At 44.4% G+C, this 105570-nt stretch overlaps 1 protein-coding gene across 3 annotated transcripts; it reads left to right on the top strand.

Moving 5' to 3' along the window:
• Positions 1-6781: 6781 nt before the first annotated feature.
• Positions 6782-99703, top strand: RERG (RAS like estrogen regulated growth inhibitor). Of its 3 annotated transcripts, none has more exons than XM_082239310.1 (5): positions 6784-7051; positions 16869-17047; positions 89699-89755; positions 96686-96759; positions 97478-99703. In XM_082239310.1, the coding sequence occupies exons 2-5, from the start codon at positions 16987-16989 to the stop codon at positions 97883-97885; spliced, it is 600 nt and encodes a 199-aa protein (XP_082095436.1). In that variant the 5' UTR covers positions 6784-7051; positions 16869-16986; the 3' UTR covers positions 97886-99703. The 3 variants fall into 3 exon arrangements, with proteins under 3 accessions (XP_082095438.1, XP_082095436.1, XP_082095437.1); XM_082239311.1 differs by lacking the exon at positions 6784-7051 and adding an exon at positions 7075-7194; XM_082239312.1 differs by lacking the exon at positions 89699-89755 and having other exon boundaries at positions 6782-7051.
• Positions 99704-105570: the final 5867 nt, after the last annotated feature.

The following is a 105570-nucleotide window of genomic DNA, read 5'->3' as shown; positions in this document are numbered from 1 at the left end:
GGCTACAAGAGACAAAGTGGACTAACCCGGATTAGATACCTTTAAGACTGACTTGTATCCTTGCGGCTTAAAGAGGTTGGTGTACTTTATTTGACCCGGACTTCTACTGGGGGGTCCTTGAAACTTGAACCGCGATTATAACCTGGAAGTCGACTACAATTGAAAGTGGACTAACCTGGACTAGATACCTTTAAGACTGGACCCTTTACTCCCCTACAGACGAACTAGGCGGATTGTTTAGGCGGATTGTTTAGGAGTGAAGAGTGAGAATGCTAGGAGGTGTAGGGGGTTGTCCTCCCAACCTCGTCTAGCGGATTGACTACAAGATTTCTGTCCCAGGTTGTTTGAAAAATCTGCCTGGACATTACCAAACTTCGAGGGGAGTATTCATCTCCGCCTGGGCACGGGGCTCCTCTTGCGTTTACCTTTATTTGGTTTTACTCTTATTTTTTGAGCTCACTTCTTGGGGTTAATTTTGACAATTCCTGCTGACGACGGTTATTAACGAGGGGGCTAAAAAGGGTTGGAAGTAACGGCAGGGGGGAGTGTAAGGGAAGGGGGAAGGGGGCGTGAGAGTTGGCGATGATGGGTAGGGATGGGAAAGAGTTGAAGAAGGGGGGAGGGACCCCGGGAGAAAGAAAGATGTCGCGGCAGGAGGAAATTAAAGATTTAGATAATCTGTGGGCCAAAATAAAGGAGGAGTTTAAGCAAAATGTATTATATATGGAAAATAAATTAGGAGAGGTTCAGGAGATGATCGACCAAAAGATAGAGGGAGCAGTGGGTGAACTCTCAGCCAAAATTCAAGATCTCTCAGCAAAGTCCAAATTGATTGAGGAATCTAATAGAAAGCTGCAGAAAGAGATGAGGGAACAAAAAAAGGAGACGGTGAAGGTAAAGGAAGAATTGGGAGAGCTAAGCATCTCTCAAGATAGGATTTGGGATAACCTAGCCATGGCGGATATGCGGTCAAAACAGCTCCATCTTAAATTCAGGGGAGTAGCAGAGGGGAGAAACGAAGACATTAGAGGGAAAATGATAAAAGAACTCTCTAATTGGTTAAATTTAAAAGAAGAAGAGGTGGCAGCTACTGTTGATAATGTTTATAGAATGAATAGGCCTAACCATTTGAAAGTGAGTAAGTTCTTGGGGGATTGCTTGGTGATCTTTAATTCCTTGGAAATGAAAAATTTAATTTTGAGAAAGAGCTACAATAATAGATTAAGAATTGATGGAAGGCCTATCATCATTTATAAAGAAATACCGGTCAGGCTACTTCGTAAAAGAGAAGGATACAAACAAGTGGTAGCAGCTCTGAGGAGAAATGAGATCCCATTTCGCTGGGAGTTCCCGGATGGGATCAGCTTCTTCTATAAAGAGAAAAAAATTAGATTGTTGGACACACAGGAGGCGGATAAGTTTTTGAGAAGATATGAGAAAGATCTGGGAAAGATAGAGAATAGATTAAGGAACAGGTTGGAAAAAGAGGATGGAGGGACAAGAAACATATACGAGGAGGAAAGGAGTGCAGAGGAGGAGGTGGGGGAATCAGAGGAAGAGGAGGAGGAGGCCGCAGTGGGAGCGGAGATTGTAGAAGAGGGGGAGCTCTCAGGAAACAAGGGAAAGAGATTATAGTTGCTGAATACGGTTAAAGGTTTAGAACCAGACAAAAGGTAAATCATTACACACTCATTGAAATTTTTATCCTGGAATGTGAACGGGTTGAACGAGAAAGTTAAAAGGAATAAAATTGAGAAAGTCTTGAAAAATAAGAGGTACGATGTAATTTGCTTTCAGGAAACTCATATTGCTAAAAAACACAAACATATCTTGGTGAATAAAAAACTAGGGGTAGATTTTATTAACTCTGATGTTGGAAAAAAAAGAGGAGTAGTGATATATGTTAAAGAAAAATGGGAACCGACTTTGATCTGTAAGGACGAGGAAGGAAGAATTTTAGGAATTCAACTAAATTTTCGGGGGGGGGGAATTAATGTTGTAACGATATACGCTCCGAATACAAACAGAGGGGAGTTTTTTGAGAAACTTGAAAGCATGTTATTAGAATTGGACAACTGCAAACTAATCCTGCTTGGGGATATGAATGGCGTCCCAACGCCGGATTTGGATAGGAGTACAGAGAGGGGAAAACTGAATAGGGGAAAACTACCGAATTCATTTAGGGATATGGAAGAAAACTTAGACCTAATTGATATTTGGAGATACCAAAACCCCACCTCTAAACAGTTCACTCATTACTCCGAACCCCATCAGAGCTGGGGTAGAATAGATCAGATTTGGTTGACAAGAGCACTCTCCATGAGAGTTAAGAAATGTGAGATCCACCCCAGGACATTATCAGATCATTGTCCTCTAGATATGGAAATAAAAAATGAAGTGAAGGGGCAATACAGATGGAGGATGTGCGAGAACTTACTTGACAGAGAAGAGGTGAGGGAAAGAATTAAAGGCACCCTAAAAGAATACTTAAATTTAAATTTGAACAAAGAAACCCCTATAGATGTAGTCTGGGACGCCAGTAAGGCGGTCCTGAGGGGACTCTTAATACAACAAAATAACTACAGGAGAAAGGTAAGGGAGCGTAAGAAAGAGGAGATCCTCTCTCAATTGAGAAATTACGAGAAAAAATTAACTAAAAATCCAACAGATGAAGCTGCTAACCGAGCCTCTAAGGTGTTACAAACTCAATATTCAGCAATACTAAATCAAGAGATAGAGTGGAAAATTAAATTTACAAAGCAAAGGTATTTTGAGTCGGCAAATAAAATGGGGAAGTTACTCGCCTGGCAGTTAAGAAAAAGAAAGAAACAAAATATGATAAATAAAATAATACTGGAGGATAATATTATAGAAGACCCAGAGGAAATAGAAAATAAGTTTACCCAATTCTTTGAAAAGCTATATGAAAAAGGAGGGGAAAATAGTGTAGAGATTAAGAATTATCTGGAACAAAATGAAAAGAAATATATATTAGAAGAGGATAAAATAGAACTGAATAAGGAGATCACAGAAAATGAGATCAAGGAGGCCATTAACAGAATGAAGACCGGGAAAGCCCCCGGGCCGGACGGCCTGTCCGCGAAATATTATAAAACATTAGAAGAACATCTAGCCCCGGTCCTAAAAGACGTGATCAATAACATCTTTCAGGGGGGGGAGGTCCCGGCCTCGTGGAAGGAGGCTTACATAACTTTGATCTCAAAAACAGAAAAAGAAAAAACAGATATAAAAAACTACAGGCCAATCTCCTTGCTTAACAGCGATTATAAGATCTTTGCGGACATTATGGCCTGTAGACTTAAGAAGCTCTTAACGAAGTACATACACAAAGACCAAGTGGGCTTTCTCCCAAACAGACACCAGAGAGAAAATGTCCGCCACATATTAAACATCATTGAATACCTAGATATGAGAATAGATGTCCCGGCTGCACTAATTTTTATAGATGCCGAAAAGGCCTTCGATAATGTCTCATGGGAATTCTTAATACAATGCCTGGGAAAGGCAGGCATTGAAGGTCCTTATCTGAAAGGTATCAGGGCAATATACTCAGAACAACAGGCCAGGCTGATTATAAATGATAATTTGACGAAACCATTTAAGATTAACAAGGGTACAAGGCAGGGCTGCCCTCTGTCCCCCCTGTTATTTATAATGGTCTTAGAAGTTATTGCAAATAGAATAAGGGAGACAGTGAATGTGAGGGGGATAAAAATTGGGAACAAAGAATTTAAGCTTAAAGCCTACGCCGATGACCTAGTTGTGTCTGTGGAGAAACCAGTGGATAGTGCTAGCAGAGTGGTTGAACTTCTGGAGGATTTTGGTAGGCTGTCCGGTTTCAGATTAAATAGGAAAAAAACAAAAGTCCTAACAAAGAACATGACTGAACAGGAGAAAATTCAACTGGAAGAAAAGATTGGCATTAAAGCTGTGAATAAAGTAAAATATCTGGGAATTTGGCTTTCACCTAAAAATATAAACTTGGTTGAGGACAACTACAGTAAGGTGTGGCAGGATATTAAAAAGGATTTAGATACTTGGCACAGATTAAAACTCTCATGGACAGGGAGGATGGCAGCCATAAAGATGTGCATCCTCCCGAAATTACTATTCCTCTTTCAAAACATCCCGATAATTAAAGGCACCTCCCTCTTTAAGAATTGGCAAAGAACCCTGACCAAGTTTATCTGGCAGGGGAAGAGGGCCAGAGTAAGGTTGAAATATTTAACAGACTCGAGAGAAAGGTGCGGATTTGCGGTCCCAAATATTAGGTTATATTATGAAGCAGCCTGTATCTGCTGGATAAAGGAGTGGGCCACCCTCAAAAATACAGACCTCTTAGATTTGGAGGGTTTTAATATAAGATTTGGGTGGCACGCCTACCTATGGCAAGATAAAGGGGAGGTCCACAGAGGATTTTCTAACCATATAATCAGAGGCCCACTACTGGAAGTGTGGAAGAGGTATAAAAGAATGATTGAGAAAGGTATCCCGTGGTGGCTCTCCCCAACTAATATCATTAAAATAAAAAAAATAAATATGGCTGATGAAAAATGTACGTATGAGGATATTGTAGAAAAGACAGAAACAGGATGGAGGGTGAAGCCTTATGAGGTACTGAAAGATAAAATAAAAGATTGGTTCCACTTTCACCAGATTCACGCCTTATGGGGTGAGCATAAGAGATTGGGCATGAATGAAAAAAAAATCGAGGTTTCAGGTTGAAATCTTGGAAAGTAATAATAAACTCCTCTCAAAAATGTATAAACAACTATTGGAATGGGACACTAAGGAAGATCAGGTGAAAGGGGCTATGGTAAAATGGGAGAAAGACATTGGTCATAACATAGATTATAACAAATGGCAAATACTTTGGACGAAAGGTGTAAAATTTACAGCTTGTGTGGCTCTACGGGAAAATCTTGAGAAAATGGTTTATCGCTGGTACTTGACCCCAGCAAAGTTAGGAAAAATGTATAAATCTGTCGACAACACCTGCTGGAGATGTAGAGACAAGGTTGGGACCTTCTTCCACATTTGGTGGACCTGTGATGTAATAAAAGAATTTTGGACGCATATTCATGACGAAATGAAAAAAATTCTGAAATATAACATCCCAAAAACCCCCGAACTGTTTCTTTTAGGACTGATGGGTAAAGAAATAAAGAAAATAGACCAAACTTTTTTTCAATATGCCATGGCTGCAGCGCGGATCCAAATAGCACAAAAATGGAAAACCTCTGACTTACCTGCTATAGGAGAGTGGCAATTGAGGCTATATCAATATATTGAACTAGCGAGATTGACACAAAAAATAAGACAATACAACTCAAGTAAACTTAAAGACGAATGGAAAATTTTTTTAATTTATTTTGAAAATACCCAGGGAATAAATAACTTATCAGTAGACGATAGCTGAAATCATCGATGTATATTTGCTTTTTTAATACTGCAGAAATAATATAAGAATTGGTAAATCCAAGACCGAGTCGGACGGAAGCTCTGTTAATTGTATCTGTGGCTTTGGTCTTACCGTTTTACTCTTTCTGCTTTTTTTCTTTTTCTTTTTTCTTCTCCACCCTTTCTTTTTTCTTCTTTTCTCATTTTTAGTCTTTTTGACGGTACTCCTTCTTATTTTGATGGATCTCTTTTAGATGGAACTTTTTTTTCTTTGTTCTTTATATGTTTGTACTTATAATACTTGTAACATATTGTTGACTGTGTACTTTTCTCAATAAAATTTTTGATATTAAAAAAAAAATAGTAAGGTAAAGGGGTAAAAGGACCCCTGACCATTAGGTCCAGTCGTGGCCGACTCTGGGGTTGCAGTGCTCATCTCGCTTTATTGGCCAAGGGAGCCAGCGTACAGCTTCTGGGCCATGTGGCCAGCAGGAGTAAGCCGCTTCTGGCGAACCAGAGCAGTGCACGGAAATGCCGTTTACCTTCCTGCTGGAGCGGTACCTATTTATCTACTTGCACTTTGACGTGCTTTCGAACTGCTAGGTTGGCAGGAGCAGGGACTGAGCAACGGGAGCTCACCCTGTCACGGGGATTCGAACCGCTGACCTTCTGATTGGCAAGTCCTAGGCTCTGTGGTTTAACCCACAGCAGCACCCGTGTCCCTGTGTAATATAGTATAATACCACAATTTATTTATTTGCAGAATATGGATAGATATCTTTTCAGAAGGACAGTAAGAGCATCAAGTGAAGCTGAGGACAATCCCAGTTGCCGTTTATAATTATATTTTGTGAATGATTCACGTTCTTTGGTAGCTACATTGTTTTATACCTACTGGATGTCCCCTGATTATATTATAAAGCAGCTGTATTCTATGTTATTCATCAAGCACCGCGTTGTTTCTTTTTGTTTTCCAATGTATTCCTTATAGAGAAAAAATCCGGTGAGCAAATTTTTATGCTGAAAGTGTGGCCTAGAGGGGAAAAAATGAGAACTGCTGCTCTAGCCACTTTTATTCCCGCGCATCATTTTGTACTCCACGCTTCCCATTTACTCGCCTTTTACCCAAACTAAACAAAAAACCAGTGCGGCCACCTTTCCTCACCGGGGAGCTGTTCCAACTTTTGGGGTCGTGCGTTCTTCTCGCTGCGCAAATACGCGCGCCCTAGAAAATAAACTCTGCCTCCCCACCTCTCGAGGCTGCCATTTTTTGGTATGCGGTCCCCCGAGCCGCCTTGAAGCCCGGCGGCCTGCCGGTGGCGCCCTAGAGCTTCCTTTCCCCCCTATTGAAAAAACCGGCGGCGTGATTCGTTGCTCCCACAGCGTTGCCGGCAAGCGAGGGAGACGCGTCGGGCTGCTTTGGAGTGTTGCGCGCCGCGCCGCCTTTTTTAACGCCGCAGTCTCTGCCGCTAGCCGAAGAATCCGGGAGGCTGTCCATGGCTCGGCGGCGCCTCTGATCCGGACGCCGGGTCCCTTCGTTTGCTGCAGCGCCGCAGGGCTGCCGGGCTGGAGGCGGGCAGGGAAAGACCTGACCTCGAGGGGCCGCCTCCCGGAGCGCAGGCTGAGCGAGGTGAGTCGGTTTCGCCGGATGGGAGACCGAGGGTCGCTGCGCGTTTGGAAGGGTGATTCCCCCCCCCCTCCATCGCTGCGGCAAAAGCACGAGGAGAAAAGTGCCGCCGCCACAAGCTTGCAGATCTCCGGGATCGTGGGCGGGTAATTTGCATTTAAAATGTGCCGGAAAGGCAGAGTTTTGTTTCGTCCTTCCCAAGGATGAGCGCAGAGGAGTCTCCCAGGTTTAAAAGCCAGAGCATGAGACTCTTAATCTCAGGGTGGTGGGTTCGAGTGCCGCTTTGGGCGAAAGATTCCTGTATTGCAGGGGGTTGGACTAGATGACCCTTGGGTGGCTTGCCACTCTGCGGTTCTATGATTGTCAGGCAGAAAATGACAGCGAGAGAAAAAGTGAAAAAGGAGACGCACTTCCTGGAAGGGGGTCCTTCTTTTGCGTGTGAGGGACCTCTTTGCAGCAACCACACCACAAAACTGCAAGCTTACATATCTTGCTTATTATCTTTATCGATTGCATTTATGCCCCACCTTTTTCCTCCTGCTCCTCATTTAATCTGCACAGCAATCCTGCGAGGTAGGTTAGTTTGAGAGACAGCAGCTGGCCCAAGGTGACCCGGCAAGCTTCATGGCCGAGCGAGGATTCGAACACTGGTCTCCCAGGTCCTGGTCAAGCACGCTCACTATTATGTCTGCTCAGAAGTACGTTCATTGGGACTTACCCCCAGGGAGGAGGGCAGGATCACAGCCGCTGAGGAGGCAGGTGCAGGAAGGTGTGGTGGGTGGGTGTATATTTTGAAGCTTTTCGCTCCTCTCCAGGGTAGAAGAGGTTGAGGGAGTTAGTTGCAGAGAGGTTGGCGTCTTCTGCTCTTTCGTCGAAAGCGTCTCCTGGCACCTTTAAAGGCTGTTAGATTTATGGGGGTAGAAGCTTTCAAGGCTCTGAGAAAGTGGGCAGACGTCCACCAAAGCTGGTGCTTCTGTTGGACTATAAAATGGCTCGGTATTCTCCCCAGCCGCACACCCACAAATCTGGGATTCAGCAACGGATCTCCCTCATCTGTTACCTGCGTGGCTCATTCGCAGAGCAGAGCCACCTGGGCTGTTTAGGAATCCTGGCTTCTCAATCTTAGGAACTTTTCCCACCCGCCACGGCAATGTTGGGCTGCTAGGACTGGAGAGACTAGGAGCCCCTCCACACCGTGTTTTTTTTTTTGGGGGGGGGTGATGCAATGATAGTGGTGGATTTTGGTACTTATTTTCTTTTTGAATTGCATTTATATACCAGCGTTTCCTCCAAGGAACCTCCAATGTGGTTCTCCTCACTCTTCATTTTATTATCACAACAACCTGCAAGGTAGGTTCAGGGTTGAGAGACTGGGACTGGCTCAAGGTCACCCAGCAAGCTTCATGGCTGAGTGTGGATTCGAACCCTGGTCTCCCAGGTCCTGATCCAGCACTCAGAGCACCAACTGGACCATCCAAACTTCAGTTGGTTTCATCAGTTCTTCTGTGACGCTTCTCCGATGTCATCTCATTATTGCTATAGAGGCGACGAAAGTGTTAACAAAAGCCGGACAAAAACAAAAGTAAAAGTTATAGTCTTTAAAAGTGGAAATTCTGCAGGAAGTTATGGGACGTGCGCTGATTTGGGAATGAAACAGTATGTCCGCCCCAAAACTTTTGCAGGTGCAAACAATATTGATGGTGGGTTTGCGTATGACCACCCTGATACCATGAGTTCAAATCAGCATGGATGCACAATAAAAAGGGTATCTTGGAAGCAGTGGCGTAGCGTGGGTTGTCAGCACCCGGGGCAAGGCAAGTAATTTGCGCCCCCTAACCCGTGGATTTGCGCCCCCTAACCCTAACCCCCAGATGTTGCGCCCAGTGCGGCCGGCCCCCCCTGCACCCCCCACGCTACGCCACTGTCTTGGAAGGGCCCTGAGGTTCAGTTCCACTTCTGCAGCTCCATAAGTCACTGGGTGACTTTAAACTAGTTCCCCCCCTCTCTTAACATACCACCTACACTGCAGGGTTGTTGTGATGTTAAAAGGAGGGAGAACTAGCTATGCTGGCCTGAACTCTTTGGAAGAAGGGTGGGTTATAAATGAATGGTGAAGGTACTCTGCATGTGTTCAGAGGCACAGTTTTCTTTTTCTTAAAAGAAGTTCACGTTACAGTGGTACCTCGGGTTAAGTACTTAATTCGTTCCGGAGGTCCGTTCTTAACCTGAAACTGTTCTTAACCTGAAGCACCACTTTAGCTAATGGGGTCTCCTGCTGCTGCCGCGCTGCTGGAGCACGATTTCTGTTCTCATCCTGAAGCAAAGTTCTTAACTTGAAGCACTATTTCTGGGTTAGCGGAGTCGGTAACCTGAAGTGTATGTAACCCGAGGTACTACTGTATATGTTTCCACCACCAAAATCTAGGCCAGAGTTTAATTTACCTTGCCTGGGAGCATGGCTGCTCAGAAGCCCTGCACTCTCACTGCATGCCTAGGCCAAATGTAGATATTTGGGGATCAGCTGTGGCTATCTCAATGCTCTGAGAAAGGTGCTCTTGCACAAGCTTGGAGGGCACGGACCTCCATCCTTAATTCATGTATTTTCAGGGTGATCTTAGTGGCACAGAAAACTTGTTCTATTTCAAGCTCAATAATCTGAACTACCAGTACAGTATTCCAGGCTTTGGCAAATCACCCTTCTGGGGAGGGGGGGAACCTTACATAAGCTAAAAGTGTCTGGGGGCCAAAATGCTTGAGATCATTTGGTAGCTCAGGAGCTACCAAAGAGCTATGCTAGTGTGTCAGTTTGGTACAGCTGAAGGTTACTTTTTGTCGTCTTCTTTTTTTAAATAAAAACTTGTAATTGTTTTGATTTAGACCATGAGACGCTTTGTAATTATAGACCAAACATCCCTTCCCTCTTGGTATGCCTTATTATGGACTCGTTTAAATCTCAAAACTGTATCCTATACTTTTGTTTGCTGGCAATTGTGACAACTTTCCCTTTTAAAACATTAACTTTTCTTTCATTTCTTTAAAAAAAAACTTGCTTGTTATCAAAATAAAGTAAATGGAGCAGCATGTTATTTTTTAGAAAAAAAATCTGCACTTTTTAGTTTTACACCTGCTGCTTTTTTAATAGTCTCCCTATCAAGTTCCATGAGTTGTTCATCTGTGCTTTTCTTTTGCCTCTGAGGTTAGCAATTGGTGGGGCAGATTTATACCCAGGGTTGCCAGTTGTTGACTCTTACTTTCTGGGTGATCAGAAGCACTTTCATCAGGACACCTTGTCAATGCCGCGTTTCTCTGGCATACTGACTGTGTCCAAGAAACAAGGCTGCACAGTAGCCAAGACAGGAAATAGATGCATATGCCTGCTTTGTTTACGTGTGGCTTTTAAAAATAGCTTTGCAAGGATGAATGAAAGCTCCTGCTTTGTTTAATTTAGCATGAAAATGTTAGTCTCTGGAATAGGATACTCTACTCTAAACCTAAAAGATGTACCACAGTATTATCTCTTACTAGAACAGCTCCAAGACATCGGAAGAGCTGCCAGCTTTTGACTTTCACAGAGCTCCTTGTCAGATTTTTTTTCTGTTACTTTTGCAAAGCTCAAGAACATTTCCTTCGTTCTTTTTGCTAACGTCACCTTACCAACTTCTCTGCCTCCTTCCCCCCCATCTCCTTGCAAATATTATCAGTGTTCAAGTGTCTTTGACTCTTGTTCAGGCACACAAAAGGTTTTTAATAATAATAATTTATTATTCATACCCCACCCATCTGGCTGGGCCTCCCCAGCCACTCTGAGCGGCTTCCAACAAAATATTAAAATACTGTAATACATCAAACATTAAAAGCTTCCCTAAACAGGGCTGCCTTCAGATGTCTTCTAAAAGTCTGGTAGCTGTTGTTCCCTTTGACATCTGGTGGGAGGGCGTTCCACAGAGCGGGTGCCACTACCAAGAAGGCCCTTTGCCTGGTTCCCTGTAACTTGGCTTCTCGCAGTGAGGGAACCACCAGAAGGCCCTTGGCCCTCGATCTCAGTGTCCGGGTAGAACGATGGGGGTGGAGATGCTCCTTTTAGAAATCCACAAGATGCAATGAATAATAGAGAGGCAATCTTCTGTACGGGATGGCTGTCTTCCAGCTTTGGACATCTTCTTGAGCTGGAGACTGACCAGTTTCAGAGGTGGGGCAGGTGTGGAATATAATATGTGTTCTTTGTGGTGGATCTCTGCAACATGCTATAGGCATAAGGAGAGCTTTGCTAGATCAGACCAAAGGGCTATGTAGCCTAGCATCCTGTCCCCACAGTGAAACAACCAGATTCCTGCGGGAAGCCCACAAGGAGGATATAACAGCCCTTACCTCTATTCTGATTCCCCAAAACTGGTCTTCAGAGGCATGCTGTCTCTGATACTTAAGGTAACACTGATCGCTCTCTGACTATTAACCATTGATAGCCAGCAACTTGGATGGCTTTAAAAGGGGTTAACCAAATCAACTGAAAACAAAAGCTGTTATCACATCTTATGGTAGTGAAGGTCATCGCTCGTCCACACTTCCGCCACTTTCCCCCAGAAAACTTGTTATTTGCTGCCAAATCGGAACAAGCGTAAAAGCGGATTGACGTTTGTCCAATTGAGCGGTAAACGGCAGGTTTTCTGGGGAAAGTCGTGGGTCTAACAAAAAGTCTCTCAGACCCATTCCTAGAAAGTACAGGACAAGCGGAAAACCTCAGTTTCTAGGCCTAGGAGAAGCAAAAGTATGGATGAGCCCATGTGCCAAGTGCAGAAATATAATTTCCCCTCTGTCCATTCAGCTTCATTAGATGACCCTGAGTTCCAGTATTTTGAGAGAAGCCTACCAACTTTTCGCCTCCCCACTGTGTACACTTTGTATTCCTCTGTTGCATTCTCCCTTGCTCACCGTTTTTCTACCCCCAAAAGCTCCAAATGTTGTAATCTTTCCTCATAGGGGAGTTGCGCTGTCTCCTTGATTATTTGGCTTGCTCTTTTCTGAACCTTTTTGCAGCTCTACCTCACCTTTTTTGAGGTGAGGATACAGAGCTGTTCATGACATTGCAAGTTTGGCCGTGCCACAGATTTGCACAAAGGAATTATGATAATTGGCAGCTTTATTTTCAATCCCTTTCGTTATGACCCATGACATAGAAGTTTCCTTTTTCACAGCTTTTACACTTTGGGGAGATGTTTTCGGAGAGTAGAGTGTTGGTTTGTTTTTACTTGTATCTTTCTCACCGGCCTTTTGGCCTACTGAGGCCTTCAGTAGATTATTATTTTTTGCCAGTATTATAAACACCCCTGAGCCAACAAGATAGCTCTGGGAACAAAGTTATGATGAAAAAGAGCTCCAAAGGCATCAGCTGCAATCCAGAACAGAATTAAACATGTTTAAACCAAATTATTTCAGTGAGCTGAATTTATTGGATGGTGGTCACCGTGTTGTCTGACTGCAAAGTCCTGGATCCTGGGATCTTAGAGGTGGAAGGGACTATGAGGTTCAGTCAAAACCCCTTTGCAGGAATCTTTTACCCAACATGGGGCTCAAACCCTCGAACCCTAAGATTAAGAATCTCATGTTCTACTGAGGTATCCCATCAGACTGCTAGCTTGGAGAGCCCAACTATGTGCTTCTTACACATAAAAAAATGAATTCTAAATTCTGTTCCAAGCAAAGTTGGATTTATTTACTTATTGCCAGCCCAATAAATCAGGCAAGAGCAGTGTTAGAAACTTACTTAAAGTGAAATAAGTCAGTGTTTAGTGAAATAACTTGGCACCGAGCACTAAAGTCTGCATTTGTGCAAGAACATTCAATTACCTCTCAAAAAAAAAAAAAAAAAACCCCAGTGGAATCACTTCACATGCCCAGCTGTCAGTCCTCAAGTCAAATAATGGTTGCTTGGCCATAGTATGGGTGAAAAGGATCTCAGGACTGTAGTTGATCATTAACAGTGTGATGCAGCTGCAAAAATAAGGAAAGAGCCAGTGTGGTTTAGTGGTTAGAGTGCTGGTCCAGGATCTGAGAGATCAGGCTTCAAATCCCCAGTCAGCCATGAAGCCAACTGGGTAGTCACTAGCTCTCAATGACTCTGAATAGAAATCACATTTTAAAAATGTAAATTAGAACACAGATGTGGAAACACTGAGGAAACTAAGGTTCCCCTCCTCTCTCTCTCTCTCTCTCTCTCTCTCTCTCTCTCTCTCTCCTCTCTCTCTCTCTTTCTCTCTCTCTCTCTCTCTCTCTCTCTCACACACACACACTTTTGCCCCCTTAGTATAAATGCAGATGCAGTATCTCTGAGCATGTGGCATGTTCCTGTAGCAATAGCTACCCAACAGCTGTATCTCAGTGGGTAAAACATCTGCTTTGCATGCCAGAAGGTCTCAGATTTGGTCTCTAGCATCTCCCAGAAGACTGGGCAGTGGAAGAGATAACTGTCTGGTACCCTGGAAAGCTGATGCCAGTCAATTTAGAGACTAGATGGATCAGGGGGTCCAACTCTACATACGTTTGTTTCTGTGTTTTCCCACATAACTGATGTCATTTGTAGCCACCCTGTGAAAATAGAGGCTGATGAAGAATACTCTCTACAGTTGCTTGTCAATTGTTAGCATAGCAAAATAATAATAAGTCTTGTTACGATGGCTTTAAATGACACTTCAGGCCAGAGTCTTTTTGCAGATATGCTCTGCAACACAACAACAACAACTTTTTTATTTGTACCCCGTCCACTCTGGCCATTTTCCAACAAAGTATTAAAAGCGCAATAAAACACCAAACATTTAAAACTTCCTTATACAGGGCTGCCTTCAGATGTCTTCTAAAAGTCATATAGTTATTTATCTGTTTGACATTTGATGGGAGGCCACTACTGAGAAGGCCCTCTGCTTGGTTCCCTGTAACTTCCCTTCTCGCAGTGAGGGAACTGCCGGAAGGCCCTCAGAGCTGGACCTCAGGCTGAATGATGGGGATGAAGACACTCCTTCAGGTATTCAGTTGAAGCCATTTAGGGCTTTAAAAGTCAGCATCAACATTTTGGATTGTGCTCCGAAACATACTGGGAGCCTGCGTCATTGATTACTTATAACTGCCCCAATATTATCATGAGCACAAATTATTGTGGATGCATAATAAAAAGGACTTGTGGAGGGACCTTTGATTTTGGGCAAAGCGTTTCTTCATAGTTGAAGATTACTCACACCCTCTTCCAAAAATGGCCATACTTTTCCTCACAGTTGTCAGTTGTCTCATGCTTTTCTGGGATGGGCAACTGAGAAGGGTGAGGGGGTCAGTGTTGGTCCACCCCACCTCTTAGCATTTCTCACAAAGAACTCCTCCATCAAGCCGATGAGTGAGATGGGATGGGGCAGGGTGGGGAAAGCTTTTCCGAGCCCTATAATAAAACACCTTTTAAGCCTTGCCTAACCCTGCACTCTGCCCCTGATGCAGAATGCACAAAGGGCTTCTGAGCACTTAGAAGCACAGAGGTTTGTTTAGGGGGAAATGTTGAGAAGCATACCTTTCCCAACTGGTGTGGCTTTTATAGCAATTCCTGAGGACCAATAAAGGGAGTTACAGTAGGCTGTGGGGAGCTGACTCCGCAACGGCGTTAATGGGTTTTTCGTACATTCAGAAACGTAAAAACCTGTATTGGAAGTTAGTTGTCAAGGCCAACTGCTGGCAATAATAATTGCAGCTATCTTGGCTGGGGTGGAAATGGGACTTTTTTCAGTATTTTGAGCCGATTATACTGAAGAATGTCGAGACTTTATTCAGCGGTTGTGTGTCCTATGGTATCTATTAACTGTTAGGTAATTTTGCCAAACATGACGTTGACATTCTCTGTTATGCAAGCAAGACTGAAAAGCCCCACATTAAAGCTCCCCAAAAAACAGGAAAGCACAGAGTTGCACCCTCCAAAACGGTCTGAATCTGGATTGGCAGATCATTTTTTAAACAAGGGCCATACTTTGAAATGATTAATTGTTGACAGCTAGTAACGGGCTGCTTAACCCTTTCCTCCCAATTGTAATAGAAGTTTGTGCAGAGTAATTTTCTGATTATGCCCTTTAAAGCGTGTTTTTAAGGCAAACTGTTTTGTGCTTCTGTTTTTTTTTTGAAGTGACCAGCCATTGTGCGTAATGAGGCATGGGCTCTGCTCAAGCTGTGATGCCCCCACACAGGAGGAATTGCTAAAGATAGCTTTGACTGTGTTGTCCTCAAATGTGATTGAAGAGCAGAAGGGAGGTGAGGTCTTGGGTTTGCGGGTGATGCTTGGAGCCAGGGAGGGAGGGAGCTGAAACAAGGACCTACAAGGACCAAATGGAGGGACTGGTTGTCAATTTTACTCTCTAGGCTCCATACCATGGGTTGCTGGAAGCTACACTCCTCCATCTACTTTGCTGCACAACTTCTTTTTCCTGAAACTCAGCTGCACAGGAACTGGCAGAAGATGCATGTGTTGTAGTACCAATGGCTTCTGCTGTTGCACCAAGGCTTGAGTTGGTTGTGGTGCAGTTGCAAAATGGATTGATCCATTAAGGCCACATTGGGGCCTTGGCACTTAATCTGTGTTCCCTGCTTCATGCAACAGCACATTGGATTGTACTATTTAGTATGTTAGTCCTATAAAAAGAATTTTTTGGGGGGGGTGTACAGGAATAATGCAAAGGTCACTCCAGATGCATTGTGTAGTGGATGAGCAGGCCTAAATTTTGCCCATTAACATTAACCTAAGTTCTGTGTCCTTGTGTCTTCATTCTCCTGGGGCTGGCTTGGGGGTCTTGAAGCGCAGCCAGTTGCTGGGAATCACAAGTGAGTTGTGGCATTTTTTGGATCCTGCTTTAGGACTTCCACCAGGTATCTGGTTGGCTAGTGTGAGAACCAGATGCTGGGATAGAAGGGCCTTTGGCCTGATCCAGCAAAGCTCTTATCATAAAGTTATGTGGAAATGTAGCATCTCAGGGAATAGGGTTGTTGCCAAGATTTCCACATGATTTGCACATCTTTGGTATGCAAGCTTGTATATGTGTGTGTGTGTACACACACACACACACACACACAGTCATACCTCGGGTTACAGACACTTCAGATTGCGTTTTTTCGGGTTGCGAACTGCCGAAACCCAGAAGCACCAGAACAGGTTTCTTCTAGGTTTCGGCGGTGACACATGTGCAGAAGCGTCAAATTGCAACCCACACATGCGCAGACGCACTGCTGTGGGTTGCAAACGCTGCAGGTTGCAAACGTGCATCCCGCATGGATCACATTCACAAGCCTAGCGTCCACTGTGTGTGTGTGTGTGTGTGTATGGGATCATTCAGGAAGGGAGTGAAGTCCGTCCATCGCCCCAGCTGTGATCTGAAGAGAGGGGGCTGTAACATGTGATTCTTCTGAACAGAGCCATCATGATGCAGTGGTTTAGAGTGCCAGACCTGGACCTGGGAGACCAGGGGTCAAATGCCTGCTCAGCCATGGAACTCACTGCATGACTTTAGGCTAGTCACTCTCTCTCAGCCTAGCCCAGGTACCGTAAATGTAATGCATAATATAAAGAAATATAGCTTTTGCTCTTTTTCTTCTTCCCCCATGCCCGAAGACAGAGAACCACTCCCTGAGTTTTTGAAAGAGATTGGTTCTAGGTTCATGGCTTATCGTTTGAGGGCTGCGTCTGACGAAAAGCTCTCCTGAGAAACAGGACACACCTCAACCCTCTGCTGAGACCTTGGCAGTGGCTGGCAGCACCCCTGTTCACCTGCTCATTCCTTCTCTTTGGTGGGTCTTTTCCCATTAGGCCCTGCTTGAAAATCACAATGGCATGGTAAGGCAGAAGAAAGGACTTGGGCATTCATCCTTCGTGCCAGTTTGGTTCAGCCAGCGACGTTTCCGCCATCCTCCATTTTCTCCCCGCCATGGCTAAGAGCGCAGAAGTGAAACTGGCCATCTTTGGTCGAGCTGGAGTGGGAAAGTCAGGTATGTCTGCTTTCTCTTCCATTGCTCCTTATTCGGCTTTGTTTTCTTGTGTTTTCAAGATGTATTTTTGCACACAAACACACACACAGCAGAGTTCTGATCCAGCTAAGGCCTCTCACACCCGTAATTCTGTGTTATTTTTTAAAAGGTTGGAACATTTTAGCCACTTTAGGTGCATTAAATAAACTCTGAAGCTTTTGCCGCACACCGAAAAGGTCACAAGAATTGACCTGAGCCAAGATGTGGGAGTTTCTTTTAAAACAGGCGTCGCACTGTGATTGTGTTGGTGACCAAACCCGACCACCCACCATGGTCTCACTGAGTCTTCTGGAACAGCATATAGGGGCAACAGGAGAGGGTCTCAGGCACCTTCAGGGTCCATGGACTGTCTTCACCCTTCTGTGGAATAAAAATTTGGCCACCACTAGGACAAACCTGTGTAGGGTAGCTTGGTTGACTAGCCTTTCCTGGAAGATAGGTGAAAAAACCTCAGGTCACAGGTGTAGAAGCAGCCGGCCAGGCCTGTCTTGGTCTGGTTTTTAGGACTCTTCCCAGGCCACACCCCTCCTGAAGCCACACCCCCTGCCCCAGGCCACACACCCCTCAATGCACTGTGTCCTCCTTGAGCAATTTTGTTCTTGAATTGTGATAATGCCTCTTGTCTGCCTGGATGGAGAATAAAGAGATGCATATGTAGAAACCTCCTGATTTTTCTTCACGGGGTAAGAGGTACACCTCTGGCCCTGACCACCTCTGGCCTGCGGCCCCTGGAAGGTTTCCCATGGGAAGAATGTGGCCCTGGAGCTGCTAAAGGCTCCCTCCTCCTGTCATAGAAAGTCAGTGGTAAACAAATGAAATGTTTCATCAGAGGAGGTCAGCATGACTTTCTGGAATGACCCAGCTTTGCTGCATTTTACTTCATTCAAAGCATTAGTGCTTTGGAACGGGGGCTGCGTGGAGGGAAAAGCTGCCAGCCTGCTGCTTAACCGATTCCCTCCCTTATGGTCTCCACTTAAAAATTAGCAGTTTGCCAGTTTTTGTCCTCTGACTGGAAGAATTGTTCAGGTTCAAGCATATTGAGGGGATGGGTGTGAAAGCAAATCAGTTGCTGCTGCGGAAAATGGTAAAATGTCAACGCCTGGTTCTCAATGCTAATAGTTAGTCTTCATATAGCACATTCCAAGTCCTTTGCAGACATCGTCAGTACAATATCCCTGAGAGGCAGGCTGTGAGGATCCCAATTTTGTAGATAAATGGGAATGAACGACTGAAAGCATTGTTTTGGCTAGCATTTTCAGCCCCGCCTCATTTCCAGGGAGCAATGTTGGGGGAGGAGCCTGAGTTCAGTGCCTGCTTTGCTTGCAGGTGGGTTCCTGGTTCAATTCTCAGCATCTCCAGGTAGGGCTGGCAGAGACCTCTACCTGAATTTCAGTGTCTGTGTATTGACTACATGCCACTGTCAGTGGAGACAGTGCTGAGCTAGATGCACCAAGGGTCTAACTCAGTATAAGACAGCTCCAACTGGGCTCTAATTAAAGTGCTGGCACCTAGGGAGGCTGCAAAGTGCAGAACACTGGTGTGATGATTTGTAAAGTAGGAGGAAGGTTCAATACCTGTACCCAAAGCATGAGAATGTAACTGAAATCTTCTCTCCCCTTTGATAATTTGCAAGTGCAGTTTCTTTTTTTTTTTATAATATTTTTTATTAGTTTTACAAAAGTTTTTATAACAGACAAACACAAAAAAGAAAACAAACAAACAAACAAGTATAATTTCATAATGTCATTTCATAAACTTCTTTCCTCGGACTTCCCCATACCTCCCCTTTCTGCATCCTCATGTCCAAATTTTATAGCAACTTATAAATGTTTTTTCCCAACTCTAATTCGTCATAATCCTTTCTTATTCTAATCTTATATTACTGCAACCCTTTCTCTCTATAGAATCTCGACATTCTAAACTTCATCAAGTTTATAGTAGTCCTTAAGATAAATCTTGAATTTCTTCCAATCTTCTTCCGCAGTCTCCTTTCCCTGGTCTCGAATTCTGCTCGTCATTTCCGCCAAAGTCATATAGTCAATCACTTTCATCTGCCATTCTTCCACGGTGGGTAGATCTTGTGTCTTCCAATACTTTGCGATCAGTATTCTTGCTGCTGTTGTTGCGTACATAAAGAAAGTTCTATCCTTTTTTTGCACCAATTGGCCGACAATGCCCAAGAGAAAGGCCTCTGGTTTCTTAAGAAAGGTATATTTAAATACCTTTTTCATTTCATTATATATCATCTCCCAGAAGACCTTAATCTTCGGGCATGTCCACCAAAGATGATAAAAAGTACCTTCAGTTTCCTTACATTTCCAGCATTTATTGTCAGGCAAATGGTAAATTTTTGCTAGCTTAACTGGGGTCATGTACCACCTGTATACCATTTTCATCACATTTTCCTTTAAGGCACTACATGCCGTAAATTTAATTCCGGTGTTCCACAACCTTTCCCAGTCAGCAGACATAATATTATGACCAATGTCCTGTGCCCACTTAATCATAGCTGATTTAACTATTTCATCTTGTGTGTTCCATTTCAACAGCAAGTTATACATTCTTGACAAATTCTTAGTATTGGATTCTAGCAGTTCTGTCTCGAGTTTTGATTTTTCCACCTGGAAGCCAATTTTCCTGTCTTGTTTAAAAACCTCCGTTATTTGATAATAGTGGAGCCAATCTTGTACTTTGGGTTTTAGTTTTTCATGGCTCTTTAATTTCAGTTTCTCTCCATCCTGTTCTAAAATCTCACAATACTTTGGCCATCCGACCTCCATATTAACTTTCTTATGGGCCTTCGCCTCTAAGGGTGACAACCATCTAGGGGTTTTGTTTTCCAACAGGTCTTTATATCTCATCCAAACATTGAACAACGCTTTCCTTACAATGTGATTTTTAAAGGCACTATGCACTTTGATTTTGTCATACCATAAATATGCATGCCAACCGAATGCGTTATTGAAACCTTCTAAGTCCAAGATATCTGTATTCTCGAGGAGCATCCACTCTTTCAGCCAGCAGAATGCTGCTGCCTCATAGTACAATTTTAAGTCCGGCAGGGCAAATCCCCCTCTTTCTCTTGCATCTGTTAATATTTTATATTTTATTCTGGGCTTTTTGCCCTGCCAGACAAATTTCGCAATATCTTTCTGCCACCTCTTGAAACAGTCCATCTTGTCAATAATCTGCAAAGTTTGAAACAAAAATAACATTCTAGGCAATACATTCATCTTAATTACTGCAATTCGGCCTAACATTGATAATCTCAAATTTGACCATATTTCTAAGTCTTTTTTAATTTCTAACCAACATTTTTCATAATTGTCCTTATATAAATTCAAATTTTTAGATGTTAAATTAACCCCTAGGTATTTCACCTTCTTAACCACCATCAAACCCGTCTCTTCTTGAAACTTATTCTTCTCCATATCTGTCAGGTTTTTCCCTAAGACTTTAGTTTTTTGTTTATTCAATTTAAATCCAGCTACCTGGCCAAATTGTTGAATTATCTCCAACACCTTTTTCGTGCTAGTGTATGGCTCTTGTAAAGTCAGAACTAAGTCATCTGCGAAAGCCCTTAACTTGTAATGTTTTGCTCCGACCTGTACACCTTTAACTTGCTGGTCCTCTCTAATCATGTTCAGCAACACCTCCAGGACCTGCAAGTGCAGTTTCTTGATGGATAGTTGAGTGGGGAGGTGAGGAACTGCTGGATGATTTGGGGGGGGCATGGCACTAGAAGAAATGCACAACGAGGGCTGCAGGGACTGGTTCAAGATCACCCAGGAAGCTCTGAGATTGGGTAATTTTTTTTTAACCCAAATCACCCTGCGCAAATGCCAACAATTTAGAAACCAGATGTATGTTGTGCTATTTGGTGTTCGTTTATTACATATGCCGAAGTACCGGTTTACAAAATACCTTATTTCCAGCGTTGAATGCCTTGATTATATTTCTGCTCTGAACTTTGTGCTTGGGTATCAGTCTCTTCTGGCCAATGAAAACAGTGACATTGTCCTGATGATATGCCCTGCAAGGTCCCTGCAAGAGCAACACAGAAAATGAAGGATGTAGGCAATAATACATAAGAAAAATACATTAAGAATTCATTCAATACATTAGAATGAATAAGATCACTTTCCTGGCTTCTGGCATAGAGGGGAGGGAGGTATGGTTGTTTGTTTTTGTATTTCTTGTTACATTCAGTTTCTATTTTCTGACTTCATACAGTGCATTTATCACTGAAAAGCTGATAAAAATTATTAGCATGTCCAGCATTTTAGCCACAACAGTATGCTAGCTCAGCCTCTCTGAAGCAGGGGTTTCTCAGACACCACACCATGCCATCGCCCTCCTCCCTTTTCTGCTCTGCAGATGGTTTTCTTGGCAAAGTGTGGTGCTCGCTTTGCAAAAGGGGAAGTCTCTGGACTCTAGCACAGCCACTGGGTTTTCTGCTTGGAGCAGCCTGGCCTTGATGGATGTGCTCAACTCTCAGTTCAAGTAGATAGTTGCCTAATGGATGAGCTTCTCCTTCTCCAGATCTGCAGGGTTTTGCACCATCAAAGGGAGGCCGCTGTTGAATGCAAAGCTGCCAGGAGGAAAGTCTATCCAGCATTATGACTTATGTGGCAGTTCTTTGCACTGCCTGCTTTACTCGACAGGGCTGGCCAGACAGCTGGAGGCCCTTCCCAAGCAGTGTAATCCAAAAACGTTAGCCAAGATCCCGGAGGAGGAGGCCTTGACCCACTATAAAGAGAAAAGCGCATGCAACAGTAAATAAGATGACCGGGACTGACGGTTGTTCTATCACTGGTGCGGCTCATAGCTTCTAACCAACAGCCAGACACTAGACTTAAACACTTATGGTCTTCCAAAGTTCAGATTTGGCTCCAAGATTTGGGGTCCCCAGTTCATTTGCCCTTGGGGTCATGGACTGGTTGGATGCAGAGGAATGGTGGAAGTCACCAGCTGGGGAACCCCCAAGGGAAGAAGGCTTAGAGCCCGGGGAATGGTGGTGGGATGATGATGAGTGGTCAGAGTGAGAAGAGGGAGCAGACAGAGCGCAGGTGGTGTTGGAACCTGAAGAGGTAATAGGATTTAGTGAGCAGAAAGGGTCTGTGGCTGAGAGAGGCCCAGAATGAAAGGCAGAAGCTGAAGCAGGAGAGGAAGGAAGCCAAGAAGCAAAGATGGGTCAGGGAGAGGCATGGGTGTCTCCTCATCCTGCTGCAACAAGCTCCCTTCCCTTCTGGTCTCCCAGAACAAGGAGAGGCATGAAACAGGAGGAGCAAAGGCAGGCATTAGTGAACCTCTGGATAGGAGGAGACATAGATGGCTGTGGAGGGTGGGGACCTTTAGTCTCTGCTTCATGGGGCAAGACCTACCAGAGATGGGTTGCTCTGCTCATTAGTAGGCCTGACACTCAGCCAAATCTGTGAAGATCGTGTTTTTGCTAATAAAGAGTGAATTCCAACTTGCTCGGTGTGATTTCCTGCTGGCTCGCTCCTGTCACTTGGGGGGTCCCCGGTGCTTGCCCATGGTGGTGGCGGCTGTGCTGATCACACTGCACACAAATTCCCTGGCGATGCTGGCTTTTGCCATCCACACCCTGAAGGGTCCTTGCCTTCAGGAGGAAGGCTGGCACTATTAAGCTGATGGCCCCAGGTAGTCTGCACATGTGACCCAGTGCTGAGAGCGGCACAATGCCACACCCTCGGGTAGCCTCAGGTAGCAAGAACCCAGGAGGGGCCCAGCAGTGGTGCAGATCAGAACTCCAGCCTATGTACGCAAACTCCCTGCCTCCACCAGCTTGAATAGCACCCGCCTCACCCTCAAACATAGGCATGGTAGGGAACATAGGAAGCTGCCCTGTACTTTGGCCTTTGTCTCATCTAACTAAGTATTGTCCACAATGACTGGAAGCAGCTTACCTGGCTTTCAGACAGGAGATATGGATATGGTGGGGATTGAACCTGGGACCTTCTGCGTGCAAAGCAGATGCTCTGTCACTGAGCCACAGCCCTTCCCCAATCATTGTTGGCCTAATTAAGCTGGTGTTGATGGGGAATTTGCACGCATGGCTGATTGCTCTGGTCAGTTCCCTGCCATCCCCTAGTCCTTCTTGCCAGCCCAGGAGTGATGGTAGTGGCAGTGTCAGCAGGAGTGGTTTGGGACCTGGCAGGCAGTAGTGGCAATGGGCTTTGCCAGGGCCTCTGGGTTCTAGCACATATCTCAATATATGCCATATGCTGGCTTTCCAAAGATGAATATATGGAATACAAGATAGTAGAACAGTTTAATTCCTCAGGGTGGTACTGCAATAAGTTTCACAGTGGACCCACTGAAGAAAAATTAGTGAACATTAAGTTTGGGCCATTAATTTCAGCAAGTCTGCTCTGAGTAAAACTTACTAGACTATCACCCTTTGTTCCTTCCCACCTCCCCCAAGATCACATCCACACCCTACATAACTTCCCCAAAGAATCCCAGGAGTGGTGACGGTACAAATGTGCTTTGAAGGTGTGGTGACCCAAGAAAGGATGCTTTGAGGAATCTCAGTGCACTCTTAACATTTAACCCAGAAACATGGGTGCCATTGAAGGAGGTCCTTCCTGCATCTCTGGGCCAGTGATCCTAAGGAGAGATTTCTTTTTAGGGTGTATCCGGCAAGCTTTCTTTCCCTTTCCAGCGCCTTGATTAAAGGCTTCCTCACAAAGCTAAAAACAGACTGGCGAAACTAGTGCTGGGAAGCCTCAGAAGATAAACCAAGAGAAACGGGCCTGTCAAGTGGTCAGTCTGGAATTTCCGTAGAGCTTTCAAATAACGCGTTTGAAAGTTGGTTAGATTGCAAGCCTTGTTCAGATGCTTGGTAAACCTTTGCTACTAGCAACAACTCTTTTTGTGTGTGCAAAATGGGCCCCTGAGCCACTTCTGCATCTGTTATGTAAAAGAAGTCTGAAGATGCGTCCGTGTGCGATGCATGTTTGCCAGAGAGTTGTGGCTTATTGCAGCTCTTCTTGTAAAGAAGACCCTCCTGAAAAGTGACCATCCTAAGGGAGGTGTAGCGGTCACATTTCCTACTTAAGGAACGACAGTCCACTGTTTGAGGGAGTTGCCACTACGGGTTTGGGGTTCTGGATTAGTCAGACGGCAACGACAGCATGTGAGGAGTGGAGTTGGGGAGAAAATTGATCCCAGCTGAATCTATCAAATTTGCACTTTTCTGAAACAGTATGTGAACAGAAGCACAGCTAGCCTTTGAAATTTGCACTTCTGAGAAATAGGAGATGATTGGACCCTTTCTGAACTCAAAGCATGGGTACCCCCAACAAAAATTTAAAATTCAGCTAAATATTTGGAGTTTTTATGTATTGGTATAATTTGGAATTAATGTGATATGATTGGTTTGTCAATTGGAAATTTAATAAAAATTATTATTATTTTTTTTAAAAAAAGAAATTTGCACTTCTGCAAATTTCGCTATGCAGTTTGCTGACCAAACAAGGTTTACAAAAACGGTGAAAGTGTGCATAAAGATGGACATGTTAGTAAAAATGACACAAAAATGCATTGTGTTAGGGGAAATCGTTTACAAAAATGTGCATGCGTTAGTCAAGATTGCATATAACAATGTGTTCTGTTAGGAAGAATCTGCACTAAAATGCTGGTGAATTTTCATGAGGTTCTCTTAATTTTTTATTTTAATCACATTTATATGCCACTTTTTTTTCTTCCAAAGAGCTCATGGTGGCGTACCTTGAGTGTCCCCATTTCATCCTCACAACAACCCTCTGAGGTAGGTTATGCTGAGAGACAATGACTAGCCCCAGATCACCCAGTGAACTTCATGACTGAGCGAGGATTTTTAATTTTTAAAAAGTCACAAATTGCTGCAAAATGTGGAGAACTGAATTTAAGATTAGAAAAAAGAAGAAAATGACAGAACTCAGACTCACATCCCTAGTGAGAAGCAATATATAGAAGAAGGTAAATTACCCAAGTGTAGGGATTGGGGAAATTTTGATTCAGTCCACATTTGAATACAAATCTCCCTTTTTCGCACTTACCACAAAGCTTAACTCACAAACCAAAACATAGCCATTCTTTAAGAGTTACACTTTTCTGAATTTTAAGATGCCTGTCTCCTGCCAACTGATGTGTGTGTTTTTAAAAAAGAGAAGAAGTATAAGCTAGGGTAAAGTTGCATAAAATGCATATAGTTTTGATTATTTGTTGTTGTTTAGTCGTGTCCGACTCTTCGTGACCCCATGGACCAGAGCACGCCAGGCACTCCTGTCTTCCACTGCCTCCCACAGTTTGGTCAAACTCATGCTGGTAGCTTCAAGAACACTGTCCAACCATCTCGTCCTCTGTCGTCCCCTTCTCCTTGTGCCCTCCATCTTTCCCAACATCAGGGTCTTTTCCAGGGAGTCTTCTCTTCTCATGAAGAGAAGTATTGGAGCCTCAGCTGCAAGATCTGTCCTTCCAGTGAGCACACAGGGCTGATTTCCTTCAGAATGGATAGGTTTGATCTTCTTGCAGTCCATGGGACTCTCAGGAGTCTCCTCCAGCACCATAATTCAAAAGCATCAATTCTTCGGCGATCAACCTTCTTTATGATCCAGCTCTCACTTCCATATATCAGTACAGTGGTACCTCGGGTTAAGAACTTAATTCGTTCTGGAGGTCCGTTCTTAACCTGAAACTGTTCTTAACCTGAGGTTAACCTGTTCTTAACCTTAGCTAATGGGGCCTCCCTCTTCCGCTGTGCCGCTGCTGTGCGATTTCTGTTCTCATCCTGAAGCAAAGTTCTTAATCTGAGATACTATTTCTGGGTTAGCGGAGTCTGTAACCTGAAGCGTCTGTAACCTGAAGCATTTATAACCCGAGGTACCACTGTACTGGGAATACCATAGCTCTAACTATACGGACCGTTGTTGGCAAGGTGATGTCTCTGTACAAAAAATTGTTACATTAGAGAACTTATGCTTTGCAAAAATGTGCATATTAGGCAAAATTGCATACAAACATTGGAGAAATTAGCACTAAAATGTTGATGGCTTTTCATGTGGACTTGGAAACAATTGCAAATTGGAAATGTGGGAAAACTGGAAAAATGAGAAAGCATCTCTGACAGATTTTCGGATCCCTATCCAGGTCCCATAAGGGACATAAGGTACAATGAGACAGGTCTGCATCCTGTTCTCCTTTTCTCAAATGGCACTCTGTCCCTGATTTTTCTTGCCGAACTGAAAGCCAAGAGAAGGAATGCTGTGAGCCTAAAGGCCTCCAGTTGCCGATCTCGAGTTTCAGAGCTGGTCCCAGAGCTGATGCAGTAGGAAAGATAATAAATGGCAAATTGGCCTGAAAGAGCCTTTTAAGTGAGTTGAATTTCCATAGAACTGCATGCCAGGAGATTAATGGGAGGGAGAGCAAGAGGACGAAAAGGAAAGTGTGCAAAAGGCAGTGCGAGTTGAGTTTCTGCATCGAGATAATTGGTTTCATTATTCCGTAAACACACATTTGCTTCACTGCTAGGGAGAGAACTGGCTGCAACAACCATTTATTTAGTTATTTGCTAATTACATTATGTGGGTGCAGGAGTGCTATTTCTTCCGTCGCTTTGCGAGTAAGCACAGTCTATCTCTTAATCAATCTCTTAATTACATAGATTTTTGCCTTTTGTGCAAGGAGGTGGTCAACGGAGGGTTTTGTATCTGGAAGAACCCAGGCTCTCTTGCTGCTCCTGAGGACCACTTGCTCGTTCCAACATTTTGGCCTCGTTGAACTTCCTTAATTAAGTTGGGCTTGCCTTAATGGCATTCTTGGCGATCTGTTGCACGAGGTTGCGCAACAACCGGCTGGTAGCACAATAGATTTGTTTGATTTACTCATCAGACCATTTCCTTTGGTTAAAAAAAGGGGAATCGTTGCTGATAAAATTCTGTCTGAAGAGCCATTCATTCGAAAGAAGCCTGCAAAAAGCTGGCAGAAAGGAGTTATGGGGGAGAGAATGGGGAAGCGACAGATTCAGGCACTGCAAACAACAACAACAACAACAACAACAACAACAATTTTATACCCTGCCCATCTGGCTGGGTTTCCCCAACCACTCTAGGAAGCTTACAGCACATATAAAAACATAATAAAGCACCAAACATTAAAAACTTCCTGATACTGTGCTGCTACGGTGTTTGGTGTGCCATCAGAGCAATAGGTTAGACTGTGTGCGAACCTTTTGCCCTCCAGATGTTGCTCCCATCAGTGCCAGCAAGCATGGTCAGTGATCAGGGATGTTTGGAGTTGAGGCTCAGCAACATCTGGACGTGCAAAAGTTCCCAACAGGCAGTGAAAGAGGAGTTAGAAACCTTGTTCAGCCCAAGTTCCCTATGGGCAGTTGTTCTGGGTTGTCATAGTTACTGCTGGTGATGCCTCTGCCTCTCACCTCTGGTGCTTAAAGGATTGCCAGGCAGCCACTGTTGCAGTTGCCCATATGGTGAGTGCATGGTGCTCATCATAAGTTTGTCACCAGCACCATTTTTTTCTCCTACAATGGTAAACCTACATCTGTGTCTGGGTGGAAATAAAAAGGAAAAAGTGAGGGGTTGCCCACTAACACCTCTTCCAGAAAAAGAGAAAGTTTGCAAAAGTCACCTCTTTTGTTCTGTCTGCCTACAAATGTTCTGGTAGCAGTTGGATGTGTTTCATGGACTAGAAAGCCAAAAATCACGAGCTGAAATAATGCACTGAGTCTGTTGGGCAGAAGATGTCATTCCAGTTTGCCACTGTATTAATCTCATGAAGGGCAACTATCTCTGCACTGTATATTTGTGATAGCCAAGCACCATGTATTCTCATGTCATTGCAGCAGGGTCAAACTCTTAACACTTCCTAAGTGTGGGTTCCTCAGCTGACTGCCCAGAGTTTGAGAGATTTCAAAATCACAAACTGTTTTTGCAAGTCTGGACTTAGCTAAAACAGAACATTTTGTTCAGCTGTTTTGATTTCCACTAAATCAGATATTTTTCTATCCAAGTCTGGTCTAAGCTGGGTGGCAGCTATTAAAGCTGTGTTTCCATGTCTCCTGTCCAGTGTTATGGGTTTTCTGGAATATTTTCAATTGGGAACTTTTTGGGGAAAAGTTTACTATGCAAAACTTTCCAGGGGGTTATTTCAGTATACCATAAGATAATTTGCATAGGGACACTTCCAGTTTGAATGGGGAAATTATCTGATGCCTGAGTGATCTGATTTAGCATATTTATTTTCCTTCTGTTTAGGAAATAAAGCTAAAAAACATTGAAACTGCCAAGCTTGCCTACTGTTCTGGTGTTCTCTTTTTTTGGCAGTTGGCATCCATCTACCATTAACAATGAATTAATGTTATTCGTTTCCACAGAAAAACAAAGCGCTATAAATTGTTCCATCCCACACCACTGCTTCTTTCTGTATATGTTTTGCTAAGCAGTCTTTAACACCTGGCCCTGAAGGGAAGGATGCCAAGCTTCAAGGACTGCATCTGTTCTGCAAAAACCTGAGTGTTTGGCTGACTGCTATGATGACTTCCTCCATCATATCTCCCTCCAACATATTTCTGCAGGGATTGCTGAGAATTGTTGTTTATTGCTTGCAATGTGTCTGAGGTTTGAGCTAATCTGCTCATACAGATTCTGAGAATTGTCACATGATACAAGGCTATTGAGACTGTACCATCTGACAACGCAAATGGAGGATTAAATATGTTTGCATATTCCTTTTGTGTCTTAAAAAAACCATGACACTCTTAATGTAGAAAACTGATAGGCTAGTTCTCAACAGAGAACAGTATGTGAGAACCTCCATGTGAAGGAACATTCCAAGGTGCAAACCCTCCACCTGCAGTGTGAAATGGTACAGTCCCTGCACTGAAACTGTACAGACAACTTATTTATTCTGGGGTATTTCCATAACTGGGCAGTAAATTACGGTAACCTTTCCAGCCTCCCCAGTTTGTTTTTCTTTCCTCTGACACATGGGATTTGACTCACTTGCTCAAATCTTCCAAGAGCATTTCCACTGGAAACACCTTTTGTAGAGTACAGTGTCTTTCTGCAGGTTGTTTGGATTGTGTTTGTGGAATGATAATTCTGGGATTGGCAGGAGCCAAACTATATATGGTTTATTTCATTGTTTGGCACCTAAAAAGTATATGATTGCATTAAGGCTGTAAAGTTGCGATTTACTCCATTTTATTACCAGGTTAAGAAGTTGCTTCCGTTTCTTGTTACCTTTTGTATGCAAGGTATTTCAAGTAAAATCTGCAGGGTTTTGCGCCAATGTCTTGCCTTCTGCCTTTGAGTGGTCAGGAAATTCTTTCTCTTTTTCTTCTGCCCTGTTTTCAAAAGACCCCTAAGGAGTGGTTCAAGAGATAGAAGCAAAGATTGCAGACTGGTTTGTAAGAAAGAACCTTCATTGGCTCGCACACCAGATTGGGCTGTGTGGACACATAGATCACTTTGTCAGGTCATGAGGCAGCTTTGCCAGACTGGTTTAAAAGGGCAGTGGTAGATCCATTTACATTGCTTTCAACTCTGTGTTTGCAACGGGGAGAAATTAATAGGGAAAGCTTTGAATAAATAGGCTTTTGTGAAAAGCAGCCCAGAGCCTTTGCTGACAATTTATAGGCTCACTCTTCGACAGAATAGATTTTATGGGGACATAGTGCTCGTTTCCCCATCACTGTGGTATGCGTGTAGATGGATGAAGTTTGCAGTCTAATTATTAGTTGCATAGAAGAAGAGAAGAGAAAGGCAGAGGCACACGTACGCATTCTCACAAAACGGGACATGCTCAGCTCGCTGTAGTGCCGGAAAGCATAAGGAGCTTCCAGTGCTGGCTCTAGATTTTGACCTTTGACACCCCCCCCCCAGTGAATCTAGTTCAGTGGGGAGAAATCTCCATCATTCCCCTGATGAAAATCAGAAGGTGAGATCTAGCTGACTCGTACGACAGTGTGGCTGAGACACGGGTTGCGCTGTGGTCTAAACCACTGAGCCTCTTGGGCTAGCCAATCAGAATGTCAGCGGTTTGAATCCCCACGATGGGGATTTACTCTGTTCCAGCTCCTGCCAACCTAGCAGTTCAAAAGCACACTAGTGCAAGTAGATAAATAGGTATTGCTGTGGCAGGAAGGTGAATGGCATTTCCATGTGCTCTGGTTTCCGTCATGGTCTTCCGTTGTGCCAGAAGCGGTTTAGTCATGCTAGCCACATGACCCAGAAAGCTGTCTATGGACAAATGCCAGCCCCCTTGGCCTGAAAGCGAGATGAGCACCGTACCCCAAAGTCGCTTTTGACTGGACCTAATCATCCAGGGGTCCTTTACCTTTTACCTTTTTACGAGTGTGTGGCACTGGCTCATTCCCGGGACATTCCGGGATCAATTCAGAAGCTGGGATGGCTTCTGTACTTCCAGGACAGTTGGAGGGTATGGGAACCTCTGCGCACACACACACCCCGGCCATTTTAGCCAAGTCATGTCCACCTGCCATCATGAGAGTTTTCAGGCCCTGGTGTCTGATGACATAAAAAATGCAACTTATTAAAGCAAACCTAAAACTTCCTAAGGATTCAGTATGTTGGGTTCTCCTAGCTGTTATGAATTTATGAATTGCATTTTACATGCATATGTCTAAAGGCAATTTAGCTGTATCATAAGAATGGCTAAAGTAGTCTTTTAAACAGTACAAACCTGAAAATAGGTTTAAAAACAATTCAGAATTCACACCTAAGGCAGCTTTCCCCAAGAGTGGCTGTTCTAATTCAAGGCACTTGCTCACCTAGAAGCCGGAGGTTCCCTGGACTGAGAGGTAAATGAAAGTGAAAGCTTCATTTCTATTATGATTACCTTTTGAAACATGGTTTGAATTATGGTTTATTGCCCCCAAAGAAGGTTTACACTGACATATGCTATAGCAATGAACATTCATTGTTTTCAGGTTCGATCCCCCTATAGGACAGCTGCATATTCCTGCATTGCAGGGGGTTGGACTAATGCATTCCTTCCAACTCTAAAATTCTGTGATTCCATGATCGTATTTGTTCGTGTGGCATTCACACATATTCCTGTTAGCCATTCGTTCTTCCTCTGCCTTTCATTCTTTATCACATTCCTAACTGCAAACCAGTCCTTTAAAATACAAGTAGTGGGTTTGTTATGCTGAGGTGAAAGAGCACTTTACAGGTGCAACCCAAATTTACAGTGCGTGTTTGAATCCTTCCTGCAAAGTGCTGAAAGTCTGGAGGTGAACCTTGTTTGTTGGCTCAGATGCCAAAGGGCAACTTCCCACCCTGAACTCCATTTGTGCTGGAGCACAAAACCTAGCAAGGAAGCTGGAAATAATTCATGCTGGTGTCACTACCCAGGATTCTTGACATGCAGCTCAAAAAGCTATCGAGACATGAAGAATGAAGCCCAGAGGAAGGCAGCTGATATATGGACACATACAAAATGTGAATTTCTGCAAGAGGACGCACTCAGATGCCATCTGGAATCCCAGAAACGTTAAAGACGGTAGCCGACGGAGGGGAAAGCCGAAAATGTGCAGAAAACATCAGGCCTCCTTTTGACAGAGTACGAAATCCCCGAGTGCTCGTAGGTCACTGATTCCATTTCCATGCTGGAATTGTAAAGGAAGCGGGTGGAGATGAAAGAGCAGGAGCTTGTGGCAGAATTAATGTGGAAACATGTTCTTCCCACAAGCTGAAAGGAGGCTTTGTACTGTCCCAACCCCGAATCGGCTGCAGGGGACGTGGAAAAGGATTCATAAGAATGCAGAAGTTGCCTTAGAATTAGGATCCCAAGGGTCATCTAGTCCAACCCCCTGCAATGCAGGTGGCCCATATGGGGATTGAACCTGCGACCTTTGCATTATCAGCGCCACGTTCTAACCAACTGAGCTAACCGATGATGCTTTAGGCTGGGGGCTAGGTAAGCTTTAACCAGCCTAGTGCTCTCTGGACTACAACTCACATCAGCCCCAGCCAGCAGAAAACTTCAGAATGATCTTCTGAAATTTGCTGAAATTTAAATAGAACTACATCTCGCCATCCATAGCAGGTAAGGCTGAGGCCAGGTAATGTGTGCTTCTAGGTGTGAACTGTTGATGGGCCACATCCAGACTCCAGCTCTCTCCCATCTTTATCATTAAACTGGACCCAAGAGTCCTTGAAACAGAACAGGGGCAGGCCGTTCAGATGTTGTTGGACTCCAGTTCCAACTAACCAGTCTGGGATGATGGGAATTGGACACCAGCAATATCTGGAGGGTCACAGGTTCCCCATCCCTGATATAAGAGGCTTGTTCACCGACAGACCTTCAAATATGTGACTGTGCCCTGCTCTCAGTAGGTGACATTATTGCTACCCCTTAATTCAGTGTTGGAGGCCTGTCTGTCTGGTGATGCCCAGGTCACATGCTTTCCCCAGCCACATCCATCATGGGCCTTTCTCTGCATCCTCTTTGAGGAATATGCCTGGCTGGAATATGTCCTTGGGCTCTATTGATGCCTCCTACTTGCCTGGATGGAATGGAGAGAGGAGAAACTAGCCTTCTGCACAAAGGTAACATTTGCATTCATGGCTGTACCCAATTGTGCCTCCATCCCTGCCCTCCATTGGCGTGTGGCCCCTGGAAGCCTGCCGAGAAGGAAATGCGGCTCTCGCTACCTGAATTAGTTTGCGTCAGCTAATGGTCTGGCTTAAAACAATAAATGCACTGGGCCAGAGTCAAGCTGACTTCAGTAGAAGGTCCCTTCAGGGCATTGTGGTTTGTGGGTCAAAGAAAGCATGTGCTCTCTCTCTCTCTCTCTCTCTCTCTCTCTCTCACACACACACACACACACACACACACACAGAGAGAGAGAGAGAGAGATTTCATCTTAATTCCACATGGTGATAAATGTATTCCTCAAAGCACATGGATTTTGTGCCCTTGTGACTTTTATCATACTAAGTGCAACTGCAGATGTAGCTCTTATTCATATTCATATATAATTCCTTTTGGGGTGTTTTTAAAACACACACACAAACACACAGAGCAACCAAACGAGCACATACTGTTTGTAAAAATAGCTAGCACAGGAGTCCAGCGTGCATCCAGTCTAGAGAGAGATATAATCTTGTAAATAGCCCTGCTGACTGCAAAGCACAGCTGGAAGAAATGGAAATGTGGGGGAAAGGGAAACAAACTAGACCCTGGTTACTTAGCATGCAATGTTTTTAAAAAGTTTGGTTTGGTTTTTCTAATGTATGTAAAAAATAAATAGTAATGTGAGGTTTGCGGTTGCAGAACTGGGGGAAACCTACGGCTGGGGGGAAGTGAGCCTTTGTGTGTCTCCGGAATGTGAATTAAGCAAATGTTAAAGCTCTGTCCTTGACAAGTATAATCTGTTATGTTTCCGTTCTGCTTTTCCTTCAAGGAACTTGGGGTATGGTGTGCAGTTCTTCTTATGCTTTGTGAGGTGGGTTAGGCTGAGAGAGAGGGTGAATGACTCGACATCATCTGGATAGCAGAATGGGGATTCGAACCCAGGGGTGGGTTGGCCCTACTGTTAGGTAAAGTGAGTCAGTTGCCTCTGGTGGCCGATACTGGCAGTGCACGGCAGTGGCAAGTGATCAGAAGACAGAGCAGTTTGTGCCATGTGGCCTGCTAGTTTGCTGTCCTGAGGTGCTGAGGAGTATGGTCATTGTTGCAATAAGATATAACTGCCAATCTAGTTGACTTCTGGTTGGATTGGGGGCGGGTGTTATCCTGTCCTATGCCTCGGACAGCAAAATGTCTTGGACAGACCCTGCTCAAGCTTTCTCTAATCTTACACAACATTGGGCCAGTTTCTTCCGCATCTTCATCTGCAATTGCGCCAGGTATAAAAAAATGCACCTATATTTATTGTGCGAAGGACTATAAACTCCCCACACTCCTCAGGAGGAAATTATGGAACACATAAAAAGGGCCCACCAACTTTTTTAGACCTGTTAGCACATGTGGACTTTTGAGCAAATGCAATTTTGTGTGTGTGTGTGTGTGTGTGTGTGTGTGTTACTATAGATTCAAGCAGAATGTACTTTTCTACCCAATCTATAAATAAAAATATATTGCAGTTCCGAAGGAAGTTGTTCTAATCCATTAGCTGAGAGCTTTAAGATATTTATCACCACATGCCCCAATCATTTCGAAGGATTTTATTTCGGTCACAATCCTTTCATGTCACACTACCGTCCTGCAGTGTGAAAAATGCTTTCTTTCATGTGAGACAAAAGGCGTGTGAGGCTTCTGTGGCTGCTTCAGATTCGTCTGTTCAACACTTCAGATGATACATTTAGACTCTGAACAAAGGGTCTTTTGATATCAGTGGTTTTCCTGACACCTCCAATGACCCAGTTTGTTTGGTGAGGTTTTTTTGTTTTGTTATACTTCTTAAAGCACTCTGAGCTTCTGTGGCTTTGTCTTTCTATGCGATCCTTTCATACAGACTGATGGGGCTTCTGCCACTGCTACCTGCCCCCTGGATAGGAATGTTTGTCCCATGGGGTGAGAGGCCCAGGGAGTAGGAGAAAGATAGCTGCTTTTAATGATATTCAGCACAGGTCAGCTGATGCCATCCGTAGAGCTGAAATAGTCGTGCAAAATTCACCAGGAATATCCACAATATCTGCATACCCGCCAACATTTATGCAATGAAAATAGGGACGTCTTATTCTATAATAATAATATTGATAATAATATATTATTTATACCCCATTCATCTAGCAGGGTTACCCCAGCCACTCTGGGCAGCTTCCGACATACATAAAAACATAATAAAACATTTAAAAAAATTAAAGAAAACTTCCCTATACTGGGCTGCCTTCTTTTGCCTTCTAAAGCTTGTATAGTTACTTATTTCCTTGGCTCGGTCGTCACATAACTCCATACCCTCTAACACCTCTCTGATGAAAATAGGGATGTCCTAAGGAAAAGTGGGACATTCCAGGATTAAATCAGAAACTGGGATGGCTTCTGTAAATCCAGGACTGTCCCTGGAAAATAGGGACACTTGAAGGAGCATCTCCCCCCCCCCATCGTTCAGCCCGGACACTGAGGTCCAGTGCTGAGGGCCTTTTGGCGGTTCCCTCACTGCAAGAAGTGAGGTTACAGGGAACCAGGCAGAGGGCCTTCTTGGTAGTGGCGCCTGCCCTGTGGAACGCCCTTCCATCAGATGTCAAAGAAATAAACAACTATCAGACTTTTAGAAGACATCTGAAGGCAGCCCTGTATCGGGAAGTTTTTAATGTTTGATGTTTTATTGTGTTTTTAATATTCTGTTGGAAGCTGCTCAGAGTGGCTGGGGAAACCTAGCCAGATGGGTGGGGTGTAAGTAATAAGTTATTATTACTTGGAGGGTCTGCATCTGCCTGTGCATCTTCCTTTAATCCTAAGCTTGCTAAACCTGAGCCGAAAGTGAGAGCGTTCCCCATTCGTAACGGCCACAACTCCACAGCTGAACAGATGCTTTTCCGTGCAGAAGGTTCCAGGTTCAATCCTCAGCATCTCCAAGGAAAGCTTGGAGACTCACTACCAGTCAGTGTCAACATTACGGAGCTAGATCAGGCTTCCTCAGCCTCGGCCCTCCAGATGTTTTTGGCCTACAACTCCCATGATCCCTAGCTAGCAGGACCAGTGGTCAGGGATGATGAGAATTGTAGTCTCAAAACATCTGGAGGGCTGAGGTTGAGGAAGCGTGAGATAGATGAACCAGTGATCTGACCTGGCCCGAGACAGCTTTGTCTAGCCTGTGATTTGAGGAGAGCTCCATGCAGGTGAGCAGCTCCCTCACATTCTTTGGAGTAGATTTGCATTTTGGCTACAGAGCTAGGGAGGGAGGGGGCAGCAAAGCAAGCAAGATACAAGATTGTAGAGTTGGTCCTTGGGTTGCCTCCCCACACCCGCCCATCCCAGGTATGCCTGTCCCAGCTGGGAACCACCCACGGAGGAAGATGTGATTCTCTGCTAAGGTTGGCTTGCGTTAGTGGAGAGAGTCCTTCTGCTTGAAAATGGGAGATTTGGGGTCAGTTTTCAACGCAGCCAAAGGAAGCCACGCAGCTTTCTGTGTGGCCTCAGGCCTCTAATTACTTTGCTTAAAATGGGAATATTAGGCCTATTTCCCACAAGGGAAGATGCACGCCCTTCATTACTGAGTATGAGGTGTGGGCTGTCGACTTGTACGGCACCAAGAAAACTAGATTAATTTGTTCCATGCTGTCTCACACTTCGGAAGAGTCCTGTTTTGGAAGAAGAGCTGTCATGGTGGAGAGTGTGTGTGCCGGCTCTGGGTGTGTCAGTATTACTGGGATTTGGTTTTGTCTTGTTTTATGGGGAATTGGTGTGGTTTCTGAAAAACATTGGCACTTCCAGAGGCAAACATAGTGTCATTTTTCTTAAGATAAGTGCACACACACAACACAAGATATAAATGGCCATGTTGCTGAATTACCACTGCAGGCAGAAGGATTGGATTAAAAATACTACTAAACATGGAACTAACCATAGTATCACAACTTACTAGGGTTCCCATTCAAGTTCTTTGCAACCCAGTATGCCTTAGCATTGTTCGGTTAACTCTGAAGTACACTGAATCTTCAGGCAGAGAAAGGAGGCAAAATAGGACTCACTTTACTGAGTGTTTCATTAGTTGCAGCAGAGCTTCTAACATTGTGTGGTTTTGAACAACTTCCAAGTGTTTTGAAGCGATTTGGCTCTCTTGGCTTTGCCCTTCAACTTCCTTTTTACCAATCCCCTCCATCACTGGGGGAAAATTTCCTCTTTTGAAGTCAAAATTGACCATGCTGGATTTTCTTGGCGATTGGCCGATACTGAATTTGATAGCCCTATTGCTGCTGTTCCCAAGTAGTTCAACCACACTACGTCCCGGGTACCATTTAAAAGCAAGTCCTGGGTTACCTTCCCTCTGATTGAGTGTATGACCTGCTGTTTTAGGGCACAGTTGTCTAGGGTTATCAATAAATTTTCTCTCTTTATCATGATAGGAAAACCCTCTGTGTGAGGTCAGTTGAAGTCACTCATGACTACAACATCTATTTTGGATGCTCCCCTGATCCCATTTCCATCTCAAGAGCTCCCTGAGCATTTTGATACAGGGGACAACAGCACATTCCCGGTTTCAAATTGCTTTTGGAGCCAGGCATCACCACCCATAATAATTCTGTGGAGGAATCTGCTTCTTTGGGGAGTTCTGGCTCATTCAGTTCAATGCCCTCCCACCAGATGTCAAAGAGAACAAGAACTACCAGACATTTAGAAGACATCTGAAGGCAGCCCTGTTTAGGGAAGCTTTTAATGTTTGATGCATTACTGTATTTTAATATTTTGTTGGAAGCCGCCCAGAATGACTGGGAAAGCCCAGCCAGATGGGTGGGGTATAAATAAACTATTATTATTATTATTATTATTATTATTATTATTATTATTATTATTATTATTTACAGAGCAATGCCACTTGCAGTACACCCTTCCTCGTGCTTCCTGCAGTGTTTGTTTCCCTCTGGTTCTTTCCAATCCACCAGGTCAGGGTTTCCCAAAGTTGGGTCTCCAGCTGGACTACAGTTCCCACCATCCCTGACCCCTGGTCCTGCTAGCTAGGGATGATGGGAGTTGTAGTCCAAAAACAGCTGGAGACCCAAGTTTGGGAATCCCTGCACCAGGTCTCCGGTAACACCTACCACATCAATACTGTTCTTTAACACCCAGTGCTCCAGTTCACCCATCTTGGATCAGAAGCTTTTGAGCATTAGTGTATAAACACTTATATACCCTGTTTCTCTCCAGCTGTCTTGGGCGCTTGCATTTTGACCTGAGGTGCTTTGTTATCTCTGAGTTGCTATCCCATGCCTCTGCTCTCATAATGCCGAGTTCTAGACTGCCTTCAGTAGCTCAAAAAGAACTGGAGGTCTTCTGTGGGCTTGTTTTTTTAAAAGGCTGATTCAGTTGAAAAGCTTTTTTAAAAATAAATAAATCCCAAAGTCTCGCACAGCCGTCAAGCTCATAAGATATTTCTTATCACTTCAACAGCCAAAATAAGTACCTTTCACATTCAAGACATGTACAAAAAAACACACAAAACCCTTTTTGTGATCTACATTTAGATTCTTTTCACGGCAGGAGCCAAAAAATTAGTTTTGGCTTCTTTTCTGCCTTGCAATGCTTGGACATTTCCAGCAATATTTCCTCACTACGTTGAAACTGACAGATAACTGGAAAGCAAAAGCCACTTCCATCACATTCATGGGGCCCGAGGCCATCCCCTCCTTATGGGAGGTCTACAAAAAAGAAGGGGAGAGAGAATGAAAGGAAAGAAAGAAAGGCCTCAAGAGGGGAACATGGCATGTGCTGTGGAGTTCCTTAAATTTTATTTTCAAGAAAGTCCTTCAAATAACAGTATTCACAAGAGGAGTGCTGCGATCACAAGATTCATCTTGTATCCGTATTTGTAGCATTTGGCAGCAAACTGATCTGGTTCAGATTTTCTGTGTGCCATTCCAATTCAATTCTTTATTTGCACCTAACTCTGACCAGCTAAATCCAAAACTCTGTTTTGCTCCTGTTGCATGTATGTATTTGAATATGAATATGTATACATAACAAACTCCCCCCCCCCATAAATGGATAAATTCTGCAGGCAGAGTAGCACCTCCGAGTGGATTGTGCCTGTCAAATTTCTGACAGATCCATCCACATCATGTCCTGTGATCATGACTACAAACCTCCATTGGATGCAAACTGCCCTCAGATCTTCTGTATTAGCTACTCCTAAAGCCTTTAGAAAATAACATCCTCTTGGCCTATTTCCAGACTAGTTCTGGCAGCAAAGACAGTTGATTAGAGATACACCTTCAAAACCATGTTTCCCCATTAGTGAAATTTATTGGATTCAACCTCGTCTAAAAGAGTGCGTAAATATTCGTTATTGCATTTATTAAAAGTGTTTTAAGCCCACGCTTCAGCTAAAAATGGTTTCCAGAGTCACTTACCAAGGTCAGTGATAAGAGACTCCTTTTTCTTGGGTTTATCGACTAAAAGGCACCAAGTTAAAGGAAAATTGTTTTGTGGAGGGAAGTAAGCCCAGGCACCAATTTTTAGTTACAAAGTTGTTGCAATGGCCAGCTGGAATGGAATGAGGCAGAGAAGAGGAGCCCAAAGTCGCTGGCTTTTCAGCAGAGCAATCTCCTCTCTCTCTCTCCCTCTCCTATATAACCTGATGGAATAGTTGCTGGTTAGATGGGAGACGGCTTCTGAAATGAGAAAACACAGGTTAGATGAAAGCCTCTTGGTACACACTGGGGCACGCGGCTGCTTTTCGCACCTGCCTTATAGCAAATGCCATAATTGCTTTCTGGAAGCAGCAAAATATCAGAGCAAAATTTCAGAGCCAAAATCCTGTTGGCCGAGAAGCAGCTAACGTGCATCACAGTTAATGATTGCTCCTTTTGTGGCATTTTCGTTTGGAATATGGACAGAGGGAAGCGGCAGGGGGCCTACAGGCTACTCTTTGCAATATGCCGGATCTGAGTGATTAACTCAAGGACGGTTCGCAGAGAGAGAGAGATGCTTCCTATTAATTTAATAACTTAGAAATAGTGGTTATCTCAGCACAGAACACCCAGGTATTTCCGCCGCTCCCTCCTCCAATAGGAAAACTGTTATCGTCAGTGATGCTAGCGTGTGTTTTTGTTGAGTGTGGCCTTTGGATCAATGAGAACTCCTTGCCTTTTGTCCGTTTCATTTTACAGCGTGATGAATTGGCATGGGGTGGGGAGGGGAAGCTCATTGTCAGCCCCTGTTGCTCTGCACTATTTAGGCATCCTCAGACCTGTGAAAACCAGCTGGGCCAGAAAGAACATCAATACATGCTGCTCAAGCTTTGCTCAGCAAGGCTGGGTGAGCTTTGGGGGAAGGAGTGGCTGCAAAAACTCTGAAACTTGGAGCATTCCCAAATCACTGATTTCCCCCCACCCACCCACCCCAGGTGGGATTTAAACACATGCCAGCAAATTACAAAAAAGGAGAGTCCGACTAAACATCAGGAAAAACTTTCTAATGGCAAGAGCTGTTTGACAGTGGTCTCCCTCGTGAGCTCCTTCCTGAATTTCATAGAATCATAAAACTGTTTGGATCTGGATTTGATATCCCGCTTTATCACTACCCTAAGGAGTCTCAAAGCGGCTAACAATCTCCTTTCCCTTCCTCCCCCACAACAAACACTCTGTGAGGTGAGTGGGGCTGAGAGACTTCAGAGAAGTGTGACTAGCCCAAGGTCACCCAGCAGCTGCATGTGGAGGAGCAGGGAATCAAACCCATTTCACCAGATTACTAGACTCTTAACACTGGCTCTGAATTGTAGAGTTGCAAGGGACCCTGAGGGTCATCTAGTCCAACCCCCTGCCATTCAGGAATCTCAGCGAAAGCATCCATGACAGATGGCCATCCAACCTCTGCTTAAAAACCTCCAAGGAAGGAGACTCCACAACCTCCCAAGAGAGTCTGTTTCCACTGTCGAACTGCTGTTACTGTCAAAGTTCTCCCTGATGTTAGTTTGAATGCTCTGAAGCTGATGGTATAGAATTGCCCTGTTTGTGTTCAAGCCACAGATTCCACCCACTGGCACAAATATATTGCTTGGTGGTCTGGGAGTGATCCTAGTGGGTGTAACTCAAGCATATGATTGCTCAGTTCGTTCACTGACTGAACGCTTTCTTAACAAAGAAGTGTAAGCCCAGGAACATTCTATTAATAGGACCATGTTGCTCTTCAGCCTGGCCACAGTTAATCATTTTTTTGCTCTTACTTAACAAATGTGGTATGTGAGGCAGAACTCCCTCAACGGTTTGGGTCAGCGAGGTTGGGCACAGATTCTCAGCCGCATTGTTTCCTGTGAAGTCATTCGGCAGTTGACTTATTTCCCCCCTTTGCAAAATATTTCGCCCTTTGTGAAATGTGCACTGGCAGATCTGGCAGGAGTTGTGTGGATCCACTGGATTGAAAGTCAGACCTTTTTCTGATTCTGGAACAATTAATTGATGTGCCCATGGAAATAAATGGCATGGCACAAAGTTCCTTGGTCAAACATACAAGATGCTTTTAAAGACCAGTGTATTCATCCAGACTTCCTGTGACTGCTAAATTTTGGTTACTGAACCTGAGTCCTGTAGTTGAAAATTCTGATTTGTGTTTCATCTGTTGTTATAACAATGTGGGGATTAATGATTATATGTTGTTGTTACATGTTGAGTTTTGCACACTGCTAAGGGAGGTTTCTTTAATATTAAGTGAGTCCTTAAGTAAATAAATGTCAAAGTGCAAGTGGAAGACTTATGTTTGAATGTTCTTCCACAGCAGAAGTTCCCTTCCCATTGGAAAACCAGCATTTTTGATGCCTTATTGGCCATTGACCCAGCATCTCAGTACTGTCTACACTGACATTTTCAATCTCAGGTCCTCTGGAACAGTGCAAAACCAGGGCTAGCCTCTAGATGCTGTTTGGCTCCAGCATCAGCCCCAGCCAGTGTTTAGGGATGATGGGGGTTGTACTCTAACAACACCCAGAATCCCACATTTGCAAAAGCAGCAACATTTGGAGCTCTCTTTTATTAGAAAAATGGTGAGCAAGTGGACAGGAGGTATGATAGAGATGTATAAGAAGAAGAAGAAGAAGAGTTTGGATTTGATATCCCGCCTTTCACTCCCCTTCAGGAGTCTCAAAGCGACTATCATTCACCTTTCCCTTCCTCCCCCATAACAAACACTCTGTGAGGTGAGTGGGGCTGAGAGACTTCAAAGAAGCGTGACTGGCCCAAGGTCACCCAGCAGCTGCATGTGGAGGAGCGGAGATGCGAACCCGGTTCCCCAGATTAGGAGACTACCGCTCTTAACCACTACACCACACTGGCTCTCAGTGAGAATTATGCATGGTGTAGAGCAGGGATAGGGAACATTTGGTACTCCAGCTGCTGCAGAACTATAGCTCCCATCAGCCCCAGCAAGCATGGCCAGTGGCCAGGGATGATGGGAATTGCAGTTCAGCAACATCTGGAGGACCAAAGGTTCCACATACCTGGTATAGAAACAGTGGGTAGGGAGGTGGTCTTCTCCCAAACTTTGGGCCACTCAGTAAAGCTGAGCGTTGCGAAGATTCCAGATGGACAGAAAGAAAATGCTTCTTCTGCAGGGATGATGGGAGTTGTAGTCAGCGGCATGTAGAAGGTGCCACCCCTGATTTAATGGGCCCTTCCACTTCCTAGCAAATGACCTCAGGTGTTGGTGGGCTCCTCTTTGAAGGAGATACCTAAGCAGTGGCAGCACAGCCAATGTAGCTCCATCTTGCATTGTAGGGAAGGGATGAACAAGATGTTCTCATCAGTCTCTTCCGGTTCTATGATTCAAAGTACAGAGGCAGTGGGTAGCTGACTGCCTAAAGCTGGAAACATAAAATGGGAAGGATTATTGCTTCCCCAGGGGCACAGTCATGGCTACCCCTGGCCTATAAATGTGGGGGCTCAAGCCATGGTTTGTTTTGTAAACCACGACTAGTACAAACTGTGCCTGAATTGAGCTAATGAGTTAAGGTTTCTAACCTGCAGGAGCCTATGTTATAAATGGAATACTAATCTGAAAGATTGTTCCTAAGCAAACACGGAAGCTAACAGTGTGATAAAATAGTCAAAGCAACTCGTTTGCAGGGACCTCTGTTGGCTGCCATTCACAACTAGCTCAAGATGTACCTTTTCCAGTTCCTGACATCAGGAAGGCTGGTGCAAAGCAGCCATTTATACTAATCTTCTCAAGGCAGCAATCAAGTCCAGTATGTAGCTCCATTATCTTGGATGGTCTTCTGTCGAGAACAGCAAGAGTTATTCTCAGCAGTGATGCTATGCTTTGTCTATGGAAAACAGTGTTTCTTCTCCTGCCCTCACCCCCTTGTAAAAACACAAAAAAGACTTCTTTTTAGCAGATTGTCTTCATGATGCATTTCAGCAGAGAGAAATGAATGCATTCAGAGAAAGGGAAGGATTTCCTTGCCTTTCCACACAAACATGATCCTGCTTTGCACACCCGTTGAGATCTAGAAGAAGCTATCGTGTTTCTGCCTTTCAAGGCTCTGTCACAGTTTGATGCCGCAGCGCAACACCCTAGAGCCACTGTGGAGTAGTGGCTAATCTGTTGGACTAAGACTGGGCCATGCCAGGTTCAAATTCCAATTTGATGTTTATAGAATTATGGATGACATGGAGAAACAAATAAAAGAAAGCACCGTATTTTTCACTCTATAAGACGCACCAGACCACAAGACACACCTAGTTTTTGGAGGAGGAAAACAAGAAAAAAAATATTCTAAATCTCAGAAGCCAGAACAGCAAGAGGGATCGCTGAGCAGTGAAAGCAGCAATCCCTCTTGCTGTTCTGGCTTCTGGGATAGCTGCGCAGCCTGCATTCGCTCCATAAGATGCACACACATTTCCCCTTACTTTTATGAGGGAAAAAGTGAGTCTTATAGAGCAAAAAATACGGTGGTACTTTTTCACACAGCCCGTCGTTAAACTCTGGAACTCATTGCCACAGGAGGCAGGGACAGCCAGCAGCCTAGAATGGCTTTGAAAGAGGATTAGACAAATTCATGGATGAGAGGGCTATCAGTGGCTCCCATCTATGATGGCTATGCTCTGCCTACCAGAGGCAATAATACTTCTGAATACATGTTGCTACAGGAAGGGGGAATACTTTGTGCTCAGTTCCTGCTGGTGGATTTCCCACAGACATCTGGTTGACCACTGTGAGATCAGGAGGCTGCAGTAGACGGGCCCCTGGCCTGCTCCAGAAGGCTTTTCCGATCTTTTTACCTGGTGGCAGATTTCGCAAGAAGGGGTGTGAAGGAGTCGCCCTCCTCTCTTGTTGATGTCTGGGGTGGTTTTGACTTCTTTGCCATTCCTTGGAAGCACTCCCCTTGTCCGGCCCAAATCAGATCCAGTAGCAGAACATGGGAAAATGTCCAGGTCAGAAGGACTGGGAACCCTCATAACTTTTGAGTCAAAGGGGATGGTGTGGAATGACCCATAGGAGAAGACATAGGGAACAAGGTGGTTAGTTAGATGCTAGGAAGCCCGATATTCTCATGTGTTGTGTAACCCTTAGAAACGGAATAACATTTTTATTGGATGAAGGCCTCTGGCAGGCATTCAAAGCCAAAACCCAGCAAAAATACAGAATATTATTAACCTGCCAAGAGCTGAATTTTTGCCATGGAACATTTCCCTCCTCCCTCTACCTAGCAAGGTTACTCAACATGATTTAGGGATGAGCGAATCTGTCAATTTTGGTTTCTCTCATCTTCTCATTTTCCATATCTCCAGTTCAGTTCCTCGCATTTCCACATCAGATTCCAGATTCTTTGTTTCCAAGTCCTCATGAAAATTCATCATTAAATGTCTCCTAATAGGCACATGGTCATATTGCTACCTAAAAACACACATTCTTGAGAAGCAATTCCCTGCATTCTAAATGTTATTTTCACTGATATGTGCATTATTATGCACAGCTTACCCTTGTATATGCATCTCTGGGGACATCACTGGGCTGGAAAACTGCCTTGCAAAATTCAGACTGAAGTGGGAATTTCAAAGGTTAGCTTTGTTTCAGTTTGTGAATTCTTTGGGAAAATGAAAATTATGTAGGTTCGCCTTTAAATGTGAACTGAATCGAATTTATTCCCCACCTCTGGTGTGTTTCCATATCCTTATGCTCAGTGGTATCAATAGTAAGGTAAAAAGTAAAGGAAAATGACCCCTGGATGGTTAAGTCCTATCAAAGGCTCATCTCACTTTCAGCCCGAGGGAGCCGGTGTTTGTCCAGACAGCTTTCTGGGTCATGTGACCAGCCTAACTAAACCCCTTCTGGCACAATGGAACACCGTGATAGAAACCAGAGTGCATGGAAACACTGTTTACCTTCCCACCACAGCGGTACCTGTTTATCTACTTGCACTAGTGTGCTTTTGAACTGCAAGGTTGGTAGAAGCTGGGACAGAGCAACAGGAGCTCACCCTGTCACAATAGTATTTCCCCTGAAGAACCTTAATAGCAAGTACTGAATCACTAGGCTAAAAACAAGGATTCCCTTTACACTTGGGCAGAGAAACCATTTCACCTAAAATCACTCTGCCTGCCCACCCCGACGAAGATGTGGAATTGTAATTGATGTGATGATGAATTGATTTATGTTGAAGCCAGGAAATTTGTGCAACAGTGGAGAAAAATTGCAAGGGGGGAACTTCTAAACTTGTTCCTAATTTTTTGCCATGCGCTATGGGGAAGCTGCATTTCCCAGCTTACCAGGTGCCAGGGAGAACAGGGAGAAGGAAAGGGAAAGAACCTCAGCTTTGGGACCACTGGCGGCCAACAGCAGCTGGTAGGTAATTGGGAGGAAAAGGGAAAATGGTTCTCTGGTTTGGATTAATATGTGAGTTTTGATACCCACTATGTTTCGTGGCAAGCTCAAATTGCCACACTTTCTTTCCCACAGTCTCAGTGGCATTCCATAAGCTGACAATGCATTCCATCCGGCCTCTATGTTTTTTTAAAAAATCAGGTTGTTGGCCACCCCGTTGCAATACCTTGTATTGTGTTGGCAGATGAACATCCCACCCAGCCACCCATCAGTCACCAGACATCACAGCAATATCTAGCCGCAGTCAGTGCAGCCTTGTGACAGTAACTGATGGGAGCTGGAGTCGAAAACATCTGGACTCCTGGCTGGCAAAGGATGCCTTAGAGGCCAAGTGGAGATTTCCTGTTCCAGAAACCTGTTCCAGAAGCTAGACTCCTTGTTTTTCTCTTCTGTCTGTTTTATCAGAATCTAACAATAGCTGGTTTTATTGGTGATATATCATACCAGTGTAGGAGAGATCATTTTTTCCACATTATCTGTCAGGTTACTCTTTAAACAAACTTGATTATCTCGTAAAACATGTTTCAACAGGGCCCAGACACTGAAAGAAGCAAGTAAATAAGGCCCACTTGGCCCAGTTCAGGTGGGGCCAGAATCTGGTTTAATTCTACAGAAATGTCAAAGCCCAAAGACGCAGAGAATTTCAGACACCCCTTTGCTAATCTCCCACCAAAATTGGCAAGGACGTCATGGCTGGTATGAAGCAGCCACCTCGATACATCCCGTTTTCTGTGTGCTTGTGACATGCAGGAAATATTTTAAGCCACCGAAATAAAGCTCCCTAGAGAGGGTCAGAAAGCTGGCTTAGAATTGCTTTGCAGGAGGTCAGTTGAAGACCGCTTTGTTCCGGTGAGCCTTTGGAGACACTTAAACCTACCTCTCTATTTTCAGATTTAACTGAGGGGTGTTGTTTTTCTGAATTGCTGCTACTAAGAATTGTTACTTTAGTGGGTTTCTTTTTAAATGGTGCCCTACTTATTTTTAGGAAAAGTGCACAGTTGTACCTTGGTTGTTGAACACCTTGTTTTGTCTCCCGAATGCCGCAATCCCAGAAGTGAGTGTTCCAGTTTGCGAACATTCTTTGGAACCCGAACATCCGATGCTGCTTCCACGGCTTCCGATTGAGCGCAGGAAGCTCCTGCAGCCAATCAGAAGTCGCGCCTTGGTTTTCAAATGTTTTTGGAAGTCGAGCGGACTTCCAGAACGGGCAACTTTTGAGAACCAAGGTACGACTGTACTTCCTTGATTTAAATTTAGCTGACGTGCAAGGTGGTGTTAGTGTAAAGTGCAATAAATTTAATGAGATTATTGGAAGTCTTTGGTATTCAATACTGCTGCATATCCATATTCACTATGCATATTCATGTATGCAGCATCAAAGCAACTGCTTTAGCATTTAAATGCATGAAATTTAGCTTCAGGTCCCTGATCGGCCTTTTAGCTCAGTCAAAGCACTAGGAAGCTGCTTACACCAAGTCAGTCTTTTGGCCCATCCAGCTCAGTACTGCATAAGTATAGAATGGTGGCAGCCCTCTGAGATTTCAGACAGGGAATCTGAGATCTTCTGCATGTTAAACCTGAGTTTCACCTCTGAGCTCTACCTCCGAGCTGCAACCTAACCTCCAGATAGGCAGTGCTTGATTTCTAATGTTGCTATGGTAAAGCATTCCCAGAGGATTCCCTCCTTTGGGGTTTTTAGAGTGGCTTTCAAAGAGGAGCTATTTAGTGACAGGTTCCATATATCCATCATGGCTAATAGCCATGGGGTTGAGTCTAAAAGTGTCCTTGGACTCATGGAAAACTGTTCCCCAAGCTTCTTGCCTGACAAACTGGATCTGAAATCTAGGGATGCACAGGAGATGTCACATTTGTTTAATGCTTTCTTGCTGTTGCAATCTTCTTTTCACTCTCTTTTATTATGTTTGTTGATTTTAATCATGATATAGTGCATATATATTTTTTGGCATTGCTTTGTTTGTAAGCTGTCTGGGGAATATTTATCGGCAAGTGGCTATATAAATTCAGTTTATCATCCTCTTCATAATCTCTTGCGCAAGATCTTGCCAGGGCCGGCCCTTTCCTTAGACAGGATGAGGCAAGCACATCAGGCAGCTGATGCTGAAGAGCAGGGGACAGTGGCAAGGTGTTGTCAGGCAGGGTTTTTCCATGCCACATGGCTTGATGTTCACTCGTAACCTAGGCTGCCACTATCAGCTACATTTAAGGGTGCTATCTGGCCGCCAGTGTGAAAGATGGTTCAGTCGCCCATCTGGTCAGCTTCTGTGCATGAAATGGGGAACCACCCTGATAAATTTTATGAAAGGTGTAGATTCTACTATCTGGCTCCCTCACCAGGTCTCAGGGTGCATTCTTGTGCAATGCCTGCGTATTTTGAAGTCTTCCAGGAGCTCTTGCATAGCAGTTCGCAGGATAGCACCCCAACAAGTGTTCTCATTGCTGAGTCACTGAATCCAATCTGTGATATTTTTAATAACTCCAGAGCAATGATGTCAAACTAGTAAACTGGTGCCAACTGCCAGAGAAACTTTCATCTGGCCCTGAATGCTAATCAAAATTAAGTTTTTAAAATTTGCTTGTGGTGTCACTGGGGAGGGAAAGAAGCAATAAGTCTCTGTGTACATTAGATAATCTTTGTGTGTTTATTTTGGAGATCCGAAGGACCACCGCCAATCTGGTCTCTGAAACAATTTTCATTACCCAGCCAAGTGTGTGTGCTGTGTTGCCAATGAAGCCTATTTTGCAAACTATTTGAGGCTGTCATCATTCTAGAGAATAAAAGGGTTTGCCATCCTTGCTCTGTGGGAGAAGTTGGGTTGACAAGAGAGCCATAGTGGTGCAGTGGTTAGAGTGTTGGACTAGAACCTGGGAGATCCGGGTTCGAATCCCTACTCAGCCGCTGAGAAGCACACTGGGTGATTTTGGGCCAGGCACTGTCTCTCAGCCAAACCTATCACACTGGGTTGTTGTAGCATTAACAGGAGCAAAAATAACTCCTTGGAGGAAAAACAGGACATAAATGTGCTGATAAGCAAACAAAACATCCTTTGGAAGATTTTGATTTCTAGATCTTTTATTTTCTGTGAGAGTTTTATAAACCACCACATTCGCCATCTACTGTGCAATTAATACACACACCTCTGCCATCCCTAGTCTAACAGACTAATCATTAATCATGTATATTTATTTTATTCTGGTTTTGGGTTTTGTATTCTGGAAAAGCCGTCAGTCGTTTCATTTAGTCTTTTGCTGCTAGAAATTAAAAAGCAGAGGGGGTTACGCATATTTCCTCCCCTTCAAAGCCCTCATTTTATCTTGTGTGTTTGTGACGCTGTGCTGTCCTCACCTTATAAATGTTTCAGGAAGAGTGAGTTATACCAGGAAAGCCGTTCCACATATTTCAATTTGTCATGTTAATGAAGCCAGATTGGGTGTACATGGGAAATGTTGGAGGGTGGGGATGTGGAATCTGGGTCAAGAATGACTTGTGCGATAGGACATATTTGAACACATTTGAACATTGCACCACTGTAGCATTTCTTGAAGAATAAGAAATATTACAGGGAGATTCTTCCCACAACATGAATATAGGCAATAGAGATGGTCCAATTTGTATCAATTTCCATTCCTTAAGTTTCTTGTTTCTCCCATCTTAAATTAAGTTCTTTGCATATCTGCTGCAATTTGTGATTCCCGCCGCTGCCAAAAACGATCTCATAAAAAATCACCAGCAATTTACTGCAAATGCATTTTTGTACATTATCCTCACTTAAAAATGCATTTTTATGTACGTTTCCTGTTAACTTATGTATTTTTTTCCCTACATACTCTTTGGTAAAGAGAACCGCCTAGGAATTTCGAAAAAGTGCAAATTTTGAAGGATGGCTCTGTTTTGGGTCACACATTGATTGAAGAAGCGAGGAACATGTAGTTTCTCATTGTCAGATACAAGAAATATTGACTTTCTCTTCCATCCCTGATCGTGAAGGTCTTCCACTGTCCCTTGGGGGCTAGAGCTTCACTTTTGGGGCCTCAGCAACAAAGGCAACTTCAGTGAAGGAGGCAAGTGGACTACAACCACAGATCCCAGCCATATTTGGGAAGAGACTCATCCCCGCCTCTCCTTGAGCTCTTTCCTTGTATCACAGAACCACTTTTATCTCCTTCCCTGGTACCCCTTGGTCAACTTGTTTCTCCCACAATCCTCTCCCTGGATTGCTATTTGCACCAGCCATGTTCCCCCAGGGTCCTACTATCCATTACTTTCCTGAGGTATTATTCTTCACATGAGTTGCTGGGAGAGCCACTTGGCATAAAATGTGCCAAAGCACATCCCGAGACTTAGGTCTAATGTGCTAGATAAATTGCTTCTTTATTGCATTTTGCTGAGGAACAAGCTATTCCCTGGAGATTAAAAAAAAGGTGAGGTAGATATCTGGGATTTCTTCCCATTGGAATACTGTTTTCAGCCTAGTGGTCCAAGGACTGTTGCTTACAGCCTGAGGGCAACATCTGGTCCTGACCTCATTTTATGCCGTCCCTGATATCTCCTGGAGCTGTTCCAAACTTTTGCCCCCTCTGAGTTCCTTGCTTCATGTTGTGTCTTCCTTATTTTCCCCTAGCTTTTAAAAGTAGTGGAAAGGTCAGTATTTTATTCGATCAGCAGACATGGATGTAAAATGAGCTATATTGGTCTGTCATACAAAAACAAATTTAAAACACATAGTGAAAAATTAAACATTAAAACAAACCTTCCCTATACAAGGCAGATGTCTTCTAAAGGTTGTATAGGTACTTATCTCCTCGGCTCGAGAATCACGTAACTCCAAAATTTTCTCAGGTGAAAATAAAGGTAAAGGTAAAGGGACCTCCAGACGTGCCTGACTCTGGGGTTGTGGCGCTCATCTCGCTTTATTGGCCGAGGGAGCCGGCGTACAGCTTCTGGGTCATGTGGCCAGCATGACTAAGCCACTTCTGGCAAACCAGAGCAGCGCACAGAAACGCCGTTTACCTTCCCACCAGAGCGGTACCTATTTATCTACTTGCACTTTGACGTGCTTTCGAACTGCTAGGTTGGCAGGAGCAGGGACCGAGCAACGGGAGCTCACCCTGTCACGGGAATTTGAACTGCCAACCTTCTGATCGGCAAGTCCTAGGCTCTGTGGTTTAACCCACAGCGCCACCCCCGTCCCAGGTGAAAATAGGGACGTCCTAAAGACAGGTGGGACATTCCATGATCAAATCAGAAACTGGGGAAACTTATTTAAATTTGGGATTGTCCTTCAAAATTAGGGACACTTGGAGGGTCTGGAATGAGGTGAAGCTGCTGAAATAATGAATCCCCCCAAATAGACATTGCTGCCTTGTATGCTCCTCCGTTAATCTGGTGCTGAAGGGTGGTGGGAGTTTTGTGAGTCAGTTCACCTGCTGTTTGTATCTCCTGCATCACTCCCCACCTTTTTTACTCACTTCCTTGCCATTCTTATACTTCCATGTATATCTAACTCAGTTCTTGTCTACACTTCTGCTTTCTAGGCATGGTTCCGAGCAGTTTTGCTCTCTCCCCACCACTTTCCTTGGAAAACCTGCTCTTTGCTGCTGAATTGGAACAAACATCAGTCTGGAGAAAAGCCAATTGATGTTTGCTCCGATTCAGCAGTGAACAGAGGGTTTCTGTGGGGGGGGGGAGCGGAAGGGTGGATGAGCCCTTAGGCAAATCAGAGTTGCCAACGGGAAATGCGTGGAGGCTGGAATGATTTATGGCGCATTTCGGAAATAAACAAATCCTTTCTCTCTCCTCCTCCCTCCCTGCCCCTGTATTATCTCTCATGCGTGAGAATGATAAGGAAAGAAACCGGCCTCCCATCCTAATGATGATGGATATTTTGAATCAGCTGATCATGGTTCCATGTTCTGCCAGACATCTGACTGACATCTCTTCAGCTTCATAAATTGGCTGAATCACTTGTCGGAATTCTTTTCTGGCTTCAGCAGCGTTTCTTTTACAGACTTAAACAAAATATTCTCTCGCCGTAAATTGCTTCATTGCAGACTAACGGCACCAGTGCCTATCTTAATAATAAAAGAAGCCTTGCGGGGAGAATCTGTATTAGTGTCTATACACTAATAAAAAATAATAATACACTGGCCGATAGGGCAGCTGGATAATGACGTTCAAGGCTTGCTTGCTCTTTGTGGTTGCTTCATGCTTTTGAAAACATCGCGGCCTGCTGTCAGGGATAGAGGTTGGTCTGATATATGGCCTGTGCCATAAGCCCCTTGGTGATGTCATGGAGGGGCGTGTTTGATCCTGAGCAAGAGTGGGAGGAGCTGGACCATCTAGGGGAGGGTCCTAGTGGGTTGGGGGGTTCGAATCCCACCTTCATCGCCAGTGAAATATACTCTGAATCGAGAGTGGATTTCATGCTATTTATTCAGCTCATAGTGGTGAGGAGGAATGGAAGTTCCCCCAGGATATCTGCTTTATATAGATTATTTACACAATGGGCCCCACGTGATTGGCTAATTCCGGGATTCACCTGTAGGCCAATCAGGTTGTGGATTCACTTCCTCCTGGAGCTGGATTGGGTGGCTCCTGTGGACCAATCACACTGCTGCATTCTGGATCCTATTGTTCTAGAACCAATCAGACTGCTGCATTTTGGATCCTATTCAACTCAGTACATAATAGGAGAGATGTCTGAGTCTGAGACATGGGGAAATATTTAGCTTACTTCTTCTATACTTCCATAGGCTATACTGTTGTGTTTTTGCAGGGTGTGTTTCTCTCTAAGTTGCCTGTGTTTTGTTCAGGAGAAGTCAGACTCAAAAAGAGAAATGCAACACTGACATAACAATTCCTTAGAGAGTAAAGCTCTCTCTGTGTGTGCGTCTTTGTTGTTGTTTTTAGTATAATGTTCATATACACTGGGGCTTATACTGTATTTCCTATTTGGTTGAAAGATTGTATCGTAACACGTGGTTTTTTTCACATGAGAGGGGTTTTATTAACAGCAACCCAAAGATCTTGGATGACTTTAAAAGAGGACTAGATAGATATAGAGTTGTGTTGTCAGTCTCCCCTTGAAATTCCACGCAGCTAGTATTGTGCATGTGGGACACAGGTGGCGCTGTGGTCTAAACCAGTGTTTCCCAACCACTGTTCGGCGGCACACTAGTGTGCCGCGAGATGTTGCCTGGTGTGCCGCGGGAAAAATTAAAAAATTCGAAAGATTTTTTTTAAAAAAAATCAAATTTTCGATTGGGGCGCCATCACTAGATGACCCCTGGGGTTCCCTCCCTCCCTCCCGCTCTGCACCTCCCTCCTCCTCCTCCGGGGAGGCCCTTCCTGGCTCTCGGCCAAGGCTTGGCGGCTGCCACTCACTCACTCGCTCGCCCACCCGTCCCTCCAACCCTGCACCCGGCCTCTCCCCCTCTGTCCCCGGCGCGGAGCCTAGGACTTGCTGATCAGAAGGTTGGCGGTTCGAATCCCTGCGACGGGGTGAGCTCCCGTTGCTCGGTCCCTGCTCCTGCCAACCTAGCAGTTCGAAAGCACCTCAAAGTGCAAGTAGATAAATAGGCGCCGCTCCGGCGGGAAGGTAAACGGCGTTTCCATGCGCTGCTCTGGTTTGCCAGAAGTGGCTTAGTCATGCTGGCCACATGACCCGGAGGCTGTACGCCGGCTCCCTCAGCCAATAAAGCGAGATGAGTGCCACAACCCCAGAGTAAGCCACGTCTGGAGGTCCCTTTACCTTTACCTTTATTTTCACCTGAGAAAATTTTGGAGTTACGTGAATACCTTTAGTATTGTGCATAGGATCATAGAGTTGGAAGATACCCTGAGGATCACAGTGCAGGAATATGCAGCTGCCCCATACAGGGATTGAACCTGCAGCCTTGGCGATTTCAACACCTTGCTCTAGCCGACTGAGCTGAAGCACAGAAAGTGGGTGTGAATGCACACTAGGAAACAGCCTTACACCAAATCAGACCATTGGTTCACCTGGCTCTGTATTGTCTACACTGGCTGGCAGTGGCTCTCCAGGGTTTTGCACCCGGGGCAACCACCCCTGTAACCCCCACACTACACTTGGTTTGCCCCCTCTTTCTGCAAACTTTGGGTGTTATATACTTGGGGGGTATGCTTCTAGGGGGGCGAATAGGCCAAGCAGCGGCTTGTGGTCAGTCACGACGGTAAAGGAGCGCCCATACAAGAAATTGTGAAATTTCTTTACTCCCTTCACGATTGCCAGGCTCTTTGTCTATTTGCAAATAGTTCCTCTCTGCTGTGCAGAGGGCCGGGGAAAAGTAAGTCACTGGCACCTCTCTTCCATCTGGAAGTTGGTGGCCTAGTACGGCGCCAACACCATAGGGCGAGGTGTCGCATGCCAGCACCACCAGCAACCTCTTGTCAAAGTGTGCCAGGACTGAGTTCGAGACGAGCAGATCTTTGACTGCTTGGAACGTGGTCTCCTGGCACTGCCCCCACACCCACGGGGCCCGCTTGTCTAACAGTCTGTGTAGGGGCTCTGCTACCGCTGCCTTGTGGAGTAAGAAGGCATGGTAAAAGTTCAATAGTCCCAAGAAGGCCTGGAGTTCCGCCTTACCCTTAGGTGCTGGGGCATCGCAAATAGCCCACACCTTGTAGAATGCAACAAGTGATTGGTCTGCAGGAAAAGACCAATCAGGCTCCAGGAGGGAAGCAGAATCAGCCAATCAGATGGGACTCATTGTGTAAATAATGTATATAAAAACCTGAGGTTTGGGGAGCAATCCAACCACTGTTTTCAAGCTGCAATAAAGAGCATGAAATCACTACAGGACTCCGAGTATGTTTCATTGGGTTTCCCCTAAGCCTGCCAATACCTCCCTGTTGTGTGTGGACGATGCCTTTTTGTCTGCAGAAGGATCCACACTCTGCAAATGTGTGTAGTATTCACGTTACAGGCTGCCTTTGATTGCAGCCCAGTCATGGGACATATGTATCTCCCACAGTTGGACCTTTTAGGTTTGCTGAGTCTCTCCTCCTCTTTCCTCTCCCTGAAATCTCAAATGTCACCCTTGGGTAATGCCACATTTGTTGGGAATTGTTTAGCACAATTTCAACCTTGGATTAAATGCACCCACGCGTGCCCTTAGAAAGGTAAGCCTTTGTCAGTAAAGAAAAGGAGCTATGAATTCATCATCACTACCAGAGTGCTACAGGGTTGAGATTAAAAATAGCACCTCCTCCTTTGTTATTCATCAGTTACAATTTGCCTGCTTGGAGGTAGCAGGCGGGGGGGGGGGGAGAGAGAGAGATGCTACAGGAGAAGCAGCTGCTAAAGGGAACAGATTTGCACAAATGGATTGTGCAAAGCTTCAGTTGGTGAATAATAATAATAATAATAATAATAATAATAATAATAATAATAATAATTTTATTATTTATACCCTGCCCATCTAGGTTGGGTTTCCCCAGCCACTCTGGGAGGCTTACAGCATATTTAAAACCATAAAACATCAAGCGTTAAAAGCCTCCTGATACAGGGCTGCCTTCAGATGTCTTTTAAAAGTTGTGTAATTCTTTATCTCCTTGACATCTGAAGTGAGGGCATTCCACAGGGAGGGTGCCACTACCGAGAAGGCCCTTTTCGCAATGAGGGAACCAGCAGAAGACCCTCAAAGGAGGATCCTGGTGTCCGGGCTGAGCAATGGGGTGGTTGTGTGTCTTGTCACTCAGCCCTGCCTCCAGCAAACTATTTGCCACCACTTTCAGGGTTGCTGAACTCTGCTGACCTTTGATGCAGGACAGGCTTGGAGAATAGGATGGTGTTGGCTGTATCTTGTCTTTTTCTTCTGTTTTGCTGTTTGTTATGTATGGGGTGCTATGGCTTGTATCCAGTTCAATTCAGAGCAGACCCATTGAAATCAATGGAATCTAAATTAGTTGTGTTCATTGATTTTGTTTTATTTGCCTTTTTCTATGCTTTTTAAAAAAATGTTTTTATTGAAAGATTTTCATGGATAACAAAGGTACACATAACGTCTCCTGTTTTCAGTTCAGATGTCAATAGCACATGGCCTTGCAGAAGGGCATGGCAGAAAAAGTTACCGTATTTTGCGCCCCATAAGACGCTCCGGCCCATAGGACGCACCTAGTTTTTTTTTGGGGGGGGGAATAAAGAAAAAAAATTATTCCCCCCCCAGGTGCGGGGCTGGAAGAACCAGGTCGGTGAAAAGTGGGAAGGCACGCTCTGCCTCCCCGCTGTCCCCCGAGCTTGTGGGGCTGGCGATGGGCAGAAGTGCGCTGATCCCGGGACTGCAGGCAGCTCTACACGGCCACCGGGAGCGGGGCGGAGCTTCGCCCCCGGCTCCCGGTAGCCGCGCAGAGCTGCGCTGGTCCCAGGACTACAGGCAGCTCTGCGCAACCCTCGAAGCCGGTCTCCCGAGGGTTGCACAGAGCTTCCTGAAGCCTGGAGAGCGAGAGGGGTCGGTGCGCACCGACCCCTCTCGCTCTCCAGGCTTTAGCGAAAGACTGCATTCGCCCCATAGGATGCACACACATTTCCCCTTCATTTTTGGAGGGGAAAAATTGCGTCCTATAGGGCGAAAAATACGGTAATAAAGTGGAAGGTATGTGGATGGTCCGTTATAAATCCACCACAAATGCAGTTGTTGTATCAAGGGCATGTTGCAGAGTACACTAGCCTGGAGGGGTCCTTAAAAGCAGCCACTGATAGAGGGTGATTGGATGGCCAGGGGCCGGGGTATTTAAATGATTCTCCCCCATTCCTGAAGCTACTCTAGGCATCAGTGGGGAGGGTGGGGGAGAGATAGGCACCTGTGCGCAAAAGATCTTTACCCCCCCCCATGAAGCAAACGAAAGAGACCTGCAGAGGAAGAAGAAATCATTTCTAGAGAAAGAGGTCTATAGCAAAAACAACCAATGACCATGCAACTTCCCCATTCACTTTCATAAGCACTTGATGATGGGCCATTTCAGCAGGACTGCCCGAAGCCTTTCCTACCATACATGTCTAGGAAAGGAATTCACTGCCGGCCCTTTAGCATGGGTCCCATCGCCATTCTGCACGCGTGGGAAAAATGCCATTCTCAGCCCCTCCGCCGCAGGCGTTCTGCTGGAACCAGCTGTGGGAGCTTGCCTGGAACTGCTACCTAGGCTCACGGTCCGAGGTTGCTCAGCTCGCCCGAGAGTGACTTGTTTGTCAGGGGATATGTTATTCGAAAGGGAGTGGTTGGGAAAGGCTTAAAATAATACACAGCAGGCTGCCAATCTGCAGAACACGCTGGAAGTCAAAAATAGCCCAGAGAAAAATCCCCAAAGGTTGCATTTAGCTTCTGCTCTTTGGCTATCTTTCTGAGGGCACCACAGAAAGTTGTTTTCTACTGGCAGTTGAATATGGAAGCCCAGAAGGGTCACCCTATTCCCACCCCACCACCCTACACACACACACACACACACACATATCTGGTTCATTTTTATTCTTCTAAATTTTCTTCCCCAAGACTTTCTTAAAAAGTCTTTTCGTTGGGCTCTGTTGAGAAATTCTACAGTGAAGAACATGAAAACTTGCTGGGAAGACGCAGAGCCTTCTCTCTGGTAGCCCCCAGACTACCATGTATTACCATGGCCCTTCCTCCTGGAAGAAATGTAAAACTCAGAAAATTCAAGCCTGTCTTTTCACGCTGTTTTCTTATTGTGCTGAGTTTTCATAGTATTCATAGGTGTGGGGCAGGTAAACCCATGGCTGCAAAGGAACAATTGGGAACATTAGACTACACTCATGATTGTTCCTCTGCAAGTGGGGTTTGCCTTCAGCACTGAATTTAAACGCAGCTCTGCTCTGAATATAAGTGCAGTGGGATGAACTCTGCTTGGGAACGCCCAGTCAGTGCTTGCAAATTAAACCCATCCCAGCCGCAAGTGAGGCTGGCATTCAGCATCTTCGTTTGCGGACACAGCTCAAATAAAGCTGTTCCTGCAAAGCAAGGAAGGAAAGAATCAGGAGCACACCCCTGATTCTTTCCTTTGAAGTCAAGTCACCAGTCCTCATGGGGATGAAAGGTGCATGGCCCAGCCCACCTGTCAAAGCAGCCCATGGGGCAGGAGGTGAGCTCAGGATCTGTCTCTTCAACCTGTTCCCCAACCAGGGAGTATGATTAAGACTGATAAATGATAGCTGCGGACATCCTGTCACTTCTTAATTTGAGCATGAAACTGGCGGTGATGTCCCACTGAGGAAATATGTAACTTCCAAGCATTTCCAGGCCTAGCAAGTTGCAAACAGCAAGCTTTTGGGTGAGAACATTGCTTTTTAAGGCAGGGGGTTGTGTGCGCATTTGAAGCTAAACTGAGTACAGCTGTTGAGGAACTGTCAGAAGGCGGAAACGTATTAGCAGGTGTTAGTTACAGGGAACCAGGCAGAGGGCCTTCTTGGTAGTGGTGCCCGCCCTGTGGAACGCCCTCCCACCAGATGTCAAAGAGAACAACAACTACCAGACTTTTAGAAGACATCTGAAGGCAGCCCTGTTTAGGGAAGCTTTTAATGTATGATTCCTTACGGTATTTTAATATTTTGTTGGAAGCCACCCAGAGTGGCTGGGGAAGCCGAGCCAGATGGACAGGGTATAAATTATTATTATTATTATTATTATTATTATTATTATTACTATTATTATTATTATTATTATTATTATTATTATTCCTGGTGGCACTACAGACAATAAGGAAGTGTTGGGGCAGGCTGGGGTCTTTCAACTAGAACCTGGGAAGCATGAGAATAATAAGTCAGCAGTCTGAGCAAAAGCATGTCCTGAGGTACCCTAATCCATGCCTGTAGTGATGCATGAGGTAAAAACAGGAAGTCAATTTGGCAATACATATCACCATGGCTACTCAGCTTAGCACCACAGGGCTAAAATCTGCCAGGCTATATGTGCCTTCAACATGAATGAGTGACGAAATATGAATAAATGGGCTGCTGTAGTGCTTAGAGAGTATATGAGTTAGGAACAAAGAGAGCTATTCAAATCCCCACTCAAGCCGACGGGAAATGCTAACCGCTCCTTCACAGTGAAGAACCTTCCAGCATGATTCTGCCCAGCCTAGCCATTGGGTAGAAAGGACATCCTGCCTCAGTGGAACTTCTCTTGAGCAACAGGTCTACCTGAGCTTAGCCTACAATGCAGAATGATAAAATCTGGTGGCAGGGAAAACAACCATGTTTGCTGTGCTGTGCTTCTTAAGAGTAAAGGCAGAATATGTTACACAACTGACTCATCCAGCTTAGTACTCTCTGTACCAAATGACTCTCCAAGGTCTCCTGCTTCTGAGGCAGGGTCAACTTCAAGTTTGAGGAGGCCTAGCCAAGGAGCCTTCTGGAGGCCCCTTCTCTATCAGTGCCAGCCCGCCCCAGCAATAGGCTTCCCTGGGGACTGTAGTAAATTTCCCATAATACCCTGAAGCACCTGGCATAGCACTGATGCCCACCTGATGCCCAGGGCAAGGCTCAGTTCCAATGAATCCTGCTGGTCATGGACTATGGTCTTTTCCATTCCTCCTACTTGAAATTATTTCAACTGGGAAAGCTAGGAACTGCCATGACCCCTTCTTCAAGCTGGGAATTTGGAGTGGATGAGAGAATCGGCCTCTGGACCATCCCGAAATGTACATAACAAATCAGAAGCATGAGAGGAACCTGACGGTATCAGTTCCGTTCCACCCTGGAAATGTCACATTGCCCTCCGTTGACTCCCAAGAACTACTGCTCAGAAACTCTGCTAGGATCACACTATAGCAGGCTGGGCATCTTCAGATGAAGAGGCTGCTCCCATGGCAGAGCCGGCTACTGAGATAGAGCTACATCTCCCAGTTAAAGGATGACTTCTACTGAAACAACATCCCACCTCTTATGGAACCTCCAGCCTGAGACCTGCATGGAGCTGTCCAGGGTGCTGTTCAGCCTCATCAGACTTCATTCCTGTACTACCAAGGCTGTGACTCGAAACAGAACAGAACCAGGAATGGTACATGTGCAATAGATGGGGCGTAGCAAGGGGCTAAGACTTTCCCCACGACTCCTTCCACAGATGCCACAGACATAAGGTCCCAGTTCAGGTCTTAACACAAATACGCAATTGGAATTGGGCGTGGGGGAAGAGTAGGAATGTGCTTGTTGGTTCCACCACCTTCGTTGTGTTTGCTCAACTCCATCACCTTCTGTGGGTCAGAAGGGTAAGCCCAGAAATGGGACCCTGTCTATTTGCAAAGGATCCCTTCATGATTTGAACACAGCACTCTGACATTCTAAATTGTGCAGAGGAAGTAGAGTAGGTTCCCTTCTACAGACGTTTCCCCTCCCAGTGCCAACTTCTGGAGAGCAGTGGAAGAGATTAGGGTAGTATGCATGTTCCCATTCTCTTCATTGTGCTATTCTGTTTGGGGATGGGGGATGAATTCCTGAGCAGTTCTAAGATGCCATGGACTTGGGGGTCTTCTTATATACAAATTCTTCCTCATGCACACACTCCCAATCACATGGACCGGATCTTTGCTAGCAAAGCATCAAAGCAGTTTTCATTATAACCCGTTTTTTAAAAATCCAGCATATAAACAGTTGCAATTCACAGCAATATGTGCAGTTTTGAATTAACAGTCTGGTCTTGTATGCAAAGCAGCCACAGACATTAAATATTTAAGCACCGACAATTATCCACCGGAGGTTGGAAATAGATATAATTTTTGGATGCATCATGGTGTAATTAAACCATCACAAACAATGCTTCCAGTGCTCTGTTATTATTGTATTATTGTATTAAAACACAGCAGCCACCTTGCGACATGTAAATTAAATGCATAGTTTGGTCCACCAGTTGACAGACTGTCCCAAAATATTTGCATGATATGCCGTTAATCATAAAAAGACCTTCATTCCATCCAGGCATTTGCAGTATTTAGAAAATGCAGCCATGCTTAGCATTCAATAGTGCCTGGGCAAACACCTGTTCCTAAAGCATTGCATAGACATCAGTTCTTTGCTGAGTCAAGATAGTAAGAGGCCTGTAAAGGGCAGCTTCCATGTGGTCATATCCTTTTGGCAGGCAGGTTTAGTGTGTGGACTCTCCATGTTGGCAGCTGTAAATTCTAGCGTGGTTTGCTCTGGATCTTCCTGATAAAAGTGGAGCATTTTCCACAGTGCCAAGTTTCCTGGGGACGACAGTTGGTGGCGTGGAAGTACCCGTCACGGATCCACATGGCAAGCTTCTCAGAGACTTTTGTTACTTATTTGTTTGGATTAATAGCTCCTGCCAGCATAGTCTGTAAACAACTTATAATTAAAGTCAAGAGTGACGCACAGCGTCCTACTCTTCATGAACTTGCTGCCAATTAAAAGCCCAACTGAGCACCGTAAAACAAATGTCATTAAGGGCGAGAAGGCACAGGAAGAGCAGAACAAACTCAAGCACTTGCTTCATCAGATCTGCTGAAACACCAGCTCTGTGATCCCTTCTCTCTCAACCATTGCCTGGTAGCAGCCAGTAAGGCTGTCTACAACTCTGTCTGTGATTCCATCAACTCTTGTCTACAATTCAGTTGTCAAAAGCCCAGATGAAATAGAAAAGTCTAGATCAGCCTTCGCTACCCTGGTGCCTTCCAGACATTGGACTATGGCTTCCATCAAATCTAGCCAGCTGTAGTTCACACTGTGCTGCCTGATGCGAGTTGTAGTCCAACAACATCTAGAGGGCATCAGGTTGGCGAAAGCTGGTCTAGAGTAAGAACTGCCCTGCTGGATCAGACCAAAAGCCCTTCTAGACCAGCATCCTGGTCACACAGCAGCCAGCCAGATGCCTATGGGAGGCAGGGCCTGAGCACAACAGCACTCTCCACCTTGCATTTCCCAGGCATTCAGAGGCATATTGCCTGCTACAGTGTCATTCAGGGCTTTAGACTGAGGCTGTTTCTATCCCAAAGCCCCATCAGCATCCAGACTGAAATGACTCCAGGAGGATCCTGAAAAATTCTACCCTATTTACTCGGATTTTATCTTATAAACAACAAATGAAAATACACAGGGCTCGCTCTCCACAATGTGAGATTTGCCTTTCCTAATGATCTTAAGCACATTACCGACTTATTATTATGTCTCTCCAGGATTGCTTTTTTTGTATTGCTATTATAATTATTTTCCTATTAATGTCTGTGCTCTGCTTCAATAAAATCTTTAAAGCGCATGCACACCCACACCATTGGGTCTGGGGTGTTGCTGCTTTTGCAGAAGTCACACATCACCACCTCCTTCAAGGTGGACTCTCACTCACACAGAGATATCCTCACCATACCCACTTACCTTCTGACTGGGGTTGCTCATTTGGCAGCGCATGAGACTCTTAATCTCAGGGTCATGGGTTTGCACCCCACATTGGGCAAAGGATTCCTGCATTTCAGGGGGATTGGACTAGATGACCCTCCTGAGCCCTTCCAATTTGACAATTTTATTATTCTAAACCTTGCCACGTAGCTTTAGTAAGCTGCAAAGGATAGGGGGTGGAGAGTGTGTGTGTTTGGCCACTTTGGGAGGGGAAAACTAGATTTGACAGTGCACTGTATTCCATTCTTTGGTACCTCCCAGTCTGGATCACCCTTTCATCATTTCTGCTATGTTAGTTCAGCTGAGGAACAATGGCTAGGGAATCAAGACCAAAGTATGACTTGAAAGCTACTTCCTTGCTGAAGCTACGCAGGTCTTGGGCCTAGTGTGGCCTGGTTGGTAGACTGTCTGAAAATCACATGTGCTGCCTTGTGTTCTATGACAGAAGAAAGGAATGTAATGGTAAAGAAATAAAAATAAATACATTCAAACCCAGGCCTTCCACAGTTGAATCTAACACTCTGACCACTTCACCACACTAGTTTTGCAATAGGTCAAAGGATGCATCCATTTCAGGCCAAATGGTTTAGAAAAACAAACCCAAGTGTCAGTATAATCTTGGGAAGGCGGTGGGAGTGGAAATTCCTCCCTTCTTTTAGGGAGGACATTTTGTAGTCTTTATGGCTGTGTTTTCCATTCTCTTTCATTAGTTGTGGCAAAGCAAATGAGAAAGACAGCACTCTAGCTGTCCTTGAATCAGGACATTTTGTACCCCATTAAACACAGCCTTTCTATTCGTTCTGAGTAATGTGAACACTCCCTTCACCTGCTTCATAGGGATCTCACGGAGCTAAGTTGGTAGGATTCCATAAGTCAATATCGCTAACAGCAGTCATTCATCTTTGCCGTTTTGCTGATGATGGTGAGAAGAGAATTTCCATGTTGTAAAGGAGCATGTTCCTAATCGCTCACCATAATGGTGGCAAATTAAAAAACTTCCATAATTGCTACTGATGCTAACAGCATAGTGGACTAGGGACTAGTGTAATATATTATCTTCCATCTCCTATAGGGAGATTAGCCAGTGGGGTGGCCTTCAAATGCTGTTAGACTATTTGTTCCTGGAAGCCACAGCTGGCATGGCCAGTGACCAGGGATGGTGCCATTACATCTAGAGAGCACCATGTTGACTTCACCTATCCTATGGAGCCTACCAGCAATATTTGCAGGAGTTATAGAAGGTTAGCAATGGTCAGTCCAGTCCAGTTGGCATCCTGCAGTTGAACATGGGGTTTCCTGGGGGTAGATCTAGTAAAACAGCTTTAGACAACCCGGTGCCAGCCAGATGTTTGGGACTCCAGCTCACATCAGCTCCAGCCAGCGTAGCAAATTTGCAAAGTTTGTAGCAAAGGTTTGTAAAGAATTGGGCAAGACACTCTTCATAACAACTTTTTTAAAAATTGCAATAGCCATGATAACAACTGCATGTTACCATGTTACCATGTCCATTACAATCTTTCTGGTGTCAGGTTAAGCCTTTCCTAAATGTCAGGGCATTTTGGACAGAATTTTTACCGGTGCTGTTTTTGTTCTTTACTTTTGTGTCTTTATCCTGTGCTTTACTTTTGTGTTTGCTCTGTGTACGCTTGTTTCACAGCATGGTGGTGTACACACTGCATGAATTGCTTTCACTGTTTTGTACACTATCCTGGAATCTTCTGATTAAAAAGTACTTTGAATAAATATATGAATAAACATGTACCCTTCCAAAAATGTACCATTTTCAGCAAGAAGTAATACAGATTCTTGCTGATGTTAATAGGTTTCTTGTTAATTGTAAATCCTAGATTCAATGTCCAACTTTCTCGGCATGCTCTTCAGATGCCCCCAAAGGCATGTTTTCTCCCAGAAAGGTATGGTGGAACGGAGTGGAAAGTTCAGTTTTCTGTCACATCCCCAAAGTACCATTTGAAGGTGCTGGACAAAATCTTAAACCTGCATTTGGTGGCAGATGTACATGGTCAACTACATTGTGCAACCTTTTCCAATGATTGCTATGAGACAGTGAACCCTTTGCTAAATCCCTTCTGGTTGCCATTTTCAAAATCCCTGCTGCTGAAGACAGCCAGGACGTTGGAACTCTGACTTTCCCCTGCATGAGCAGATTTCCAAACGTAATCAAAACATTGCACTTTGTCTTCATGAGTGGTGACCAAATCGTCTTGGCTAATGCACTGTGACGTTCCCCCATAAATAAAATGTCCGCTCTAGTCTGTACTTAACTCTGATTGAGCAGCTCTTTTGCTGAAACAAATTGCTCTGTGTCCAGCCCTGAGATTTGGAAATGAATGGAATGTTTCCCTTCAGTCTTTTTTTTTTAAAAAAGGAGATCTTAAGAGCAGCTTGATGCCAAACAGCTACCTCACATGACACAACCTCGAGCTAGATGTGTTTTTGAATAAGCTGAGGCAAGAGAGAAACAAAGACAGTTTCAAAGTTCCAGACACCTCTTCCAGACACATCTTCTGCTCGGTTCGAAAGTCCCGCTCAGCAAGCGAGGAAAGGCAAGAGAGATGAGGTCTCAGTGGGACTGTGTGTCATGCATGGTGCCAGCACACAACATACTCAGGGAAAGGCCATTGTGCCAGAAGGACCCATGCCCACTACTACCCTATCGTTTTCCCCGACACTGAAATCCAGCTCTGAGGACCTTCTGGTGGTTCCCTCGCTGTGAGAAGCCAAGTTACAGGGAGCCAGGCAGAGGGCCTTCTCAGTAGTGGCACCCGCCCTGTGGAACACCCTCCCACCAGATGTCAAAGAGAAAAACAACTACCAGACTTTTAGAAGACATCTGAAGGCAGCTCTGTTTAGGGAAGCTTTTAATGTTTAATAGGTTTATTGTTTAGCCGTTTAGTCGTGTCCGACTCTTCGTGACCCCATGGACCAGAGCACGCCAGGCACTCCTGTCTTCCACTGCCTCCCGCAGTTTAGTCAAACTCATGCTGGTAGCTTCGAGAACACTGTCCAACCATCTTGTCCTCTGTCGTCCCCTTCTCCTTGTGCCCTCCATCTTTCCCAACATCAGGGTCTTTTCCACGGAGTCTTCTCTTCTCATGAGGTGGCCAAAGTATTGGCGCCTCAGCTTCAGGATCTGTCCTTCCAGTGAGCACTCAGGGCTGATTTCTTCAGAATGGATAGGTTTGATCTTCTTGCAGTCCATGGGACTCTCAAGATTCTCCTCCAGTACCATAATTCAAAAGCATCAATTCTTTGGCGATCAGCCTTCTTGATGGTCCAGCTCTCACTTCCATATATCACTAATAGGTTATTGTATTTTAATATTCTGTTGGAAGCCGCCCAAAGTGGCCAGGGAAACCCAGCCAGATGGGCAGGGTATAAAAATAAATTATTATTATTATTATTATTATTATTATTATTATTATTATACCAGGATATCACTGTTACCACAGCGGATATGACTCAGTTGAGTGGTGGTGATTAAGAAGGAATGACCAGACCCACATGGTAAGCATAAACTCAGTGGTGGAGCTGGCATGATTCAGAAGCTTTCTGTCAGGAGTGAGCCGGCAGTAAATCACACCATGCAAGTTGGAGTTAACTCTTTCTTAGCAAGAACATGATCTGCACAGTCTTGGCAGAGTGTCAGGTCAAATGAGCACAGCAGCTCATGCCCCATGGATCAGTTGTCGAGAATGGAAGTTCCCACTTCCTCACTGCTGTCTAAGTTTCCTCCTCTCAGCAACCAGAGACTGCGCCTTTGTGAAGTCAACCTCTCCTCCACCCTTTTCATGCCCCTTTTGGTTCTGGGAGACAAGGGTGGGGAGGGAGCTTGTCACAGCAGCAGGAGGAGACACCTGTGACTCTTCACCAGCCTGACTCATCTCTGCCTCTTGGCCTCCCTAATCCCACTCTCCTGCTTCAGCTTTTGCCTCTGATTCTGGACTTCCCTGTGCCACTAAATCTCCTAGCTCACTAAGCCCCTCTTCTCACTCATCATCATCCCACCACCATCATCCCACCACCAATCCTCAGGCTCTGTGTCTTCTTCCCTCTGTGTTTCCTCCCACCATTCGTCTGCGTCAAACCAGTCCCTGGCACCTGCACTAGCAAGTACAGGTACAAGCCAGGAGCTCAGCTTGGCATGTGCCCAAGGCAGGCAGGCAAGTGATCTGATTACCAACCAATTAATATGTTTCCAGGACCCACTGTTTACTTTGTGATGTTATTTCTTGTAACCATAAGTTTTCAAAACTGGTTTTAATATTGTATTTTAAATTGTGGCTCATGGTACCACTGGGGGGAACTTGTGGTCAGCTAGCCCTAAGGCCCTGCCCTCAAAACCCAGAGCCAAGTCTGCTCCATATCCAGCACTCAGAAATCCATTCAGTATCCACCACTACATGCGAACAAAGAAGGGGCCTCAGTAATGACAATTCGCCTTTGAGTGTGCTTTCCATTTGCATTTACTTCCTATATGGATGCTACTTGCTATTTGTTCAGTTGCATCCATCTTCCAGTCTCTCTCACCAGCCACAATTCCTTGGAGTGATGGAAGTGGGAGTATGAGACATATTTTGCCCTGAAACTTCCACATTCCTCCTTCCTCTACTTCCTTTTCCCATTCTGACTGGTTCCAATGTGTATTGAGAATAGGCACCTTGCATAGATATAAGAAATTCGATTTATTAAGAATAAGTTTAATTATGATAAAAGTGTGTATTGGCAATAAGTAATATGAATTTGAAATATGGAATAGACGGGAGGTTGGGTCTTTAGTGTTAAGACCAATAGATGTTTTAATGTTTGCTAAGAAAATTATGTGTCTATGGTTATTCTTGTGTGTAATTTGGTATTTGTGTTTTTTTTCTTTTTTCTTGTATCAATAAAAAACTTTATTTTTTTTTAAAAAAGAGAGAGAATAGGCACCTTGCAGATAGTCAGGGATATGCTTAAGAGAAAGAAGTCGTTTACTTTGGCTGGCAGTGGCATAGCGTGACTGCAGAAACATGGCAAATATTTTCTAGGCAAAAATGATTGGGCTGGCAGCTAGCTGTTCCTGAGATTCAAGGCCCAGGAGAAAAACGTTGCTTTCAGGAACAGAGGAACGGCAAACGTACAGATCCCGACAGTCTAGGCAACACTGGCTGCTAAATAGCGCGCTGTTCAGAACAAAGTGTTTCAGATAATTTGATTTAGTAAAAAGAAAGATTTGCATTCGTGCATGGCGCCAGCAGATAATAGATTGCTCTGCTTTATTTCTCACAGGCAGTTTTTGTAAATATCTATATGGTGTGTGGTAAGGTGATTATGTAAATGAACTTTAGCAACTTCATATTGGCATTTCTTCTGAGCATGTTGGCAGGCAGGGTTTACCCAGCGTAATAATCACATGTGGGACTTCAGTTTACACTGTGCACCAAGTACATCGTTGGAGGATGCTGGACAAGGCTATGCAGCCTACAAGCAGAATTCTTAATTTGTGTAGAGGTTTCATTTAGATTTTGTGCATGTGCGCTCCCTTCTCTGCCCTGCTGTGTCTGGAGAAGTGCACTGTGGCTAAAGCCAGTTTTGTCAGCCTCTTGGGTTAAAAAAAGATGTCATGGAGGATAAGGCTTCTCGCCACAATGGATATGCTTTGCCTCCATTATTGCTTATTGGGTTCCCACTGTGGGTTCTCCCCCTGTGAGAACAGGTTGCCGGGTTTGGGGAGGGGTCATTTTATTTATTTAATTTTACTATATATTAAATTTGTATACTGACTTCATCCAAAGATCACAGCATAAAAAAAATGCAAAATAAAAATACATAATATATAATAAGAATGAAATGAAATATACCTGCCCATCGACATTTTAAAGGACCTAGAGTGTTAATCAGCCTGAGGCCTGGTTGAAGAGGAATGCTTTCACCTCAAGATGTATAATGAAGGCACCAGGTGAGCCTCCTGGGGAAAGCATTCTACAAGAAGGGAGCCACCACAGAAAAGGCCCTGCTCATGTTGCCGCCCTCCGGAACTCTTGTGGAGAAGGCACACGAAGAAAGATGTTAGAGGGTGATCCCAGGGTCCGGGTTGGTTCATATGGGGAGAGGCAGTCCTAATAATAATAATAATAACAATAATACATTTTTATTTATACCCCACCCTCCCTGAGCCAGAGCCAGGCTCAGGGTGGCTAACACCAGTAAAATTACAATAAAAACATAATGGGGGGGCACATCAATTTAAAACACGGGTTAAAATACAATTTAAAATGCAGCCTCATTTTAATAGTAGCCCATAGATCAAAAGGGGAGGGAAACAAGGGTCAGACTGAGTCCAAACCAAAGGCCAGGTGGAACAGCTCTGTCTTGCAGGCCCTGCGGAAAGATGTCAAGTCCCTCAGGGCCCTCGTCTCCTGTGACAGAGCGTTCCACCAAGTCAGTACTGAAAAGGCCCTGGCCCTAGTTGCGACCAATCTAACCACCTTGCGACTTGGGGCCTCCAAAGTGTTGTCATTTGTGGACCTTAAGGTCCTCCGCGGGTCATACCAGGAGAGGCGGTCCCGTAGGTATGTGGGACCTAGGCCACATAGGGCTTTAAAGGTCAAAATCAGCACCTAGAAGTATTGTGGTCCTAAGCCATGTAAGGCTTTATTGGTCCAAACCAACACTTTGACTTGGGCCCAGAAACTAATTGGCCTGATCCAGTAGGACCTCTTTTCTTGTGACCTCTTTTTAGCCTGCCACCTCTCTTTAAATAAAAGAAGAAGAAGAAGAAATGGGGAGGGGGGCAAATGACTAAGCGACAACTGTTAATCTAACATCTCCAGTCTCTGCTCCATTGTGAAATGGAGAAGGCAAAAAAAGAAAAGATCTAGCATAGGAACATATGCAAAGCTCTTATGCAAAGTCAGGTCCTTGGTCCCTGTAGCTCAGCAGCTGACTTGGCAACAGCTTCCCAGGATTTCAGGCAGGATTGTATCTCAGCCATACCTGGGGATTCCGGGGGTTAAGGTGGATAAAACTTTATTCGCATTAACTAATGGCCATAGCAACAGTAAAACATTACAGTATATGCAGAAAAGGGAATTTGATATAAGAGCACACTTTAAAGTCCTGAATCAGCCGTCAGTGAGTGAGTGGCGCTTATTCTGATTGCCCCTGCTATGAGCCTAGTAACCTTTGCTGTTATCGGCTCATTTTGATTTGATAGAAGAAAGGCCATTGTGGCAGTGGTTGAGTGCCCTGGGATGGTTAGTACAAGTGGGGTGATGATCTCATTCCTCAGGTCTTTGTAGAGAATACAAGATGGGAGGACGTGTGCCACTGTTTCGGTGCTACCATCTCCACAGGGGCAAAGACGTTTCTCAGTCGGGATCTTTTGGAATCGACCCTCCAGTACCGCAGATGGCAAAACATCCAGTCTTGCAAGTGTAAAAGCACATCTGTATTTTGGGATAATAAGTTTGTACAGATATGGGGCCAGAAAATCAAAATGGAGAGGTGAAAAATGAACATACCAAGGGTTACATTTGGGACCTTTTGTGTGCAAAGCAGATGCTATGCTTTTCTCATGCTGTGCATTCATTATATATGGCCAGATTGGGTGCTTTGTACAGCTTGCCAGAATAGTTGCAGGTTTTTAGAACTACCTCTGTTTGTTTGTTTGTTTTAAAATGAAGTAAATATCTGGACCATTTAGATATAGGGAGGAAATCTACAGGCTTGTTTGTCACTGTCGCTAGTGAATGCAACTTTCGGGTCAATAAATTGGTTAATATTTTCACCTCCAACAACTTTGCCACAGAAATAAAAGCAAGTGTGTTTTAAAGAAGAAGGGAGAATGCAAGTGGGTGGAGGAACACATTCCTAAGCTCAAAATATGCCGAGACTAAAGGCCAGGGATTCTGCTCCAAATATTACACATCTATGAACATTTCTGTGCAAGGTGTATAAAGAAATTCAAGACAATATTTGAGTCACAAACCCCTTAAGTAGGTGGTGAGTGGAAGCATTCAATGGTAGTCGGACTATTAATGGCTTTTTTGAACACGCCTGAGAGATGGTGACTCAGGCTCTGTAAAATAAATCATGATTTCTCTTAACTCCGGGAGGTATAACAGATCCACAAAGTGCTTCACAGGGGGAGCAGTAAGCCAAAGGAAGTCGGAAGTCTGAAATGGAATCATTAGCATCTCTAGAAATTGCCTTCTACTGAGTCATGCCATCAAGCCACCTAGCTCAGTGCTATCTCTCGTGATAAGCAAGCTCCTCCTGAGTTTAGAATTGGGTTGACAATTTTGAACCTCATTTTTCGGAGGAGAGAATTCCTCCCCCAGCCGTGGAGCACTGGTGGGGAGAAGGTAAACCATCCAGGACCCTGAAATCATCTTCTGAGGCTCTTCTTCATTCATGTGCCACCTCCACGTGAGGTCCAGAGAGTGGCAACCCAAGAACAGACCTTTTCTGTAGTGGCTCCCTGCTTGTGGAATGCTCTTCCTAAGGAAGTCCACCTTGTGCCTTCATTATATATTTTTAGGCTCTTCAACCAGGCCTTTGGCTGATTTATATTCTACAGCCTTTTCGCAAAGTATTGGAAGACACAAGATCTACCCACTCTGGAAGAATGGCAGATGAAGCTGATTGACTGTATGGGACTGGCAGAAATGACTGGCAGAATCTGTGACCAGGGAGAAGAGTCGGCAGAAGAAGACTGGGAAAAAAATTAAGGACTATTTACAAAAATATTGTAAAATTAAGGAATGTTGAATGATGTTGGATTGAAATTAAGTGGTTTCAAGCTGTAATTATGATAAAAATGACTTTCTTTTTGTAAGCAAGAATTTAAAGTTATAACAATTTAAGATGCTGGAGAGAAAATAAGGTGTTTCTTTTTTCTTTCTTTCTTTTTCTTTTTAAGCTGTAATGCTTTGAGATAAGGATTTGCTGTATAAACAATTCAAACTGGGTATACAAAAAGGGGAGGTATGAGGAGGTCGGGGAAATAAGTTATGAGAAAATAAGTTGTGAAATTTATGTGTTTTTAATATTTTTATGTTTGTTTTTTCTTTTTGTTTGTAAAAAATTGGAAACTCTAATAAATATCTTTTTTAAAAAAATATATATTCTACAGCCTTTTAATTGTGTCTGTGGGAAGGTTTTTGCGGTCTGTTTTGCGGTTTTGTTTTATTTATTTTCATGTTTTTGTCCTGTATTTTATTCTGTGAATTGCCCTGAGAACTTATGGTGATGAGCGATATATAAATATAATAAATAAATGCCCTGTATAAATAAACCACAGCAGCTTTCAGAGGGACTGAGGGTGAGCAAGGCATTCACTGGCAAAAGAGATGGCTCAATGACAAGTTAAAGCAGGTTTCCATTCCAGGAGTATCTCGTCACAGTCGGTGCCCTTGACTGTGGAAAACCAGCCTGTACTTTGTGCATAGAATAAAGACCACACACTGGCCACAGATAAGAGATTACAATTCAAAAAGGCAATTGCTTTTGCTTCAGTGCTGCTTTCAGCCACCAGCAGAATTTGCAGCGACCTTGCGCTGAAACAAAAAAAAAAGAAGCCACATTTTGCCTTTGTTTATTGACTGAACAAATAATAGCTTATTTCGGAAGAAATGCAATAGTATGTAATAGTATTTAATATCTTTTGTCATTGAAGCAGAACTGCAAGATGTGTCAATATAAGTACGTATATCGATTAAGAATTCAAAAACATTAATATACATGAAAACCCTATAAATAGAAAACTAGTTTTCATTTATTCTTTTTAAATCAATCTTATTAAGAGTTTTCAACCTAAAATGCAATAAAAGCCAAACTAATCTAAAGAAGATGAATAGGGAAGAAGCAAAAATAAGGAAAAAGAAGAAAATAAAGACATAGAAAAAGAAGAAATAAATGCAAGAGCCTCTACCCTAATTATGTCTTAATGCTTATTCCACACACAAAAGAGCGATCCCTCCGAGCTCTCACCTGGGAATAAATTTCATTTATTCAGCATCTGTTATATGTGATTTTATTCTATTCCAATTCTTGTTTTTCCTATTTATGTATTCATCCATCAGTTTTATCAACCATCTTTCATCACATAAGTCATCCCTAGGTTGTTTCAAACATATAAACCAACTCAATTAGAAATGCATTTAAATAAAACAACCAATAAGAATTAAAACTGTACCATAGCAGTTTGGAGACCAGTAGCAATGGAAGATCTCATTGACCAACCACTACAACAAAAGGCAGGGTCTAAATTTTCTAAATACAGTGGTACCTCAGGTTACATACACTTCAGGTTACATACGCTTCAGGTTACAGACTCCGCTAACCCAGAAATAGTGCTTCAGGTTAATAACTTTGCTTCAGGATGAGAACAGAAATCGGTGGCGCGGCAGCAGCAGGAGGCCCCATTAACTAAAGTGGTGCTTCAGGTTAAGAACAGTTTCAGGTTAAGTACGGACCTCTGGAATGAATTAAGTATTTAACCAGAGGTACCACTGTAGAACAAAAATAGTATTGTGTTAGTTCATTCATATTCTGTGCATGTTAAAGCTGGCTGTGAAATTATTATCTTTCTTTTCCCTGTAAAATAGCCAGGACCGTTTTCAGCCAGTAAATGGGGCAGGGGGCAATGAGGATAGACTGGCTTAATCTCAGTCTATTCTTCCAACAACCCTGTGAGGAACACAAGGCTGAGAGTGACTGGCTCATGGCCATCCGTTGAGAATTTCATGGCTTCGTTGTGTTTTGTTCCTAAGCCTTCAAGTTCAACATTCTGGCTACTGGACTACAACATTTCCCTATTTGAAATGGCTCTATCCCTTCCCCATAGATTGGATATCCGTCCAGGCTCTGGGAAGGAGCAATCAACTGATCTCATTTCTATAAAACCAACCGGCTTTCATTTGGATTCCATTTCGTTCCTTTAGTTCCTTGTGTTTTATACACTCTCTCTGTGTGTGACTTCTAGTCCCATTATCATACTTTTATGAGGAGCTTTAAATATTTTAAACCTCCGAAGGCCAGAGCAGGAAACAAGCTCTGGAGGACTTGTCCTTAGTTTGTTTAAAGGGAGGTTGTGATGGCCACTTTTTCTTCCTTTCCATTTTTTGCTCCCCTCAATCTGGCTGGCTGCCTAATCCAAACGAGGTCAGGCGAGACGGATGAGTCACTGGTGAAGAAGAATTATTAACTGGTTATAAATATTACCAGCAACAGTAACCTATCATTTTGCTCCACTGTTTGGAAACTTCCAAATTTATCCCTCAACCAGAGTCAAATTCAACACACACATCAGGGCCAAGTACTCCCTCAGGGAGCAGGAAGAGAATTTATTCAGGGTTGAATCTCACACTGAAATCTGTTGTGAACGCCTGTGTTTTCTATTCTGTTTGCAGAGAGTTTTGCATAGATTAGTGTGGCATTGAACATTTAAAGGTCCCAAGTTCAGTCCCTAGCCCCCCAAAAGGGAGGGGTGGGACTTTGGAAATCTATTGCCAACCAGAGTTTACAGTTAATGGGCAAATAGTTTGACCTGATATCATTGTTCCTAGCTTGTCTGCATTTAGGTCATCCCTGACAGCTAAAGTTAAAATTTGTAGCTTTCTATGCCAGATGCAATTAATTTGACAGAGAAAGGTCCTTGAATGCCTCAGCTAAATCTATTGTACAGACTAGCTGTGTATCTAGCCTGTCTCTGAGGTTTCCCTCCCTCCAAGTTCCTCTTCAGAAATATTATTGTCGAAGTCATCAACATTTTATGAACTCCCTCTCACCAGCCCCCTCTCACTAAAAACACACTTTTCTGCAGGGAACAGTGTTCTCAGTCAACGCTTCTGTAGTGCACAAAATCCACAGAAAATAAGCACGCCGGTTGCTATGTGCAACTCTCTCCTGTGTGTTATCTTGTGAATAAACGTGTGACTCATTCATTCGGCATCACTCTTAAGCCGTACAGATTGGAGGAGAATGACTGCTTGCGGGCAGGCTAGGGTGATGCATGACTGACAAGCATCGCCCTGTGGGTAGGAAATAAAGAAGCAAACTCCACCACCAAATATGAAAATGTTTGGCTGTCTTGCAGAATAAATGCTCAGCAATCCAGCTTTGGCTGTGAGAACAAGTCACAGAGCAGATGCTTCCATTTCAGATAGTTGTGTAGCTGTAGCCTTCAAACCACCATTCCCTGGTAACCCATTGATCTCACTTGAGGCACTCTCTTGCGGGGAGTGGGAATTCAGGTGATAAATCTGCTTCATATAGCGGCCCTCCCCTCCCCTCAGCTGCCACCTCAGGGGGAACTGAAGGACCATCTTGCCCTGAGAGGAAGGGAGAAGAAGCAGTAGCAGCTTTTTCTAAAGGAACAAGTTGCCCTTTCAATTCCTTTGTAACCTTTTTCTTCTAATTTGATGCTTATTTTTAAAATAATGCCATGTAAACTGCTTTGTGGGGACGCGGGTGGCGCTGTGGGTTAAACCACAGAGCCTAGGACTTGCTGATCAGAAGGTTGGTGGTTCGAATCCCTGCGACAGGGTGAGCTCCCTTTGCTCGGTCCCTGCTCCTGCCAACCTAGCAGTTCGAAAGCACCTCAAAGTGCAAGTAGATAAATAGGTACCGCTCTGTCGGGAAGGTAAATGGCGTTTCCGTGCGCTGCTCTGGTTCGCCAGAAGCGGCTTAGTCATGCTGGCCACATGACCCAGAAGCTATCTGCGGACAAACGCCGGCTCCCTCGGCCAATAAAGCGAGATGAGCGCCGCAACCCCAGAGTTGGTCACGACTGGACCTAATGGTCAGCGGTCCCTTTACCTTTACCTAAACTGCTGTGTGGTTGGCCTGAAAAGCAGTGTTGTTGTTGGCACCTGTCTTTCTCGTGAAACAATGGAAGTGCACCTCTAGGAGTGAAGTCAAACTGTATAGCTGTCAACCTTCCCTTTTTTGCGGGAAATTCCCTTATTCCAGCGCTGCTTCCCGCTGCTATCCCGGATTGTTAGGTATCCTGTAGACTGTCCCCAGGACAGGTGAGGCTGCTCATCCCTTATTTTCAAACCTGAAAGTTGACAGCTATGGTCAAACTGCTGGAGAATCACAGCACCTTCTGTGGCTACAGAGGCCAGTATCTCAAAACTGTTTCCTCCTGGGTTGTTTTTGCTGTGTTAGAAGCACTGAAGTGACCTCCCCGAGGCGCAAGCCTGTGCAGTGTGTATGCAGGTCCTGAGGTGCCCAGACAACAAGACCCCCCTCTCTGCCTTGCTGATGTGGCCCAAAGGAAAGCAGAACAAGATGTTTGGCACCAGCTTGGCTGCAGGAGTTGCCAGAAGGTGTCATCCAACCATCTTAGGGACTCCACTCTGGATTTGAGTAGGGTTTAGTCCTTAGCCCTTTCTTCTTCCATTGCCTTGCAGGACATCTTTGGGGGAAACAGTAGATCAACACTGTAAACAAACATGCCCAATGGCCAGAGATGATGGGAGTTGGAATCCCATAACCTCTGGAGGGCCACAGGTCCTGACACAACTTGAAGTGCTTCCTGCTTGTTGCTGGCTTAGGTTAATTGTTAAAAACAACAACACAATTTTGTGGTCAGCAGGAACTGGAGCCAAAGCTTCACTTTTGGAAACAACGTGTGGAACAGTCCTGTGCAGATGAGCCACTACAGGCAGCAGGTCAGGGATTTCATAGTTAAATGCACCTCTCCATTATATATAAACAGCAGTAGATCATTCTAAACCTGTTCTTTGGTGTGCAAATGCGAGAGCATTCAAATATGCCGTTCCCCACCTGCATTCCACTGTGGTACAGTCTCAGGAGGCCTGCGCTGCATCACACACGATTTCAGGCAATGTAGGTCAACTCTTGCATGCTTGAGTGATCTATCCATGTTGGACCAACTGAGTTCCCACCCCTCCCGTGTGTAAGAACCTTTGGCACTCTTGAACCTCCTCCTTTCTCCGCTTGCTGCATTCTATCGCCTGGTTTTACTTCAGCTTGAATATTATGCACAGTTATGCTTTTGACAGTTACATAGGACAAGAAAAGAACGTGGCAAGCAAAAGGGGGGGGGGCTCTGAACTTCGGCAAATTTGTATACTAAACTACAGCATACCCAGTCCAGTATTTGTCAGACAAAAATAGAAGTGATTAATTTTGCAAACAAAAATAGCATGCTGTGCTGGCCTATGATACATTTATTTCAAGTCTCACCCCAGTAACTGTGAAAGAGTGCAATGGAATACCAAGGAGAATGGGGTTCCAAAATGTGCATTTTGTGAGGGGGGGGGAATAATGCAAAGTTCCACACATAGGAAAAAAAAATTCACAAACTGTAGTGGAAACAGGAGTGAATGAACATGAATGGAACATTGCAAACTCACAAATTGGTGTAGCTCAGTGGTAGAGAAACTGCTCTGCAATGTAGAAGATGCAGTCCCTGAAATTTCTGGGTGGAAGTGGAAAAGACCCCTGTCCGAAAGGCCAGTATCAGCCAATGAGGCAATACCATATGGACCAAATGGCTTGATTCAGTATACAGCAACTTCCTAAATAGACAGAGCCATCCACCCCTAAAACAGTGACATACTTTTAATGTTCTAAGAGCAAAGCTGCTTCTCAGAATTGTCAGAATCTAATAGCATCGTTTACAGAGCAATCTTCTGTGTATTTGCTCAGAATTATCTCCCACTGAGTTCATTGGAACTTAATCCCAGGTAAAATGTGCATAGCGCTGCATCCTTAGTCTAGTAATTCATCACTTTCTGATCTCATCCTGCAAATTACAGAAGAGCAGGATGGGATAGGCAAGGAAACAGAACCTTTTATAGGCCACATGAAAAACAAGTATGTTTTTTCTTCTGGCTTCAGAAGGAGAAAAAATATGGCAATGGATTCAAAATTTGCCTTTGCATGTGGGCTTTCCTGGTGTGTGTGTGTGTGTGTGTGTGTGTGCGCGCGCGTGTGTGTGCGTGTTTTAATTAAAAACAACAGCAACCCATAAAACTCAAAACAGCTGCAAATCTGCTGATTGCTTGGAGAAATTCCCTGTGTAGCCAACTCTTTTGAAAGAAGAGGGAGAGGAAGCATCTGGGAAAAGAGATACCCTGAATTATAAAAGGACATTTAAAAATTAATATACAGAAGAGAGAAGAAGGGAAGAATGGGAGAGGGAGGGAAGAGCACTGAAATATTTTCTGCACTGTTTGTTGATTGCCCCAGTGTTGAAAACAGAGTAACTTCCTTTGTTGGATCAGACTAAAGTTCCTTTTCATTCAGTTTCCTATTTCCAACAGTGACCGCAAGATGCCTTGTGAAACACACAAGCAGCAGGACATAGATGGGCCACTGAGAAAACAGGATAGTGGACTAGATGGGCCTGATTCAGGAGAGCTCTCCTTATGTCACCAACCTCCCTGGTATCTGTACAGGCAACTCCCCATTTACGCGGCAGTTACGTTCCGAGGCACCTCACGTTTCAGTGAAATGACGTATATTTGAAAAAACATAGGAAAAGCCTGCAAACACCCTCCAAACCTCTGTGAACCCTTGGAAAACCTTTAAAAAACAGCAGCAGATGCCAAACTCCACCACCATTGCTCCCTTCAGACCTCCTTTCTCAAACTCCCAATTCTCAACAAGGCTCCTGGGATTGCGCTTGCAAAGGTTTGTGGGATTGCTAGGCACTGTTTTTGCACATTTTGCCCTTTCTGGGCTCTTTGAGGGCCATTTTTGCTTTTTTTAAATGATATTTATTAAGGTTTTAAAGAAAAGAATTACATGAATTTAAAAAAAGAAGAAAAAGAAAGACAAAAGAAAAAATACAAAATACAAAAAAGATAAAAAACACTTAAAAAATACATCAGTCTTTACATACCTTGCATTCATTTCCTTGTTTCCCTGACCTCCTCACACCTCCCTTTTTTGTATTCCAATTCAGTTAGTTAATTCAGCAATTTATTTCCCTCTTTGTTTTTATCTGAGTCCTTTAACATAATATATTATAACTTTGGATTCTCACCTGTTAACAATCCATTTTTACATACACCTTTATAACATTGCTGCTTAAACCACTTAACTTCATTCTGACATCATTCTAACATTCATTAATTTTGCAATATTTCTGTAAATAGTCTTTAAATTTCTTCCAATCTTCTTCCACCGACTCTTCTCCCTGGGCTCGGATTCTGCCAGTCATTCATTTTTGCTATTTTAAAAGTCACTTCTGGGTTCGGAGCGACGCGCACGGGTGCATGCCAATTGGACACTTGTAAATTTCTGCTATAGTTTAATTGAAGTACAAGCAAAGATACCATGAGGCAACTCCTCCTGTGTGACTTTTTTCAGATTAGGAAATGTTCTTCAGATCAGAGAAGTGAAAACAGTCCACCAGCAGTGGTGAGGTAAGCTCAGCGCTGCACACACTGAAATCACAAAGAAGGTCTAAAGATGCCTGTCTATGAGGCACAAGAATCACAAAGGGAAGAAAACATAAAAGAAATTGGAGGGGCAATTTCAGCACAGGAGCACCCTTGACTTTCTCCTGGAGCTTGTTTTTAAGCCGAGCGTCTGCTTTTGACCCAGCAGACACAAGGGCAGCCCGCTCTGACTGACAGCCGCTCTCTCAGGGTCTTGTGTTGTATCTGAACTTCCTGACAGCATTGACGCATTTTCCAGACCTTTTTCGCTGTAGTTTCTTTCTTGTAAAAGGGGGAATATGGGAACTGTAATGCTGAAGAAGTTCAGTCTGTTTATATAAATAAAGCCTTGACTCGTAGAGAGAGTATGGAGCAGGCTCTTGAGCAGAACCGTAAGCTGGGGAAAATGGCAACCAGGACTGAGTCACATCTCAGAGCCACGTGACAGGCAGAGGCAGGGAAGAGCTTCGCCCTTGCTCAAATCCCAGCAGGAACCATGGCTGCTGGTGGAGGCAGAAGCATTGGTGGAGCAGAAGTGGAATCAGAGCGATGGAACGCTGGCCAAGTCAGCGCTTCCATTAGGCAAACTGAAGCAACTGCCTCAGGCGGCAGCCACAGAGAGTGGCACATTTGTCTTGCCCCCGCTAGACCTGCTGCTTCCCTCTGCTGGGTTACTGTCCTAGGGTGAGGGGCTCTGTCTCCCTCCCTGCTTCTAGCAAGAGTTAGGGGGGCCCTCAGAGCAAAGCATTCTGGGTAGGGTGGCCATGAAAGCACCTGCACCACAACTGTGGTTTGCTTTGGTGGCTAATGGAGCCTAAAATTAGGGGGGGGAGTAATAATGTGAGAGGGGTAGCAGGGACAGGATAAGATGAAGAGGAGTGAGGACAGCAGCTCAGGCAGACCATTTTCTCGCACCAGCCCTGAATGCTGGGGAAAAGTAGGGTGAAATGGATCGTGCAACTGCCCAATGGTTGTTGGCATGCAATATTTGGGATGGGGAATCTGGACAGTTTGGGTTTCTTTTGGTTTCCCATTTTTCCTTCCTGCAGATCAGTTCTCCATATTTCCACATCAGTTTGCAATTCTTTTTTTTTTTTTAAAGAAGCCTGATGAGAATCCACGCCCATCCTAATGCAAAATTATCCTATCATTTCATTCTAGGCAATTTTGTCTAACGTGAACATTTTCGCAAATCGATTTCCCCCAATGTATTGCATTTTTGCATGCATTTTTGCTCCCGTATGCATTATGATGCACACCTTAAACTCGGCATATGCATCTTTAAGGCACGTTGCTTGAATGAGTCAGCAAAATTCGGATGAGTCAGGATTTCTAAGGAGGGTTGTTTCAGGTAGCGCAAACTGGGCAGAGCCACCTTTAAATGTGAACAGAGCTGAGTTTCTCCCCCGTCCCTACTCCGTACACAAAGTGGCATGCTTTTTAACCAGCTCTAAAATCGGACCACCTCTCTGCTTCCTTTGCTCCGCCTCTCCAGTTCTTCTTCCATGCCTGCCGCAACTCTTACGGTTTCTGTGGTGTGCAGTGAGATGTTGATCTTTAGAAAGGGCAGGCAGTTAACCTGCTCTGCCACCCACCCACGTTGCTGGCTAAGTCAAGCTGAGGAAAGGCAGAAGCCAGACGTTTGTACACAGCAGCAAATATTATTAACGGGGAAGGGGTTGGTGGCCACAGGCTTTAGCCTCTGCCTGCAGTATGTCTGCTAATTCTTCTTAGGAGGCTGGCAAGATAAAGAGCAAGCACTAAGAAGAGAAGAGTGAGGCAGACTCAGCAGGAAAAGATGCTTCTTGCAATGCGTAAATGGCTTTGCATAACTTCACAGATTATACTGACGCAGACAAATCCCCACAAATTTCAAATATGATATATCATCTAGAGCTCACTCACTGAATGCAGTTGGAGCACCAGGTGTTGCTCTATTTCTTTTCTTGCTTGCTCACTTCAGAAAAATTTAAACGCTGCCTGATTGTAAGGGGAAAGGAACCTCAAAGCGAATTACAAAATATAAAACAGTAAAATCAAGAACGAATTACTTTAGAACATACAAAAGTTAAAATGCTAAAAGAGATTAAAATCACCCCAACTTTCCATTTTGAACTCCATTTTCTGAGTCCATGAAAAGCCCCACCCACTGCATTTCTGAAGATGTTAATTTCTCCCTTCAGTTACAAACTCGAATATCATGCTCAAATTTGCACTGCACCATGGATTAGGTTGGTCTATCTATCCAGTTTGGGATTAGGCTTTTAGATCAGGTATGGCCTAGGCAGCTTTTGATTCCCAAAGCTGCATAGATGGCAATTCTTATTTAAGGTTGGTTGTACCCAACTACATTATATTCAGAGTAAACCCATTTAAATGAATAATCCTAAATTAGTCATCTCGAATACCATAACTGGGTCGATTCTGAGTGGGATTCAGCCCTGTGTGTTTACAGGTGATGGACTGGATCAAAAGAGGCTAGAGAATACAGAGTGTCTGTTGCCTTGGTGCAATACACATCAGAGCACTTTCTGCCTGAGCAGATAATTGACAAACAGTTCAGAAGTCATCAAGTCACCCTTCAATTAAATCATTAAGTCACCCTGCAATTGGAGGACAATTGAAGGATTCTTTAAGGGTATGCCAAAGGCAGCTGGCAGAAGTCATGAAGTTGCCCTCTTTTCACTTCTCACTTTTGCAGTATAAAAGCAGCACAGCAGTTAGGAGAGAAAGATGAGACAATTATCTAAGGTGTTGATTTGTGTGGCAAGATCCCAGAGCAATGTTATGTACCAGAAGGGGTAGAAACTGCCATAGATAGTGCTGGGGGTTGCTATTTGATCCAGATTGCCTTGATTGATGAACCTATCTACTTTCTTTTTATTTTGCACCATAAACATTTGGTAAATAATAAACTAAGACAAAATAGCATACCTTACTATGAACCAAATCATGTGTAAGGTTGTATATTTCCTAGAGGTTTGTTGCTCAAAAGCAACACAGCAATAATAATTAGTATTTTCAGATTCCAAAACAGCCATCCTTTGCAACTGGCAATTGTTTACATTGCACAGAGCAATTCTCCGGTCAAGTAGTGTGGACACAAATGCATAATATTTTAGAGTCAAGTGCGCATAACAATGCATCTGTTGGTGAAAATAGAGTACAAAAATGCATTATACAAGGCGAAATTGTTTGCAGAAATGTGTATGGTAAGCAAAACTGTATACAAAAATATGTGTACTAGGAGAAATTAGCACTAAAATGCTAATGAATTTTCATGAGGACTAGTTTCTAAGAAAAGCAAGGCTGATGTGGAAATGTGGAGGATATAGCTTAAGAGCAGAAAAGTGAAAGACTGAGAGGAACCACAATTTTCAGACTTGCCAGTTCCCAGCCCCAGGATAATTATAATTTATTGTCTAACACAAGTTACCTTGGGAAACTTCTTGCATCAAGAAGTGAGATAGAGATAAAATTAAATAAAGTTGTGCAGGCCTAGGATAGAAGAATCCTCTTGGCTGTCAAGAGCTTAAAGGCCTTTATGTTGTATTAATTCTCCCTGATCCTAAAACTCCCAATAAGCTGTTGGTTTTACAACATCCATTATGTATAGCTGTAGGTTTTATTCAACAGCACTGAAATTTATTGGGGGGGGGGCACAAACCATAATCCTCCAAGCAGCATTTTGCTATATTAATCAAAATATTGTGCCTAGATAAAAAATAATATTTCGCTTAACTGGCCTTGCAAGATGAAAGCAGAATTCAAGGAAGAAACTTCAGGAAAAGGGTTAAAAAGAGCAAGGCTGGTAGATTTCAAATTTTGCCCCACTGATCCTCTCCAGGGTCAAGAAAGAAATGCTCTGAAGTTCACCAGTTGTAACAAAACAAAACAAAAAAAATCAGTTCGCTGGGAAAAAAGAACTCATTGCATTGGCTTCAAACCCATCAGGCAGCAATCAAAATGGCAGCCAGCTATCTACTGAGAAAACTGTACTTCTTTACCCCATCGACATGCACACAAAACAAGGGAGGGAATTCAATGGAGATTTCTCCACCCCACCTAACTATTGCCTTGGTCAATAGATTTTATGGTGCTTTCCCCTTGATAGATTGGATGGTTTGATTCCGATTTGGTTCGGTTCCAGTTGAGTATTTAAAACTTGCTTGAGAATATACTGGTTTCTGGCATTTTAGTGACAATAAATTGATGGAGTGGTGAATAACTTTTGTCTTTGGGAGAGTGATAAATAGATATATGCCAAAGAATATTGATGCACAATATCCTGCATAATAGGAATTGGAATATATATATATATATATATGAGAATAACAGGAACAACAGTGTAAACTCAGCTTATGCTGGAATCAGAAATCTCTGTATGAAGATTGTAGAAAGGAAATCTGAGGTGTTGGATAAAGAGAATATTGGTGATAGGATAACATGTTACAGAAACTTTATTGTGTGCACTTTATTTCAGTTGAATTTGCAGTTTATTTTTTAAGAAAGCAGTTGTATTGGCTGCTATATGAACACTCACACTTACACACTTTGAGAACCTTGCTCTTTCAACCATTGGGTCCAGTTGTGGAAGGCTGGTGGTTTTTTAAGTCATCCTTCCATGCTTTTTGATAGACTACAACTCTCATTAACCGTGACCGTTGACCATTCTGCCTGGGACTGGTGATGTCAGGGACCGTGCTGAGAAGAGCTGCACTGAGGAGGAAAGGTGAGAGCCTCCCTCTCCCCCTGCTCCTGATCAAGATCCTGAATCTTCCCAGGAGCAGGAGGACAGTATAGATTTGGAACAGTGGTTTGCAGAGGGATATAGTTCAGAAGGCAGAAGCTGGGAAATACTGGGTGGAGAAGAAGCACTGGGGGGGGAGAGAGAGTTAACAGATTCACTGTCTCTGGAAAGTCTTCATCCGCTCAGCCCAAGGTCAAGAAGAGCTGGTAAGGTGGCAGCACAGAAAGCACAGTGGTTGCGAGATCAAGTTACAAGACACAGTAGTGACGTGGGTGACAAGGGAGGAAGTGGGTGGAACCCTTAATTGGGAGCACCGCCATTCCTAGGAAATGGATTCTTTCTTCTCTCGTTGTGATCATGAAAGCTTCTAAATGGTAAGAGACTCCTTTCTCTTTGTTCTGCTTATCTACTGCCAAAGGGGGAGGAAGCCTGACAGACATGAGTAGGCATTACTTAAAAGTAAGTCCTACATAGTGTCTTGTCCAGGTTACATTCCAGATCTGGAGATGTGGCTGGTAGGCTGCAGAGAGCCTCACACCCCTGCCACGAACTGTGTGGCATTTAACAAAAGTCACCTTGGCCACCTCATCATATTTAGGCAGGGGTTGCTATAATGGGACCTACCAGAGGTTGCTAGATTCCAACTTCCATCTGCCCCAGCTCTCATAGCCAATGGTCATGGATTATGAAAGCTGCAGTCAAGCAATATCTGGAGGGCACCACACTGGTCACCCCAAACAAAAATAACCCATGCCTCTCACTCAACACACTCAAAGATTCCTATGAACTTCACCCATGGCCCCTTGAAAGCAGCTGAAAATCTGCTTTTCCTGCAGACAAATGGCCTTCCCACAGTGGAGAGTGGTTCAGAATACCTTTAGCACATATTCCCTGAATGCATGAGCCTTAACTTCATTGGGGTGTTCAACCTGTGTCTGGGGTGTGCTGCTCCAGGCTTCAGAGAGGGGCTCTCATATGTTTTAACGTTTCTTCATTCCAAAAAGAATATCCCTGCACATAGAAAACTGGGGGCCACATTCAGCTAAGTCATTGAACTAACAGAAGCCAGCAAAATGAGTCCCACTAGCACCATGGGACTTTCCCCCACTCTCTGCTGCACACCCCACATCCTCCCCAAATCTGTTTAGGAGAGTTGGGAGAACCACACAGGAGGAGGAGAAGGGAGTTCATCCTTGTGCAGAAACGCTTGTGCTGACAGAGTGATCACCTTAGTGTGAAGTTGAATTCCACCCTAGATATCCAGGGGAAGACTTCTGGGCTAGTGCTTTGCTCCGGTGTATTGTTTTTAGGAAGGAACGTTCTGTTCTGCACATCCCTACCTGCTGTTTGAATTGACATCACCCAGGCACAGATTTACCACCACACTGAGAACTAGACCTAAATGGAGATTAACATCTGGGGGCAGAGCCTTTCCTGTGCTTATGCTAGTCCGCAGCATACCATGTACACAGATGGCAATATCTAAATAGTAATAAAATTTGTGGCCTATATTTCAAGTGGGATTTGGCTGTGTTCTTTAAGCATCGCTAAGGAGTGTGGTGTTCAACAGCTGATGGGGAGAAGCTGGACCAGAAGCCCTGTTGTATCCCTTGGTGGTCTTAAAAGGCCAGAAGCCATGTTCCTTTAGGAATGCCATCCACTCTGCTTAGTGAAAATGATCTGGCGTCGGCCTATCAGGGTTGCATCTATTCTAGATTTTTATTTTATTTATTTCAGTGGGACTAATCTGAAGGGTTGTGATTTAATGGGGTTGCGAAATAGGCTCTGTGTGTGCATGTGTGACAATAAAATATGTTTACCGTAGAAATAGCAATTTTATAGACAGCAGATTTTCAGACACTAGGTGATAAACAAACAGATGTCTTGATCATAAACATGAGTAAACATATGCAAAAGATGGGAGATTTAGGCACAATGTGCATTATTTTAGAAAAAAAAGTTTTAACAGGATTTAACCTAATGCATTGATGGGTGCATATATATATCAGCAATGATTACTGTTGTTTAGAGCTTTCTTCATTCCTTTTGTGATGCTTTCGTCACCTTCCCTGTTCTGACCTTCTCTCCCATCACAGCTTCAGTAATGTCATCCTTACAGAAAAGAGGGGTTCAGATGCCCTCCATTATTTAAAAGAAAATAGAGAGGTGTTGTGAGGGCACATGCAATTCCTCAGGTCTCTGAAGTAAAGATACATATGTACAGAAAGGTCCACTAACACAGTCGCCATGCTAGCTAACGCATAAAACCGACACTGTCTTCCCCTGATTCTCACAGATTCAGAGTCAGACCCTGTCCCACAGAGAGTGCAGCATCAGAATTTGCAAAAGGGCTTAATGCAAGCAATACCCATCTCTACATTCCTGGACCAGTGGGAGGAGGAATCACTCAGCAAGTCATGGGCCTTGCTGGTGTTGCTGTGGTAACCCAAAGCACTTATCTCAGAACATCCAGACCTGGGGGATGTGCTTCTCAAGACTTGAGACCAAGCACTGTGCAATATAAACCATTGTCTGAATTACAGCAGCAGATATTCATCAGGTTGCGAACCTTAGTGAATCATAGATGCGGAGATGGATGACTTACTCACGTTCTGCTTATGGGTTTTGCATGGACCTCTGGTTGGCAGCTGTAAGAAAAAAACAGAACTAGATGGAGCAGCAGGTTCTTCTTATCTTTGTATGCCTCAAAAAAGGACTCCCATGTAGTAAGGCAATAAGTATGCACATTTAGGAAATTGTGGAACAACAGGCAAAGATTCATTTTTGAAGATTGTTCAAGAAGGGAGGAAGTGGGTGGAGATCTGGAGCCTTGCGAAAAGGACCTGGGATTCAGGCTTCCTGGGTACTTCCTAACCACCCCTGACTAATCTCCCATCATTCCTGACCATTCGCCATGCTAGCAGAGACTGATGGGAGCCAGATTCCAGCAACATCTGCAGAGCACCGTCTTGGCTATACCTACTGTAAATAGGTATGAGGGAGAAATTTGATTCAGTTTGCACCAAAGGCAAAGTTACTTTTTTCACACGTTTTGATACAGTGCATGGGCTGAAATACAGCCATCCTTCAAAACATGCATTTAACCAAAATTTTGCAGTGCAGATCTCCAGCAAAGCACTGTGAACCAAAATGCCTATATGTGCTATACTAAAATGTGTGTATATTAGTGAAGATAATGTACAAACTTGCATTGCCTTTGGGGAAAGTTGCTTTGCCAAAAGGTTTATATTTGACAAAGTTGCACACACCATGGGTCTCTTACAAGAAATTCACATAAAAAATACTGGTGAATTTTCATGCGAATTCCATTTTTTAAAAATCACAAACTGCTGAGTAAATGCAGAAAACTAAACTTTTAGTTTAGAAAAAAGATTAGAAACGGAAAGAAACCAAAATTGACATATTCTATCATCTCTAGCTATAAGTAACCCTGCCTGTGAGGCACCTCAAGTGGAAGAAGCCAAAAGGTTGGCACCCCACCTGCCCCACTGGCAGAGCTGCGGTTCCACTTTCCACCCACAGGGGCACTGCCTCTTTGGCTCCCCAGGTAAGGGCAAGGAGCGAGGGAGCAAGGTGGCACATTCCCCTTTCACCTTAGGCGGCAAAACAGGATGGGCCGCCCTGGCTGTAAGTCAGGCATCCCCAACCAGATGTTTTGGCCTACAACTCCCATGATTCCTAGCTAACAGGACCAGTGGTCAGGGATGGTGGGAATTGAAGTCCAAAACATCTGGAGGGCCGAAGGTTGGGGATGCCTGCTGTAAGGGCAGTTGCCTGGGCCCATTTTACATCTGGCAAACATTAAGCAGAAAGAAGGCACCCTCTACAGCGGTACCTCGGGTTAAGAGCTTAATTCGTTCTGGAGGTCTGTTCTTAACCTGAAACTGTTCTTAACCTGAGGTACCACTTTAGCTAATGGGGCCTCCTGCCGCCGCCACACGATTTCTGTTCTCATCCTGAAGCAAAGTTCTTTTTTTAAAAAAAAAAATAAATATTTTATTAGGTTTTCACAAATAAAAAACAAAGAAAATACAAAATCACAAAAAATACAATACAAAAATACAGACATTAAACACATCAAAAAAGGAGAAAAAACATGAAAAAAGACATTAGAGAGAGAAAAAAAGTTCACTTTCTTAGATGTTATTTCCATAAACCTCTTTCTTGACTCCCTCGCATCTCCCTTTTCGGTATTCCCATTTACAAAATCTTATTCAGCAATATTTCACCTTCTCTCAAAACTTATTTTAAGTTATACATTTCAACTATTTATGTCTCCAATTTTTCCCTTTGTTGTCAAATATTTAAGCTTGACATAGTGTTATTCAAATTTCACCTTTGTTCTTATAGAAGCAAAGTTCTTAACCCGAGGTACTATTTCTGGGTTAGTGGAGTCTGTAACCTGAAGCATCTGCAACCCGAGGTACCACTGTACTTCAAAAATGCCTTTGAGGACATTTTCAGAAAGCCATATGTCCCGCACATGTTTATGTAACCTCCATCCATATTTCTGTTAGCCAAGGAAGTGTAAGAGGAAATGGCCCAAGAATGCAGCTAGATGCAGCTGGTTTCTAAAATGCTTTTAAAATGTATCTTCCATATACACCATTAAGGAAGAGAGAGAAGGACTTGCCAAGTGCCCCCATTTGGAGATCAGAGGAATGGAAAGGTCATAATACAGAACAAAATGTGGATCCTAAACTTAACATTTTGTCCATTTCCTTATTGCCATGGCGTTTAGCTGGAGCGCTACAGAAACCACAGCATGTTGGGAGGTTTGATGTACACCCAATTATAACGTCAAGGGTGTTTACCTGAACTTCTCCAGACTTCCGATCCATTCAGCGAAGCAGATGTTCTCACAAGATTTAGCAGCCCATCCTGCTAATGGATGGGTAGTTTATACCACAAGGAAAAACATTTTTCTTAAGAGTTTTGTGGTTGTGCCTCTGATTCTAGCCAAACCCAGAAAGCAAATATGTGCCTTAAAAAAAAAAAAAACCAACGATAATGATGAACCATTGCAAATAGCTAATAAAAAGTTATGTTAGCCTTTGTTTCATAAAACCTTTCATGTGTACTCCATGGCACCGTGTAAATCAAATTGGTTTTTATGGAAATACATTGCAGAAAATAACAGGATTCTTCCAAACTTTAGCAATCCCTCAGCCCAGATAACTCTGGGAATTGTAGCTCTGTTAGGGGAACAGGGGCCTCATAACTCTCAGCATCCTGAACAAACTATAGTTCCCATGATTCTTTGGGGAAACCATGACTGTTAGTGGTATAAGAGTGCTTTAAACATATGGTGTGGCTATGAACTATCATTCTTCCTTGTATGCTGAACAGAGAGAGAAGGATCCAAATGTGGCTGATCTTTGAAGCTTGGGTGAACATAGAAAACTGAAAAAGCAGCATGCTAAATAAAAAAAACTCTTGCTTGTTAATTGAATTAAAAAATACATTGCTACACTGATTTCTTTAAAAGCTTTTTTTAAAAAAAGACTTCACTTAAATAAATAACATTGAACAGCTGTTAGGCTAGGCAGACAGCAGACAACCTCCCCACCTACTTCGGCTTGCAGGAAAGCTCAGCTGGGAATGACATGCATTTTTCAGGACAGACAAGCACCAGGATGGTTGCAGAGTGCAGCCCTCCAGCGAAATGATTTGCTGAATGCCAAAAATGGCAAATCCCAAAGACTCCTTGTCCCTCCCTTGAATGCAAAGTTAATACAACAAAACACTGCACCATACCCATGAGAATATCACTAATTTTATTTTTCTTCTCCCTTTGGACATTTTTCCCCTGTATTCCATTTCTCTTTTCATTAATTGATGGAGCATGGTTGAAAAAATACAGTTTTTTTGTGTAATAGAAGTGTGTATGTGTGTATAAAAAAACCCCTGACTTTTGCCCCTGACCACACCACTGGGGTGCGGCCCCTGAAAGGATCCCCACGATGCAATGTGGCTCTCAGACTGACTGAATTTACTTCCCCAAATTACGCTCACTGCAGACACATGCTGCAATCAAAGGTCAATATTCGAGCACTTTCTGTACCTAGGGCACCTGATGTTACATGACAGTAAATAATGAAGAAATCCTGCTTGAATGTCCCCATCCTACAAGACTCTTGTACAGAGCTGCAGTGTTGTAGCTAAGAGACTGGGGCCCCCTTATATGCTGAATTCAGTGTGGAATCCATTCAAGCCAAATTCTCAACATGCTAGTTTGGTTGTGTGAATCTGCTCTGTCTTGCAAGAGAGACTGCCCAGGTCAATAAGGTTTTTATTGTGCCATACAGCCCTCAAAAACAGCAGCTGTCTAGAATATGGATAAGGAACCTGTGGCCTTTTCCAAATATCGTCAGTGGTGAAGGACGATGGAAGTTGTAGCCCAGTAGCATCCAGAAGCTGCCGGCTCTTCACCTAGAGAATGTCCCTGAACAAAAGATTTGTACTCCTCTGAATCTAACTTCATTTGTTTCTTTCTCCATAGCTCTTGTGGTGCGTTTTCTGACCAAACGGTTCATATGGGAGTACGATCCTACTCTTGGTAAGTTCTATTCCAGGCATGGGCAAACTCGGCCCTCCAGATGTTTTGGGACTACAACTCCCATCATCCCTGACGACTGCTCCTGTTAGCTAGGGATGATGGGAGTTGTAGTCCCAAAACATCTGGAGGGCCGAGTTTGCTTGTGCCTGTTCTATTCTGTTGCCTGTAACCATGGAATGCCGCAGAGCCGGTTGGAAAGACGATTTATAGTACTTGACTGATTTATAGTACCTCTCCCACTCCACAACCTTCTAACGTCCAGTCACTTTCAAGATCAGCAAGGGAACAATCCTAGCATTGTTATTGGAATGATAAGCCCTCCCCCCCAAAAAAAAACCCCAATGGTCATTGATCCAATGCACTAGGTAGGGCATACTCTTGATGTAAACTTTACCCCTAGTGAAATGAGGGATGAACCCAAGTTGTGGGGGGTGCAATACATTCCCTTGTCATGGTCAGATCTTTTCTGGTAAAGTTTGAACTGGAATTCCCTTCCTATTGACATCAGGCAGGAAGCCCGTGTGGTGTAGTGGTTAAGAGCGGTAGTCTCGTAATCTGGTGAACCAGGTGTGCTTCCCTGCTCCTCCACATGCAGCTGCTGGGTGACCTTGGGCTAGTCACACTTCTCTGAAGTCTCTCAGCCCCACTCACCTCACAGAGTGTTTGTTGTGGGGGAGGAAGGGAAAGGAGAATGTTAGCCGCTTTGAGACTCCTTCGTGTAGTGATAAAGCGGGATATCAAATCCAAACTCCTCCTCCTCCTCCTCCTCCTCCTCCTCCTCCTCCTCCTCCTCCTCCTCTCCTCCTCCTCCTCCTCCTCCTCCTCCTCCTCCCCTCCTCCTCCTCCTCCTCCTCCTCCCCTCCTCCTCCTCCTCTCCTCCTCCTCCTCCTCCTCCTCCTCCTCTTCTTCTTCTTCTTCCTCCTTCACTGCTCGTTTTTTCAGCACCTGCTTGAAACATTTTTGCTTAGGCAGGTTTATCCAGAGCCATCCATGTTGATGCATTTTACTATTACAGTGGTACCTCTAGTTACGAACTTAATTCGTTCCAGAGGTCCGTTCTCAACCTGAAACTGTTCTTAACTAGAGGCGTGCTAGTGGGGCTTCTTGCTGCTGCCGCTGCGCCGCCGGCGCACAATTTCTGTTCTCATCCTGGGGCAAAGTTCTCAACTCGAGGTAACTCTTCCAGGTTAGCAGATTTTGTAACTTGAGGTACCACTGTAATTAAAAATGTTTTTATTGACGGTTTTGATATTTCTCACAAGCCCCTTGGAAGTTCTACTGCAAGCAAGCGATATACACATTTCACTCAATGAAATAGAAGATAAATAAAGCCTTCTTTTAGGAATTTGAGCACACATACACCCCGCACACACACACAAAGCAATTCTCTCTCTCTATTTATGCAGGTGGTGGCAGAAATGGTCCTACAAAAATGGAGTAGGAAATTCAGCCCACCCCTAGTTTATGCGAACGTGGGTGTGTTTATATAAATTGTGAAGAATTCGGCATTTGTTGATGTGGTTTTTGAGTTGGCTTGGCACAGGGTTCTGCTCATTTTCCCCCTAAAGAGTAGAGTATACAAACGTCCAAAGGTCACGGCACTAGCAGTACCTCAGGCTGAAGGTGTAATGAAAACCGCTCTGATAGCTGTGCAGAATAGCAAAGCCATGCACTGTTAAGAGCACTCTTCTCTGCCAATACACCAGGCAATAAGACTTGGATCTGATTCAACCCCCAACAAGGCAATTAAAGTTAGATTTGGAGCACGATACAAAACCAGTCCATTAAGCATTCCCAAGGTTTTTTGGAGGGTGGGGAGAATCTTGGCTTCTTGAAAAGTCTTTTCTTGATGATTCAAATTCTCCAAGCTATTCTAAAAAACCCAAATGATCTGGCCTTCCCATTGTGGTCTTCTCCAAATGTGGAGCATTCATGCAAAGTCAGAATTTGTGTGATCCTTTTTCTGGCAACCCGTTTCAACTCCAGCATATGGCATTGCAGTCGCATACTCGGCAGACCAAGGACAATTTAAATGATCTGTGGATGGCTGCCAGGTCCTCTAAAAACAAGCCCGTGCAAAATCAAATAAATGGCTCTCTTGCCAATGAAGCTGTTCATTCTTAACAGTGCTTTTGGAACATCTTTCTCCCCACCACTACTACCTTCTAAATGCTCCCTTGTGGCCTTTGAGCAGTTATGTCAGGCAATGAGATACACAGAATGGGTATGACTTGTGGTGTTGGGGGGGGGGAGAGATGTTCGGAGCGCTTGCCAGAGCAGATGACTTGGACGTTTTATTTCTAAAAACCACTGGAGGTGAAAGGAATAGGCGGGTTGGCTTTTAAACATAGGATTGTTCTCTAAAATCTTTTACGCCAGTGTGTAAGTATGGCGTTACTTACCATAATGCTTAGCTCAATGACCTTTCAAAAATAGATAGGTAACATGAACATTAATGGCTCTTACGTGCAATGTGTGTTTAAAGTAGCATCATACCAATTTAAACAGCCATGTCTCCTGCCCCCCTCCCCCAAAGAATCCTGGGAGCTGTAGTTCATTAAGGCTGCTGAAAGTTGGTAAAGGTAAAGGTAAAGGGACCCCTGACCATTAGGTCCAGTCGTGGCCGACTCTGGTGCACTCATCTCGCTTTATTGGCCAAGGGAGCCAGCATACAGCTTCCAGTCATGTGGCCAGCATGACTAAGCCACTTCTGGAGAACCAGAGCAGCACACAGAAACGCCGTTTACCTTCCCGCCGGAGCGGTACCTATTTATCTGCTTGCACTTTGACGTGCTTTCGAACTGCTAGGTTGGCAGGAGCAGGGACCGAGCAACGGGAGCTCACCTCGTCGCAGGGATTCGAACCGCCAACCTTCTGAACGGCAAGCCCTAGGCTCTGTGGTTTAACCCACAGTGCCTGTTAGGAGACCCCTATTCCCCTCACAAAACTACAAATCCTAGAGTGGTTTAACAATTAATGCCATTTCCCAGGCTCTGTTTGTGGAGAAGGTGCTCTTTACTGAGCCTCTATTGAGATTAGTTCGTGGAGAGGTTATATATTATCCCAAGCAATCCTTATCCTGCTCTTTCCAGTGCATTTTCCCCTTTCAATTTCCTTACTGAACTAAGTCCACAAGGTTTTTTGGGGTTTAAATGAAAGTTTGTTGTGCAAGAGTGCCCGATCCACTTCTTCAACTGCACAAATTGCATTTGCCAGTCGGCAGTTGAATTCCACCTGCAAAATAGCGCCTGTCTAGAAGCAGCAACCTTGTGCAAAATGAACTCATCAAAAATTGCTGATACTCTTTGAGGAGGATAGTGAAGAAAGGTGGCATTGCTATTCTCCCAAGGAGAAGGTGGCACTGGATTCTGTATCAGAGTTCTGTAGTCTGTCCCCTGTTTAATTAGTGGCATGCCTTGTTTGGGGAGCTGTTTTCTTATCTAGATTTTCACAGCTAAAGAGCATCATAGTGTGTTATCATTCTCAAGGCTACATTGACAGGTACCTGCCCTGCAAAGACATGATTTCCAGTTGCCAAAAGGGAGAGCGGAATATTCAAGTCGCTCAACTTCATACAAATTTAATATGCCTTCTGTTGCCAGCTCCCTTCTCTCCTCTCCACTGACGTGGATGGATTGGGCTTTGGGCTCTTCTTCCACATCATTTGTGCAGCAGAACTAAAATATGGGCTCCCAGATTGATTTTCCCATCCATCCTATATCCCCAGATGCCGTGCAGGACTAAATAATGCAAGGCAGTGCACTGCAATATGTTGAGCCATGGTTTGTGCCCCAAGCAATTATAAATAAAAAGGAATTTTATTATGGGGCGGGGGGTGTTCCTGCTCTTTTTTGTCTGAAATTTCCAGTGAGTGGTGTCCAAGGTACATGGTTTCCTACAGGGGTGTGTAGGAAGCTTCTTTCCTAGGGAGGGCCAGTGACTCTCAGGAAGTCAATGAAGGGGCGGAGCCAATGGTGGGTGGAGCCACAACCCGTGTGGGCAGAACTACCACTTCTCCCTCGCACTCGTTCTCTCCCACAGCTCTGCCTGCCTCTAGCAAGCCCCCATAGGAGAGACCACCACCAAAGTGTTAGGCAGGGTAGTGTACCTTTTCCTCCTGAGCAACCTTTTGGGGGCCACATGAAAGTGGTGGGTAAGGCCAGAGGCAACAGTGGGCAGAGTAATGTATGTATCAGGAATGAGCCAGCAATAAATCACACGGGGTAAGTGACGTTAACTCTTTATTAGAAGAAACAAGGTCTGGTCAAGGGTCCCAGGCTTAATGAGCACAGCAACTCTCCTGTGGTAGGTTTTGGTCTTAGGAGGCAGTTGCTGAGACTGAAGGTCCCTGCCTTCCCGCAGCTGCCCAAGTCTCTTATTCTTCCGGGTCATTTCCAAGCAATCTGAGGGTACGCCGACACGCCTGCCTTTGCTTCTCCTTCTTCATACCTCTCATAGGAGATCTAAAGGAGGGGGGATTGTTGCAGCAGGAGGGGGAGACACCATGGCTTCTTCACCGGCCTGATTCATCTCTGCTTCTTGGCCTTCATTCTCCATTCTTGGATCTTCATTCTGGATTTCTCTTTGCCACAGACTCCCCCAGCTCACTAAGCTCTTTTACATCTGCAGCGTCTGACACTTCCCCCCCTAGTTTTCTCCCTCTGACCCCACATCGCCATCCCACCACCAATTCTCGGGCTCTGAGCCTTCTTCACTTGGGGGTTCCCCAGCCCCATTCCTCTGCATCCAGCCAGTCCACAACAATATGTAAATTATACTTTTGAATAGTAGGCTAGTTTCCACACACACATCTCACACGTCCTTCTCTGTCCTCCATCCAGGCAAGCAAGAGGCACCAACAGAGTTCAAGGACACATCACAGTGCGATAAAAACACTCAGGGAGGGTGCAAAGCAAGGCTGGTGAGGGATATGGTCTGGGGAGAAGGGGTGGGGTCTGGGAAGAGTCCTGAGGGCCAGTCAGAAAAGCATTTGGCCCCCCCAAGCCTGAGGTTTCCCGTTCCTGAGTTAGGAGTTTGTGTAGTGGGTATATGAGTTTCACCTAACACCAGAGACTCTACATTCTGATTCCATGTTTTCTAGCGTACTCATTAACTCTGTGGCACAAATCAGCCCAGGGGAGTTTTTTTTCAATCTGCTTTTTTTTCCCCCTTCTCGCTACATCTCCTTTATAAGAACTTTGTGTCTCTGGCAATTTAAAAGTAAATTGAATTGGGCAACATGGGGTGGGAAGGAATGAAAGTGCCTGGCTCTGCCAATATTCCGTAGCCCCCATTGTTGTTGTTTTTAAATGAAAGCTGAACCAAACTAATATCTCAAGCATGGATCTAAATATTTAAAGCGTTTTACATATCTCAAAATCTTGGCTTTCAATCCAGTCAGGGAACAGAACATGACAGGAAAGAGAGCCAAATAACAAACCAGCCATCGGATTAATGACGGTGGGAAAAGATCCAAGGTTATGCCAGTAGCATGTAAAATGGATTAACATCATGTTTTGTGGCTATGAATTTTTACATCTATATTCTGCCCTTTCTCCAAGGCGTTGGGTGATGTTACATTCCTCTTGCTCCTTCCTTTTAACCTCACAACATCCCTGTGAGGGAGGTTACACGGAGAGATTGTACCTGGACCAAAGTTACCTGGTGAACTTCTCATGGCTGAGTGTGGACTTAAAATATGGGTCACCCTAGCCCTAAGTCTGTTGCTCTTAAACATGGCAGACATTCAGTCTTCCAGCTCACGAGGAGCCATGGGGGCAGGGAGACAAAAGACAGAGCTAGCATGCTGGTTTTTATGTACTGAGTTGAATTGGATCCAAAAGGCAGCAGTCTGATTGGTCCTAGAACAATAGGATCCAGAATGCAGCAGTCTGATTGGTCCACAGGAGCCACCCAATCCAGCTCCAGGTGAAAGGGAATCCGCAACCTGATTGGCCTACAAGAGAATCCCGGAATTAACCAATCACGTGGGGTCCATTGTGTAAATAATGCATATAAGGCAGACATTCTGGGGGAACTTCCATTCCTCCTCACCACTATGGGCTGAATAAAGAGCATGAAATCCACTGTCGACTCCAAGTATATTTCACTGGCGACAAAGGTGGGATCCCGCTGAGCTGACCGCCACACACAGCACCACAGCACCGCCACCCTCTGCTCTCCTCCTCTAATCATGTGAAGGATCTGAATTCTCAAAATGGTGGAAAGGTGTGGTCCTCTCCTGAGACCTTTTATCCTTCTTGAGCCAGGCCACCCCTCCCAGGCTCCACCCTCTTTCTGAAGAGTGGAGACTCTTAAAGGGGTAGACCGGTTGCCTGGAGCATAACACCCCATCAGCTCCCCACTTTATGCATTGCCTGTGTTGGTGAACAGATGTTGGGAGCAGTGAGACCCCTGGTATAAAGCAGGCTGGTTTGTCAGCAGAACCTGACTTGCAGGGAGGGGAGGGTTGCCGTCTTCTGGAACCCAGTTTGGGGGTCTCTGGCTCAAGGGGATTCAACCAACAGGCTCCAGCTCAGGTTTAGAGCCAGAGTCTGGGTTCAGAGCATCCATGACTTCCTGATCCAGCTTTTGTAGTTATTATTAAATCTCTAGTCCACCTTTCCTCCAAGGAGCAAAAAGGGGCATATATGGTTCACCCCTCCTCATGTTATCCTCACAAGGTCGTTTAGGCTGAGAGATGGTGACCATTCCTACTTCAACAATCTAGCAGGTACACCACACTGTCTCACACTGGTTGGGATCATAGGCCATATCTGTCAGAATAGAGAGGGGGGAGGAGGGGTTCTGCGGCCCACTCAGATATATAGAGATATGTTGTGAGCGGCTGCACCTAAAACTGTTTGCTTTTTGAGTTTTAATTTAATCTCTCTCTCTCTCTCTCTCTCTCTCTCTCATGTTTCTTTTAAGAGTCCACTTACCGTCATCAGGCCACAATTGACGATGAAGTTGTTTCTATGGAAATACTAGACACAGCTGGGCAGGTGAGTCAGAACTCTACAGATCCCTACAATAGAAACCAAATGCCAGAGAACTGTAAGTAACTTCAGAGGAAGGTTGTGAAGCATTGCTAAGCCGAACGATAGACGTTAAAAGCATTCAAGAGGCAAAAGGGGACATGCCAAGAGACAATGAGCCAAATGGGTAGGGAGGTGACATCTTACTTTCCTTGCCTGTAATTGTATTATTATTATTACTACTACTACTACTACTACTACTACTACTACTATTAAATTTGTATACTGCCCTTCATCTGAAAATCACAGGGCAGTTCACAACATAAAATTTCAAAATGAGAACACAAAATAGGTCTCCATTGCATAAGAGGGCATTTAGGGTGATCTAAATGGACCAGAAATCGGGGGACACACACACACACACACGGTTAGAAGTCCCTGTTTTACTACTACTCCTGTTTTTCATGCTGCCTTGTTTATTTGAACGTAGCATCAAAGTACCATAAAACCATTGAAGGAATGCAGGGTAATAATGCTTTCTGCTAGTATTGCTGCTCTAGGGTTTGCACATTTAGTGCCTGGCCCTGGAGAATGGACACTTTTTATAGATCGTAAACAAAAGCCATAGCACAGCAACTCTAAATCAGAACATAGTCCTCTGCGGTCCAAAATACGGGTCCAAAAAAACCCCTTGATTGTGTCTTTTGACCACACCCATTCTTCCTGCCTCTTTCTTTCAAAACAGGAGGATGCCATTCAGAAGGAAGGCCATGTGCGATGGGGCGAGGGCTTTGTGCTGGTCTATGACATCACCGACAGAGGGAGCTTTGAAGAAGTCCTGCCCCTTAAGAACTTGCTAGACGAAGTTAAAAAACCCAAGAATGTTACCTTGATCCTAGTCGGAAACAAAGCAGACCTGGACCACTCGAGGCAGGTCAGCACCGAAGAAGGGGAAAAGCTGGCCACCGATCTAGCCTGTGCATTTTACGAGTGCTCTGCTTGTACAGGGGAAGGCAACATCATGGAGGCCTTTTATGAGCTTTGCCGGGAAGTGCGGCGCCGGAAGATGGTCCAGGGCAAGACCCGGAGACGGAGCTCCACCACTCACGTCAAGCAAGCAATCAACAAGATGCTCACCAAAATCAGCAGCTAAAATATTTCGCTTGTTTCGTTAATATAGAACATCTCAACTGAGGTGGGGTGAGAAGGCCGGATTTTAGGCAATCAACGAGATGGTGAAAGCTTTGCTCTTCCCTAAACCCCCCAAACCATCACATTACTCTTCCTGAAATTAAGAGAAGCAAAGCAGGTTTCTGGAGTTGGAGCAATTACCAAATTGAATATTTTTTAAAATAATAAATTCACAGGGTCACTTAGAGAATGTACCAGATCGCTTACTGTTTCCCCTACAACACAGCATGTTCACCTCTCACTATTATTTGATGACTTATCACTGGCCAATAGGTAAATGAGTCCAGTTTTACTGGGTGATATATTCTTTTATTGGGTCTTTTACCACTGGCAACTTAGGCTGTGTACACACATTTTATTTTAGAATCAAAGGAATGCAGTATTTTTTTTTCCTACGTAGTCCACACACACAGGCTAAATCTAGTGCATTTTTATTTATTTTTGGCCCCTCAAAAGTGCTTCTTGAGAAACTGGTTTCATTCAGAAAATAAAAGCTCCTTGCAAGTTGATTCTGCATTGCTACCACAGTGTGTCCACTTGAAAGCAGATGTAGATGGTCCCAGCAGTGGGGGTTGCATCCACACCTACTCAATGGCTTTGATGAAGGATGTATAACAAGAAGGGAATCATCGCTTCCTCCTTCATTCACCTTGGTGGATGTGCAGGGAGGAAAAGGTGTGGCTAACCTAATCGAGGGGAGGGTTTTCAAATCTGTACTGAGTAACCACACACACTCTTGTGGACAGCAGGCTCTAGAATCAGTCTACTTTGAAGGCATGTTGAGAATGAGCGAGAATGGTTGAGCATGTTAAGGATGAGCAAGAATGAGAAGTGGACACAACATCCGTGCTGATTTCCAGCAAGATCTTGCTGAAGTCTGGCAAGATCTCATGAGATTTTGATCAGGTCTCACAATACCTTGCTGGAAATCAGCATCAAGGCTAGAGCTGCTCCACCAGGGGCAGAGACGGTAGGACTTCACTTCATCTCATGGGTGGGCCAGGCCTGGTTAGTGTGTACACAGCATTAATCTGCATGTTGCCGATTCATATAGCATTGATCAAGAACATCCACCCTTTCTGCCGGATGTCTAAACCCAACCATAATCTAAGAAAGCAGAGGAATTGTCACCTTATTCCTCCAGTGTACTTACTGGCCTATTGCAAGTGGGCAGCTTAGCAAGTGACTGCATCAGCCTTCCCACCAGCCAGGATGTTTTGGATCACAACTCTCAGCAGCCCCAAACAGTACCTGGTTGGAGAAGGTGGTCTAACTTGCTCATTGTGGGCAAAGTGGCCTGCTGCTATCTGCATATCTACATAACACAGAAGGCCGTCTCTGGGTTAGGAGAACACTATCTATCTGGCTGTCAACCTATGGAGGGTATGAGATGGATTTCACACGTTTCACTATATTAATGCATGGTCAATTTTTCTTAAGAACAAAACTGCCTCTTTCCTTGTGTCACTTTTCCTGAACCTTTATAATGCCTACATTTTAGTAGGATATCTTTGTAAACTCAGCTAGCGGAAACTCTTCAATGAGTTGGTAGGCTCAACTGGATTTGTTACGCTATGTTAAAAGTTTATTTTTATGCCGCTTTTCAGTTCCTAAAGCCTCCCCAAAGTAGTACAGAAAAGTGAAAATGCAAAAAAATAAAAAATAAAGTATCAGTTACCAAGAGATTGTATGAAAATGACACACTATACGCTTGGCTGTGTATCTATGTTTGTAAGCCCTGCAGAGTTAGACAGGAAATAATACTCATTTCTTTCACAAAGGTTTGGCTTTTTTCTTGTTCTGCTTTCTAACTGGTGGATCCATTTCTACTTCAATTGGAACGGGCTATAGTGGTGCACCTTAAAGTAAAGGTAAAGGGACCCCTGACCATTAGTTCCAGTCGTGACAGACTCTGGGGTTGTGGCGCTCATCTCGCTTTATTGGCCAAGGGAGCCAGCATACAGCTTCCGGGTCATGTGGCCAGCACAACTAAGCCACTTCTGGTGAACCAGAGCAGCGCACAGAAATGCCATTTACCTTCCTGCCAGAGCAGTACCTATTTATCTACTTGCACTTTGACGTGCTTTCGAACTGCTAGGTTGGCAGGAGCAGGGACTGAGCAACGGGAGCTCACCCCGTTGCAGGGATTCGAACCGCCGACCTTCTGATCAGCAAGTCCTAGGCTCTGTGGTTTAACCCACAGCGCCACCTGCATCCCATGGTGGTGCACCTTAGCTCCTACTTATTACTGGGGTTGACAAGCCCCATTTGTGCTGATCAAAAGCTGTATTTGTCTATGAACTCGGTACTGGAGCTGATTCCAGGTTGGGTGGAGCTTGATTTGTAGAAGGGCTGGAATATACAAGCATCTGAATTTCCTTCTAGAACAGATCCAAGACATTTTTCTGCCAGCCAGTCGAGGCACAAAGTACCCAAGGGTGGTCAAGCTGCTTTGGTGCCTGAGGCAGAAAATATCCCAAGTGCCTCTCCCTGTCCCTGGCAATAAAAGCACAACAACAACCAATTAAATGACTAGAAGTGTGCTTGCCTTTTGTGGGGTACCCCAAATCAGCTGCCTTGAGGCAACTGCTTCAATCTGCCTCAGATATGGGGAATCTCAGGCCTGGAGATCAAATGTGGCCCTTCAGGCCCCTTCATCTGGCCCTTGGGGTTATCACCAGGCCACATACCCTCTCCAGCTGACCCTCTTACCAGCCTGGCTTTGCACCCACCTTCTGTGGGGAAAAGCAGAAGTTGATGTAGTGACGAGAGAAGGAGCAGGGAAAAGCCATCTCCAAGCAAACAGTTCAGATCAGCTGCATGGGGGGGGGGAGAGAGAGAGAGAGAGAAAGGGGTGTCAGAAAGAGAAAAAGGGGGATAAAGTCCTTTACATTAAAAAAGCTCCCTGTCTGTGATGTAGAGGAACATCTGAAAGCTCTGATCCCCACCCCTGTATCCCTGCCAAGTTTATTAGGTACCCAAGAAGTTTATGGTGTGACCAACACAGAGGCCTCTATAGGAATCAACACACTTGAGCTCCCCAACAAGTCTGGCTATTGCTGTCATAAATGGTCAAGATTTCAGGAGGTTATTTCCCACTGTGCTGTTAAAATAATAATCTGAAAAGATAGGTTTTGTTCCCTTTAGCCTGGCGATTCAGTCGTCAAAGTGTTACAGCCAACTCTTTTATTGCAATGTGCTCCTGCCTAGAGCCCAGAGTACCGCTTTCGAAAAGTGTTGAAGTATATTAAAGCTTTGCTTCCAGAAGTCTTTCAATTTTGGCAGCCGTGTTGAAAGGAGCCAATGTAACATGACCCCCTTTCAACTGGGTTTCCAGCAGCAGAAAGTAGCAGGGTTGAAATAGCCCCTATTACTTTCCTTACATTGAGTTCTTTCTTCCGTCACCACTGCTCCAATTCCCCAACTTGGCTCTCATGCTTTCTGCCATATTCTGCTGGGACAGCCCTTAGTTTCAGGCCTGGAGCCTGCACCCAACATCCTGGGCTGACCCCTTGCCTGGCTGACTCACCTCTGTACCCCCTCACCTGCTGCCCCTGGTGGTTGTGCTGCCACCACCTTCCCACCCTGTTTTCAAGTGTGCATAAAGGTAAAGGGACCCCTAACCATTAGGTCCAGTCGTGGCCGACTCTGGAGTTGCGGCGCTCATCTCGCTTTATTGGCCGAGGGAGCTGGCGTACAGCTTCCGAGTCATGTGGGTCAAGCGTGCTTAGCCTGGCAACAATGAGCTTGTTCCACTGACATAATTTTATTGTTGATTTTATGCCATTCACTGCCGCGAGCTATTTTTCTTAATCTAAGTGGTATATAAAATAATGTAAGCTCGCTTGCACGTGCAAAAGGAAGGCCGGTAGCTACTCCCAACAACCTTCTGCTGCTTATCTAACAGCTGCCATGTGCTGAATGGTTCCTGGCCCATGAGAGGACCACTGCCAGGTAAGTCCACGAGCAAGCATGCAGCTAGGTGAGCTCAGAAGCATGTGATAGGGGTGGTGAGCATGCTAAAGGCTGAGGAACCACCACTACTGGGGTCCCAGTCAGTGCTGAGAGGGGACTGAGGGCAGCTTCCACAGAGCCTCAAAATCCAAAGCTGACGCTGTTTACCATATTAGCCATCTGATTGACATATGCATGTTTTGCTGCACTAAGTGGAGGCAGTGAGTGTAGTAGCATCTGTGGTTGAGTTGTGCAGAGGCCTACAATGGGCATCGTTTGGCTAAAATTGGTGAGAGATGTCAAGTCAGGGAAGGTGGATTCCATTAAACACAGAGTTCCATACCCTCCAACATATCTTCAATGAAAATAGGGCTGTTGTTGTTGTTGTTGTTGTTGTTGTTGTTGTTATACTCCACCCATCTGACTAGGTTGCCCCAGCCATCCTGGGTGGCTTCCAACATAACTAAACATTAAACACTGAAAAAATTCCCTATACGATGCTGCTTTCAGGTGGCTTAGGGGTCAGATAACTGCATACACTCCAATGTTTCTCGAATGAAAATAGGGATGTCCTAAGAAAAAGTGGAGTGAAATCAGAAAATGGGATGGCTTCTGTAAATCTGGGACTGTCCCTGGAAAATAGAGACACCTGGAGGGTCTGGAGTTCTGCCTGTAGTGAAAGTGGTTTTAAGCCAGGGTTGCATTAGCTAACAGGAAGGATATGCAGCAGTAACAGCTCAATCTTACACACATTTATTTATAAATGGGTGCCAAATCTTGAAGTTTAAAAATGTCTGGTTCTTGAATCCGGGAGGCACAACCCAGAGCAGATTAAGGAGGTTGCCCGGCTAAGGCAGCGTTTCTCAAAAGTTTGTTCACAGACCGCTTGAAAATGACTGGCGGCCTCAGCAGACCACTTAAAGAACTTTCACAGCACAGGCATAACTCATATTTTAATAACATCTTTCCTCCAGTGGCAGCATCGCCACTGTATTATGTTAATTGTGGGCTCTAGCCTAGGTGCCTTGGGAAGATCCCCTTAAACTGGTTTTTTTTTGGGGGGGGAATTGGTAGGCTGCACCAGTACAGTATTAAGAAAACCACAGGCCCAGTTGTTGTGACCCTGTTTGATTACTTGGCCTTGGTCAGAAGAGGGGAAAAAGCATCACCAACAACAATAAAAAGTGCAGGGCCAAGCACATATGTTCTCAACTGTTCTGCAACATTTCAGCAGACCAGCTGAATCTGATTGGAGTTAGCAGACTGCTAGAGGTCTGCATGCCTTAATTTGAGACCCTGTTATGTGTAGTAGCTGTAGCTGTGTAGTAGAGCATCTGCATGGAAAAAGTCCCAGATTCAACCCCAAGTATCTCCAAGTAGCTCTGGGAAAGTCCCCATCTTAAGACAGACGAATGGTCTAACTTGGTAGAAGACTGCTTCCAGTAGATATTTCTAAACCACCTTGCAGGATTGCTGTAAGGATTCCCAAGGTCTTCATTTTAAAGTGCCACAGGGTATAATTATATAATCATAGCTGTCAACTTTTCCCTTTTCTTGCGAGGAATCCTATTCGGAATAAGGGAATTTCCCTTTAAAAGGGGGGAAAGTTGACAGCCATGTATATATATCTCTGTTCACTAGATGGTGCGCCACAGTCTGAGAACTGATGCTGCCCCTCAACTGTCCTGATAAAATCGGGACATCACGTTTTTAGGACCATGCTCTCACAAGGCAGCCCCAAAATATATGAGAGCACAGCGCCCAAAAATCCTCATTTGGGGTCTCTGTGTTCTCGCAGGAGTCACGTGACTCACATGGGAGCACGGCCCAGAAGACGTGTGTCCTGGTTTTTGGCCTGGACCTGTTTGAGGCCACGCTGATGGAGATGTTGCAGTGGGGAGACAGGAGTGTGTCATCTCACTTTTTCCAGGCGGGAACATTCCAGGTCTGAATGTGCCCTTTGTACTCAGATCCCCTTACATGTGGCAAGCCAGCACTTCAGGGAGGTTCCTGGGCCTGCCTTCAACGTGATGTGCTGACTTTGTAACTAATAGTGGCATGAGGGCTTTTTCGAACAAGCAAACTGCAGGCAGAAATTTATTTGAAGTGGTGCAGATGGTACCTTGTGCTCTGCTCACCATTTGGTTCTGTTCCAAGTCAATACACAATCGGTCATATTTTCAATGGTTTGGCATTACACAAAACTTGTGGAAGGCAGCCAGAAAGGAAATGTCTTTGAAACCCCTATTATTCATATTTTGTTCTATCAATGATTAGCCTCAACTCAACTCTAATCTTTTTTTTCTTCTTGATTTGAAGGCGGGGTGGGCATCGTTTCAACATGCATATTCTGTCATACTTTGTACTAGAGGAGAAGGGACCTAAATGATTTTTGCCAGATGGACATTGAGTTTGGCTGGTTTTGGTCCCCAACCTCAATTATTTTGTTTTTAATGGCTTGAGGTATTCACATATCTTTTCAGAAAGGAAACGAAAGCATTTGTAAAATATAGAGGCTTTAACTGAACAATATTTCTTGGCTATTTGGCATAACTGACTTTATTTTCCTTGAAAACATTAATCTATAATAAAAGTGTCCTTTTAAAAGCTCTCGGCTTTTGGATGCTGTTTCCACCTTCTGTGCCAGAAGTTAAATGTAACATTTCAGTCATCTTGTTCCGTGATGACGGAGATGGAAGATTACAGGCCCAAGAGTTAACTGTGAGGATGGCTGTGTATGCGCCGTACATTTAAAGCACATATCTTCCCCCAAAGAATCCTGGGAACTTAAGTTTGGGAACTCTTTTGTTAAGGAGGCTGGGAATTGTAGCTGAATGAGGGGTAAGATGCAATTCTTGGGCTGATTTGCAGGAATTTATGTGCTTTAAATTTGTAGTGTAGCCCAAGACTAAGACCACCCCAAGACATTATGCTGACTGAGGTGAAGGACAATATCGTGTCCCTCATTCCATCCCAAAATAGCACCCCCTACTATTCCATATACCCAGCTTGACCAGACTGGCTGCTGACTGCAAGCTGTATGGCGCACACATACCCTGTCCTCCAACATCCTGCTGCCTGCCATTCCCCAGTATCTGCACCTGAGGAAGCCATCTTGTACTGCCTAATTCTAAGGCCAGCCCTGACTAAGACTTAGAACTTAGTATAATGACTTATCTACTTGGGACTTTGTCGTGACCACCTGTAGCAGAATTGAGGCCTACCACCACACACCTAAATAAAGTGACACACACACACCCCGGATATTCACACTATGAAGCCAGTGGCCTTAAGAAAACACTAACCTGTGACACTTCTCACTTACTGCTGCCACCATCTCTCAATCCACCCTAGTACTTTAGTGGAAATAAATCCCAAGAGCTGTGGCTTAGTTTGGGAGTAAAAGGTAAAGGTAAAGGTACCCCTGACCGTTAGGTCCAGTCGCGGATGACTCTGGGGTTGCGTCGCTCATCTCACTTTACTGGCTGAGGGAGACGGCGTTTGTCCGCAGACAGCCTCTGGGTCATGTGGCCAGCATGACTAAGCCGCTTCTGGCGAACCAGAGCAGCGCATGGAAAGGTCGTTTACCTTCCCACAGGAGCGGTACCTATTTATCTATTTGCACTTGACATGCTTTCTGTTAAGTTGTGGGTGAACATATCAGACGACACAGCGATTCTTCAAACAGCTCTT

The sequence above is a fragment of the Podarcis vaucheri genome, assembly GCF_965113315.1.
Source record: "Podarcis vaucheri genome assembly, chromosome: 10".
NCBI lineage: Eukaryota > Metazoa > Chordata > Lepidosauria > Squamata > Lacertidae > Podarcis > Podarcis vaucheri.
Note: the sequence above shows the minus strand (reverse complement) of the source record. Positions and strands in the feature narration are given on the sequence as shown.

Excerpts from the sequence above, each read along its gene's own strand:
- RERG (XM_082239310.1), top strand. The coding sequence starts at position 16,987 with ATGGCTAAGAGCGCAGAAGTGAAACTGGCCATCTTTGGTCGAGCTGGA. Across the intron at positions 17,048-89,698 it reads AGCTGGAGTGGGAAAGTCAG|CTCTTGTGGTGCGTTTTCTG; the intron begins GTATGTCTGCTT and ends CTTTCTCCATAG. Across the intron at positions 96,760-97,477 it reads TACTAGACACAGCTGGGCAG|GAGGATGCCATTCAGAAGGA; the intron begins GTGAGTCAGAAC and ends CTTTCAAAACAG.